Here is a 142,988-nt window from a genome sequence, read left to right on the forward strand (position 1 = left end):
TGCTGGGACTAAAGTCATGCACTGCCAGTACATAACACAGTACCCATCCTTAACAGCTGAACTCTCTCTCCACTGCCTCCATTGTATTTTTAAGGACTCCAGTCCCATACATAATGGCCCCTCACTCATGTCCTAATCACTCCCTCCAAATTCTATCATATTGATGTTATGAATTCAATATTTAAATGGAGGAGACATAAACTTCAGTCCTGTGAATGTGGCTCAGTTGTAGCGTTCTTGCTTTGCATTAAAAAACATATTCCAGCCAGGTGTGGTGGTGCAGAGGCAGATGGATCTCTGTGAGGTCACGGCCAGCCTGATCTACAAAGTGAGTCCAGGACATCCAGGGCTCTGTTACACAGAGAAACCCTGTCTCAAAAAACCAAAACAACACAATATCCCCCCAAACCAAAACCATATTTCAGACATAACAAAAGCTAGAACAACTTAGCACCATTACCTGACTTAAAGGACAGAATATGGAAGCCTATCCTTCAGGCAAAAGACATTTGGATTTACAAAGTCTGCATTTGGATTTACATAAGGAGCAAAGAGTGCCAGAGAGTATGTTTGCTCTCCCTTCCTTCCTTCTTTTCCTTTGTTGAATATTTGTTTATTTTTATGTGCATTGGTATTTTGCCTGTATTTATGCCTGTGTGAGAGTGCCAGGTCCCCTGGAACTGGAGTTACAGACAACCCTGAGCTGTCCCAGGTGGGTGCTGGGAATTGAACCCAGGTCCTCAGGAAGAACAGCCAGTGCTCTTACCCACTGAGCCATCTCTCCATCCAAATAGGGGCTTTCTAGTGCTTCTTCTGTGTACAGATCCCCGAGCTGAAGCAGGTACTTGAGGCTACACCCAGAACTCCATCTTAGGGATTGCCTGCGAGCAACTGCAGATGGCCTGCCCTGAAGCCTTGGAAGTATGCTCATGACCAACGACTGACTGAAATGGAGGAAAGCCCTTCTCTTGTCTCAAGGTGGGTTGTGTGTTACAAACATTTCTTTGGTTTTCCCTCTGGGATCAAGACAAAGCCAGGCTTCACCTGAATCACATTACGTGTGCATGTGTGTAAGACTGAAGAATGACGGGAGGGAGAATGCAGGGCCTTGTTCTTCCTTACGTCCTGGCAGTATTTTCAGCACAGGCCGTGTCTCTCCACAGCTCCAGGGTTGAAACACAAATCCTGTACACAGGAAGGTTTGTGTGCCGTATACCTTTGGAACGTTCTCTGGGCTACTTGAGTGCTCTGCCTGCCAAAGCAGCACATTGGTAGTCTCTGCTAATAATGTCACCTATTAAAGGCAGTTATCTCTAAGTGGTGGCATTGCTGATGAATCTCCTTCATTTTGGTCCTTTGTTAAAAAAGAAGGAAGCATGCCCCCTCCCCTCTCCTCCTGCACTTTGATGCGCAGTGCCAACTGTCACCTGGTATTTATTTTCAGGAACCCCTAATTGCAGCTCATCAAGCATTTATCTTGCATTTACAAGTTCTCGCTGCAGGTACATTTTTAGCCATCCTCAGTAAAGCAACATAATTGCAGGAGGAACTATAGAAATGAGCCAAAGGGAGAGTGATGAGCTCCGTGGCTTGTTACTTAAGCACACTGACCTACACGGGGGTGGACAGGAGGAAACAACACCTTGAGTGGACCACGGAACCCAGAGACAGAGCTCAGGCAGAACCCAGAGAGGTGTGCGGAGACCCACCGGGCACACTGGCCTTCTTCAACAACAGGATGCCCTGTGATTCAATTTGTGCACCTCAAAGGCCCCAATTAGGCATGCTCCCCTTTTCCAAAATGCTCTTGTTTCTATTTTGAGGGTGAAAGGGTTTCTGTGTGTGGAGCAGCTTAACCTGCCTTTGCTGTTCAGAATACGAGCGGTTGAATTTGCAATATGTTTTGGACTCAATTATAGTCCCAGGGACAGCCGCATGCAGTTCCGCCCACCAGGAATTGGAGACCAAGGGCTGTGGTTACCTAGGGGGACAAGTGGCAGAGCTTGAGCCTTACGTCACCCAGGAGCCCTTCCGTCCCTGCTTCCTATGGCCACGAGAATTCTTATGCAGCAAGAACAGTAGGATTTCCCCTCTTTCACTTCAAACCACACTTGTGCTTAAGAATCCCGCTTCTGTTCTTTCCCACTCACGTTCTCCCACCTGATGAGAGACGTGCATTATCGCCTTCCCATCTGTCAAACAAAATCTACAGTCCCAGCTTCCCTGTAATCGCAGTCTGCGCACAAAAAATAAGGTGCCACCTCTTAAAAAAAATGTTGTCTTGAAAAAACCAAAAAAAAAGTTTGAAGTGTATACATGCGTATATGTCTACATGGAGAGAGGGTGTGTGTGGTGTGAGTGCTTCGGAGGCTCAGGATGGCACCGGGCACGGGCTCCCCAGGGGCTGGAGTCACAGGGGACTGTGGAATGTCTGGTGTGGGTGCTGGGAACTGAACTTGGAGCTTCTGCAAAAGCAGCAAGTGCTCTTAACCCCTGAGCCCTTACCCCCTGCCCCCAGCCCTGTGTTACCGCTGAGTCGCCCTACCTACCCCAGCCCCAATGGTGGGACCTCTTACCATCACCTTTTGTGTAGTGTTGGGGGATAGAAACCAGGACCCTGTGCATGTGACACAGGTGTTCTGCCACCAGGCGACACCCCAGCCCACTTTAACCGCTTCTGGTCCATTCTCCAGATTCTGTTCTTCTTTCCTGCAGGGAAAATAACAAGTGTGCTAAATAAACCGCGTGGGTCCCAAACACATTACAAGCACGAACAAGTTGGGGAGTTACCAATAGCTTGAAAGGACTGTGCTTGTGCCGGGGGTGAGTGCGCATGCCTGTGACCTCGGCTCCTGGGAGGCTCAGATCGTCACAGGCACCAGCCAGCCTGGGCCACATGAAGGCCCTGCCTCAAAAGCAAAGGCAGGACTGCCCATGGTTCCGAGCATGTGGTGTTTTATGCAGAAGACCGAAGTTTGCTTCCCGGCACCCACTTGGTGGCCCACAGCCATTTGTAACTAGTTCATGGGATGTGCCGCTTCTGATATCTGCATGCAGGGTGCATGTGTGTAGCAAATGTGCAAACTCACAGGCCACAACACCCATACACAAAAGCAGGACCAGCAAAATGGCTCAGTGGATAAACCTGAGCTCCATGTTAAGAATGGCAGAAGGAGAGAACTGGCTCCTCCAAGTTGTCCTCTGGTTGCTACACACATGCCACGGCACAAGTGCGCAAACACACACACACACACACACACACACACACATCACATCACATCACACCTATGCTTGTAGCACCTGTCACATGCATGCAGCCTGTCACTCCACCTGTCACAGGCAAGCAGCCTGTCACTCCACCTGTCACAGGCAAGCAGCCTGTCACTCCCTGGAGTGAGTCTCAATACGGACAGAGATGGTAAGGAAGTTATATTCAGCAGATGGCAGCAGCATAAAGCAGATTTTTGTGTTGCTCTACATCCTCAGCATTCTGTCCCCGGTGTGGGACAGGGCTCCAAGGTGTAAACCTCCAGGCTCTGCCTGCAGGGCGGCGCTACACAATCTAGAGCCTAAAGCCTTCCTGTGGTGAGTCGTCTTCACACTTCTCCCATGGAGGCCTTTTGCCTCGAACTCACAATGTAACTCCTATTTCTGACACAGAAAAGCCCCGTTATTGGACATTTTTTTCCTGGACTACCCATCACTGCACACCAGGAAGCAGAGGCTAGCCCATACAAAACATCCACGCCCCCACAGAGCACAGCTGGCCCCACCCATAGCTCTCTGTCGCTTCCCACTGGCATTCGTGCCCAGGACTGTGATCACTTTGCCAACCAATCACAAGGGAAGTCACCCACGTGACAGGGGATGCAGGGTGTTCCCAATCGAGGTGGGGATGATGGCTCGGGATGATGCTGTGATTACCAGAGCGTCTCCAAGGAGGTGAGGGTCTGGCAGGATGTCTGCTCACAGCGGAGGATGGTGAGGCAGCGGCACAGGGCAAGCCTCAGAAGGTGCTGGAGAAGCCATTCTGCAGAATCCACAGACTTTGAACCCTGTGGGAAGCTGGGGAAGATGCTCAGGGTGTTCCCAGCGCCCCCTAGCAGCTCACAACCACCTGTAACTCCAGCTCCAGGGGATCCAACACCTTCTGGCCCCCGTAGGCACTGCATGCACACGGAACACACATACACATAAAAATAAACAAATCTTTAACAAAATCTTGCTGTGGTCAAACAAAGGGTGTCATAGTAAGCTATCTTTTAAAAACATTTTTATTTTTAATTATGTGTATATGTGTGTGCCCGTGAGTAGGCATACATGTGAGTTCAGGTGCCAGTACAGGCTGGAAGGGGATCAGATTCCCTAGGGCTGGAGTTACAGCTGTTGTGAGCCTCCTGACATGGCCACTGGGAACCAAACTCCCATGTTTGGCCAGGGCAGAGTGGGCTTTTAGCTGCTGAGCCATCTCTCCAGCCCAGGAGTTAGCTGATACATTTGTCTTCTTCTAAAAAAAAAAAAAAATCAAGTAAGTTTTGATTTATCTTTATGTCCCAAAAAACTGTCCCCAGATGTAATTATAATAAAAATATGGCTAAATGTACATAATAAATCAAGGATCTTAACTTTCAGTTCTTAAAATTAAGCCCTCCATCCGCCCGCTCATTTTCACTGCTTATTATAAAATGTCGCTTCCCATTTAAGTAGGTCTGCTTTAAGTGATGTTTTCCCTAGGACCTATTTTGTCGTCAAATAGACTTTCTCTAAGCCTTAAATCTTCCCCATTAGAGATCTCAGGGCCCATGGGGCATGAAAGTACCCTGGATATGTGTGTTCAGTGGAAATTATAAATCTGGCTTCAAAATCGCTAACCCCACTCCCCCATGGAGCAGAGCAGAGCTGAGGGTGGGGGTGGTGAGCTTTCCCTCCCTCTTCTCCCCATGACACGAGAGGGACCAGTTTCCCAGGGCAGCACTGGCCACAGCTCCTGAGAATGGGGGATGTTGCCGATGAGTGTGAGTGGCAGGAAAAGGCACAGGAAGCCCTCAGGTGTGACACAGTCCAAGGCAAGCGTGGCAGGAGCAAAGTGAAAGGCAGAGAAGGCGCTGTGAAACCCTGCCTGTCCTGGACGTTCTGAGAGAAGAAACCAGCTAGAACCAGGCCCCTCCGGGAGACGGGATGTCTGGAAGCTGCCCCGAAATCCGTGTGTTGATTCCCGATAGGAACAGAGCCACTGTGCCACTCCCGGGGACGCTCCAAGGCTTGCCATTCAGCTGGGGACGCTAGTGTATGCCGCTATCCCAGGAGGAAGATCAGGGGTTCAAGCCACCCTCCGCTGGGTAGTGGGTTGGTCCAGTCTGGTGTACACGAGACCCCGTCTCAACATAAACAAACACCCCCCGAACAAAACGAGACAAAAAGGATGAGGGAGCCAGGGAGACCTAAGTTACATTCCTGGGACCCGTGGGGTAGAAGGAGAAAATCAGTCCCTGAAAGTTGTCCTGTGATCTTCACACGAGTGTTGTGTTATGCCCACACACACACACACACACACACACACACACACACACATCACTATAATCAAATGTTTTAAAGGTTTGAGACTGGGCTGCTGAGGCGGTTTAGTGGGTAAAGGCATTTGCCACCAAGCGGGATGACTTGAGTTCAAACTCCAGTCCTGTGCGGTAGAAGAAGAGAAGCAATGCCCACAAGCTGTCCTCTGACCTCCACAGACCTATGCGCAAAATACACAATAAAAAGGTTTACTGTAAAGGCACTCAACACTTCAGTAGTATGTGGCAACCATGAGGGTAATTTTGCTATTTGAAAGGATCAGGTTATCAGGCTGCGGCTGGGCGTGTAGCTTAGCGGTGTAGGCCATGTGTTTTGTAGGGGTGAGGCCCCGGGTTTAATCTCTGGTGAAGGGTGAGGGCCAGGAGGGAAGGAAGGACGGAGGATGATGAAGGAGTACACGTGCAAAAGCTTGCAAACAACATGATATAAAAAAATGCACCTGCAGCTCCCTCCGTGACTCTCCAGACACAAGGTGTGAGGTGCACACTGGAGGCTCTAGAGATGAGGGAGGGGAGGACAAGCCTGGCCTCCCACACTGGAGCGAGCTCCTCGGAGTTAGTACAGTTGGATCCCTGGCTCCTGGGCAAACCCAGAGCTCACTGTCCCTGCAAACACCTGCACCCACAGCCTGGCTCTGGCTACTTCATATGCTGAGCACCCGAGTGTCTCAGGAGTCTTGTATTTTATATTTTGCTGCCTTCTCAGAGTCAGGCACTGTGCCCTTCATGCCAGGGTATCCCGTCAGGCTCTGTGTCAACCACTGGCAGTGAATCTGCAAGGGCCGCCATGCCTCTGTCCAGCTGTGTGCCGACAGCACTGGTCAGTGAGACACAGCAGGGATCCAAGACCCAAGGGACTCTCCGCTCCAGCGCTTAGGGTGAGAGAAACCACACTTGCCTTTCTCTGAGCTATTCTGTGGGCTCCCTAGAAAGTACTCTTCCAAAATGGAGGTCCATGGTTTTGGAAGCAGTCTGCAAGCACCAGGGCCCCCATGGGCAGCAATGCTGCCTGGCACTTTCCCCTGCTCCCCAGGGGCACTCTGAGATCATCTCAGTAAAACTTTAATGCCTGGAAGTCGATTAGGGTGGAGCATTCTTCTGTAATCAAGAGGCAAAGGATGCTTTTATTGGAAAGGTGCAAACTGCAGAGGAAGGAGGCGGCTGTCGGAGGCCCAGGAGAGCTAACGGCTGGAGAAGGCTTTTGACAGCATTGGGTGGATCTGCCTAGGCAAGGCAGGAGGGGAGCAGACGGTGGGCGGGGGCCTTCACAGCTATTCTGAATGCATTTGCCCCTTTGCTTTCCTGGACCCTCCCAACAGTTCCACCCAGGGAAATCACTCCCTAACTCTAGACCGGAGGGGCAGGAGCCGGGAAGTTCAGCCCCTGGCTTCCCCACTTACGGGAAGCCAGCCCTGGTTGGAGAGGATAATGGAGAGGGCTTCCCTGTGAGTCTGTGTTCTCTGCGCCTGGGCCCCCCCAGCACTGCCTCCGGTCTTCACCTCCTGGGGAATCCCAGCAACTGCCAGAGGCAACCACGTGTTACTGCTGTGTGTAACAAATCACCTGAGCTCATTGTGTTTGAGGAACCGTGTTCCTCACGCAGATTCCGTGTACGGGGATTCAGGCGGAACTGCAGTGGAGATCTCTCCCTCCAGGGCTTCTTCTGGGGGCGTCAGCTAGGGAAAATGTAGCGGAAGGGGCTGCAAATTAAAACCCACATGACTGGTAGCTCAGGATAGCCCATGGCCGGGGCCTCAGCTGTGTCTGTAGGAGCCAGTGGCCAGTGCACCCAGATGTGGCCTCATTGGCACAACAGGCTTAATATACTCTGTTTTCCCTCCCAGTGAGCATCCTGAGAGAGCCCCAGGCAGACCTTTGAACTAGGGTTATGATCGCCTCAGTCACAGCTCAGGGGAAGGGGCACAGGCACTCACCTCTCAATGGCGTGGAAGAACATGCAGCCAAGACTTTTGGGGGAGTGTGGGTGTGATGGGGTGGGAGGGATTGTGCTCTCACGTGTCCTTGGGCTGCCCTGGAAGTCACTGTGCAGCCAAGGATGACGCTGAGCTCTGAGCCTCCTGCCTCTACCTCCGAGTGTATGCTTACAGGCATGTGTTACACACACAGTGTGTGTGATGTTGGGACTTGAACCCACAGCTTTGTGTATGCCAGGCAAGAGCCCTATTAAATGAACTGCACCCCAGCCCTCCACGATGCTTTTAATCCACTTTATCGTCTTATTCTTTAGGCCCGATCTTATTGCCCCTGTGACTTCATTAGTCTTCGATTACCTTAGGTGTCAGTAGAAGCTGGAATCCCACCTTGGCTTTGCCACTAACTCTGTGGCCTCGGGTCGGCCACTTGGTCCATCTGTATCCATGTTTTCTCATCTTATAAAAATCACTTTGTAATACAAGTAGACTTTTAACTATCTCTCATCACTGAACAATAGTCTTTAAAATAAGGCCACTGTGTACACCTCTGAGTGGGATTTGCTGAGGGTGGAGGACTCCTGAGCTGCCGGCTGGACTCTGCTGAAGAGGCTTGGGGCCACAGAGGAGGCGGATGTGAGCTTCAGGAAGCCACTGCTGTCAGGGAGCAGAGCATAGGCTAGACCAACGATGTGCAGAGACCACAGGCTAGCCCTGGCCTGGACGTGGGAAGATAAGCATTAGTAGGCCTAGGGAGTGCCAGAGAAGCTGAGCAGAGAAAACAAAGTATTTCTCATTCACAGACATGTGTGGTCCATGCCAGGGCTGGAGCAGGACATGTTAGCTGATGTGAATCTGTGGACTCAAGAAAGTCACAGATGGGAAGGATGTGGTGTGTGTGTGTGTTGTGCATCACACAGGGCACACACTTAGAAGAGACCTGTGCTTGGTTTAAGACTGTGTTCTTCTTTGAAAATTTTAATCATATATGGAAAAGGAGCCTTAATTCCCATTTGCATGGGCATCACAGGGGATGGACGCTGCAGGTTGCAGGGCAGACAGTCAGTCTAAAGAGACGGGAGTGACAAGGATCTGCTGGCCGGGAGAGGGCTGCCCCGAGATTCCTCTCTTCTGTGAGAACAGAGTGTCCCCGCTGATGTCCAGGCCGCAGCCTCCTCCTCTCCCAGACAACACAGGCTCCGGCTGAGGCGCTGTCTGTGAGTCCCTCGCTGAAGGACTTGCACGTGCCAGGACCTCTCACAAGGGGAGTGAGTTCACACCAAGGGGACCACACACCCTGCCTCCGGCCCCTTCCCTGCCACGTGCCAACCTCCCCATCCTCAGAAGGTCTAAGAGGAGATCCCACTTCAGGAACAGGGTTCTGATCTCCTCTCCTCACAGCCATGCTGTTGTCTGTCTGTCTGCCTGTCTGTGGCATTAATAACTCTTCTCATAAATTCCATAGCCCCAACTCACTGTGTCAATGGCCCTCTGGAATCTGCATCCAGGACACCCCGCCCCCTCCCGTGAACTGGGGGTGGAGGAGGGAGGGCATGGTGAGCTGCAGGTGAGTGGCTTTGCTTTAGGCTGTTCTCCCATCACCCGAGCCCGGAAGAGCGCAGACCACCTGGGAAAGCACAGGACTGAGGCCTCACGGCACAGGACTCTCTTCTGACTCCTTAGGGTGCACGGGATGTCTGCTACCTCAGACAGAAAAGGTTTTGCCTTCTTATCACGGGATGACAAAACGTCATCAGGGACAAAGGATTAGGACCCGAAACTTGACAGTCATAAAAACCCCAAAAGACTCTATTCTGCCGCTCACAGCATCCCCATGGGGCAGGGACAACAGTGAACTTCAGATGGGGGTGGGGCACCAGGTCCCGTGGTGCAGTCTGTAATCCCAGCTCTTGGAAGGTGGAGGCAGGAGGATCAGAAGGTCAAAGTCATCCTTGGCTACATGGTAAGTTGGAGGGCAGCCTGGGCTATCTAAGACCCCATCTCCAAACAAGCAAACATTTAGATAGGGAAACTGAGGCAAGGAGAGGTTACATAACTTGCTTCTATGATGGAGTCTTCCTTTGTCCTGAGGAGTTCAGAGATTCTGTGTTCAGAACCAGACCTCGGCTCCATCCCAGCACTGTGAAAACTGGGAAGGTTGAAGGCTATCCTGGGCTCAGAAATAGATAGACAGACAGACAGACAGACACACACACACACACATACACACACACAGAGAGAGACAGAGACACAGAGACAGAGAGGCAGAGAAGAAGAAAAGGAGGAAGAGCAAAGAAAAGAAAAAAGTAAGTGCTTGGAGTGAGTGTGGCCAGTGGGGCAGCTCTGGTTAGGTGCCAGCGACTCTCCAGCCCAGATGGAGTCCCTAAGACCAGATCCTTGGTGCTCAAGGGCATAGGCCTGCCTGGCTCCTCCCCCAGGCGCAGCTGCCCCTCTTTGCTGTGTAGCAGAGCACATTTCAGGTGACTCCATGCTGCCTTGCCGCCCCATCTTCTCCGCATCAGCATCGTCTGTGCTGGTTCCTGGCCTTCGGAGACGCTTTCTCCCTGTGGCACACAAAGCCTTTCTCTAAGCCTGTTTCAATGGCGCAAGCTGTAGGGTGCTTTCGTCTGGAGCTTCCTGTGGAAGTAGAGGCTTTATGGCAGCTCCCACCCCATGCTGGCACCGGCAGGGCTGTATTATACAAGTTCAGGCTTTCCTTTAAGTCGGGGGCTCACCCACTGTTTACTCAGGGCCCATTAAACCATTAAGAAAAAAAAAATGTTGCTTTCAGGAGCCAGGAAGGCTTGTGCACTTTGTTGAAGAGGAAGCCAATTTCCCTTGCTAGGTGCAAATGCTTTGCACACCCATTAAAAGTTTCAGGGACTCTGTGCTTCGGGGCGCTCCAGGTGTGGAGGTGCAGAGCAGGCGGCAGGGGCTGCCGCTTCATCCACAGCCCTCAGCCTTTGGGCCCGCACAACTTCAAATGGGGCTCTCTCAGAATGGCTTCTGTTGGTGTGTGTGTGTGTGCGCGTGCGCACATGTGCACACAGGTGAGTGCTCCTCTATGTGTCTGTAGAGGCAGAGGAGTCCCCTGTTGCTCTCCACCTTATGTTTTGGAGCAGAGTCTCGGGGAACCTGGAGCTCATTGATTCTGGTAGACTAGCTGGGCCACAGACTCCAGGGATCTGCATCTCCCTTCTTCCCAGGGCTGGGGTTCTGGATCCCTCTCATGGCAGCTGGCTTTTAGGTGGGTCTTGGGGATTTGAACCCAGGACTCAGACTTGTACTGACTCGGCATCTCCTCAGCCCAATAAGCCAATTACACAAACAACAGATAGCAAGAAGCCAAGTGAGGAGGTTTACTCTGTGTGGTCACACTGGGAAGAGGCAAAGGGACATCCAGTATCCACCCCCTCCAAGTTTGTCTTGGGGTCCTGACATGAGGGTTAGGCTCATATATCAGGTGAGAGGTTGCACAGCTAAGCGGTCCTGGCTCTACTCATCCCCATTGTGTGGGCTCCAGTCTGTGTTTCACAGTGGTCAGAACTGTGTAAATTGTCTTCCTGGGGGACAGACCCCCCCCCCCCCCCGCTCTGCCTATCACCAGGCTTCAGCCTTTTTCTCCTCCCAGCACGGGATTCCTGGAGAAATTCCAGTCTGTTTCAATCATCTGATGGCCAAAAGGAGGGCCACTGTCTCTTTATACTCTCTACTCTGGCCAGGATGGCTACAGCACTGGCCTCTGTGCCGTTCGCTGTGCTGACAACCTTGGTTGCACTCAGAGAGCTAAACTCACAGAGCTAGGGTTGTGTTGGAGAGAGCTTTCAGCCACTTCCAGCTTTCTGAGTGTCTCCTTGGGGTCAAAGGGAGACAGTTACTTCCAGAGTTTGCTCACCAGGTCAGGAAATGACGCTCCTGAGGAAAAACATACCTGACGCTTCCCCCAGAAGAGGCCTGTAAACACATGGCATCTCACATTAGGACTTTCTGAATTAGGAAGATGAGAAAGAAAAGCAAGAACCAAGTCAAATCAATGATAGCCTTGGAAACTATGGGTTCCTGGTGAAGGATGTGGGCTGCTGCTGGGCCTCTCCCGGAGGATGGGTGAAGGAAGGTTAGAGAAAAGCAGAGGTGTCCCGCACCACTGAGAGAGTGAGGTGCTGAACTCCAGGTGTTGCAGCCTGAACACAGACAGCCACAGTCACTCATCAGAAGGTTCATGTCACGTTGGAGTTAAAGGTTTACTTATGCATTTTATGTATATGAGCGTTCTTTTGCATGTGTGCCTGCACAACAGAAGAGGGCACCAGATCCCATTTTAGATGGTTGTGAGACACCATGTGGATGTTGGGAATTGAACTCAGGCCCTCTGGAAGAGCAGACAGTGCTCTTCACCTCTGAGCCATCTCTCCAGCCCAGATGTATTTTGGTTTTAAAGATATGTCTAATTCTGGAAAAACAGCTCAGTGGATAAAGTGCTTGCTGTGCAATCCTGGAGGTGTGAGTTTGGCTCCCCAGAGCTCACGTAAAAGCTGAGCATGGCACCACATGCCTGTAACACCAGACCTGGGAAGGCCAAGACAGGGGAATCCTGGAGCTCCCTGGCCAGCCTTCCCAGCCTTCCTGGTGAGCTTCATGTTCAGCGAAAGACTTGTCTCAAGAGCAGTAAGGTGGAGAGAAGAATGGAGAAGGGTATTGTTTCATCAACCTCTGTCCTCAACACAGCCCATGGTAGCAAGTGAATCTCCTCCTCCCAATGCGTGTGCGTTTTAAAATTATTCGTACACGCTGTGTCTGTGTGTGCTTGTGTGCCTGTGAGTGCAGTGCTGGAGGAGGCCAGAAGAGGGTGCCAGATCCTGTAACTCCTGTGCTGGAGTTACAGGGGCTGTGAGCCCCAAGACTGTGGGTTCTAGAAACTGAACCCAGGGCCTCTGAAAGAGCAGTAAGCAACCCTAACAGCGGCACCTCCTCCCCAGGTCCTGGGTAAATATATTCTCAAGAGACTTGTCACCCTTTCTTTGGTTATCAGGCTATTGAGACTGGACATCAAGGAATTCTCCAGAATTCTCTTTGGGAAGAAGGAACAGGCTGAAGCTTAGGACTGGCTAGAATAGGAGCTTGTCTCTCTCACCTGACAAGCTGTTGGAACACCTTGCAGGACAGAGCAGGGCTGGGAATGATGATGGATGGTTGCTGGCATTTTTTAAATAAGATATTTTTCTGGGTTCTTATACCTCTACCTCCCTTCCAACCCTTGCTCCACCCTCATCCTTTCCAACTGCCCACACTTGGTAGGAGAGAAAGATTAGAGGGAAAAAAAGGATGTAGATCTCTGTAGACAACTTCCTGCTGATTAGGGTCATCAAGTTCCTTGGGGCAAGTCCAATCTTTGTAATTGGGATATCTCCAACTTCTTGTCAAACTGTGACCACAGCAACCAGGAGCAGCAGGGAGTGCAACAGCCGCCTTCTTTTTCTTATCTGGAGTTCTCCCATTCCTCTCTGAGCTCTGGCATTCATACTGTCTCCAGAGTCCCCAGAATTAAACTGCCTGCAGCTGGCACAAATCACGCCCCTCCTAGAGCACGAGACAATCATAGCTAATGGCTGTGGACAATCTGAAGCAGCCCCATACCCCACACCTGTGAATAGAACAAATTCACACTCACATAATTGGATTTTTAAAGAAACCGAAACTGTCGCTACGGATGATGGGGACACACTTTGGCCAGGGCTGGCTGGCTCTGCGCACTCTTTTCTCTCTGTTCACACTTAACCCTGTCAGGCCCGCCAGTTTGACTTGGAGGGGTGACTTCGCCTGCTTGTTCCTCTTTTGGTGTGGTGAAACGCAGAAACACTCCCTTTCCTGCCGTTTGCTCTCACTCGTTGGTTTATGTGGCCGAGGGCCAGCAGAATCTGGCCCAAACGACTCTGGCAACGTCCAGCTGCTCGGAAGAGACCATCCGATGACAGCCTCAGTTGCTCTGTCAGGTGAACAGAAGCTCTGAACCCCGAAGCCGAGGACGAGCTTCAGGGCTAGCCTGGCTCACCCCTGGGCTCCTCCCAGCCAGGAACAACCATCGTGGGCACCTTGGAAAGCTGCCAGTTCTCTGGACTCAGGCTCACCAAACATCCAGCTGCAGATCACACCTCCTCGAATGTTCGTCCTTCCTTGAGCCTTTCCAGCGGCGTTTAAGTTCACCATAACTCTGGCAAGCCTGGGCTTCTGCTGGGCTGTGTCGGTCTGCCTCTCTGTTACATGATAAAACACTCTGACCAAAGACAGAGTGGGAGGAGAGGGTTAATTTCCAGGTCACAACCAGACCTAGGAAGGCCAGAGCCTGACCGACAACCTGGGGCAGGACCTGAAGCAGAGGCCGAGAAGGTACAGGCTTACCAGCTTGCTCTCAGGCTCTAGCTGGCTGTCTTTCTTACACAGCGCAGGCCGCTTGCCTAAGGATGGTGCCACCCACAGTGGCTTGGGCTTCCTTCATGAATTATCAATCAAGAAATGATGGTGGCAATTCTTTTATCAAGGTTCCCTCTTGCCACATATGTCCAGATGACAACCCACCATCACAGAATCTAACCATCTACTCTTCATTCCCAACAATCTTGTGATTTCTTACAAATTAGCTGCGACCTTCAGAAACTGAGACATGGAAGGGCTAATTTACTTAGATTGTCTAACTTTTATTTGTTGTTTTTGTTTAAGACAGGTGCGGGGATGACAGGTGCAGCACACTGCCTCACCTGGCTTTGGGGCCTCTTTGATGTTAGTGGGAAACTCTCAAAATCTCAGCAGTGACTTGGGCAGGGCAGAGTCAGAAAGAGGCGAGATATGAGGCAAGAGACCAGAAGAGAGGCTGAAAGCACATTTTACACAAATCATGAGAGCCAGGAGTGAAGCAGAGACTCACTGCTGGTTGTTGCTGTTTTTTGTTTGCTTTTTTTCTTAAGGATCTATCTATCTATCTATCTATCTATCTATCTATCTATCTATCTATCTATCTATCTATCTATCTATCTATCTATTATGTATACCATATTCTGACTGCATGTACACCTGCACGCTAGAAGAGGGCATCATATCTCATTATAAATGGTTGTGAGCCACCATGTGGTTGCTGGGAACTGAACTCAGGACCTCTGGAAGATCAGGCAGTGCCCTTAACCTCCGAACCATCTCTTCAGCCCGTTTTTTTGCTTTTTTATTTATTCACTTTACATCATGATCACATCTCCCCCAGTTCCACACTCAAACCCCACTACCCTCATTCCCCACTCCCTTCTCCTCTAAGAAGGGTGCTGCCCTGTGAGTATCAAACCATCCTGGCAATCAAGTCGAAGTAGGACTAAGCATCCTCTTCCACTGAGGCCAGACAAGGCAGCTCAGCTAGGGGAAAGAAATCCAAAGGGAGGCAACAGAGTCAGAGGCAGCCCCTGTTCCAATTGTTAGGGGACCCACATGAAGAACAAGCTGCACATCTGCTACATATGTGCAGGGGCCAAGGACCAGCCTGTGCATGCCCTTTGCTCAGTGGTTCAGTCTCTGTGAGACCCCATAGGTCCGGGTTAATTTACTCTGTAGGTCTTTTTGTGTAGTCCTTGACCCCTCAGACCTCCTCAATCCTTCCTCCCACTCTTCTACAAAACCCCCTGAGCTCTGCCTGTTGTTTGGCTGTGGGTCTCTGTGTCTGTTTCCATCAGCGGCTGGATGAAAACTCTCAGAGGACAGTTATGCTAGGCTCCTGTGTGCGAGCATAGCAGAGTGTCATTAATCATGAGAGGGGTTGGCTCTCTCCCATGTGGTGAGACTCAAGTTGGGCCAGTCACTGGTTGGCCATTCCCTCAACCTTTGCTCCATCTTTATCCCTATACTTCTTGTAGGCAGGACAAATTTTGGGTCAAAAGTTTTGTGGGTGAGTTGGTGTCTCTTCCCTACTGGAAGTCCAGCCTGCCTATAGGAGGTGGCAACTTCAGGCTCCACATTCCTGGCTAATAAAAGTCTCAGCTAGGATCACCTCTATTGACTCCCAGGAGCTTCCCTGTCCCAGAGATGTCCCCTCCCGATTTCCATCCTCTCTCCCAGCCCTCTCCCCCACCAACACTCTCCCAACACCTGATGATCTCCAACCACTCTCCCACCCAGTTCCCTCATCTACATTAGATGTCGTAGCAGAATATCCTTAATAGTGTCAGTGATCGACTCTCTCGTATGGAGTGGGTCTCAAGCGATGTCTGTAGGCTGAGATTTCCACCAAACCTACTTTCTTTAGGGTTCTTAAGCACCATTACCTCCCCTCCACTCTCCCTTTAGATAGGAGATTAGTAGAGAAATGGGCTGTAGACCTCTATTATCTACTTCCTGCTGATCAGGGTGGATGGACCTTTAGAGGATTGTCAGGATACCAGCAGTCCAGTCTGAAGGCCAACACTAAGGAGCAACAGGATTCAGAAGATCGGGACAAGTCAGCGAAAGCCACATGATTCAGTTGGATTGCCCCGAGAAATTCTCTGGAATGTTTCTCTCTGCAAAGTCAAGTGTTGAAGCTCAAAGATCAGAGCAGCAATGTCAATCCAAAAAGCCATGTCCCACTGTCTATGAGCCTCCATATATTTCCTCTCCTCAGAGTCCACCATGGATGTTCTCAGCTGGCCTAAGCCATGCCCCTCACACGTGAGAGCGTAAAGCAAAACATCACATGCCCTCTCACAAGCCAACCTACAGCAAAGCATCACATGCTCAGCTTGTAGCAAAATGTCACATGACAAGACTCAGTAGTCAAGGAAACCAGAAATTTCCACTTCATATCCTCCTTTCTGTTAAAAAAACAAACAAACAGTTTTTACCTTTAACATTAACAGTTTATACACAATAAGAATAATTATGGGAACCAAAAAACTAGAACTTTACACCAAACAATAGTCAAACAAAATAACATTAAATTTCCATCAATATACAATAATTAAAAATTGCTTTTAAATTTCCAAAGTTACACAAAGTAACCAAAAACTTCTATCATTACACAACACAAAATAACTTAAATTTACACAAAATAAGCTTAAATTTCTATCAATACACAATACAATATAACTTTAAACTATCAATAATTCATACCAATGTACAATAACACATCAAATGACCAAAAACAACCAACCTCCTTACCTTTTGGGAATGGAAAGTCCTTTAGGTAAAGATAGCTTTTGGGTGCCCTATGAAAAATTGGGTATCGGCCAAGTCCTGGGTAGCTGTAATGAATAGTTTTGGCTTCTTTGTCATAAAATGCAAGTGTATGGATTTATTTCTGGATCTTCAGCTCGATTCCATTGCTCGACCATGCCAAGACTGTGCAGCTTTTATTACTATTTCTTTGTAGCACAGCCTGAAGTCAGGAATGGTGATGCCTCCAGAAATTTTACTGCACAGGATTGTTTTAGCTATCCTGGGTTTTTGTTTTTTTTTTTTCCATATGAAGTTGAAATTGCTCTTTTGTGTCTGTAAAGAACTGTGTTGGAAAGGCATGGTGACACACACCTTTAATCCCAGCATTCAGGGAGACAGAGGCAGGCTGATCTCTGTGAGTTTGAGGCCAGCCTATTCTACAAAGTGAGTCCAGGACAGCCAGGGCTACACAGAGAAACCCTGTCTGGACCCCCCAACCCTACCCCCCCAAAAAAAAAACAAAGAAAAGAATTATGTTGAAATTTTGATGGGAATTGCATTGAATCTGTAGATTGCTTTTTTTAAGATGGCCATTCTTACTGTGTTAATCCTACTAGTCCATGAGCATGGGAGACCTTTACATATTTTGATATCTTCAATTTCTTTCTTCAGAGGCTTGAAGTTCTCATGCAGGTTTTTCATTTGCTTGGTTAGAGTTACATCAACTTATTTAATATCATTTGTGGCTATTGTAAAGGGTGCTGTTTCCTTAATTTTTTTCTCAGCCCACTTATCGCTTGTATAAAGGAGGGTTACTGATTTCTTTGAGCTAATTTTGTATCCATCCACTTTGCTGAAGGTGTTTATAAGCTGTAGGAGTTCTTTGTAGAATTTTGGGGGCCAATTATGTATATTATCATATCATCTGCAAATAGTGATACTTTGATTTCTTCCTTTCCAATTTGTATCCCCTTGATCTCTTTTAATTTTCTTATTGCTCTAGCTAGAACTTCATATACTATTTTAAATAGAGACTGAATGGGCAGCCTTGACTTGCCTGAATTTAGTGGAATTGCTTTAAGTTTCTCTCCATTTAATTTGATGTTGGCTATTGGCTTGCTGTAAATTGCCTTTATTGTGTTTAGGTATGTGTCTTATATCCCTTAAATCTTTCCAAGACTTTTAACATGAAGGGCTGTTAGGTTTTGTTAAAGGTTTCTTTGGTGTCTGATGGTGATCATGTGGGTTTTTTTTTTTCAGTTTGTTTACGTAGTGGATTACATTGATAGATTTTCATGTATTGAACCCTCCCTTCATCTCTGTGGTGCAGCCTACTTCATTGTGGATAATGTTTTTAAATTCGGTTTCCTAGTAATTTATTGAGTATTTTTATCAATGCTCATAAGGGAGATTGGTCTGAAATTCTCTTTCTTTGTTGAGTCTTTGTGTGATTTCAGTATCAGGGTAACTGGCCTCAGAAAGTTTGGCAATGTCCCTTCTATTTCTTTTTTTGTGAAATAGTTTAAGGAGTATTGGTATTATCTCTTCTTTGAAAATCTGGTAGAATTCTGCACTAAAACCATATGGCCGTGGGCTTTTTTTGGTTGGGGGAACTTTTAATGACTGCTTTTATCTCCTTAGGAGTTATAGGGCTATTTAAATTGTGTACCTAATCTTGATTTAACTTTGGTAACTGCTATCTATCAAGAAATTCATCCATTTCATTTATATTTTCCAATTTTGTGGAGTATAGGCTTTTGAGGAAAGACCTAATGATTCTTTGAATTTCTTCAGTGTCTGTTATGTCTTCCTTTTCATTTCTGATGTTGTTAATATGGATACTATCCCTTTGCTTTTTAATTAGTTTGGCTAAGGGCTTGACTGTCTTGTTGATTTTCTCCATGAACCAGCTCTTAGTTTTGTTGATTCTTTTTATTTTTCTCTTTGTTTCCAATTTATTGATTTCAGTCCTGACTTTGATTATTTCCTGCCATCTACTCCTTTTTTGGTGTGTTTGCTTTTTTTTTATTCTAGAGGTTTCAGGTGTACTGTTAATTTGCTAGTATGAGCTCTCTCCAATTTCTTTATGAAGGCACTTAGTGCTTTGAACTTTCCTCTTAGCACTGCTTTTCTTGTGTCCCATAAGTTTGGATATGTTGTTCCTTCATTTTCTTTGAATTCTAGAGTTTTTAATTTTTTCCTTTATTTCTTTCCTGACCCAGTGGTCATTGAGTAGAGAGTTATTCATTTGCCATGAGTTTGTAGGCTTTCTGTTGTTCTTGAAATCCATGGTGGTTTGATAAAATACAAGGATTTATTTCAATTTTCATATGACTATTGAGGCTTGCTTTGTGACTGATTGTATGGTCAATTTTAGAGAAGCTTTTCTGAGGTGCTGAAAAGAATGTGTATTCTTTGATGTTTGGGTAAAATGTTCTGTAGATATGTTAAGACCATTTGATTTATAACATCAGTAGTTTCACTATTTCTCTGCTTAGTTTCTGTCTTGATGAACTGTGCATTGGTGACAGTGGGATGTTGAAGTCTCCTGCTATTAATTTGTGGGGCTTGATGTGTGATTAAGCTTTTGTAATGTTTCTTTTACAAATGTGGGTGCCCTTGCATTTGGCGCATAGATGTTCAGAATTGAGATGTCCTCTTGGTGGATTTTTCCTGCGGTGAGTATGCTGTGTTCTTCTCCATCTCTTTTGATTAATTTTGGTTGAAAGTCTATTTTATTAGATATTATAATGGCTATGCTTGCTTCTTGCATCTATTTGCTTGGAAAACCTTTTTCTAGCTCTTTACTCTGAGGTAATGTCTATCTTTGTTGCTGAGGCGTGTTTCTTGTATACAGCAGAATGATGGCTCCTCTTTTTACATACATTCTATTAGCCTGTGTCTTTTTTGGGGGAATTGAAACCAGCGATGTTGAGAGATACTAATGACCAATTATTGTTAATTCCTGTTATTTTGTTGTTGGGTTGTGGGAGAGAGAGAGAGAGAGAGAGAGAGAGAGAGAGAACTTCACTTCTTTTGGTTTGCTGGTGGGAGTTAATTATTTCCCGTGTTTTCTTGGTGTAGTTAAGCTCTTTGGGTTGGAGTTTTCCTTCTAGTATCTTCTGTAGGGCTGGATTTGTGCATAGATATTGTTTTAATTTCATTTTATCATGGAATATATTGTTTTCTCCATCAATGGAGATTAAAATGTTTGGTGGGTATAGTAGTCTGGGCTGTCATCTGTGGTCTTTTAGAGTGTGCAAAATATCTGCTCAGGCCATTCCGGCTTTTAGAGTCTCTATTGAGAAGTCAGGCGTAATTCTGAAAAGTCTATCTTTACATGTTACTTGGCTTTTTCTCCTTGCAGCTTTTAATGTTCTTTCTTTGTTCTGTACATTTAGTGTTTTGATTATTATGTAGTGGGAGGATTTTCTCTTCTGATCCAATCTATTTGATATTCTGTAAGATTCTTGTATGTTTATAGGCACTCCTTCTTTAGGTTGGGACAGTTTTCTTCTATGATTTTGTGGAACATTTTTTTTTTTCCTGGAACTTGGAGTTGACAGTCTGCCTCTTTTTTCTATTCTTATTATTCTTAGGTTTGGTATTTTCATTGTGTCCAAGATTTATTGGATGTTCTGTGTCAGGAACTTACTAGATTTAAAATTTTCTTTGATAGGTTTAACATTTTCTTCAATCATATCTTCTATGCCTGAGATTCTCTCTTCCATCTCTTGTATTTTGTTGGTGATCTTTGCATCTATAGTTCCTGTTTTCTTCTCTAGGTTTTCCATCTCTGGGATTCTCTCAGTTTGTGTTTCCTTTATTGCTTCTATTCCCATTTTTAGGTATTGAACAGTTTTATTCACTTTCTTTATTTGTTTGTATTTTCCTGTATTTCTTTTAGAGATTTATTCATTTCCTCTTTAAAGACATACCATCTTTATAAGGTTGGATTTAAGGTCAGCTTCTGTGCTTCTGCTGTGTCAGGACGGCCGGCTCTTTCTTAGCAGAATAGCTGTGTTCTGGTGGTGCCGTATTGCTCTGGCTCTTGTTGATTGTGTTCTTGCACAGGCCTTTAGCCGTCTTGTTGTTCTTGGTGTTGGCTGGATGTCCTTGATGCTGGAAGGAGTCCTTGGGAGGCTGGAAGAGTCTTGGGCCTGACAATGGAGCTTTAGGGAACAGCCAGCTGCTCCCCTCTGCTTGCTGTGTCTCAGGTGGACCTGAATGTTTCTGGGGTGCCACAGGCCTCTTTGGGAAGGGAGGCAGAGCCTGTGAGCCTGACAATAGTGCTCAGGGGAAAGACTGCAGCTCCTCTCTGCTGGCTGTGCCCCAGGCAGACACACCAGACAAGGGACTGCTGGCCTGCCCTCCTCTTTGTGCTTACATGTTCTGCTGGCCTGCCCTCCTCTTTGTGCTTATGTGTTTGGATATATAAGGGTACACATGTGCGTGCAGGCCAGAGGGGAAACTTGGATGGTTTTTTTTTTTTTATTTGTTTGTTCCTTGTTTTTGAGAGTCTTTTTTTGACAAAAATCTCTCACTTAGGCATGCCACTTGCCAGTTTGGCTCTCAGGAACTCACCTGTCTTCCGTATCCCTAGAGTGTAAAAGAAACTTTTATTTTTCTGTTTCAATTGTTGTCTCAGAAGATTCTTGCCCTTCTTTTCTAACCTAGGCCTAGTCCTTGAAGCTTCCAGGCTCCCTACAATCTAACCCAGGCCTAGAATGTTTTCAGCCTCTGGGACTCACTGCTGAATAAACTCACCATTTCTTGTTCTTGCTGAGCTCTGGGCTGGCTGGTTCAACTCAGCTGTTCTGGCTCAAACTCTTCTCCCAGCTGACTGATTCTATCTGGCTTTTCTCTTGGCCTCTGAATTGCTCTGCTTGGCCTCAAACTAACCCCAGCAATCTGCTCTAATCTTCTGGCTCCTTCTCATTCTCTGGCTTGTTCCATATCGACCTGTGTTCTCTCTCTACAACCCATCTTTTTATTACTATCCCAGTAAAATGGCCTCCTTTTTCTCTCATTGCTGCTTAAGTAGCTTCCCTTTCCTCTTTCTTCTTGTGAGAGTTGGGCATATCCTATTGTGTCATATCTTCTTCGATTCATTTCCTTTAGTGCTACTCAACTAGGCATCACTTTCAAACATGGCTTCTTTCTTCTACAACTATCTTTTCCTTCATTGTTTGTGATTAAAGGCATGTACCACCCCGCCTGGACCTAAGGTTTTCTTTACCTGAAACTTACTCTATACCAGGCCGGCTTTGAACTCAGATCTGCTTGCCTCTGTCTCCTGGATTAATGGTGTATTTTTATTCCAGCTGGATCACACAGACGAAGATCTTTGAATATGACCTCTTGCCAGAGCAGCCATGTTCTGAATTAACATTCCTCTATACCTGAGCTGGAGTTTGGGGATAGATCACTAAAGTAAAAATTTCTGGCTTCCTTGAAGACTGAGTTTTGTCATGTCACATTTTGCTGCAAGCTGGGCGTGTGATGTTTTGTCCAAGTTGGCCTGTCAGAGGGCACATGATATTTTGCTGTGAGCTCTCATATGCAAAGGGTGTGACATTGGCTAGCTGAGAACATCCGTGGGTGGACTCCGTGGAAAGGACATATATAGAGGCCCATGGACAGGGAGACATTGCTTTTCGGATCAACATCACTGCCCTGATTTTCGTGCTTAGACACTTGACTTTGCAGAGAGAAATGGTTCAGAGAGCTTCTCCGGGCAATCCAACTCAGTCTTATGGCTTTTGCTGACTTCGTGTAGCTGCCTGGTGTTGGCCTTTGGCCTGGACTGCTGGCATCCTGATGATTGAGTCTGGTAATCCCCTAATGACCCATCAACCCTCATCAGCAGGAAGCAGATAAAAGAGGACCACAGCCCTTTCCCCTACTAATCTCCTACCTAAGGTTGTAGGGAGGGGGAGGGGGGTTGGAAGGGAGGTAAAGGTGCTTGCGAACCCTAAGTGAAGCAGGTTTGGTGGGAAGTCTAGGCCTACAGATCACAGCACCTGGCATTTTGAATGTGGCTTCTGAGGACGGAACTCCCTCAGGCTCGCACAGCAAGGCATTAACACGTGTGCCGTCTGGCAGACCTTCAGCTGTCACCTGTTTACTGACCATGATTTCTTTTGCATTTTTTCTTCTGGTAACCCCAAGAAACAGGCCTCTCAGAAACAGCATGGATTCCAGATTTTTACCTTCTCCTCTTTTAACTGTACTGTATGCAAGCGCATACCTGGGTTGTTATTTATTATTGCCCATCTGTCTTGTGGCACCAACTTTCAAACCCCAGATTCTGTGCATGATAGACAATCTCTTTCCACTGAGACATACCTACAACTTAAGGGTTTTTAATTCTGAGTAAAATGTAATAGTGTTCTTTGTAATTGTGGTATTCAACTATTTACCCTACGTATTTCCTGCTCTTTTTTTAATATGGTGTTTGTCCTTTGTTATCTGTTTTTTTTTAAACATATTTTACCTTAAAGGTATTTTATTTTGTTTTATGTGTATCAGTGTTTTGCCTGCATGTATGTACATACCTCTGCACCATGTGCATGCAGTTCGAGAGAGGCTGGAAGAGGCATTAGATCCCCTGGGACTGAAGTTGCAGCATTATGGGTGCTGGGAACCCAACGGAGGTCCTCTGGAAGAGCAGCTGGTGCTCTTAACAGCTGAGCCATCTATCCAGCCCCTTGACCAAATTTTAAAATTGGTTAAATACATATAACAGGAAATTCACCATTTACATTAGTTACATTTCTTGTTGCTTTGACAAAATACACAGCAAAAGCAACTTAGGAATGGAGAGAAGAGTGTGTGAAGGCTTGAGGTGAACAGTCTGTCACGGTGGGAAGGCAGAGGCAGGAGTGTGGGTGGCTGCGGGCACAGTGTGGTGAGAGAGCAGAGGCCAGTACAGGAGCTTGACTGCGCTCACCTTTTAGCGCTGTCCAAGGGCTGGTGCTGCCCCCATCAGGGTGGGTTCTCCCTCCTCAGTTAACCGTTCTGGAAACACTACCACGGGGAGCTCAGAGCTGTGTCCCCCGGTGGCTGCAAACAATCAAGTCCACAGTGGAGGTGCACGGCACACTGTCTAACCGTTTTCAAGGACGGGGGTAAGAGAAACTGCGCAGGCGTGTGGAGAGACTGGTCAGCATGCTTGCCTAGTCCAGCATGGAGACTTCATACCCATTAAACAACTCCCCACCCTCTCCTCCGCCCCCACTGCCAACCGCCAGCATTTCATGTTCTAGTGTAATGACCCTCTCTCTCTCTCTCTCTCTCTGAGACAAGGTCTCAATTAGGGCAGGTAATCTGGCTTTGAAGCTGAGGCTGGCCTTGAACTTAAAATCCACATGTCTCCCACGTGCTGGGGTTACAGAGATCCACCATCACACCTGCTTCTTAAGTAATAGACTTTTTATTTTATTATTTTTTTTAAAGATTTGTTCCTTTATTTGGTGTGTGCATGTGCTGTGCGTGTATCTGTGTCTGTGTGTGTAGCCATACAAGCATGTGTGGCTACAAACACCTGTACATGTACTCAGAGGCCAGAAGGAGGGCACAGAGTGTCTTCCTTTGTCAATCTTTGCCTCTTCCTTTGAGGTAGGTCTTTCTCTGAACCTGGAACTTCAGTTTTCTTGGCTAGACCGGCAGGCAGCAGCCTCAGCGATCCTCCCGTCCTGTCTCCTCTCCCATCTGGAGCTACAGGCTTGCATGACCCACCCGCCTAGCCGTTATGTGGGTGCTTGGAGCTGAGCCTCAGGACCACACGGTAAACCCTCTTGACGACCAAGCTATCTTTCCAGAGCATTTGGTGATGGACTTTATGGCTCATTTCACTTTGCATAATGCCCAACGACTCCTATGCCTACTATCTTTTCTTATTATTATGAATTCCCTCTCAACACAGTTGGAAAAAGCTACACAGTCTCTGCCTATTTCTTTAGCAACTTATTTTAGACAAAGTCAGTCAGCATGCTCATCCTCGAGCATAATTAGACAATACAAGGGTTCCAAATGCATCAACGCCATAAACTCTTGCAAAAAAAAATTTTTTTTATCCTGTACTGAACTTCCAGCCTCCTTCCTCAAATCAGATATTATTTTGGCTGTTGGGGCTGTTGCAGTGTGTGCTCAGCTGCCTCACCAGTCTTCCGCCTCTCAGACTTACATGTAGGACAGTTTTTATTCTGCTTGAAGGAGTTGTTCAATTGTTCTCTTCATTGGGGATCTTTCAGGGACTCAACTTTTCTCAGTTCTGGTTTGAAACTGTCTCTGCTTCACTATTGTTCTTAAAGGAAGGTTTGATCAGCACAGAATTCCAGGTTGACAGTTTTGACTGTCTCTCCCCTTTTCTCAGTACATTAGCCATTTTACCCTATTGTTTTATGGATTTGGCTGTTGCTACTGAGATGCCAGTCATCAATTAAACTGCCACTCACTGGGACATGATCTGTCTTCATGCTAGGGTATTTTCAGACTTTGTTCTCAAGTCCTGAGATTTCACGCTCCTGCGCATTATTATTAATTTCTTAAACTGTTAGTTATGTTTAGGATTTATTGAGTTTCTTGGATCTGTAAGATGTGCATTTCTGTCAGTTCTGGAATGTTCTCCATTATTATCACAATGTTTTCAATACTGTGCTTTCTTAATCTCTCACTTTTACCTCCATAGCCTTAATGCTTCTTAAAAATTTTACATCAGGAGCTAGAGAGAAGATCAGTGGTTAATAGTGTGTCTTCTTCTTGCAGAGGACCAGAATCCTCTTCTGGTTTCCATGATGCTCAAATATGGGAATGTGGGTACATACACACACACACACACACACACACACAGTGAGAGAGACACACACAGAGAAACAGAAACAGAGAAAGAGAAAAATAACAAAATACATTTGTATCATTTTGTATTCTGTGTGGTATTTGGATTTAATTTACTTTTGTCAACCTTCCAGATTACTAATTTTCTCTTCCTATGTGTCTAATCTGCTGTTAAGTGTGTGCATGTGTGTGTTGGTTTCACTTCCTGTTACTATGAGAAAATATCCTCCCCAAAGCACTTAAGGAACAAAGGGGTTTTTTTTTGGCTCGAAGTTCTGGAGGACAGTACATCCTTTCATATTGACCCTGAAGCTTTAAGATTTTCATTGTTTTGATCTTTCTGTTTACAATTCTAGTGCATAGTCAGGGAGAGAGGGCTTGTGTGGCTTCCTCCAGCCTCCTAGCAGCCACTGGCTTTGTGTTTTACCTTCCACCCTGGGTACAGCCTTTGGTGCTCTGCCTGGACTCTGGGCTTCTCTTAGCACTTGACCTTAGAGGCCCTGGGTTTCTGCTGTGCTTCATCTGAAAGGGGGTACCCAGGCTCTGGGCCTTGGCAGAGAGCTGCTAGCTGAAAACTGCTTCTGACACACTCTTCCAGCCAGAGGTGCTACTCTTCAGTGTCAGCTTGACACAGTGTAGCCTCAGTCACCCAGGAAGAGGGTCTCAGAGAACTGGCTACATGAGATTAGCCTATGGATGTTGGATTGTCTGCACAGAGATAGGCTTGCTTGTCAACTGACCCAGCTGGCAGTGGGCAGGACAGCTCTCTAGGCAGGGGATCCCGAACTGTGCAAGAGAGGAGAAAGTGAGAACAGTGCGGTCATTTGTGTGTTAATTCCATTGTTCTGTGCTCTTGACTGGAGATGTCTTGCAACCAGCTACTTCAAGTTCCTGCCACTGTGATTTTCCTGCAGTGATGGACTGTCCTGGAACTGCAGCTCAATAAGTCCTTTGTTCCTTAAGCTGCTTTTGTTGGGTCATTTTATCACACCAACATGAAAGGAAACACAAAGGGGCCTGATTCTTTCACATGTTGCTCTTTAAGTCAATGCAGCTTTTAAATGATTTAAATTTTCATCTTTTATTGTTCTACCCATTGTTTTAGTTGCTTTGATTGCAGGAATTATTCAAGGTACCAGCATCTCCATTTTGATGGAAATATTATTCTAGGCTCTTTAAGCACTGTGTTTTTAAATTATAAAATTAATATTTTTATACGAATTTCTTTGTTAGCATTTTGATTTTTATGCACCCATGCACACACAGGCACACACACATACATATGCACACATACAGGCACACACATGCACAGGCACACACGTACATACACACACACACACGTACTCACACAAGCAGGCACCATACACATCTGGGCTTGGTGTTGACTTCTGATTTACAAGGAAAAGCTGTGAGACTCTAATTAACAAGCTTGTGAGAAAGCCTTTCTCCTGAAATAAAAGCTTTACTCAAACGATTATGCTTAGTGGAAATGTTTTAATGTTTTCTGGTGATAAAACTGGAGGTTGGGAATAGTCTTTAAACATAAGATTAAATGCAAAAGATAGGTGAAAATTCAGGAAGGTGAAAATTCAACCTCACGCCCTCACTGTGCCTCTGAACCCTCTTCTGTTGCAGCAATCATAAGCTTGCCTCTCCACTGTGTCTGTTAACTCTTGCAGACATGTGCCTCTCAACATTGTTCACTCCTAGATGGTGTGACTCAAACTCTTCAAGTGTTGTCAAGCAAACACTGTGGTTTTCCCTGTCACACAGCTCTGTGTGCTCCTGAATTTCTTTCTTTGTTGATGATGTTATCAAGCCCGCTCTGCCTGCCTCTTCCCCCACCCACCACAAGGTTGTTAATAAAGCCCAAGACTGGCAGGTTATTGTCAGAAGTCCCCTCCCTCCCTCCTCCTCCCTTTTTCCTTCTTTCCTCCTTCCCTCCCTTCCCCTTCTCTCTCCCTCCTTCCTTCTTCCCTTCTCACTCATTTCTTCTTCCCTCCCTCCTTCCTTCTTCCCTCCACACTCCTTCCTCCTTCCCTCCCTCCCTTCCTCTCTCCCTTTCTTTTTCCTTCCTCCCTCCTCTCTTTTCTTCCCTTTCTCCTTCCTTCTTTCCTTCTTTTTTGTTAGTGTTTTATTCAAGAATGTTAGCTGGGGCCTAGAGAGGTGGCTCAGCAGCTAAGAGTGGATACCACTCTTGCAAGAGGATCCAAGTTCAAGTCCCAGCACCACATCAGGCATTGCACCGCCACCTAAAGCTCTAGTTCTGGGGGATCCCACAACCCTCTTCTGTCCTCCACTGGTACCCACACTGCTGCAAACATCCACACCCACAAATACACAATGTAAAAAATAAGAGGAGGATGGAGACATGGTTCCGTGGTTAAGAGTGCCCGCTGCTCTTACAGGGGGCCTGGGTTTGGTTCCCAGAACCCACACAGGCAGATCTCAACCACATGAAACTCCAGCTCTGTGGAGTCTGAAGCCTCAGACCTCCAGGGCCTCCCGAGCTCAAGTGCACATACTTACTACACACACATAATTAAAAATCACTAAGAATAGCATTAGTTGCATGGATGTCATGGATGTGGGTGTAAGTATGTGTATGCATGTTCAAGCGTGCATATGTGTGTGTGGCACAGAAGTCAACCTTGAATGTTGTTTCTCAACAATTATTTGATTGTTTTTGTTTGCGTCTGTCTGCCTGTGTGCGACCGTGGAGGACTGGGAGGACACCGGGTGCCCTCCTCTGCCCCTCTCTGCCTATGTCTTTGACTCAGAGTCTCTCTGGACCTTAGGCTTGTGCTTTCTTGGTTAGGCTGGAAGCCAGTAAGTCCCAGAGATCTGTAGCCTCCGTCTCTCTCGGAGCTGGTGTTACAGGTATGCACAGGCTTGTTGTGTGGGCATTTGGGTGTGAGCTCTGTGAATGTACAGTCACGAGGCACTTCCGGTTCCTGCCACTCTGCCGTCCCTGCCATGATGGACCACAGCCTGGACCATGTGAGCAAATGCCCTTCACCACAGACCCAATTCTCCCCTGTCCACTTCATTCATGAGTGTGGGCCTCTTAGAGTCCCATATCTCACCCGAAGGTGGCCAGTGAGCCCTGGGCGTGTGCCCGTCTCCTCCCTGGCACTGGGATATGAGCATGCTACCACACCGTTTCTAACGTGGGCTCTGGGGGTTGAACTCACGTGACCACGCTTACACAGCAAGCAGAGCATCAACTCACTGTCTCCCTGGCCCAGCACTTAGCTTTCTTTACGGTGAGCAGTGAGGGAGGCCCGGCCAGGCGTGGGGGAGGGTGCCAGTGCACCACACCTTTTCACTCCTCTTTCCTTTAGGCCACTGTGACCGTCAATGGCTCCAGCCTGGTGGGGCACCAAAGCCTAAGTAACGGAGGCCTGGACCCTGCTGAGGCTGGGACCTGAGCAGTGGCCCCTGCTGAGGGGTGCTACGAGATGGGGTGCTGTGGGGTGTTGTGGGGTTCTAGAGGAGGCAGAGCCAGCATCTGCAGGAGGCTTTCTGTCCTCTGCCTTGCCACCCCCACAGAGGCAGGCCAGCTCTGAGGCTTTTTCTAAAGCATTTTCTTCCCTCCAATTAACTGTTGGTTACAACAAAGAGCGAAACCAAGCGATTTAAGTAATAATTTATCATATTCAGTTCACCATTAACAGCCATCTACTGTTTCCTTCACCCTTTTAAGTGAGTTTTTCTTCTGCCGCTGAGCTCTTCTGTGTATTGCACAAGCTTTTAGTGAGTGCTTCGCTCCCTCCCTCCTCTCTGACTCTCTTCATCCTTCCCTCCCTCTTTCTTTCCCTCTTTCCTCCCGCTCCTGCCTTTTTCCCTCCCTGCCTCACCTCCTGAGTGCTTGGATTACAGATGCACCCCATCTCTCAGGAGCTAGGATCACAGAAGTGTAATCCACCACGCTTGCCTCCAGAATCGTTTTAATTTCTAAGTCGAATATAAAGTGACAACAAACCAGAGAAAACAATTTTATAGCTAATTCCAAAAGATGGTAGTCCAGTGAGCTGAGGATCTATTTATTGGTTTTGGTTGTGAAGCTAGAGTTTATTTTTATTTAAAAGATTTATTTTATTTTATTTATTTATTTATTTATTTATTTTTGAGCCTAGACTTTTTTAATGACTGAACTATTTCCTCTTTCTCACAACTCCTCTTTTAAAAGTGTGTTTATTTTTATTTTATGTGGACTGGTGTTTTGTCAAGTCCCCTTGGAAATGGAGTTACAGACAGCTGTGAGCTGCCATGGGGCTGCTGGGAATTGAACTCAGGTCCTCTGGAAGAACAGCCAGTGCTCTTAACCCCTGAGCCATCTCTCCAGCCCACATAACTATTTTTGAGAAAGTATTTTTTTGTTTAAACAAAATAAATAACCTGCTTGTTGTGGAGATTTAGAACCAGGAAACTGAGCATGTGTAAAAATAGAGAGAATAGCCTTGTTTCTTTATTTGTAGTGTGTGTGTGGGTACATATATGTGCATATGTGAGCATATGTGTACATTTTCATGCATGTATGGGTCTGTGGAATGTGACGTGTGTGCAGAGAATGGAACTCTGGTCCTGTACAGGCATATCTGGTGCCCTTAACTACTGAGCCATCCCTCCAGCATCTGTGGTTTTAGTGTTTCTTTTTGATGTTGGTAGGGTTTCATGGAGTTGTCATTGAACTTGTGGCCCTCCTGAATCTATTATCTGAGTGCTGGGATTACAGGCTTGAGCCACTATACTCAGCTTGAAAGGGACAGTTTGAAAATGTTATGTTCAGAGGCTACAAGATGGCTCAGTGGGTAAAGGTGAGCCTGACAGCCCAGATTGCTCCCTGGAACTCCCGAGAGAACCAGCTCCACAGAGTTATCATCTGGTCTCCACACATGCACTGTGGAAAGCGCATTTACACACACACACACACACACACACACACACACACACACACACACCACAGAGGAGACAGACCATCAGAGGGAAAGCATATAATAAACTGAAATATTTTAAATGTTATGCTCAGTGGCAATGGAAGCTCAGTCTGCAGGGTATTTGCCAAGCACGAGTGAAGTCCTGGGTTAGATTCCTGGTGCAGAACACACTGAGTGGGATGGCACAGTCCTGTATCCTCAGGAGCATACACACCAAGGTAAAGGCCAACCTGGGCTACATGAGCCCTTGTCTTAAAAGGTTATGCTGGAATGGAGGATGGAGGAAGTGCTGGGGAGAACTGGGGCCCCTGGGGCTGAGGAAGGCCAAGTGGGATCCCCTTCTTGCTCTGTCCCACACAGGAACTCTAGTGAGAGGCATGCTGCACCCTAATACTCTCATGGCAGCAGGAGGATAGGGGAGGGCATCTGGAGTGGGGGGCAGACATTACAGAGACAGTGCTCTGATACTTAAACTTTGTGTTCATTCTTCCAGAACTTTATAAAGCGCACAGTGTACTCGCTCATATCCACCTCTTCCATCCTCCAGCTCCTCCCTGGCCTCTTCCTGCCGCCCCCCCCAAGTTCACTCCTCCTCTTGCTTCTTCTCTCTTTCCCTCTTCCCCCTCCCTTCTGTCACCTTTTTTATGCTGCACCAAGTCCTAGTACCACTGATGTGCACAGGGGTTTAGGATCAACTGTGGGAACACGGGCAGTCTAGCTGGGGTTGGAGGGTGGTCACACGTCTGAAGAAAACTGGCTCTCTGTTCCCCAGCAGCCATCAACTGCCAGTGGCTAAAAGGAAAAGTAATGTTAATGGTGTCACATGGCCACGGGTTGCGCTTCCTGGAGGCTTCAGGGTGGGGCGGCTTTCCTGGCAGAAGACGGTTGTGGCAGGTAGAGTGTTCCTAGTGTCAGAGCTGAGGGAGCTGGTCCTCAAGGCTGAGAGAGTGAGAAGAGGGCCCCCCTCCGGCTGTCCCCCTCCTTGGACCTCAGCCGTCAGATGTCCCCACTCCTGCACACGTCCTGAGTCACTGGGTCCACTGCAGAGGCCTTAAAAATTCCCCACGAGTTCTGAGTCCTGCAGATGTGTCAGGGCAGGACACTGAAAAAAAATGAACTGGTGTGTGCGTGTCTGTGTGCCCACAGGTGTGCACACCAGAGGCCCACTTGAGTGTCTTCCTCGATTGCTCTTGAGAGACCAAAGAATTGAAACTTGTTCTTTTTGGTATTAGTTTGGGGTTTGGAGCACAGGCCTGAGTGAAGGCCAGCCAGGTGGAGGTGGAGGTGTGTCCAGTCACCTGCAGGGAGGAGCCAGCTGAATTCTTTTCTTGCTCACTAGAGATACAGTTGCTAGGAAACCGGCCCAGATGGCCAGGCCAGAACCACTTGTGGTCTTGGCGCCCAAAGTAAACCAATCATTTCAAAAGTCAATTTCCCTTACCCAATTGCGTAACACCAAGGCTTGTAACCCGCTGCTTTCGGTTTTGCCCTTTAAAAACCCTATTCCCCTAGACTGCGGGCCGCACACCTCCTCTTCAACCAGGGAGGTTGCTGAGACCCAGGCTTGAGCTTGTAATAAAAAGATCCTCATGTGTTTTGCAGTGGAGTCGATTCCTGGTGGTCTTTGGGGTCTCACGAACTGGGCATATCACTCTCCACTTTATTTTTTTATTTTTTATTTTCTTTTGGCCAGAAAGTATCTGTCACTGTGCTCAGAACTTGCCTACATGGCTGGCTGTCTGGCCAAGCCTGGAATCCTCGCTTTTATGGGATTGCTAGTGGGTTGATCTCAGGTCCTCCTCCTGCTTACTCAACAGTGCTTTCTCCCCTGAACCATCACGACAGCTCCCCACAGGTAAACCTGTCCTTTCTCTCTTTATAAATATGCTGCCTCTTTAAGGCTCCACCTCCCCCACCTCCCCAGTAAGGGCCAACCAAGAAGAATAAAGCCAGAGTAAATTGAAATATTTAAAGCCTATTTAGCATGGCAACAAGTTTATTGTGATTCCTAAATTGATTATAGGCTTTTTGACTTCCAGCCAGTCCCTTCACCAGGCTTCCATAGAGACCTGGCCACCTCTCCCAGCCCCAGGCTGGCTGCGTGCCTGTCTGCCTACCCATCTATCCCATCCTCCAACCCGCTGGGCTTCTGCTCTGCTAAGCCAGTAACCCAACTGCTTTCTGCCCAGCCACTGCTTTCTGCTTTCATGGTGTGAAAGCACAAAAGTGTGTGTGTTGGAGAGATGGCTCTTTGGAAAGAGCTCTTGCTATGTAAGCATGAGAGCCTGAGTTAAAATCCCCCCGCCCACATTAATAATAATATAATAATAATAATAAACAATCAGCTGTGGACACACATACCCATAATCCCAGCACTGACGGCAGGGTTGCTGGGGCTCATTGCCCACAGCCTCACTCCTTTCAATCACAGAAGCTGTCTGTTCATGTGCACACAGGCGAGCTTACCCTCTTATAAAGGAATGTTAATTCAGAACATGGCTGCTCTGGCAAGAGAGCACATCCAAAGGCTTTCTGGGTCTGTGTGATCTGGCTGGAATACAAATATGCCTTTAATACAGGAGTCAGAAGCAAGCAGATCTGAGTTCAAGGCCAGTCTGGTACGGAGCAAGTTTCAGGTAAAGAGAAGCTTAGGTCCAGGTGTGGTGGTACACACCTTTAATCCCAAACAATGAAGATAAAGTTAGCTTGTCGAAGGAAGCACCCCTGTTTGAAAGTGACGTCTAATTGAGTGGCAGAAACAGTGATGAATCAGAGAAAGATTTGACAGAATAGGAAAGTGACAATGCAGAGAGGGAGAGGAGGCAGTTTTACCAGGAGGGATATACAAGACAGGTTAAAGAGAGAACAAGCTAGACACAGATGAAGGCAGAACAAGCCGGAGAATGAGAAGGAGCCAGAAGATTAAAACAGATTGCTTGAGTTAGTTGGAAGCCAAGCAGAGCAATTCAAGAGGCTGAGAAGTCATATTGAATCAGTCATCTTGGAGAGGAGTTTGAGCCAGAACAGCCGAGTTGAACCAGCCAGCCCAGAGCTCAGAAAAAAGCAAGAAAGGGTGAGTTTACTCAGCAGTAAGTCTCAGAGGCTGAAAACATTCTAGGCCTGGCTTAGATTGTACGGAGGCTAGAAGCTCCCAGGCCTAGGCCTAGGTTAGCAGACAGAGGCAGTAAGCCTCAAGACAACAACCGAATCAGGAGGATAAAAGTTCCCTTTACACCTTCCCACCACACACACCCTCACATAAGCAAAAACACACGCAGGCACACACACACACCAAAATTGTGGGAGGTATACAGCATGTTTGCCTCTGTGTTGGGTGGTGGTGTGGTAGCATGTAGGAGGTCACGCTAGTAAACGCTAAGTCATGCTGCAGCCACAGACTCTCCTCCCGGGCACGGTGGAAATCACTGACTGCTGTGAGTTGATCCTATGGTCATTTAAGTCTGATGCGACCACTGAAGAAACCGAGACTGAGGCAGTACAGCAGTGTGACGTCACAGGGGTAATTTTAATTCTGAGTTGTGTGTGTGTGTGTGTGCTTTGTATCTACTTTTCTCTTGGCCATATTTCTGTTGCTCTGGCAAAATACAAACGATAAACAACTTAAAAGAAGGAAAGGGGCCGGCAGGATGGCTCAGTGGGTGAGGGTGCTTGCTGCTAACCCTGATGACCTGAGTTTGATCCCTGGAGCCCACAGGATCGAAAGAGACCTGCACATGCAAAATAAATAAGTAAAAAAAATTTTTTTTAAGGAAAGACTAATTTTGGCTCATGGGTTTAGAGGTCTCATTCCATGTCACTGCCCACTGCCCATTGGTGAAGAGGAAACACAAAGATGCTCATGGCAGAGAAGCTGCCCAACTCAGGGTGGCCAGGAAGTGAGGAGAAAGTGGAGGTGGGTTCCTCCATGTCCCTCAGGAGACACAGTGGAGGGTAGGTGTGGTGTCTGGGGCTCTGTGGTGGCCACACAGCTCCTTACATCCCTGTAGATCAGGAGGCTGAGCGAGTCTGACAGGAAGCAGGCTGGGCTCTGGGGGGTCTGTTGTTGATAACCACAGCGGATGCCTGAGGTTGTCAGATTCCTTGGAGCTGGAGTTGTCGGCAGTTATGAGCCTGTAGTGGGTGCCGGGAGCCAGACTCAGGCCTTTGGAAGAGCAGTAAGTGGCCCTTAACCACTGCACCATCTTTCTGGCTCCACCATATTTGTTTTGGTCTTTGGAGACAGGGTCTCCTACTGAAGCCAGAGCACATGGATTTGGCTATGCTGGCTGGCCAGCAGACTTCAGGGAGCCTGTGTCCTTCGCAGTACTGAGCTTGCAAGTGGGCTCTGCTTGAACCTGGATTTTTAATGTGGTTCTGGGATTCGAACTCAGGTAAGGGCCACACTGACTATGCATCTCCCCACTTGAACTCAGGGTTTCTGTAAGCGCCATTTCTTCCTCATTTATCTGGTGATGGCACACATTCTTGCTCACTCTATCTGTTGGTTTAGAGTCAGGCTTCTGGCCCAGGTAGAGTTAGTCAGTCCCTTTTCTAGGAGTTTTGCTTCCGGAAGTGGAAGAGGTGACTGTGTAAAGATCACTGTGGAGAGGGTCCATGTTTCTGTCAGGTCTGCCAGGAGCACAGGGAGCAAAGAGAGCAGAGAGCGTCAGAAGTTGGAGTGTCAGAGGACGGAGCGCTTTTGCCGTTGGACGGTGGGGGGAGGGGCTGGGGTTTGACGAGGTGATAAGCCCTGGCGTGCAGGCGTGTGCACACTCACGCTCACAGGTGTCTGTGGAGGGCAGAGGATGTCTCAGGAGCCCTTCTTCAGGAGCCAGCCGCTTTAGTTCTGGAGCCGTGATCTCTCCCAGAACCTGTGGTTCTTTGGTTCTGCCACGCTGGCTGGCCTGAACCTCAAAGGTCTGCCTGTCTCTGCACCTCCCCCCCACCGCTCCAGGTACCATTAAGACCGTTCTTTTATTCGTTAATATTTATTTTTATGTGTGTACGTGTGTCCACGGCTGTCAGCACAGGGTGTGGGAGTTCCTGCAGCGGGAGTCGCAGGCGGCTGTATTGAGAGAGAGGGTCTTAAAGGTGAGCCTCCTGACCTGGGTGCTGAACTCAGGCCCCAGCTTCGTACTCAGCTTCCTGCTGCGCTCTCCCCCAGGCCCCCTGTGACAACTGCCCTTATGGTATTTCTGAGCACAGCAGCTGCTTTGGCGGCGCTAGCATTCCCTCAGCCCGTCGTTGACTTCAGCTAGCCCCATGCTGTAAAATAACAGCCTCCCTCCATAAGGGTTTGCCTCGCTTCCCTTGGGTTTTCCTCGGAGGGTGCCTTCGGCAAAGTCTGAAGGATCTGCAAGAAGGAGACCATGGCAGTGGAGCACTTGCTTCCAAGCTGGCTCACCCCCGTAGCTGGCAAGTTGGTTCTGGCTGTTGTCAGGAGGCCTCAGCTCCTCCAACCACAGACCCTACAAAGGGTGAAGGGTCTCACAGTCTTGTGGCTAGTGTGGCTAGCTTCCTACAGAGCAGGCAGGTCGAGAGAGTGGCACAGAACACACAAGGCCTCCTACAGCCAAGCTTCAGAGAGCACACACAGTCATGTCTGCAATAGGGTGCCAGTGGCATGAGCCAGTCCGTTCCCTTCCGGAGACTACCAAAGGAGGAGAGCTTCTGGGTGTTGAGACCGCCAAAATCGCCGCTAGGGGACATGAGTCGGAGGGTAAGTGCCCGGACTCCCAACAGACAAGCACGTGCTTCACGGCTCCTCAGACGGTCCCCAGAGAGACAGCTTGCTACAAGACTCTCAAAGATACAGCTTTGTCGGTGGCTGCTGCTTCTCTGACTCTCCTGTCTCTCTCACGGTCCTGTTTCATGTGTTCACTTTCTAAATGGACTCCTACGTTCTGAAATGTCTGGCTCTCGTTTTAAGAGGAGCCCAAGCCCGAGCTGAGTGAAAGGTCCAGAAGGGTTTTTGGAATGTGTGGGAACTGACCTACAGCTCATGCTGCACTAACGGAAAGTGGGTGGCTACCAGGTTGTCTGGGTTACTTCCTCACTCCGGTGATGAAGTTCCCTGGCAAAAACAGGTTAAGGGAAAAGGGGTTCATTTGGCTCCCAGCACGAGATCTTCATGGGTCATGGTAGGGGAGTCGCAGAGGCGGGAGCTTGATGCATGTGGCCACACTGGATCCACAGTCAGGAGGCGGGTGTGACTTTCTCCATGGTAAACGGTCTCGGGTCTCCTGCCAGGGAATGGTGTCACCGTATTAGGCAGATCTTCCCAGCTCAGTCAGTGCAGTCAGGATAGTCTACCACAGGTGTGCTCAGAGGCCTGTGTCTCAGGAGAGCCTGGAGTCTGTCAGCTGACGGCACCAACCACAGCAAAGGTTAAGAAAGGCTTCGTGCAAGTAGCAGGAGCCGAGAGGCAATGAGGCTGGGAAAGCCTGTGAGAGGGAGGTAAGAGGAGAGACGGGGCTCAGAGTGCTTGTTCCTCAGTTGCTGGGACAAAGGGCTTGCTCAGGGAAGGGAGCAGCGCAGAGCGTGAGGCGGACAGGTGGTTAAGACACGGGACGGTTTATGCGGAAGGATGGAGCAGACTGCCCTGGGAGGCTTTTGTGTTGGTTGGTCCATGTGGGAGGTCAGAGGGCCCTTTCAGGGGAAGTTGGCTGGGAAGAAAGGATGAAATTGAGGAGGAAGACCCTACAGAAGAGAACCTGTCGGGATTTCCTTCCCATAACCAGGCTCACAGGACCCGGGAGTCTGGGGAGAAGGTGAGACATAGCCTCTTCATTCAAGTGGCCTGTGTTTGTCTATTTTTTCTTTTCTGTCACTAAGCTTTTATGCTTAAAATGATTTGCATTTCCTTTGAAGAGGAGCCTACAAAGATTCTCCAAAACTTCAGGAATCCCAAATACAACTTAATAGCTTGGAAAAAATATTTGAAACAAGTTTTATTAAACAAAACAAAACAAAACTCACAGGAGCCTTTAGCACTGGGGAAAGAGAGACAGGCAGGTCCCTGGGGCTTACTGGGCAGAGAGATCCAGGTCACTGAGGGCTTGTCTCAAAAGAAAGGAAGAAAAAAACCCAGAAGAACAGTGTCTGTAGAATGACATGAGATGTTATCCTCTGACCTTTACACACAATCATGCGTGCGCACACTGGCACACACACACACCAAACACCAACATGTACTGTAACTAGAGTGAGTTTGGTCATTTGCTCCTCACAGTAAGAAGACTGGAAAGCGTTGTCCAGCTTTACAGGGAGAAAGCTAAGGCTGGGAGCCTCAGTGTCTGTCCAGCATCTCAGCTCATAAACGCTGGAGTGGAAGGTGTCATTGACCCGGTGGCAGGGCCGACGTTTGCCCAATCCTATCACACCCTCTTCTCCACGAGTCCTTCAACCTACTGTCTGCCACAAAAGCCAGCTGTGCAGCGGCTGGTCACGTGACTAAAACAGTGCCTGAGAATGGCTGGTTTTTTTCAGTGCACGAGCACAATTTGTTTTGATCATTTTTACTCCACTCTTCCCCGTAATTCATTCCAGATCCATCCTCATCCCTCACAGCTCGTATCACTTTTTTTTTTTTAATTTTAATTTTTGTTGTTTTTTGAGACAGGCTTTCTCTGCGTAGTCTTGGCTGTCCTGGAACTTGCTCTGTAGACCAGACTGGCTTTGAACTTAGAGATTGGCCTGAATTTTTAAAATTTAATCACTCGCTAAGTGCAGTCTGTGCTGGCCATATGCTCATGAGTGTGTGGCCATTGGATGGAGCATGGTTGAGCTTTCAGGGGCCACACCCTTAAAGAAAACTCTCCTGGCAGCATCTACCATCAGTCTCTCCTCAGCTAGGAGTGGTGGTTCACGAGCCCCTCCCCCCTCCAACCCAGGATGCCCACCAGCTTGACCTTGTGCAGACCCCCACAGCAGCTCTGAGCTCAGGAGTCCATCAGTCCAGAAGCCACTGTTTGAGTGTGGTCCTCCCTGGTCCTTACAGTCCTTCTTTGAAGGTCCCTGAGTCTTGGGGTTGGGAATGTGATACAGAGTCGCATTTGTGGCCGAGCGCTCCACCGCACCTACTCTCTGTGTTTTGATCTGCTGCTGTGAGCTTCCGCCTTAGCTACCGTGGCCTACACAGAGAACCTTCTCTGATGAGGTCGCAGAGCTGCATCCTTCCACTTCCGGGTAGAGTTACATTTTCTCCAGAAATTAAAATGAAAAAATAAACAACAGCAACAACAAAACAACCCAGCAGTTTACATGGGAGAGATGTGGGTCTTGGTGACAGCGCCACTGCAGAATCGGTGCAGAGGCATCTTGGCATCTCTGTGGCTCCCATGGAAGCAACATGTGCAGTCCTCCAAGGTCTGGACACTGGTGCAGGTAGCACAAGGACAAGGAAGCAGTGGGTAGGGAGATGCTGACTGGATGGCTTTCAAGGGATAGCCTGTTACATGGCTTCCACTGCCAGGCTCAGGGGGCTCACGTAGGCTCTGCCATGGGTAAAGCCCAAGGCAGAGCACAGGGTGGCTTTGCAGAGAGAATTTTCTGTCTTCCCTCACACTCTTGGATGAAGCTAAGGAGAAAAACCAACCTGTTTCTTTATTAATGATGCTTTCTGCAGGGTTAGATTAAGCACTGATTAAGCAAGATGTAAGTACCCTCTTAGTCACTTCTCTGGTTACAGGGCTTCCTTCACGACTCTTTAAAATCACTTTGGCTCTCTTCCCGCTTGCTTGTCCTCCTTGAGCTCCGCCCAGCTTCCCAGCTGCCCCTCCCAGAGCTCTAGCCCACTGCCAAGAGCAAGAATCTCTGGAGCCACACTGTGCCCTGAGCCTCCCTACCAGGAAGACGGGAAAGCCATCCAGGCTGGGGCGGGCCTGATCCTGTCCTTTCCAGCTGGGCCTTGTCCTTAGAGAGCCTCCTCTGTGTCAGGCTGGAGAGCAAGCCCCTTCGGAACCAAGGTACAGAGCAGGTAGGAGATGCGTGCTCAGGGGACAGAGTTCACCAGTTGCTTCTCAGAGAGCTGGGGAGAAGGTGACACGAGGGACTGGCTGCTCTGATGGGTGCTGGTCACCCTGGGGCTTTGATGTCAGCGGTTGGTGTTTTCTAGGCAAGGTATGCTTAAACCTTATCTAAACCCGGGACGCTGGTACAAACCTTCCGGATAATTTTGGGTCTCTGTGGACACTTAATCAGACATTATCGTGTGGTTTCCTTGTTGAAGAGCTGATCTTGCGGTTGGCTTTGGCCATGGTGTGAACATCTGCTCACACTCACTTGCTCCCTGGTTTTCTTATAGAATCTGTTAACAGGGAGACGGTCTTCTTTCTGTTGTAATCTACATTAACAAACATGGCTTAGGTGTGCCCAAAGCTAAGGACTTGTTCAGCCTATGATCCAACGTGGAGAAGGAGGCGCGGTGGAGCCTACGTGCCTCAGTGGACAGCTGAGGGTGAGCTGGTAGGGGCGGGGGGACACCTGTGACAAATGTGAACAGGAAGGCCCTGGGAGGCATGTCACAGGCAGCGAGGAGCCAAGAACCTTGCTCAGCCCTGCTGCTGGCTTTCTCCCCTCGGTCGCCTCCTCCTGCCATCCTTGGGAACGAACAACTAGGAGGAGCAGCAGGGCGGCTGAGAGCCTGAGAGCTGGAAGTGGTCAGCTGGGCTCCAGGTTCTCTAGAACTTGCTCGAGGACACAGGCAAGGCTCTTGATTCCTCTACGTCCCGATGCCTTCTCCTGCCAAACTGCATTGTTTTAATGCCGCCTACCTTGTAGATGTCCAGAACTAATCCTTGGGGAGCTCAGCTTACAGCTCTTATTAACTCGTGAACGTCACTGTGACCTCTGGCCTTCTATTATATGGGCAGGGTCCCCTCTAAAGCGTGCTTGGTGGGTGGTTGCAAATCTCTCATGGTTTTCCAGTCATTCTTCCTACTGGGGTTTTAAAGTGTGAGGGTCTGACCAGACAGTTGCCTAGAGAGAAAATGTTGGGAGCCCTCCCTTGAGATGGCAGCAATGACATTTACCTTATGAGATTGTTATGAAGAGAGAGAGAAAGAAAGAGAGAGAGAGAGAGAGAGAGAGAGAGAGAGAGAGAGAGAGATAATGACGCATGTTACACACTCACAGGTTCACCTGGAACAGAACATGAAATGGTAGCCATGGCTGTTAAAGTGTTTGTAACATAGGACTCAGTGAGAAGATGACCAGGCACAATTTTGTGCAAGTGACAATGGCAGTCACGTAAAACATGAGCATGAGAAGGAGACTAAAGAGAAATATGCCAGCACATCAACCCTGCATGTGTTTGGTGGCTTGCGGGAGATCATTTTCTTTTTGTGTTTTCTAAATGTTACTGAATGAATGGCTTTACTGGCTACAGCAGGAAATAGATGGCTCATTCAAATTGTGTGCATTTTGAGACTGTTTTATTAAAGTGGCTTTGTAAAGAGGTGCAGGCAGATCTCAGTGACAGACACGTGGAATGGTGTAGTTCTTTGTCTGATAAGGCCGGGGGACCGAGACACCCCGGATCTGAAGGGGTAAGGGGAGGCAGGCAGGGCTGGAGAGAGAAACATGCAGATGACAAACTGCCAGTGTGGCTGATGGCTAGCACCAGGAAGAGAGCTGAGGACATTCCTGACCCCTCTCCATTCCTCTCAGGGTTACTTCTGAGCATGCTCACTGTCTAGACGTAACCAGAGTACAAGGGAGCCCAACCGTGAGCTAAATATGGGTCCCCCCAGGGCGCAGAGCAGAGCTCAGAGGATGAAGGTTGAGCTGGTGGCGCACCCAGGGTGCCAGCATGGTGGCCATGTGACTTTGATGCCTGCATGCTCTGACTCCCACTGTCTAGGACACACTTCTCTCCTGGTCAGATAACTTCAGCTCTTGGAGCTGTGTTGGCATAATGTTTTTTTTTTTTTAATGTATACACCTTACCCTTGTTCATTCAAATACTGATTTCTCCCCCACCCAACCCCCAACTCTCTGGTTTCAATCTGTATATTGCATTGTGATACTCATTCTAAGCATCCTGGCTCAACTCTTGTGTAAACAGGATAAAAATAAAGCAACTAGACACAATATTGAGCAGGGAGGAGCCAGAGGACAGGAAAGAGGGGAGGAGCCAGAAGGCAGGAGAGGAGTGGGAGGAGAAGGGGCGAGAGGAGAGGGAGGAGAGCAGAGCAGAGCAGAAGGGACAGAGGAGAGATCTTGGAGGACGTGGAGCATGAACCAGACTTAAGATTTCACAAAAAGCAAGTATAATGTGGGAAATCTAAATGTTGGGAAACTGAGGGCTTGGAGGTTTAGGAGGGAGTAAATATTGCCCAGCATTGTGTTCTAGTTTAACTAAAAACCCAGTCTCTGTGTGGTGATTTGGTTGTACAGCTGTTTAAGATTAACAGCAAGCTTTACTAGAGGATAAACCAATAGTAAATATTAATAAGCACTTACAACAGAGCTGCCCTCATCCCTGTCTGCAGCCTCACCGTTAACAGTCCATTGATGTTTGAACGCCCAGTTTTCTTCACTTATCCAGTGTAAGCACGAGTTACTGAGTTGTCTGTTAGCGAGATGCGGAACGGAGTTTCCTGGCAGTGACTTCTCCACATCCTCTGATTCTTCCTGTTCTGTCGTTTGTATTTTTCTGTTCATCTGTTGTTTAATATTTTTATTAGTGCGTGTTGACTGCACAGAACAGTGGGCGTCACTGGTTCTTTCATATGTGCACATAATACCCTTTGATCCATGACTCTCTCATCTTTCCCTCACTCCCTTCCTCTTCCTCAGTATTCATCCTTTTGTGTCTTTATCCCCTGCATATAAGAGAAGAAAAGGTAAATATTTGTCGGAGTCTGGCTTGTCACAATGAACGCAGTGGTCTCCAGCTCAACCTGTCTTGCTGCAGACAACATGATTTCATTCTTACTTATTGTTGAACAGCACATGTGTATTTCATTTAAAGATATGCTTATTCCTTGCTGAGCTTTGGGGTAGATTTCAGAAGCCGGATATTGTGAATGATGACCCAGTCACTGCGGGTGTGTAGGTATCTCTGCTGCGTGTTGTCTTTAGGTTGTTACGGTATAAAGTGAGAAGTGTTGTCTCTGGCCCATGTGGTAGTTCTGTTTTCCACAGTCATTTCCATGGTGACTTGATCAATTTCCCCTCCCACCAGCCGGGTAAGGTTCCCTTCCCCTGCCTCCTCTACAGCCTTTGTTTTTGTTTTAAGTGATACTCCTTCTAATTGGGGTGAGATAAGATCTCTCTCTCTCTCTCTCTCTCTCTCTCTCTCTCTCTCTCACACACACACACACACACTGGGGATTAAACGTAGGGCCTCACGCTTGCTAGGCAAACCCTCCACCGCTGAGGTATAGTCCTCAGCCTTTGACCGGCCTTTCCTTGGTGGTGAAAGACAGTGAACATTTTCCCCTGTGTTAGTCGCTTGTGAGGGTCGGCTGTTACCCTTCCCCCGATTCTTGACTGGTTTACTTGTTCACTCGGCGTTTGGCTTCTTTATATCTGCTGCATACTAATCCTGTGTTGGACGAATGGCCAGGAAAGGCTGTTTCCCGTTCTGTGGGCTGTTTGCGTGCTTTCTGTTGTTGCACAGACACTTTTTAGTCTGACTGACAATCGCAGTCATCAGCTCTCGCTGTTATTTTCTGAGTGACTGGAGTCCCCCTTCTCCTTTGGTTCTTGTTGTGTGCAGCTATAATGTGGCAGGAGGAGCTCTTATCTGAAGTGTATAAATGCCTCCGACACCTGCATGTCCATACATGCAGGGAAAAACATCTGGGGAAAACATTTTGTTTTTGTTTTGTTTTCTTTGCTATCATTTCCCTGAGTAGTTTACTGTGTCTTTTGTCTATTTCTTAGTGTCTTCAGCACAAAGATATGTAAATTCAGTCTTTGATTTTTGACTGAATATCATTGTAGCCCAGGCTGGCCCCAAACTTACGATGTATCCAACATGATTCTGAACCCTAATCCTCTTGCCTCTGCCTCTAGAGTTCTTGCGTGTTCTGTTTGTACTTTCTTAGGTTTTTCTTTATTACTATCTGCTTACTCTAGTTCACACGTGTGCTCAAGTCCTGAAGTTCTGTCTTCCCCTTGAGCTAGTTCCCAGATGGAGCTTTCTATGCAGATGTTTTTACTGACTCAAGGAACGTTTCATTTCCAAGACGTACTTTTGCTTTTTTCAAAATGTCTATCTTTGTATTGAATTTCTCATTCATATCCCATTTTGTCCTTCTTAATTTGATCCACTATTTTCCTGCAATTTACTGATGTTTTAAAAACTAGTTTTTTAAATTCTTTACATAGCATTTCGCCCATCGCAGTGTCTTGGGTCAGTTGCTAGTGAGCCTCTAACCCCTGAGCAATCCTACTGCCTTTCTTTGCTGTGTTTATTATACACCAGTGTTGTGATCAGCTGCTGTCTTGGGATGGAGATGTGTTCTACTTTTTAAATTTTTTATTTTAAATTTTTTAAATTCAAATTTTTATTTAAATTTTTAATTAATTTTTTTGTTTTATATGTCTGAGTGTTTTGTTTCTTCTTTTGAGGCGACTAATGCATTTTCCATCAATATAAGCTGTGTTGGATGCCGAGGGTACTTTTTTTTCTGTGGGTCTCACAAGACTGTGTTATTACGTCAGGTCAAACACCTATACCATGGTCAGTGTGTTTCATTGTCTGTAACTACAGTTCTGGTCTCAGCAGCAATGTATATTTCAAAGCAGTATTGTCATGTGTGCTGCGGACGGTGCCAGGTGCCAGGCCCGTGGTCTCTTGTTCTTTCTCTCTGCTATTGCTGTAAGAGCAGGTCTCCTGGCCCTCAGACATGCTTGGAGTTTGCTCAACATTCTTTTTTTTTAAATCTATATATCTATATATATTTCTCATATTCTTTTAAAGTGTTGAATGGAGGTGACTGTGTGTCTCTTGGGCCTGGAGAGATGGCTCAGTGGTTAAGAGCACTTGTTGCTTTTCCAGAGGACCAGCTTACAATAGACACACATAGGACCCATTCTAAAGCACGAAAAGCATATGGAATATAAAGTCTGTCTGTCCCCTCTGTCCCCTGTCAGTTCTATGCCCCAAGTTTCCACTGTACCCATGTGGTAGCTCTTTCTGGTCTACCCCACAGACAGTTGACAACTAAACCTTGTCACCTCAGAATCCATTTCTGTAGACCTCCAGGACACGATCCCATGAGAGTGAACCCCAGGGCAAGCTGAGTTCTACCCCATCCTGAAAGCTCTGTTTCTGCCACATGTCTTTGTCCCCAGGGTGAAGATGGAGGACAGGTGCTACCCAGTCATTTTCCCAGACGAGCGGAATTTCCGCCCCTTTACTTCCGACTCTCTGGCTGCTATAGAGAAGCGGATCGCCATCCGAAAGGAGAAGAAGAAGTCCAAAGACAAGGCGTCAACTGAGCCACAGCCTCGGCCTCAGCTTGACCTGAAGGCCTCCAGGAAGTTGCCTAAGCTTTATGGTGACATTCCCCGAGAGCTGGTAGCGAAGCCCCTGGAAGACCTGGACCCATTCTACAGAGACCACAAGGTACTTCCTCTTGGAGGTGGGGCAACCCAACCCTGTGCTCACAGCTGCATTTCTGGTTCTCCAAATCCAGTCTCCAGTCTGTGGGAGGGCAGGCAGCACCTCTCTTCTTTGCTGTCACTCCTGTCTTTGCAGCTCTGAGAACCAACTTGGACTCTTTCCTGCTTTCTCTAATTCTTGTGCTGGGAAGGAGATGAGGCTGGCTCTGCAGAAAGGTTAAAAGGTCACCCTAAGAAACAGTCCACAAAGAGCAAGGCAGTCAGAGATGGGGCATCAGGCCACTGCTTGGGACTGGCTTCCCCACTCCAGACAAATGGCCACCCAGATCCTCACTTCCTGTCTCCAGAGTGGAAACAAATGTCTGCTCTCCCTACCTTAAGGCAGGACATGCTGTGGGAGCACTTTATAAACTGTCGATCATAGTGACCTCAGCCTTTAACAGCACTGTCAGAGGGTGCCCATTTCACCCTGTCTTAAACAACCTTAGGCAGTAGGTTCTCCAGGCTGCTAAGTGAGATTGGTGAAGGTCAGACTGATAATTGATAAAGAGTAGGCGCTCAGCCAGGGACTGCTAAGTCCGTGTTAATCAGGCGGGCACATGTAAACTATACGCAACCCCCACACGAACATATGAAGCCGTCATGACTTATCTATTACATGGAATTCTGTTTTTAATGTTTTGACAGTCATTTATGTATTTTGTGTATGTACACGTGGATGCATTTCCATGACACGTGTGTGGAGGTGGGAGTTGGTTCTCCTATATATGCACCCTGGGATCAACCTCACGGTGTCAGGCTCGACAAGCATCTTTACTGCTGATCCACGTCACCTTGCCTATATGTAACTCTTCTTATTTATGTGTACAGGTGTTTTGTCTGTATGTGTGTCTATGTATCATGTATGTGCAGTGCCCACCGCGGCCAGAGGAGGGGGTGAGATCCCCTGGAGCTGGAGTTATAGATGGTTGTGGGGTGCCATGTGGGGGCTTGCAATTGAACTAAGTCCTCTGGAATAGCAGCCACTGACTTGAGAATGGGAGAGTCTGATTTGGGGCTCTTCTTGGCTCTGCGAAGGCCTGGGCTGTGGGGTCATGCTCCTGAGAAGATTCCCTTTTTCCAAAGGCTCAGAAGGCCTTGTTGTCGTCATTTGTACGGTTTAGCAGAGGATCGAACCCTACCTCACCAGACCGAGGCTGGGAGCTTGGGGGAATGTTAAGTATGATGACAGTGATGCTGAGAGCATCTTTTGCTGAGAGCAATGGAAACCTGGCCTCTCAAAGAGTGGGTACCTGGGTGCATGCCCTTTGTCTTACTTAGGGGTTTCATTGCTGTGAAGAGACACCATGACCATGGCAACTCTTATAAAAGAAAATATTTCATTGTGGCTGGCTTACAGTTTCAGAGTTTAGTCCATTATCGTCATGGCAGGAAACATGGCGACACGCAGACAGACTGAAGGGAGAACTGAGAGGTCTGTGTCTTCGTTCACAGGCAGCAGGAAGAGACTGTGTGCCACACTGGGCACGGCCTGAGGATAGGAGTCCTCAAAGTCCACCCCCACAGTGACACACTTCCTCCAACCAGACCACACCTACTCCAACAAGGCCACACCTCCTGGTAGTGCCCCTCCTTATGGGCCAAGTGTTCAAACACTTGAGTCTATGGGAGCCATTTCTATTCAACCCACCACACCCTTGAAATGGGGATACCAGAGCTGCCAGACCAAATGGAGATGGGCCATTAGAGGAAATCAAGGGTATATGTGGAAGAGACAGAGAGATGAAGGAGAAGAAACATTCTTCATTTCTCCTTTCCTTCTTCTCCAGAATCTCAGCACTTATCGGAGGACCGGTTGTCAGAGGAGAGCTGGTTGGGAGAATTCTCTCTGCCTCTGGGCTGGGTAGGAAGCCCATAGGACAGGCAACAGCTTTGGGAGCTGCAGACTTCTGGAGGGCAGGCCCTGGTTTCCGGCCACCACTCCTTTGCCTGGGCTCCTTTGAACTGGAAGGCAAGAGTTCTTTAGTTCTTGGCAACTTAGGTCCCTCTCCCCACTCCCTCCATTAGAGGCTCCTACAGGGGAAAGAGGTGAAGATGTGTCAACAAGCAGGTAGGAGGAGCTGGTCCCTGTCCTTCTAGTTATTAAAGCCCTAGCGAGTGCTGTCAAATGCACCATTAGCTGAAATATTCAAAGCCGTGTGAGGAAGCGCCAGCAGAGCCACAATGCACAGGGGCAGAACCGTACTGGTTCCTCTGGGTGGGGGGAGGTTGACCCTCCTGCCCTGTTCTCGGGAGTGACCCTCCAGCCCTGTCATCAGGAGTGACCCTCCTGCCCTCAATGAGGAGATCACTCCCTGCCCTGAAATGGTCAGTTTACTCAAAGGAAGGGTACAGAACCCTCCTGACGAGTCTTGCACTCACAGGCTCCCAGCACTGAAGGAACCCCATGACCCATTCTATCTTGTGTAAGGCAAGACAGACAGATGCGTTGGCCGTACATTCCCTTGCACACAGATGGCTTCCAGATCAGTGTGTAGCAACAAGCTGATGGGAAGGAGGTGGCTAGAGTGTCCGTCGGAGAGCCAGTGCTTACCTTGCTCTTCTGTGGGGCGGGCATCCTGGTCTGCTCTTCTCATCTGAGAACATGCTAAACCAAAAGGTCAAGCGGGCTTTCTCCTAACCGCAGCGGAGTGAGGGGATGGGGCAGGAATGGGCATCTCTCTGCGAAGGCTTTTGTGACTGTCAGCCACAGTCAGAACAGCTAGGAGCACAGATCTGCTGCTAAATGGAAAAAGGAGTTTGGGGCAGAAGCTACGAGTGACAAGCAGCTGTCCAGAGCTGCTTTGCTCCCAGAGCCCGGGGACACATGTCAGGAAGAATTGGGCACAGTGTGTGTGCTGGTTACTCCTCTGTCACCTTGACGCAAGCCAGGTCACCTGTGAGGAGGAAGAATTAGCTGAGAAAATGCCGCTCTCAGCTTGGCCTTGAGGCGGGTCTACAGGGCATTTTCTTGATTAATGATTGATGTGGGAGGACATAGCCCACTGTGGGAGGAGCCACGCCGGGCTGGTGGTCCTGGATGCTATAAGAAATCGAGCTGAGCAAGCCATGGGGAACAAGCCAGCAAACAGCACTCTTCCATGGCTTGGCTTCAGTTCTTGCCTCCAGGTTCCTGTCTGGAGTTCCTGCCCTGACTTCCTGTCATTGGACTGTGACTAGGATCCTCAGGATCCTCAGGATCCTCATGGGTCCTCAGGATCAAGTAAATCCTTTACTCCCAAGTTGCTTTCAGCAATGAGCTTTATCTCAGGAAGGAAACGAAGATGGCCTACTGGGCTCTTTAGAGTCAGGAACTCGTCCTTTGGCAGTGCTGGCCTGTGTCTAGGCTCTGGGACCTACCCACTAATGGCCAGTAGAGCCCCGAATGCTGACAGAGTGGTCCTTGTTCTGAGCCTTGCACACTTATGACACGTGATACTTGTGCTCAACAGTGATGTGAGTGTGTTCTATTACAGTCCTTAGGTGAGGGCCACAAGTAGAGGTGCCTTGTTTGTGTCGGGGATGCGAGGCAGGGGCTTTGTGTGTTGGTTACCCGCCTTGTGGTTGTGATCAGACACCTGACTTGAGACAGCTTATTGGAGGAAGAGCTTGTTTTGACGGACATGTTGAGGGGCTGCAGTCTGTGAGGCCAAGAGCGTGAGGTGGCTGCTCACGTCGCACCCACAGTCAGGAGGCAGGAGGTAAAGGCTGGTGCTCTGCTCCCTGTCTGTTCTGTACTCAGTCAGGACCCCAGGCCAATGGATGGTGTCACCTGCATTTAGGATGGGCTTTCCACCTGAATTAGCACAATCTCAAAAGTCATTCACAGAGCTGCACAGAAAACAGTCATCATTAAACATCACACTACGACACACCTGATGACTTTTTCCTGGAAGAGTCTACATTTGTCTAATCAGTCAGTGTGTGTGTGTGTGTGTGTGTGTGTGTGTGTGTGTGTGTGTGTGCTTGTATGCAAGTGCATGTCTTAGCACGTGCATGGAGGTCAGAGGACAGCTTACAGGGATCATTTCTCTCCTACCGTCACGTGGGTCCTCAGGATCAAACTCGTCTCCAGACTTGGCGGCAAGCACCTTCACCTGCTGAGCGCTCTCACCAGCCCCTGAAGTATTTTCAAGGTCAGAAACAGATTGCTTATTTCATTAGAGCTGCTCAGACCTGCTGCACAACCACGGACTCTCTTTGGATCGTAAGACAAATTACCAAAAGTTCTATGAGAATGGTGGTATAGAGAATGGATGCCTGCCTGTGTGGCTGTGCAGGCTCCTTGTAGTCCTGTCTCCTCCCACACACACTGTGAAGTTCGGCATCAAAGGTCCTCAGAGGTCCTCGGCATCAAAGCCCAGATATGGCTCTACAGCCTGCTTTCTGGGGCGTCAAGGCCATGCTCTCCAGCGTGCGCTGTAATGTAATCAGCCCACAGCACAGTAGTCTTGAAGCCAAGACCATGCCACGGGAGTGGCTGGAGTCACGGGGTAGCCGGTCAGGATTCTGCCATCAGAAACTGCATTTGTCAGTCAGGGCTTGAGACGTGCCTCCCTAGAAGTTCTCTAAACGGGTCTTGAGGAATGCTTTTTGCTGGGGTGTTCATTTCTGTGTTGTGATTTATTCGCAGACGTTCATGGTGTTGAACAAGAAGAGAACAATATATCGCTTCAGTGCCAAGCGGGCCTTGTTCATTCTGGGGCCTTTTAATCCCGTCAGGAGCTTAATGATTCGGATCTCTGTGCATTCATATCCTTTCCCTAAGTCAAACCCCGGGGCCCATGCTGTACTATTCTTACTCCCATTATTAATTTGAGCCAGGGTCTCATAGCTCAGGCTGTCCCTGTGTAGCAGAGGATGCCCTCCAACGTTTGACCTCCCCCCGTACCTCCCAAGTTCTGGGATGGTAGGAGCACACCTCCACACACAAGCTATGCAGTGGTGGGGAGCGAACACGGGGCTTCACTGAGCAAGGCAGGCACTCCGTCACATCCAGTTTTAGTGGGAGCGAATAGTCGTTGCTCTCAGAGTGCTGCTGGGGTGTCAGATGGTGTGTGGGTGAGCAGCCCAGGAGCCTCGCTTTAGCAGACATGCCCTTCGAGAGACATGCCCACAGGTATTTGATTCTCAGTGAGCCCAGAAGAGGCTGGGCACTTTAGACCCGTGCAAGGGAAGGCCGTGTGGACCGGTACGCGCAGGCCCGCTGCTGAGAGCGATTATGGGTATCCAGGTCGGATCCCTGGAAACAGGGTCTGTGGCAGGGACTCTTGCTGAAGCGGTTTGGTAAGAGAGCTCTCCGGAGAAGGGAGGATGGAAGCAGGCCAGCAAAGGGGAAGGGCCGAGCAGGCTGCCGGTGTGCTCGGTGGTGGAGTGCCGGCTTATCACGCAGGATGCTCCGGGGCCTGCCCTCCGTGCCCTCCGTACCTCGGGGGCACGGGATGAGGATGAGCCAGGCGGGGCTGCGGTCTCAGCTAAGCCAGCACCATCCGGACTCTGTGGGGGGCTCCTAGATCGCATGGCACCAGGGTCTCAGGCAGTCCAGGCTGGCTCCAGACTCTCTGTGACCCAAGGATGACATAGGACTACTGATGCTATGGCTTCTCCTCCCGGGGCTGGGATTGCAGGGTGAGCTGCCAGGTGTGTGGAAGGGGAGAGCAGCTCTCCCTGCTGTCCAGCAGGGAGCCTTCTGCAGAGGTGGGGTAGCACGGAGTTGTCTGCAGCCATCTCTCACAGGGAATAGACGCGCCTGCGTGCAGGAAGCTCAGAGGTCCCCATCACAATGGCGGCCCCCATGGGCATCCTGCAGGAAGGAGCCTCCTGTGATGTATGTGCCTTAATTGGTGCCGGTCACGGTCTTTAGCATGTTCATCATCTGCACGGTGATCATCAACTGTATGTTCATGGCTAATTCTGCGGACAGAAGTCAGGACCCCAGCATTTCCGAGTGAGTACTGTCCCTGCCTCCACACAGAGTACTGTCAGAGTACTGTCCCTGAAGTCTTCCTTTCCCTAAGCTCGCCGAGGGGCTGAGAGCGTGGCTCCATCAGTCGCATGCTTTCCTCATGGCACGAAGCCCGCGGTTCCATCCCCACCACTACCTGAACTGGGCACGGGGGTGCATGCCGTGGTCCCAGCGCTCAGGAAGTAAGGCTGCAGGATCAGAAGTTCAAGGGCACCCTCAGATACTGAAGGCAAGGCCAGCCTTGGCTACTGTAAAATCCTCAAAAGGACAAAAGTAGCTTGAAAGAATGTTTTAAGTTGGTGTTGAGCTGGGGATGGGGGTTGGTCTCACTTCCCCAAAATAAATGCTGCCAGAGTCAGTTTTCCTTTTGTAGATTAAAAAACAACAACAGCAGCACCACCTGTATTCAGAAGAATTAAAATATTTGTAGCAAACAGCACATATAAACTTTTCTTTCATCATCATATCATCATCACCACTAATTGTCTGGTAATATCACACATGAATTTTGCATCATAGGTAGGCCTCACCTCTGTGCACAGACATTTTTGTGTCTGGATTTTAAATGGCTTTCTGTGTGCTCACATAGGTTTTATAAGGATCTCTTTTGATAGATACATGATATTTTACTTACAATTACTCAAAGGCTTTAGTATTGTAGCGGTAGCACCCTCTCAGCCATCTTCTTGTATAAATCTTTTAGATCATTATTTTTCTCAGGATAGAGGATTAGAAATGGCTTTCCTGGATCAAATATATATTATAATGCTTATAAGTACACATTCATATGCTAAAAATATTTTCTGAAAGGTTTGCATCAGTTTTTCTTTCTTTTCTTTTCTTTTCTTTTTTTTTTCTGCCACCGTCAGCTCAGGAACCAATCAAATCACATTTTATGATCAGAAATTTCTGTGGTTGAAAGGTTTACCTTCATAGCCAGGCCAGTAACTCAGGAGGTAGAGCAGGACCATCGTGAATTTGAGAGAAGCCTGGACTTCACAGTGAGGCCTGATCTAAAAAAGGCGTTTAAAAATGCACATATTTCCTGGGGGCTGGAGAGAAGACAGTGCCGGGAAAAACACTTGCTGTGTTTGAAGGAGCCAGTTCATCTCCTGGCACCCACACTGGATGGATCCCAACCTCTTAGAGTTCCAGCACTAGGGGATTGGTGCCCTCTTCTGGCCTCTGTGTGTACCTGCACTCATGTGCATCCCCCATAGACACAAATTAAATACACATAAAGCTTTAAAATACTTCTTTATGTGGAGCTTGACAGCACATGTCATCCCAGAACTTGGGAAGCAGAGGCAGGAGGATTGTGAGTTCAAGGCCAGTCTTGGTCACATAGTGAGATTATGGAAAAAAATTTTTTTCAAATATTTCAGCTTTCTTAACCGTGTTTGTGGGATACCTCATTTTCTCTCTTTTACTTGCAACTCTTATTTTTGTACATTTAGACTATTTTATTTTTATTTATATATTTTATGTGTATGGATGTTTTGCTTTATGTGTGTCTGTGGACCACATGGATGCCAGACGAGGGCACTGGGTTTTCCACAATTAGAATTACAGAAAGATGCCAGACCCCATGTGGCTGCTGGGAACTGAACTCTGGTCCTCGGGATGAACAAGTTCTCTTAGTCACTGAGCCACTTTCCAAGCCCTCTGACCCTCCTGTTTCTATTCCATCCTGACGGTGCTGGGACTACAGGTGGTGCTGGGGCTCACACTCAGGGCTTCATACATGTTGCACAAACACTGCACCTGGGGAGGCCATCCCCATTGCGGCTCCTTACTTTCCCCATCGTTCATCACATCCCTTCTTTCTATGAATGATTTTTTTTTTTTTTTGTAGATACATCTTCACTGGGATTTATATTTTAGAAGCTGTGATTAAAATCTTGGCAAGAGGCTTTATCCTGGATGAGTTTTCCTTCCTCCGAGATCCGTGGAACTGGCTGGACTTCATTGTCATTGGAACAGCGTAAGACTGTTAAGACTTTTGTGGGAGATACTTGGGGCAGGAAGGGAGTGCCTTTGTTTTCTTCAGAGCACTGTGCGGAGCCACAAGAATGGCTGAGGTGGCTGCTCCAGAGCAACACCAGGTGGCTGCTGGCCAGAGGCCTCCAGGCATGCACCCATTCCTCACGTTTTCACCCACTCACTGACCAGCTGTGGCCTCTTACAGAGAGGCTCTGTGAGCACAGGTCTGTGAAAACAAGACACAGAACAACAGAAGAGCACAGCCCTCACCATCATGAGGCTCAGAGTTCAGGGGAAAGCGTGGACTAGTGATAGTCACAATATAGTTGCCAGGTTACCAGGATAGGGCCTGCACCTATGGGTGTCAGAGCCTGTAGGGAGAACCAAGGGCTCTGGCAAGTGTCTTTGGCTACTAGGAGATCACAAAAACTTTCCTAGTTTGGGCTTTTATGTTTAATTTTGAGTTGATTGCTGCATATGGCATGAGGTGATTTCCTACCTGCAGCTTTTGTGTTAAAGTCCATGGTCCAGTGGTGTGTGTGTGTGTGTGTGTGTGTGTGTGTGTGTGTGTGGTGTGGTTAGGGGACAACGAATGGCAAGTGGCTGTATTGGTAAGATGTGGGCAATCACAGAAGGCCTTGAAAACCAAGGCCAGGAGTTCATTCAGTCTGTATGCTGACGGAAAGAGGTAGGAAGCTGTGACAATGAGACCTGTGGGGTTTGTTCGAAGCTTCTTGTGACATTTTTTTTTTTTAATATGCACACATGTGTGCACACGTGGAAGCCGGAGATTGCTGTCAGAGCCAGCCACATGCTCTTCTGTGTTGGTCACTCAGGCAGGGCCTCTCAGTCAAACCAGAGCTCACTGATGTGGCTACTTTGCCTAGCCAGCTTGCCCTGGGGGTCCCCTGCTTCTGCCTTCTGAGGCTGGGGTTACAGGCAAGCAGCCACACCCACCCAACAATTCCATGAGTTCTGGAGATCCAGACTCTAGACCTCATGCAGGCAGGGAAAGCACCCTAACCACTGAGCCACCTCCTCACACCTCCCACCCCACCCAACTTTTCATTACTGTGGAGGTCACGGTCAGCTCCTGAGAGTCTGCTCTTGTCTTCCATCTGGTTGAGGCAGGGCCTTTCTTGTTCCTTCTGCACGGCACCTTCCCGGCAACCTGGTCTGATGATCCCGTATTGCCATAGGAGTGCTGGGATTGCAGATGTGTGCCACTGCATCTGGCCTTTTCTGTGGGTTCTGGGCGCTGAACTCAGGTTGCCGGGCTTGAATGGCTGGTACCTTTACCCACCAAGCCACAGCCCCACCCTCTGTGGTCCATTTTTACTTAGTTGTGGGTGAGTCAAGGTGAGTGCTGAAATTCTTCCTGATGGAAATACACACTTTTTTATTAATTTATATTTAGCCTGTATTCTTAATTTAATAAACCTGGATGATGAAGTCAATAAAATATATCAAGCCAGCATATCAATGGTCCACTGAAAGATAGTCAAGCCAGGCTTTGTGGTTAGCACCTGGCATGAGTTTGCTCCTTCCGGCCACAAGCGTCACTAGAGTCTGTTCATCTCAGAGTTTTACATTGCAGGTCACTCCTTACATACTCCTAGCCAATGAAGAAGTGACAAGGTGATTAAAAGCATGGGTTTCAGGGCTCAGGGATGCCTAAGTTGCTAAATGCTTGCTGTGCAAGTAAAAGGCTCCTAAGGCAGGCCCCAGCACCCACAGAAGAGTGGCTGGCTGTGCTTGCCTGTAACACCAGCTCTCCTGAGGCAGACAGAATGATGCCTGGATACCTGAGGCTTGCCCATTGGATAGTTCAGCCCCGTTAGTAAGCCCTGGGCTCAGTGAAAGACCCTGCCTCAAAGGCGTAAGGTGGAGAGGGGTTGAAGAAGACACGTGCCGCCCATCTCTGGCCTCCGTGGAGATGTTCGGTAGCTGAGGCACTGAGCAGCCATGGGTTCTCCCTGTATTTTGTCTCCTAGGATCGCGACTTGTTTCCCAGACACCAAGGTCAATCTTTCGGCTCTTCGCACCTTCCGAGTGTTCAGAGCTCTGAAGGCCATTTCCGTTGTCTCAGGTAAGCCCCTGGCTCTTAGCTAAGATGTCCTCTGACGTTAAGACATTTCCAAACAGGCTTGGAGAGGTGGCGTCATGCTTAGGCGCTCTTACTGCTTTCCCAGAGGAACTGGCTTCGGCTCTAAGCATCCCCATGGGGTGGTTCACAGCCTGCTTTTGCTATTGTGATGACACCACCGTAGACATGGGTGTTCAGATGTCTCTCCTGCATGTTGGCTCCAGGTATACATCCATCCAGGAGTGGCATAGCAATGGTGCTTCTATGCTTAGATCCTTCACGTTAACGTCCACAGTGTCTGCAATAATTTATATCTCACCAGTAATGGACAAGGATTCCTCTCCCTCCACACATGTTAGCGGATCCTCTTGATTCTTTCCCCCTCTCCTTCCCTCCCTCCTTTTTTTTAACCTCTGCCCTTCCCTTCCCATTTCTTCTCTTCCTCCACCATTCCTCCCCCTGTCTCCCTCCTTCCCTCCCTCCAAGCCAGCACTCTCTTAGCTGGAATCAGAAGCAAAACCTCCAGCCCGTGAGTCATATACTGATGTATCTACTCATGTCCCCTCAAGAAAGTTCTTTTCTCTCAGTGAACTTTCAACTTGCATTTCCTTTATGACTAAGGACGCTGAGCATTTCCTCAGGAACCAGGCGCATCCGAGAGAACCCGGCCTGTGCTGCTCCTTTGAGGTGGCACTTGTGGGCACTGGAATTTCCCTTCAGTTCCCTAGAGCATTAATGCAATTGGAATTCAGACACAGCTAGTTACCAAATGCACTTCTCACGATGACCGGCTAAGGAAAAGGGATTTAAAGAAAAAAAGAAAATTTTGTTTTGAGAAAAAGAGCTTCATAACCTGAAAAATTTCCATTTTTCTTCCATTTAAAATGGAAGAAATCGTTCTATGACAGTGTTATTTTTAAAGTGTGATTAAAAAAAAATTAAAATACATTTAATTTTTAAAAACATTTCTTATTTTAGGACAGTGAGTTCTACACAGAAAAACCCTATCTCAAATAAACAGTAAATAAATAAACAAATAAATGTTTCTTATTTTTGCTGAGTGCATTTGCCCCCTTACTCGTGGCTGGTTTTATTGTTTTTTTGTTTGTTTGTTTTATTGGTTTATTGGTTTGCTCTTGCAGCTTCCCCACCCTGTTTCCCTGCCGTGTGGAGCTGGCAGGATCTGTTCCCGTCTTGTAAGCTACTTCCCTGCTTTGCAGGTTGTTCCTTTACTCCTGTTCTTGGAACCGTCTCCTGAGCCTTTGGCATTTTTCCTGGGTGTCATTGCCTGTGCTTGCATCAGGCATTATTTCTCCCCCGTTTCTCTGACACATGCAGAGATTCAGGTCTTAAGTACGGCCTCTAATCCATGTTGAATAGACTTCTGTGCAGAAGTGCAAACTGAATTTTGATGGCGGTATGTGTACCTACAGTTTCCTCAGCATCATTTGTCGATGAGATATGCCTTATCTGATGTTTGTCTTCAGCCATTGTCAGCAGTGAGGTGGCTGTGCCACGTGGCGTTGTTCCCAGGCCTGGGTCCTGCCTCGCTGGTTCTCGCGCCTCCTCTGGCTGCTTTTGTCACTATGACCCTGTGATTTGAGATCAAGTGTAGTGATCCCTACAGCCGGTGCTCTTTCCACACAGGACTGATTGCTTTGGCTGTTTGGGCTCTTTGGTGCTTGCACAGGAATCCCGAGACTCAGTGGTGTCGTGTTTATAGCTTGGCATCTGCAGGGATAAGGGGGATTTAGGATCTACGCCAGACAGCTCAGCATGGACAGGAATCTCTAAATGCCCGTCACAACTCAGGGCTTTCCCTAGCCAGTCTGCACCATTCGCTAGGGTGTCTCAAGATGATCTCATTTGGATCCTTGGTATCTTTGCCACACATGTAGCACAGGCTTAGTAATTCTTCTCCAGTGGATGTCAAGGAAAACCCCTCATCGTGGCTGGCGGTCTGGGACACGCCCATTGTTTACATTTAGACACCCCCACCCCAGCATGCACCTCTGCTCCCTCAGCGGAGCTGTGCCTCACAATCCTCCCTGTCCTCTGACAGTTGTTAGTAATTACCAAGCGTTAAATGCAAGTCTCTGTCATTCTCTGATGTGGGCTTCCTGTGACCCCTGCTGTCTGATGTGATTCCCCTCACTGACTGCTCAGAGCAGCTCTGGGCGAGGCAGGCCAAGAACAAGGTGCAGACCCAGGGCTTGATGCTCTGATGATGGCATCTTAGGCTAGGAGCACCAGTCAGTTCTCCTCAGCCTGCCAGACCTCCTGACGGGCGCTTCTCCCCCAGGTCTGAAGGTTATCGTCGGGGCCCTGCTGCGCTCTGTGAAGAAGCTGGTGGATGTGATGATCCTCACTCTCTTTTGCCTCAGCATCTTTGCCCTGGTTGGTCAGCAACTCTTCATGGGGATTCTGAGCCAGAAATGTGTTAAGCTCAATTGTGGCCCGAACCCTACATCCAATGGTAAGTTCCTGCCATTGACGCTTTGGCCTGTTCTCGCTTGCCTCCCATCCACCCCCTGCTCCTGCTGTCCGGTTACTTTGTCATTAGGAGAAAGGCCTGACTTTCCACTGCCCCACTGCCCTACTCCCCCACTCCCCCACCCACACACTCACTCACACACACACACCTTGTAGAGAATCACCTCATCATTAGCTCGGAGCCACGTCCACAGAGCAGCAGCTACTCCCTTCCCTGACATTTAGACCTCAGCCCACTGACTGGTCATGGTTTTCAGAGTGAGTTCAGAATTGCCTGGCTTTGGCCAAAGGGAGGCAGAAACTCCCGAGACCCCTCCCTCCTCTCAAGACTTGTTATTCTTATCCAGTGCTTCTCCTGTGCTCACCCTCCCTGAGCTCAGCCCTCGGCCCTCAGCCCAACGGGGTGAGTCCCGAACCTCATGGTTGTGTTCTATTCATGTGGGTCGTAGCTGAGTCCTTTTCAGCTCTCCTCGGGGCTGGCCCCTGCTCCACCTAGGGTGAGGTCCATGCTTCTCCTGCTTCCTTCCTTTCTTCCTCCTCTCGCCCTGAGGCTGCACCCCTCTCTGGGTGTCCACATGGATCATTTCAGAGGATTAAAAACAGCTGCTTAAGAAACAGTCTGCCATGTTTGCTCTTCTTTGTCATGTTCTTTTTAAAACCTGCATCTCTAACCTTCTTCTCCTAGAGGACTGCTTTGTGAAGGAAAATAAAAGCAATGACTTCAAGATGTGTGGCACCTGGTTCGGCAGGAGGTAAGAGGTCTCCGTTGTTCCTCCACGCCAAACGCTGCAAGACCTTTGGAATATGTGCAAATCGTGTTCATGACTAGTGCGGTGATGAGGGTTCCCAGCGGGGAGTTCCCTGTGTCTCCTGTTTTTTTACTCTAGTCTCCAATTATTTTAAATATTTTATTCATTTCGATGTATGTGGGTGCTTCGCCTGCGTGTGTGTGTGTGTACCCTGTGAATGCAGTGCCTAGGAAGGCCAGAAGAGGGCGTGAGGCCCCCCTGGGCTGCAGTTACAGGTGGCTGTGTGTGGCTGTGTGGGTGCTGGGAATGGAAGCCAGTGCTCTTCCCGGGCTCCTAACTTTTGCCTTTAAAAGACAAAGTCTCATTCCATACCTTTCAAACATAGGATCCTCCTGTCTCAGCCTCTCAAATAGTGGGACTACAGGCCTGTGCTGCTGTGCCTGGCTTACACAAGCTTAGATGTGTGTTATTTGAATGAAAACTATTTCTTAGCCAGGCCGCGGTGGTGCGTGCCTCACATCTCAGCACTCAGGAGGCAGAGGCAGAGGCAGGTGGATTTCTGAGTTCAAGGCCTGGTCTAGAGAACAAGTTCCAGGACAGGAGGTGCTGTCCAGGGAGACCCTGTCTCAAAGAGCAAAACGCCCTCCCCAACAACAACAAAGCGATTCCAGATGTTGACGGCGGCCCTCCAGTTATGGAGACTCTGTAGCTCACAAGATGTGTATAAAGAACTGAACGATATTTCAAATTTGGGCGTGGATCTTCAAGTCTTTCAAAGATGATGGAGTAGTTAAATAAATGATGGGTTGTATGGCACAAAAGCAGGTATCTCCTTGCCTCAGGGCAGAATAAGCTGTATTTACCCATAACAGAGCAGGCGATATTCTTTCATGGGAAAGCTATACAAGAGTGGGTTAGACACACTCCCCATGGGTTTATCGTAAAATATACGTATGGATGAATAAATAAATAAATAAATGAGTGTGTATTTCTCTCTCCATTGCAAACTGAAGATTATAAATCTGATTTTTAGCTGGACCCTGTAGTAAGTAGGACCAAGGGACTCTGGAGAGGAACTTACTATTATGTATATTTTTTTAAAGCTACAAAACATTTATTTTAAATTATGCAAATCAGCGTTGTCCCAAAGTTAATTCTTTTTCTGTTCTTCCCTCTAATTTCATTTCTGTTTTTCAATTTATCTTTTTATTTTTTGACAGTTTCATACATGTATATAATGAATTTTAGTGATTTTCCCCATTCCCCTACTTATCCCTGCTCCTTCACCTTCTAAATCCTATCTTCTTTCCAATATGTTCCCCTCCTACCTTCATGGTGTGTGTGTGTGTGTGTCTATGTGTATCTGTGTGTGTGTGTGCATGTGTGTGTGCTTGTGTGTATGTATCCCACTGAGTTTAATTAGGGCTGCTTACACGAACACGGGTGGGAGGTTGTTTACTGGAGTCCTGGCAGCTTATCAGTGCTACACCACTGAAGAAATGGACACGCCTTCCCCATCAGCCACTAACTGTCAACAGTCCCTCTTGGGGAGGGCGGGGCCTCTTGAGCTCCTGTTTCCATGACGGGATGTTGACAGGTCCCACCTTCCACATGTTGTGCTGGACCCACATTTCCCGTGATGGGGGTTTTTATGTTGGGTCGTGCTTTGTGCCTGCATTTAATCTTTCAGCGAAAACCTGGCTAATATGATTTCTTCATCCATCCTTTGGAAGGGCCGACGAGAGGCCCTGAGGGGACATCAGGAAACTTAGTAGGCAGGGGGATTGGTGAGGTGGCCATTCTTTCTCTATGTTTTCCTGAGGGAGTTGGGCTGGGGAAAATATAATCTCTTCTTGATTCTTTTGTTCCCAACATCTAGTTCCTGTCCCGATGGCTCTACATGCATTAAAACCTCATTCAACCCAGACTACAATTATACGAACTTTGACAACTTTGGCTGGTCTTTTCTTGCCATGTTCCGAGTTATGACTCAGGACTCCTGGGAGAAGCTTTATCGACAGGTTCCTCTTTCCATTCTCTCTTCCCCTACTCCATCCTGACCTCCATGTATTACCAACCTGTTATCATTCACTCAGCCTCCCCCGTTCCTGCTTTGTTATCTATTGCTTGTCTGTAATGTCTGTAAAATTGAATTCTGCTTCAGAAGTTGTTAGAAACAACAAGACAATGAAACAAGGTGTCAGAGACAGAGAGCACAAATGATCTCTTTTATGTTTGTCCCCGTGGCCTCTGCTTCCACCTTTGGCATACACTCTCGCTTTTTTTCTGCCCTTTCTGCTTTGGAAACCTGCAAACATCACTGAGAGAGAATGGGCAGTAAAGTCAGGAGCCTGTCCTCTCCATAAATGTTCCACTTCCAGGGGACATGAGGAGTCGCTGTGTGACTGGGAGGCTGGAAGGGTTGTCTAAGCTTTCGGCTTCTCTAGATCACAGTGGACCAAGAGGAGTTATCACAGGCCATGCAGGGGCATTCACCTGTGCTTGCAGGCTGCGAGATCATACATGTGTTTCTTTTGCATGACGTTGCAGCAGGACTCTGTCATCCATCAGATTCACTCTTAAGAGCCGTGCAGTTGGGGCTGGAGAGATGGCTCAGTGGCTAAGAAAATTTGCTCCTCTTGAGTTCCATTTCTAACAGCCATGTCATGCAACTCACAACCGCTTATCACTCCAGCCCAAGGGCATCCGCTGCCCTCTTCTGTCTGTACACACACAGCACACACCCTCACAGATATACACATAAAGATAAATCTTTAGAAAGAACCACATGATTGAGTTGCAAAGTTTGTCATATTTTAAAGACACAGTTTTGTGAAGGCTGCATTCGTAGCTGTCCTGGGTTATGGTTAGACACTCCTGCTAGAGACCTGAATATATGTCTGTGAGTGTGTCATCATGCTGGGCTATGAAAGATGCAATGGATACAGGCTGTGCTCTGCCCCTCTTAGATCCTCCGGACCTCTGGGATCTATTTTGTCTTCTTCTTTGTGGTGGTCATCTTCCTGGGCTCTTTCTACCTTCTTAACTTAACCCTGGCCGTTGTCACCATGGCTTATGAAGAACAGAACAAGAATGTAGCTGCAGAGACAGAGGCCAAGGAGAAGATGTTTCAGGAAGCCCAGCAGCTGTTAAGGGAGGAGAAGGAGGTAAGGTTAGACCGTGGGACCTGCTTTAGGGGCCAGAGGGAACCCAGAGGCCGTGTGATGGAGGCAGCCTCCTGTGGCCAAGTCTTGGCCCTTCAGTGCTTTGTGTTTAAGTGAGAATTTAAGCCCTTTGCAGGCTGGCTGTGCTGCTGTTATTCTCACACTGGTCTGAACACAGGGGTCTCGAGAATGTGCTCTCAATGCTTTTGAATTCTGGAAACCTTGCAGCAAAGTACTGGCTGCAGAATGTAACCTATTTATGTACAATTTTAGGCTTCGTTGCAAACTTTCTTATGCAAATCTGAAGGTGCTTTTCTTCAGAACCTTTGCACGGTAGAGGGCTGGAGTTCTGCTACAAGAAGCAGCTTGTTCCTCCCTCCCTGGAATCCTGTCACAGCTCCAGGCTATCCCAAGAAGTTTTCCTGGCATCTTACATCTTCTACTCCAATCCTAAGATTTTTTTTTTTTCAGGGCAGGAGCCATAGTTTTACACTCATAGTTTATTACTCTGCTAATCTTCTGCGTTCTGCAGATTGGCCAACGGAAGCCTGTGGCAAGTCCCTGGTGTCCCTAGGCACAGGTATACGCCAGGTCCCTAGCACATTCTAGGTGTTGTGCTAAGGGTTAGTCATGGGGAAAGGTGCAAGAATTAGCCATGCCTTTGACAACTTCGAGGCCTGTGTAAAAAATGAGCTGCTTCCTGGGTAAAGGGCCCACTAACCATTCTAAGGATGCAAAGAGCAGTCTAAAGGATCCAGTGTGTGTAAGGGGAGAGGGGAGAACAGCTCCCTGAGGTTGGCCTCATCTGCACGTTCACAGGGAGGTATAATCTGTGCGTTAATCACTTCTGTTCTCTCTCAAAGGCTCTGGTTGCCATGGGAATTGACAGAAGTTCCCTTAATTCCCTTCAAGCATCTTCCTTTTCCCCCAAGAAGAGAAAGTTTTTTGGTTCTAAGACAAGAGCATCCTTCTTCGTGAGGAGATCTAAGAAGGATGGAGTGTCGGTGTCAGGGCCAGGTGATGACTCTGCTAAGAACGTAAGTCTTCTCCCGGGATCAATGGTGCCATCTCAATTAAAACAGGAAATAAAACAAAAGGGAAGGACATGACTGCTCCTAGGAATGGAGGAGGAGGAGGAGAAAGTTTATTATAGATGTGTGGGAGAGCACAGCCAGAGGCAGGCACATCTGGGAGAGTCTAGAGTGGACATGACCCTGAACCACGTGTGGAGAAGGGGAGGGGAACCAGGTACAGTAGCCGAAGGCATGAAAGGAGCAAGCGAGGACAAGGTGACCCGAATGTCTGCATTGTATGGGAAGAGCCTCTGGGGGAAGGGCAGGCAGCCCCTGGGCTGGGAGTGCAGGGTAGAGAACTGGATAAGCCCAGCTACAGCCTGAAGTAGGCAGGGACTGAGGGAGACTGAGGGGACCCGGAGGCCGGGTCAGCTTTGATGTGTTAAGTGGGCACCTCAGCTGCTAGTCCTGGGTTCGAAACAGCACTATTGTGCACCCTGGAGGATGGGTCTGCAACGGTCTGAGAAAAGAATTCTTCTCTTCATTTGTTCCTTTCTCCATACACGCGCATGCGCACGCTCGGTCACGTGTGCTGGGATTCTAGTACACAGTTATGTGTTTCTGTGGAGCAATCACGGTGTGTGAAAGTCGCTGTGACTAAGTGACAACATTCCCACTGGAGCAACATCCGGGACTAAAGATTTATTTTGACTCACAGTTTTAGGGACATGCAGTCCATTCTGGCGGGCAAGGCATGGCTTCAAGACCGGCTCAGACAAGTTAGCAGGGGAGTGAGGCAGAACAGTGGCCAGTCACACTGGCAAATGACTGAGAAGCAGTGAGCTGGCCCAGGAGGCCTTCAAAGCTGTGGCAGCCTGCGCCAGTCAGGGAGGCACCATATTCCGGAGGGTCCATAACCTTCCACAGAGAGGACCACCCTCTGGGATGAAGGCTTCAAGCACAGCAGCCTACGGGGCATTAGACTTCTGAGGCAGCATAAAAGGACAGAAGACAGAAGGAGACCAGAGTCTGGCCTGCAGGCAGGACTGTGTTTATAAGCACAGAGTGAGGAGAGCCTCCATTCTGCAGGAAATGGAAGGGTCTGTAGGGACAAAGCTGGCTGCGACCCTTTCTAGGGGCAGGAGAGGGAGAGCTTGGGAATAAGGAGACTGAACAGCCTTAGAGGGTGCTCTGCCCTCCTGAAGTCTCTCCTCCCTGAAGTTGCTCGCCCAAGTGAAGTGGCTTGTCTTGGGAGCTGGGCTGTCTCTGCAGATATTTCTCTCTGTGCTCACTGGCGAGGCTGGGCAGAGCTATCTGTGACATCACAGCCAGAGTTAAGGCGTGAGGGTGTCAAAAGAGGTGGGGAACAGGGCGTCAGTCTTTTCGAGCTGAGGTGAGTGTTGTTAGAGGGGCGTAGTTCCAGGTCCACTAAGGAGGGATCCTCTGTCACTTCTCAGGAAAGGTTAGACTTGATTGATTGTGATACGCTGTGTGATTGCTGTCCTGCATTCCTGGAGAAACTAATTATTAGAGGATGTGAATGGATGGCTCTGCTACAGAGAAAAACTGCGAGGTTGCCCAGGAAGGCGGAAGGAGAGGGAGGAGTGGAGGTGGGAGAGTCGGCCTGAGCTGTAAGACGAAGTGGGTATAAAGTTGACCCAGGGTGATGGTGACTGCTCCCCTTGCCAGGACTCCTGCACCAAAGCTGGCCAGCAGACGCAGCAGGGAGCTGCAGCGCACCGAAAGAAGGGAGTGGGAAAAACAGAGGGCTAGTGTGAAGAGTCATATCTGGTCCGGGTGACGGGGAGGAAGGTCCCTGCAGCTAGTTTCTCCACAGCGTCTAAAAGGTCTTTCTTTTTCCAGATGTGTCAGGAACAGGTGGCGCTGTGGTAGGGCAGAGCCATTGGGGGAGCTCCAGGGAACATTCTGTGTGGGTGTGGGGGAAGTTCAGTGAGCAGAACACTTAAAAGACAGGGCAAAGACATAAGGACAGGAAAAAGAGGAAGGAGGTGATCACAGGGAGGAGCCAGAAGCCCACACACAGAAGGAGGGTTGTGACTGGCTTCCAGTCTGGTCCCCATGCCCCATCTTAAACCAGTTAGGATCTGTGGGCACAGAAGCAGCATTGTTTGTGGAGGGGGGCACGGACCACAACCTTTTGGCAGCAGCCAGAGCCCAATCGGCTTTGACGGATGTTAAGCTCAGAGCGTGTGAGACACAGATTAGTTGATACAAAGACCCCTTCAGTCCAGCTGTTTTAGTCCTGAGTCCTGAAAACAGTTCCAAGAGTGACAAAAAGAGGGCTGAGTCCCTCCCATAGATCCCTTGACCTGCTTTCAGGGGTCACAGTGAGCTCACCTCCACAGTGACTGGAGTCCCAGCACTGGGGAGGAGGAAGCAGGTGAATCTCTGAGTTTGGGGTCAGCTTGGCCAACAAGTTCTAGGACAGCCAGGGATGCGCAGAAATGCTGTCTCAAAAAACTGAAAAGTAAAAACTTAAATACCATGAGATAAATAATAGTAACCCCTACTGGAAATGGTTTGCCTCTTCTCTGCACATAACGTCTTTTTCCTGGGCTGTTCTGTTGCTCTCCTGCTCCCTGTCACAGGGTCATGAAAAGAGGGTTTGGAGAAAACTTTTAGACAATCATGCTTGTGTCTAAAGTGGACAGGCCAAATACCATCTCCAGAGCTAGCTTTTCAGTGAATAAAACATTTGACGGTTTTCTAAGCTCAAAGACTGAATCCAGTGATCTGCATATTCATAACGTGTGTGCGCGTGCACGTGTGTGCGTGTGCGCGTGTGTTCGGATGGAGGGAGACAACCTGAAAAGCTTAACAAGTATTTTCCCTCTTATGAAGGCAACTACACTATAAGCGCCTGTAGCCCAGAGGCCATTGAACAAAAATCTATAAAAATACAAGCCAAAGTGTCCATGCTTGGTGGAGCAGAAACAAAGGTAGATCATAGACCTAAGGCAAAGGAATGCTAGGAACAGAGAGACTCAGTTACAGGAAGCAGCCTCACAGACCCAGTGGAAATGTCTGACATTCAGGCCCTGGCATAGTGGGAGCTGAGTGGCCAGGATGAGAAGAGTTAAGATGAGCAGGGAGTTAGTTGGAGGTTGGTCTGATGCATGTTACTGGCCCTCAAGTTATACCTATCCTTGTTTTGTAAACCTGCCTAAGATATACCAGATTGGTTGATTAAACAGCCTGTACCTGGGCAGGGCAGAATGGGGTAGGTGTGACGAACGTTTCCGGGCTTTTGGGGTTCAAGAGAGGATCATGGGAAGAGAGGAAGAGAGGAGGGAGGAGGATGCCAGGGTGGATCAGCCTGGAGAGAACACCATGTGGGCTGAGGTGACTCCAATGATGCTGTGGAAAGGCCCAGATGAAGAATATAAGCAAGTACCATAGGATTGTGGATGAGAGGTTGAGGAGGATTAAGGAGGATGGCATTGGATGGAGGCTGGGGGATGGATGAGACAATGTAAGTGAAATATCTGCCTGGCCCAAGGCAAACAAGGCAATTATAAACCTAACAGGTGTCTGTGTCATGTTATTTGTGATAGTGGGTTAGATAATCCCGCTGTGATAATCTTAGGGCTGATGATAAATAACATGAAGCTCAACACTCATTTTTATTTACCCCAGCGGAGTTATGTTGGAGGAGAGCCTTGCACCCATCCTTTCCATTACCACATTATCCAAATCGGTTTAGTATTAAAACAGGAAGTTCTCAATGTGAGCTGGCAAATACACATTGTTGAATGTAGATTAAGGCCAGATTGGGACCAAGAGCCAAACAAGTGACCCCAGTCTGAGGTCTGCAAATGGAACTTTTTAGGTTGTCATGGACGGGGAGAAGGGTGTGCCCTCTGGCACAGACATTCTGGAAAGGGCAGTGTGGCTGCTGGCTCCCTCTGAAGCGAATGCAGGTAGGCTGCCTGAGCAGACAGTCCTGCAGAGAAGACTGGCATGTGCCATGTGGAAAGAAGGGGTCCAGCAAAAGCAATTATGGAGCTGCTGCCACCTGGCAGCTAGGGTGTCAGAGTCTGTTTGTCTGTCTGTCTATCTCTGTATCTGTCTTCTGTCTGTATCTACATTAAATTCTGTCCATCATTGGTTACAAATAGCTAGGGACTATGATCATAATTTTGCTGTTTCTGACTTGCTGTGCAATGGGGCAGAGGAGTTTGGGGCTCCTAGAGGAAGCGCCTGAGGTGAGGCCCTGGAGCATGTGCATAGGGCAACCAGCAGCAACCAACGTAGAAGTAACCGAAGTTGGAGAAAGGGTGGTGAATTAGCAAGTGAGAAAAGATTCCCAGGAGAGCGATGTCTGAGCCACTGAGTCACCAGGCAGAAGGAAGAGCAGAGAAGGCACCACGTGCCTAGGCCCGGACGCAAAGCTGGACGGGGAACATAGCCCACTAAAAAGCATGTTGCGTGTATGCGCATGTGCACGTATGTTCGTGTGTGCATGGGTCTGTATGTACATGTAGTGTGTGCACATATGTATATGTCTGCTTCTGTGTTCGTATGCATGAGCGTGTGTGTGTGTGTGTGTGTGTGTGTGCGTTTGTGTGCACGTGTGTTCATATGCATGTGTTTGTGTGGGGGTTAGGGAATGGTAGCAAGAGTCTGTATTGGTAAGATGAGGCAATCTTGCCTCATTCAGTCTGTATGCTGCTGGCAAGAGGGAGGAAGCTGTGAAGGGTTTTAAGTAAGAGAAAGAAGTGTGTGTGTGTTTAAGGCAGGGTCTCACTACGTAGCCCTGGCTGTCCTGGAGCTTGCTTTGTAGACCAGGCTGGCCTCAAAATCGCAGAGACCGCCCCTTGCCTCTGCCTCCCAGGCGCTGGGGTTAAAGGCCTGCACCACCACACGCAGCTGGAGATGTGTGCTTTTAAAATCCTGGATGTAGGTTGGTACAAAAGCAACCGTGGTTTTGCATTGTTGATATTTACTGTTTGTGCTGGGATGCAGTCTTAATGAGCGCGTTTTAATGCTCATTTTATGTTTTCTCGCTAAGGACTTGTTACTTGCTGTGCATTTCATACTCACCTTGTACGAGCGGCTCTCAGCCTCCCTAGTGCTGTGACGCTTTAATACAGCTCCTCGCGGTGTAGCGACCCCCAGCCAGAAAGTTATTTTTATTGCTACTTCATAACTTTCCAACTGTTATGAATGTAGTATAAATATCCGTGCTTTCTGTTGGCCTCAGGTGGCCCTGTAAAAGGTCGTTCTAGCTCAGAGGGGTTGAGACCCACAGGTTGAGAACCACTTGCCTTCAAATTGACAATTTGGGTGGTTTTCTTATTTGATTTCAAAATGGGTCGTAAAGCAGCAACGATGACTCGATATCAGTGCTCCAAGGGCCCCCTCGGCAGTGTATAGGGTGGTGGTGGCCCACAAGCCCTGTAAAGGAGACAAGAGCTTGGAGCTGGAGAGCATAGCTGCCTGCCGTCTGGAGTGATTGACAGCAACCGTCAAAGCCCGCCAACCACGGAAGTCCATCCTCTTCCAGCTTGAGGAGAACTTGTCAGCAGACTCAGTGTGGAACATTTAAGGCCATTTGACATTTGAGGCCCATTGGAGAGCTGGAAAACCAGTGCCTCGTGAGCTGACTGAAAATCTGAAAACCACTTGTTTTGAACTCTCATGCTGTGCAAAAACAACAGACCAGTTCCCGATTGGACTGTGACGTTTGAGGACCAGCAGATCTCCTATAACAACCTGTGTGAATGACAAAGCGCTTTAAAGAGCCAAACTTGCACCAGAAAAAGGTTCCGGGCCTCTCGTGGTCAGCTGCCAGTCTGATTCTTTTCCCTTTCCCTTACACAAAATCAATCAACAGAGGAGGTGTGCCCAAAACCATACCTCCCGAAGCTGGCACCAGCCGACAGCAAAGACCCAGTTCTCCATACTTCCTGCACACATATCACACAGCCGAGCTTTCAAACATTAAATGAATAGGGCAACAAAATTTTGTCTCAGCTGCCTCATTCACCTGATCTCACCAATCTTCATCACGTCTTCAGGCATCTTGACACCTTTTTGCAGGGAAAATGTTTCCACAACCAGCAGGATGCAGAAAATGCTTTCTGAGAGTCCGTGGAACCCCAAAGCAGGGATTTGTTTGGTATGGGGACAAAAAAACTTAGCTCTTGTTGGCAAAACCATGTTGATTAACGAAGGTGTGGTTGAGCCTCCTTATAATCCCTTCGAGCTCACAGTCTGAAACTGAAATTTCTCTTTGAACAAGCCAAACACTCTAAAGAGCGGGAATTGGAGAGCGACTAGAGGAAGCCAATTAAGACGTTGCCACAGTAACCCGAATAAGTGGTGGCAGCAGCTTGAACGAGGGCTGGAACAATGTGTAACTTCTGAGAAGAGTAAACATCTCACCCAGGTAGGCATCACCCACAAACCAAAGAAAGGATTTCGCCCAAGCCTGGCTTGCTGTGCCAGGTGATTTTATTGGGATATCTTACAGGCACACGAGAGACTCAGAGGCATCTGTATTTTCAAAAAGCTCCCCCCCCCCACCGTGTGGGTGAAGACTCACAAAAGCCGCATCCCCAGAAGTCTGGGCACAACTGTGGTCAAGCAGAGTCGGCTCCTGCAGGAACTGTCTACTGCTTCTGTCATCTCATGGATGCAGGTCGGTGAGGTGGCTCCTGAGTAAGGAACTGTGCTCTCACGTCTGGAGACCCGAATTTCATCCTTGAGGCCCTTATGGTGGGACAGAAGGAGAAAACCAATCCCTCCCAGTTGTCCTCTGAGCTCTACTCATGTGCTGTGACAAGTGCATGAGCCAAATAAATAAAATGTTAAAAAACAACAACAACAACAAAACACCTCCTGACTGGACCTTGTGCATCTTTTAGCTTCTCAAATCTCTTGAATCTTGGGGGTTTCCTTAACTCTCTGAGTCTTTCACCTTTTACCTTTTCCTGGGAGAGAGTGTTTGAATTCATAGGAAATAACTAAAAAACAGGGATGAAGAGCATTGAGCAAATTCACGCACAGGAGGTGATGCCTGAGAATTGAGTTGAACAGGGTTTGTAGCTTACTGTGTTGATGATTTGCTGAGACAAGAACGGGCATGCTTCAGGGGTGGCCAGTTCCATCTTGGATGTATCAGTGCGGAGGTGTCATGGGGCATCTAGCAAAGATGCCGAGTGAACCGTGGGATACACAGAAATGAGGTGCGGTGATGCTCGCTAGGAACAATTATTCTAACCATTAACGTGGAGAGTATTTTGTGTGCTTGTTGAAAGCAAATAAAACAAAATTTCTGTAGATCAGACTCCAGAAATGCCCTTGTATAAGGACAAGGAATGATCAAATCCTATTTCTCTGGGCTATTCCACACGGGCAAAGAAAACTGAATGTTTAACATGCTATGAAGATGTAGTGAGCCTCTCCATATGAAATGCTCGGCATCGTCACGTGACATCTTTATGAAATTTGGGGAATATCAACTCCCACCTTTAAAAGATCCACCATGCTTTCTCTTACAGCCACAGCTCCTTGAGCAAACGAAACGACTGTCCCAAAACCTGCCGGTGGACCTCTTTGAGGAGCACATGGATCCCTTCCACAGGCAGAGAGCGCTGAGCGCAGTCAGTATCCTAACCATCACCATGCAGGGTAAGTCCCCATTGCAGGGACAGCCACCTTCTGTGCCTTCCGTGTGTCCCTCCATCCTCAGTCCCTCAGAAGCCCTCCACAGAGGGACTTGGGAACCAGGCCACTGTGCCATCTGGCAAAACTGACTCCTCCTTTCTCAGGAGCACATAAGCAAAGCGGCTTGAGTGAAATGAGCCTTTCTGAGAGGTATGCGCATCCCGAGTGGGCTCCTAGATAGGAGATGGCTAGAGGTAGGAAGAGACTTCAGCCTGAGAACACAGACAGAGCCTCACTCACAAGCAGGCTGAGCAGCTCCAGACAGCCAAAAAGAATGCATGTGAGACCTTGAAAGGAAGTGGCAGTTTGTAAAAGTTACTTTTACTTGCCTGAGATAATTGTTGTCCTAGAGGCTTACTGACTCGGCTAACCTACGCCTAGTCCTGGGAGCGGTTAGCCTCCGTATGATCTAATCTCAGTCTAGGATGCTTTCAGTCTCTGAGACTTACTGCTTAATAAGCTCAGCTTTTCTAGCTCTTTCTAATCTCTGGCTGGCTGAACCAACTCAGCTGTTCTGGCTCAAACTCTTCTCCAAGCTGATTGGATTCAAACTGGCTTCTCTCAGCCTCTGACTGAATTGCTCTGCTTGGCCTCTAGCAATTTGCTCTAATCTTTCTAGTCTTCTGGCTCCTTCTCATTCTCTGGCTCATTCTTTCTTCATCTGTGTCTAGCTTGTTCTCTCTTCAACCTGTCTCTGTAAAATTCACCTGGTAAAATAGGCCTCGGAATTCCATGAACTGAATTTCCAGGAACTCAGCTCCACTGCACTGCCTCTCAGCTCACTGACTCAAACAAACTGACTGAACACAACTGACTAGAATTAAGAGATCTGCATGTCTCTCCCTCCTGAGTTCTGTGATTAAAGGCATGTACCACTATGACTGGACCTAGCTTTTTCTGTACTTGGAATGTTCTCTGTACCAGGCTGGTCTTGAGCTCAGAGATCTGCTTGCCTCTGTCTCTTGGATTTAAATGTGTCTGTATTCCAGCCAGATCACACAGACCTAGGAGGTCTTTGGATGTGATCTCTTGCCAGAGCAGCCATGTTCTGAATTAAAATTACTTTATAGCAGTTCTCCTCAAAGTTAGAGCCAGGAATCTAGTGTGGGCCAAAGAGGAGCATATAGACCAGCCAGGACCCTGTGCTAGCCCTGATGAACAGCAAACAATGGAGCCCCAGGAAAGGGCTAGGTGCTCAAGACCAGGAAAGGCTGGGAGAAGATGGAGCCTTCAGCATGTTTGAATTATTACATGACCTTCCTTGGCCTGCATGAGTCCCTGAAATGGTGCCCAGCAAATTAGGGGTGCAGGTGTCTAAGGGCCTGAGCTCAAGTAGCTGACAGTGACAAAATAACAAAAGCAACTTAAGAAGGAAAGGAGGGAAGGGTTTATCTGGGCTTACAGTTTGAGGGTACACTCCTTCATGATGGACGGAGGTGCAGGGATGAAAGGCAACTGGTCACATTGTGACTATAGTCAGAGAGAGGGAGAGGGAGGGGAGGGAGAGGGAGGGGAGGGGAGAGAGAGGGAGAGGGAGGGGAGGGGAGAGAGAGGGAGAGGGAGGGGAGGGGAGAGAGAGGGAGAGGGAGGGGAGGGGAGAGAGAGGGAGAGGGAGGGGAGGAGGAGAGAGAGGGAGAGGGAGGGGAGGGGGAGAGAGAGGGAGAGGGAGGGGAGGGGAGAGAGAGGAAGAGGGAGGGGAGGGGAGAGAGAGGGAGAGGGAGGGGAAGGGGAGAGAGAGGGAGAGGGAGGGGAGGGGAGAGAGAGGGAGAGGGAGGGGAAGGGGAAAGAGAGGGAGAGGGAGGGGAGGGGAGAGAGAGGGAGAGGGAGAAGGAGAGGGAGGGAGAGGGAGAGAGAAGGAGATGGAGAGGGAGAGCGAAGGGAGAGAGGGAGAGAGAGAGGGAGAGGTCGAGAAGGAGAGAGGGAGAGAGGATTCAACATTCTTTCTTGTATTCCATCCAACACATGACATGAAGCATCCTACATTTAGGGTGCATCTTCCCACCTCTGCTAGTCTCGGAATTCCCTCGCAGAGGTTTGCACCCTTTTGTCCTCTGGTATTTCCAGACCCTTCAAACTGATAATCAACAGTAACCATCACAGCTCCTTCAACTGTCCCTGCCCTTGTCTGACCTTCTTTCCTTCTCCTAAGCCCTGGCCGTCCCTTGTGTAGTTATATCCATCACCACAGACTCCCTGTAGAAAGCAGAGCCTGTGCCCCCCTTCAGGGTCATAGCCAATCAGTGTTCGCTCTGCATCTGTGTCTGAGATACTTGAGGTGGCACATGCCAGCCGTGTGTAGAGATCATCTCCTCTGCGCTGCACTTGGCAGGAAAACCTCCCTGGCTTTTCACGTCAGTGCACTGCTGGAATGGCCATGCATCGAGAAAGGAAGGAAGGAAGGAAGGAAGGAAGGAAGGAAGGAAGGAAGGAAAGAAAGAAAGAGAAGAAAGCAAGCCTGGGGAAGAGGGAGAGGACACACATGGTCAGAGAGCAGCCAGGCTGGTTCAGAGCAGACACCTTAATCCGCCTTCTGTTCTCTTCCAGAACAAGAGAAATCCCAGGAACCTTGTTTCCCATGTGGGGAAAACTTGGCGTCCAAGTACCTGGTGTGGGACTGTAGTCCCGCGTGGCTGTGCATCAAGAAGGTCCTGCGGACAGTTATGACGGACCCCTTCACCGAGCTGGCCATCACCATCTGTATCATCATCAATACCGTCTTCCTGGCCATGGAACATCACAACATGAGCGACACTTTCATAACCCTCCTGAAGATAGGAAACTGGGTAACTCAGGCTCTGTAACGCACATAGAATTTTGAATCATAGCTCTGTTGAAGCGCAGGCTTTTTCAGTAACACAACCCAAACCTTGGTCCCTGTAAATGGAATAAAGGCAGAAGATGGCTTTGGGTCTGAGTTTTGCACAGGACACCTCTATGGCTTCCCGTGGGTCTACTAGCACGTTAGGGTCTCTCTAGCCATGTAGGAGAAGCCATAGTAGACCATCCAAAAGGTGACATTCTGAGTGTCAGAGAAAAGTAAGGAGATGCTAACCAGGGCTGTCTAGCTCAGCTGGGAGAGTGCCTGCCCAGCCTGCATAAAGCTGGGGTTCAGTCCCCAGCACCACCATGTAAATTGGCTCGGTGGTGCATCTCTGTGATCCCAGCACTCAGAGGGTAGAGTCAGGAGGATCAGAAGTTCCAGGCTATCCTCAGTCACACAGCAAGTTCAGTGCCAGCCTGGGCTATATGAGACCCCGTGTCATCACATCCTCTTCCACCAAGAGAAAACTGCCTCCAGAGACCCAGAGCAATATCCTCTGTGGTCCCCTGTTCCGGGAACTCCACGCATCATAGAACAGTGCAGCTCTGACGTACGGGTAAATTCTCAGGAAACGAGCCAGGCCTCACAGATGTGGGTGGGCGCGTCCCCGAGACAGTGAGGCTGGGTGGAATTCCCAGATGTGAGCCACTATTCGGGTCACTACTTCTTACTGAGCAGATTGAGTCTGGGTTACACTGGGAAAGCTAAGATGTGGAGGAAGCTTGCTTTCATTCATGGTTTCTTCGGGAAGTACTTTTTTTTTCCCCCAAGGGAATATGAGTCTCTCATATATCAGAAACAATAAATGATTAGTCAGTGGATGCTTTGCTCTAATTAGCTAATGGATTAATAATTGAAAATCTTACCAGAATATCCAGTCTTCTTGTAAAGTTTCATTTCTCTAACTGAAAAAGCAATACATACTTTTTAAAGTTTTAAAATAAGAAAACTCTCCAGTTTTATGTATTTTCTTGGGGTGGGGCTAGGGGGAGGGAGCAGGAGAAATGGGGGAGGGCAGCGGGGGAAGAGGATGAACAAGAGTATGATGGCACACATGTGTCAGGATGTCATCTTCAAACCCATCGCTTTGTGATGGTAAGTTGAGAAGTTAAGGATAAAACAGTTTAAAGCAGAGGTGTAGCTGGAGGCAGGATCTGGGTGTCGGGGGCACAGCCGAGGCCCCACAGTGAGCAGACCGCGGCTTTTGGCACCTCCTGCCGAGGCAGTAGAGTCAGGAACGCGGGCCTGGGCGCCAGGTGCCCGGACCTTAGGCTGGCCTTGGCAACCATGCTGATGTGATGATTTCTTTGGAACCTCCGTGGATCACCTAGACCATCCTTAAGCAGGAGCCTCCAAAGCAAAGCTAGCTGCGGCCTGCGCTCTGTCCCGTTGCAGGTTTTCACTGGGATTTTCATCACGGAAATGTGTCTGAAGATCATCGCGCTGGACCCCTACCACTACTTCCAGCACGGCTGGAACATCTTCGACAGCCTGGTGGCCCTCCTGAGCCTCGCCGACGTGCTGTACAACAACCTGTGGGATAAGGGCGGCCGCTCCAGCCGCTCCAGCCGCTCCTTCTTGGCTTCCTTCAGGGTGGTAAGGGAGGTGCTTGCTTTGGCCCTGTCTTTCCGTTTTTAAACTTCTTTTCATCGTGTGCGTGGCTGCGTGCTTGCGTACAGTGGTACACAAACGGGTCAAAGAACAGCTTGCAGGACTTGATGATGCTGTTCTGCACTGAGCGTCCTGGGGCTCAAATTCATTCAGGAAGTGCCTTTATCCACTGTGCCCTTTCCCCTGCACCATTCTCCTCCTCCATTCCCCCGCCTCTTCCTTTCTTTTGGGGGCAGGGGCTCACGCTGTAGCCCTGGCTGTCCTGGACCGCCTCTGTAGACCAGGCTCGTGGTGGATCCCTGCAGCCCTGCCTGCCTTTGCTCGCCAAGTGCTGAGGCTGTAAGCGCGCACCAGCGCACCTGGTCCTGGCCCCACTTTTCGTCATTGTGTGACTTAACATTCTCAATAGCCAAAGATTCTTGAGCGGGCTGGTTCACCAGCTATCTTGGACTAAACCAATATCCATCTCAGCCTGACTCCAGGACAAAGTCTGACTCCTCCACCTCCCTGGGTATGGCAGGCTGGCCTCAAAAGTCCAGTCTTCTTCCCGAGGCCTAGGATCACAGCTGTGCACCCCCGCGCTCAGCTAGATCAGGTTGACTTCTTAAACAGTAATTTTTAAAAGCTTTATTATGTGTGTGAATGTGTGTCACATGTGTGCACATGCCTGGGGAGGTCAGAAGACAGCGTCAGATCCCCTGGGTGCCAGCCACCTACTGTGGACTTCTCTATAAGAGCAGCGTGCATGCTTGCCTGCTGAGCCATCCTTCCAGCCCCAGGACAAGATAGTTTCTATTTTAAAAGAAAAATGTTGCCTGGTGAGGTTGCTCAGCTAGGGTAAAGCTTGCTCTCAAGCCTGATGACCCAAGCCCAATCCTTGGGACCCACGTGATGGAAGGCGAGAACTGACTCCTGAGAATTGTGCTCTTTGTTCACATCTCTCTTCTGTTGACCACTGTTCCAGTTTCATTCTGCTACTTCCCTGTGATCAGAGTTAACTAAGGGGAGGAGAGAGTTTGTTTGGCTCGTATCTCCAGGTCATAGCTGGTCACTGAGGGGCGTCAGGGCGGGAACTCAGTCACAGCAAGGGAATGGGAGAGGAAAATCACCGAGGCAAGCTGCTTACTGGCTGGCTGTCTCGCTCGCAGGACCGTGCTCCTCAAGTTTGCTCACACAGCACAAGCCCAGTCCTGCGGGGTGAGGCTGCCCACTGTGGATGCATCCACCAAGACAGTCCTTCCTGGTCTGGTCTGACCTGGGCAGCCCTTCAACTGAGACTCCCTCAACTAACAGCCAGCTAGGACACCACCACACGTGGGTGCCCCCCTTTTCCTACAAAGGAATGAATAAATATAATTTTAAAAAGATTTAAATAGGAGCCAGAGAGAAGGTCTAGCAGTCAGAAGCACTGGCTGCTCTTCCAGAGGACCCAGGTTCAATTCCTAACACCCACATGGTGGCTCACAGCTGTCTGAACATCAGTCAGTACCAGACTCCCCCTTTGGCCTCCTCTGGCAAAGCACCCACACGTATAAAATAAAATTTAAAAAAATGAAAAAAGATTTAAGTTAAAAACCAGTACTTGAGATAGGAAGCCTGTGACTGTGGCCCAGGGGGAGGTGACAGGTTCTGAAAGTCCCCATCTCTGTGGCTGAGGACCGCCATTTGCTTACCAGAGGAGGGTGTGTGAGCCTAACTTCCCTTCCTCTGTGTCACCTGTTTCCACAGCTGAGGGTCTTCAAGCTGGCCAAGTCCTGGCCCACCCTAAACACTCTCATTAAGATCATCGGCCACTCTGTGGGCGCACTCGGAAACCTGACCGTGGTCCTGACCATCGTGGTCTTCATCTTTTCCGTGGTCGGCATGCAGGTCTTTGGCGCCAAGTTCAACAAGACGGTGAACAGCGCGCCGCAGCCGTGCCGGCGGCGCTGGCACATGGGGGATTTCTACCACTCCTTCCTGGTGGTCTTCCGCATCCTGTGTGGGGAGTGGATCGAGAACATGTGGGAGTGCATGCAGGAGATGGACGGTTCCCCGCTCTGCATCATCATCTTCGTGCTCATCATGGTGGTAGGGAAACTGGTGGTGAGTCTCAGGTCCTTCCCGCTCGGCCTGCTCCATCGCGCCATGCCACCTCTGCCCACCCGTGCTCTGTCTCTGTCTCTGTCTCTCTCTCCTTTCTTTTCTCTCATCAGGTCTGCTTTGGGTTGCTCGTGTGTTCTTGGCTGTGTGGTCTTCCACTGAGGTGTGGTTAATTTACTGGGAGCAATGTTTTCAAAGGAAGCTGACCCTCTCCCAGCAGCTATCAGTATCAGTTACAAATATCTCCTTGGCGAGCTGGGGGACTCACGTCCCTTCCCTGCTCCAGTGCTCCAGGCTGGCATTTGGTCTGCCTTGGGCTTGCACCGGTCTGCTCACACCGTCATAACTGCTGTGAGTTCATGAGCGTGTGCCCGGCCGTGTCCAGAAGGCACTGCTTGCCTTTAGTCATCCACTGCTTCTGGCTCTCAAGTCACAATGATTCGTGAGCCACGGGAGAAGGGGGTGTGGGGTAGATGTCAGGTCCAGGGCTGAGCATTCCACAGGCTCCTAAAAACGCTTCACTAGTGAGCATTGCTAGTCAAGGTATGAGACAAAGTATGAGACAACCAAATCTCTAAAAATAAAAACCATCTCCTTTATATGGGCCCAGAGAGATGGTTCATTGGTTAAGAGCCCTGGCCAGAGGATCTGGGTTCAATCCCCAGCACCCATCTGGCAGCTCACAGCTGTCAGTACCTCCAGTTCCAGGGATCACAGCTGTCAGTACTCCAGTCCGGAGAACCTGGTGCCCTCTTCTGGACTCCACAAGCACCCAGCAAGCACAGGGTGAACAGACACATGTGCCGGCAAAGCACTCACACACATAGAAATAAAACTGAAAACAACTTTTTGGGCTAGACCTGAGGACGTGTGTTGTTGTGTGGTTAACTGCCTATGACCGTTGGCCACCCTAGTCCTGATGTTTGTAAGAAAACCACGGTCTCTTGGTCAGTGATTGGCTGAGACAGTGTTTCTCAGTCTTCCTGATGCGGTACCCCTGTAATACAGTTCTTCCTGTTCAGGTAACCCCCAGCCATAAACCTACTTTGTCGCCACTTCATAACTAATTTTGCTGTCACAAACATCGATGTAACATCTGATATGCAGGGAGCCACAGGTTGAGAACCGTTGTGCTAAGGGAAGGCTGCAGGATTTGGTGGATAGGATAGAAAGGGATGTCCAGTGGGAAACGTGGGAATGCCTTTCCTTTCTTAAAAACATGAGCAAGAGGGCTCAAGAAAAGAGCCTATGTGGGAAAGAGCTTGAAGTACAAGCACAAGGACCCAACTTCCATCCCAGAGCGAGTGTGAACACGGAGCCTGGTGTGGTGGTTGCACCAGCGACCCTGACCCTGCTGCTTTGCCTACCTGCCGAGCTGCAGGCTGGGGAGAGGCACGGTCTCAAAACATCCGAACCACAGGGACCAAATCAAAACAAGAGGAACAAAGTCTGAGGGTGACCTCTGGTTTAGACAGCCCCTCCTCCAACATGTGCATACACGGAGGTGGGGGGGTAGTCCTCTACTTCCTCTGGGCCTTTCTTTGACTGTAATTCCTAGAAAAGAGGTGCCATCATGTACTGATGTGAGCAAATCTGCCTGCAGGTTGTAACAGGCCCTGGTTCCCTCTTGATACGTCCTACAGTGCCGAGTTTCCTTGTTGTGTAAGGCAGCTTGAGTCTTTTCCTCAGCCAGCAGCTTAGATACCAACAGAGAGGCTAACTAGATGCATATTGGCGAAGACACGAAGACAGAAAGGTGCATAGGAACCCTAGGCTTGGAGCGTCACAATCAAGTAGGGGTCATGGGCAGACGGAAGTAACTGTCCTCACAGAGAACCTTACCTAAGTGCCTAACGAAGGCTCTGCACAGCTGGTAAGTGTCATAAGGTTCAGGGAAGCAGGGAGGGCTTTCATGTGCAGAGGGAAGCCTGAGCAAAGATCCAGGGAGAGGAATTCTCCTGGTGAAGCTGAGGATCTCTAAGGAGATCTGTTATAGCCTCAGAGCACTTCCCACAGAGGCCAGATCACAGTTACCTGTAGCTCTGGCTGCAGGTGAGCTGATGCCTTCTCCTGGGTCCCATGAGCATGTGTGTATATGCTGCATGCATGAACACACAGAGGAGTAAAAATAAAAATAAATATTAAATTAAGAAATTAATTAGTATATAAAATATCCTAAATTGAATTATGAACTTTTCATACATAACTTAGTGGGTTTAAAAAAATTTTCCATGTGTATGTGGTGTGTCATTGGAGTGTGTATGCAGCTCTATATATGTGTGGGCACCTGTATATGCATGTACACACGTATGTATGGATGTGTGTGTTAAAGAGAGGTGTTTAGAAGCCCTAAGATAATGTCAGAAATCATCCTTGATCTCTCTTCCATCGTGTTCTTTGAGGCAGGATCTCTCAGCCAAACCCAGAACTCACAGACCTGGCTGGTCGGGCCAGCTTTCTCAGAGGCTTCCTGGTTCTGCCTCTGTGGCTGGAATCACAGGGGGGCCTTCCATGCCCACTTGGCATTTATGTCTGCCTCCTAAGCTGCTTTTCTAACCCCAGGATTCGCTCTGGTGACCTCTTCTTCAGCTCTCGCCTGCAGCCTTCTTGTACCCTTCTTCCAGTAGGATCCTTTCTGCCACCTGCCACATTTATTCTATCACTGCCTCTGCCCTTTTTAAAATCTTCCATTTTCTCCATCCTGCCCATTTCCTTTCTGTTTTGTGACTGATCCTTATGCTCACATCCACATACACACAGGTATCTACAGGGTCCTCAAAGTGGGACCTGCGCATGGGAGAGCACACACGGCATTTGTCTTTCTGAGTCTGGGTTCTCAGTGCAATGATTTCCAGATGCACCCTCCCCTGTGCTTCTTTAACTGGCACTGTCTGGGTACTTGCCTCTGTTCTTTCTTCAGGCTTCACCTTGTCACTTAGTCTGTAGGAGAGCTTTGTTGGGAGAGGCCTGGAGGGAAAGATTGTTCTTGGAGCTCAGAGCACCATTCCTCTGCTAAATTTCCCTTGTTACCTACCTCAGGTGCTTAACCTCTTCATTGCCTTGCTGCTCAACTCCTTCAGCAATGAGGAAAGGGATGAGAACCTAGGAGGAAAGACCAGGAAAACCAAAGTGCAGCTAGCCCTGGATCGGTTCCGCCGGGCCTTTTTCTTCCTGGTTCACACTCTTCAGAATTTTTGCTGCAAGAAACGCAAGGGGCACAACTCCCCAAAGTCAAAAGAGTTCACAGGCAGCTTCGCTGGAGAGAGCAAAGATGTGATTCTCCTGGAGACGCAGCCCTGGAAGGAGTTTGAGGCACAAGCGACTTTGGACACTGGGCAGCCCAGGGCTCTGCTGGCACCACTTGCAGAGGAAGAGGAGGACATTGACGGTTGGGAAGCCGGAGCCCCACCCGACTCACAGCTTAGTGCTGAGGCTCAGGTAGGGATGGTCCACACATCACATTAGCTGTGGCTGACACACACAGCCATTGCAGGCACCTGTCCCCATCATGTACTGTCCAAGGATACACGAATATAAAATGTATGTGCTCCTTGACCCATCAGGCTAGTGCCAGGATGGGTCTCAAATGAGGGCTGTGTTTGCAGACTGGTATGAAATGTCAGACGATCCCTCACGAAGTAGCCGTGACTTTAAATCTAGTAGCTGCGATGGAGCAGGTTGACAGCCAGGACCAGCCAGCACACACCGTTCCCAGAGGCCCGTGCAGATCGTCACGCCAAACCTTCCACCGTTGTGAAGCGGTGCTCTCCTACCGTCCTTGATGCTTTTTGTCTCCTGCTTTTCTGCTTTTCTGTCTCAGCTTCCTTTTCTGTGGCTCTGACAAAAGCAGCTTCAAGGGGAAAGCTTATTGTAACTCACACTTCAAGTGTAGCCCATCCTGGCGGGGTGCACAGGCAGCAGGAGCCTGAAGCAGCAGCTCACATTACACCCACAGTCAGGAGGCAGAGGGTGACACACACACACACGCTGCTGCTCAGCTCCCTCTCCACACGCAGGGATCCCAGCCAGGGGACAGCACCGCCCACAGTGGGCAGTCTTCTCATGCAAGTTACACAGTCAAGACCACCCCAACGGGCATGGCCAGAGGCCATATCCCAGGGGGCCCTACCTTCTGTCTAGATGACACTGTGCTAAGTTGCTTGGAAACCCTCTGTGTTCAAAAGATAAAAATTACTTTTCATATTTCTTACTCTTTGTCTATCAAGCAATTGTGAATTTTACTTTTTACAAAATTGTGGTAATGCATTACCGGTATCATTTATTAAGTGATTTATTAGCTATTGAGTTAAATGGACACATCTTAAGATATATTAAGTCTTCAAGTTGCTGCTGGGATGTGGTTCAGTGGGTAAAATGCACAAACAAACAAACAAACAAAACACAAAAATATAAACAAAAAAAATCACCAGGCATAGTGACACACTCCTTTAATCCCAGTGCTTGAGAGGCAGAGACAGGTGGATTTCTGTGAGTTAGAGGCCAGCCTGGTCTACAAAGTGAGTCTAAGACACCCAGGGTGACAGGGAAACCCTGCCTCAAAAAACAAACAAACGGACAATCAAAAAAAAAAAAAAAAAACAAACAAAAAAAACAGTTTATGGAGGTAAGTGCCTGTAATTTGGGCACTAGAAAGATGGGGATAGGGGATCCCTGCCACTTGCAGCCCAGCCAGTTGGTGAGCTCTGGGTTCAGTGAGAGACTGCATTAAAAATAAGATGGTAAAACAGTTCAGAAAGACATCAGGCCTCTATGTATCTACGCCCAGGCACGCGTGTGTGCGCACACACACAAACATACAGAGGGAGCCCCTCTCTTTTGGTCTTTCTCTCTCTCACACACACATGCATACACTCTTACACACACACACACACAGTCTCTGTCTCTCTCTCAGAGATATTTAATCTCCACATTAATTGGGTAGGATGAGTCTTACACTGGACCCACACTGTTTTGATTAAGTAACTTTACAGTGTGTTCCTGTTTTTGTTTTGCTCAGTAGTTTTCCTAGTACATTTTCGTGTTGAGCTTTTCAGGAACAGAACCCACATTTACTTCATGTCAAGTGATCTGTCCAGAGAAGTACTGACTCCACTCCTGCTTCTGTGTGTCAGACCTGTGACCCCTCTTTGAAGACCAAGCAGCCCACCAGCCCAGATAGCCAAGGTGTGGAAATTGAAGTGTTTTCTGAAGAAGACCCGAACTTAGCCATACAGATTGCTCGGAAGGTAATTTCCCCGGGGTTTGTTGGGAGGGGCGTGTGGCTCTTCACACAGGGTGGAACACTATCAGAACGAACGAAAAAATGATGGCCAGGGTTGAGTCACAAACGTAGAAGTCAGGGTCTTTCAGTTTTGCTGCACTGATATTTGGGGCAAGACAGCTGATCACTGTGGTGAGCCTTCCTGTGGGTTCTAGGGTGACTCCCAGGAACCCGTGGTCTGCACTCCAGGACACTAGGAGCACCCTACTATCCGTGAGAATTAAAAATGCCTCTAGCTCTGGGGAGAAGCAGTATGTAACTGCTTGCCTTGCAAGCGAAAGGACCTGAGTTTGATCTCCAGAGACCACGAGAAAAAGCCAGGCGTGTGTGTGTGTGTGTGTGTGTGTGTGTGTGTGTGTGTGTGTCTTCTAATATCAGCGCTGGGGAGCAGAAGATCCCTGGGGCTCACTGGCCAGCCAGACCGGGCCACTGGGTGACCTCCAGGCCAGTGAGAGAGCCATCTCAAAACAAAACCCAAGATGGTCAGATCCTAAGAATGTGTTCTAGCCTGCACACACACACACCACCACCACCACCTTTATTTAAAAAAAAAAAATTGCCTCTAGACATTGCTGGAATGTCTTCTACAGGGTCAGCCAGAGGCACTGGCCTAACCTATCGCTCTGTGAGCTGGAATGGCTGAAAATGAGGCTCAGCAGAGTAGTCTCCTTGTCACCTGCCTCTCTAATTGGCAGCCTGTTAGGGTTATGATTTGTAGGGAGCAGGGCTGAGGTAGCGTGCACGCCCATGCCTGGCTGCTCATTAGCCACAGAGAGGAGACGATTCTGTCCCGGAGCAGGGCTGGCAGAGAACTTAAAGGTACCCGCAGGAGCGGTGTGCTGTTAACGTTCTTGTGACTAGAGGCTTCACCTAGGTGTTTTCAGCCTGACCGTGCTGGCCCCGGATGCTCGCTCCCCTGTTCTCCATGCTGGCTACTGATTTCGCTTCCTTTTCTCACACGCAGCAGCCCGACACTGCCAGTGTGCTCTCAGAGTGCAGCACAATCGACCTGAACGATATCCTGAGAAATTTTCAGAGAACAGTTCCCCACCAAAAGCAACCGGATAGATGTTTGCCCAAAGGTAAGTGGTCCTAGTCGTTCCCGCAGCTCAGGGAGCCTTTGGATGGGCCTGGTGCTCTCCGTGGTTTGGGTGGGCACCTCATCTCCATTGCTAGCGTCAGGTTATTAGATTACTGGATTCTGGCAGAGGGAACTGTCGGAGACTCTTGGTTAGGTATGCTCCATTCACGCAGCCCAACAAACGGGGCAAGCACCCCGAGAGCTCTCCTGGGAACTCGGTGGGCCAGTGTCAGCCATCCTGTAGAGGCCGTGGGACACCTGCTCTGAGGACGGATGGAGAGGAAGGGAAACGAGTCCAGAGGGCAGTGTACTCTGGTGTGCCCGTGTTGTGAGCAAAGGCTGCCTGCAATCATCCTCTCTACAGTTGATCAAGGTTTTCCATGTGTAGCCTGAGTCCGCAAAGCCTTGAAATCCTCCCCTCCCCTCCTGAAATCCTGTGGGCACTGTCTGTACCCACCGCACCTCTGTTCTGGCATAGTTAAGAACCACAAGTGCTCGACGGAAAACAACGGAACACAGACCCCCGCATCCGTTTCCCGGGAATGGGGGTCTCTGCTGCAGGTAGGGGGCTTTGTTCATATGAGTGGTGTCAGCGAGGGGTTCAGCACATCTGGCTTGAGCCCGGTGGAGCCGGTTGGCTGTGCAGAGCCGATGGACTGGCCTGAAGGAATCTCCTCTAACGGGACGCAGCAGGAGGGCACCAGAAACAGGCAAGGCTCAGAGCTTCTCCTCCTCCTTTGGGCCAGTCCAGCTGAGCCCAGGTTCCAGGCTTTGGAAGGAGACCATCTCTGCTGGGAAAAGCTGCAGGCAAGAGCCGTGAAGAGGCGGGACAGCTGAGGTGGCTGATGTGAGTCTCTCTGATGCTAACGCTATCCACGATTCCTTCCAGGCCTCACCTGTCGCTTTCTGTGCCACAAAACAGACAAGACAAAGTCCCACTGGGTGGTGTGGTGGAATCTGAGGAAAACCTGCTACCAGATCGCAAAGCACAGCTGGTTTGAGAGCTTTATAATCTTTGTCATCCTGCTGAGCAGCGGAGCGCTGGTAAAGGGTGCTCTTGGGGAGGAGGCCGGGCAGCGGGTTGCTGCAGCGTGACTGTCACTGGGAAAGGCAGCAGAGGGAGGTCCTCACTGGTCGCTCCTCAGTGAGCAGGGTCTTCCACAGCGTCCAGAGTCAGACTCCCACTCTGAAGATGCTGTCCCTGCTTGAGGGGCTAGCTCAGGCCCGTTCTTGAAAGGACCTTTTGTGGTCTAGCCCTTGACCTTGGCTGCACGTTGGCTTGGGCTTAGATGTCTCCATTGTACCCATGTTCTTCCTCCTCTCGCTGTCCCTGAGGGTCAGGGTGTGGCTTGCTAAGTCAAGGGGAAGGGCAACCAAGGACGTATCGGGTTATAACCAGTCGCTCTGATGTTTCCCCGTCATGTGTGGTCCCTGAAGAGATGGGGAGAAGCTGTGTGGTGTTCAATATTCTTTCTGGTGAAGGTGCCCCAGAAACCCCACTGAGGCAAACACGTAACCCCGAGTCTTTGAGCCTCTAGAGTTGGGGTCTCCATGCCTTTCCGATCCCTCTTCACTCCTTCCAGCCTCTCCCATCCTTCTCCAGCCTCCCTTGTCACTTAGACTTCCCTTTCTCTTGACCACCCTTCCTCAGTTTCTTGTCTTCCCTCTCCTTCTGTCTTGTGTCTCCCCTGACAATGGCTCAAGCGTGAAACTAACCCTTTGCTGTTTGTCACGCTAAGTGAGCAGAGCCTTTCTGGACCTCCTGTGGCAGATCATTTCACCATCAGTTTGTAGCAAACAGAGGACGCTATAGAAGAGCCTTGCTCTTGTGTCCCATGCCCTCAGCAAGTGCTTTTCACCCGTGACAGTCTAAGGGAAAGGGCAGGGGTGCAGACCCATGCTCCTCAAGGACTGGCATCAGCATGGATCCCCAGGCCCTCCACACAGCCATGGACATTATTCCCCACACAAAAATGCAGGTTTCTCTAGAACCATCCCGGGAACTTCCCTGACGGACTTTGGTTGTGAGTCTTTGGTAACTGCATCTCCATGCTTGTGTGCCCTGAATACCATGGTTGCACTTATTTTATTTCATAAATGGTGCCAAGCAGCAGGAAGGCAGTGGTGCGGTGAGAAGGGCTAGGTGCATGCCTTGTGGTGTCAGGAAGAGGAGGCAAGCTCAGAGACCTAACAGCAGTCAGAGTCCTAGCTCCCATGTGCTTGCAGAGAGGCAGGTGTAGGCTGGGCTGAGCAGTTTCGAACATGCTCTCTAGAGGGTGCCAGAGGAAAGAGCTGGCCCACCTCACACTGGACAAGCTTGCATAGAGATGAAAACAAAAATCCAGCCCACCACCACTGCCTGCAGCCGAAGGACCGACACCATCAGCCTCCCTGGAAAGCTTGTTTGAAAAGCTGAGTCTTGAACCCATTACAAACCTGTCAGAGCCTACCTTGTGATAAGTCCCAAGCTGGCATGGGCTTATCACCCCGAGAAGGGCGGGTCTAGTCGTGGCACAGTGGTGTCAGGAGCCTCTTACCAGACCCTGGCCCTGGAGTCACATGGGGCCTTCGAAACTCAGCTGCATGTCTCTGGCCTGCTCAGAGTTAAGCTTTCAAAAGAGAAAGGAAGGCTGCACCACTACCCAGATTTACCTGTCCAGATTTACTCTGCAGGTAGTGCGGAGTCCAGACAAGAGGGACGGCTGTGGCGCTTACAGAGTGTGGTTGTGAGTAATGGGTGCAGACAGGAGAGGGCAGAGAGCAGGGATGGGCACTCCACCCAGCCCTGTAGAACAAGATGCTTCCCCACAGTGCACAAGTTCACAGGGCTGAGCGGAACGTGACAGGAGCAGCTCAGGAAGAGCGTACTGTAGCTGGCAGTTCAAGGGCAGGGAGGCCCAGCGGGGGAGCCAGGGGAGCCGGGAACCGCTCTCTGCCAGCGCACCAGGAGCCTGAGGCTCTTCACAGCCTCAGGGGTCTAAAACCAGAAAAAAGTGACAGGAGGAAGTGGGGCCACTCCATAAACGTGGAGGCTCGTCGTGGGAAGAGTCACACTTCCTTCATGTTCACCCTTCCCTCCCCAGCTTCCACAACCACCTCCAGCCCCAAAACAAACAAACAAACAAACAAACAAACAAACAGCCCTGGGCCAGCGGGGAACCTGTGGGAGGGATTTCACTTGCAAACAATGCTAGTCCTTTCTCTCTACTCAGAACTCAGGCTGGTGTGGGGAGTCAGGCGGTTGCAGGCTTCTTCCTGAGGGTGCCTTCCTGGCACCTGCCGTGGCGACCTTCTGCCTGTGGTCAGCGCTTTCCTGGGCATCTTGGGCAGGGTTAGCACACAGCCCCCCTCTCATTTCTTTGTTCTTACTTTACGGAGGCTGAAAGGTTAGCTCATACCCCAACTCCACAGGGTCTGCAGAATCACACACACTCACACACGCATGTGCCTGCGCGCGCACACACAGTGGCTGAGGGAAATGTCTGGATGTAGCATGGCAAAGGCTCTGGTTTCCCTAATCACACTTAAAGGATGCTTGAGAGTCATTTGCACCACGAGCTTTGGTCTCAATTTCTGCACGTCACGAAACAGTTACAAAATGACATTATCTGTAGGGTGTGTATGTATTTGTGTGTGACTGTGTGTTTCTGTGTATGTCTGTGTATGTGTCTGTATGTATGTGTATATGTGTGTACATATGTGTGTTTGTGTGCATATGTATGTCTCTGCATGTTTGTGTTTGTTGTGTATGTGTGCACACACGTGCGTGTGTGTGTGTGTGTGTGTGTGTGCGTGGGTGGGTGAGGCTGTTGGTCATGGGAGATGATGGACTCCGAGCCTGCTGAGATGTAGGGTATAGGACCAGGAGAGCAATGAAAAGGCGCTGAGTGCAGCTGCTAGGCCGACCTGGCGGGTGAAGTGGTGATCTAGGCCACAGGCACTTCTGGGAAAATTGGAAAGATAGATTCCACAAGAGCTGGAAGGATTAGGAAGCCCAGAAGCTGCCTTGGCAATCTTCTGTATAGGAAGATGCTCTGGATTCGGGAGTAGCAGTCACTTTTCTTACTGATGTGGAAAATACCCAACAGAAGCAACTCAAGGCAGTTCCATTTCTGTTGCTATGATGAAAATGCCCCGAGAAAAGCAGCTTTAAAGAGAACGGATTTATTCAGCTTTATTCCAAGTTACAGCCTGTTCTCGTGGAGAGGTCAAAGCAGGAGCTTGAAGCGGCCAGAGGCCTGCAGGCCATAGTGCTAGAGTAGGCTACACTCTCAGTCTTGTTTTTATTCGTGTAAAATATAAAACAGAGCAAAATCATCAAAGAGCTCGCGAGCCCCCAGCCTGGCCTCCAGTTATGCTGTACTCTTGCAGGTGTTTGAAGATGTCCATCTCGCCCGCCGGCCCCAGATTGAGCGATTGCTGAGGTGTACTGATAACATTTTCACATTTATTTTCATCCTGGAGATGATTCTAAAGTGGGTGGCCTTTGGATTCCGGAAGTATTTCACCAGTGCCTGGTGCTGGCTTGATTCCCTCATCGTGATCGTGAGTTCACTGGCTCTGTGGGACTCCGGCTGGGGCAGGGGTGGGAGAGGGGCTGCTGCCAGGCTGCCCTTCCTGGGGACCTCACACGGGGCCACTGTCCTGTAGCCGTGACAGTGCCTACTGCCAACTGTCATCTGTCCATCTGTGGTCCAGTCCTCGTGAGCCCTGCCTCTCATAGCTGTCTTTCAGAAACACACTGCCCAGCCGTCTCCATAATGACCTCTCTCTCTGAACTGTGCTTGTGTCCAATGCCGACCTAGAGGAACTTTGAGCATCCTCAATTTTTCTTTCTCCTTCCAACTTTCTTTCCTCCTTTTCCATTTTCACATGCATATGACGTCCACCTGTATTCAGTGTTTGTATGGACACACATGTGCATGTGTGGAAGCCAGAGATTGCTGTCAGGAGCCAGCCACATGCTCTTCCATCTTGGTCACTCAGGCAGGGCTTCTCAGTCAAACCCAGAGCTCACCAATGTGGCTACTCTACCTAGCCAGCTTGCTCTGGGGATCCCCTGCTTCTGCCTTCTGAGGCTGGGGTTACAGGCAAGCAGCCATGCCTACGCAACAATTCTGTGAGTTCTGGAGATCCAGACTCTTGACCTCATGCTGGTGGGGAAAGCACCCTAACCACTGAGCCACCGCCCCAGACCTTCCTCCCCATCTTTTCATTTCTTCTTTCAAAAACTCCTCAAAGCAGACCTGAGTGAGTCAGATGATGAGGCGGGTCCTGATGCTGGTGTTTAGGAAGTAGGAGAGGAAGGTTCGCATCTGTGATCTCATTCAGTGCACATACAGTTGTTGGGAGCTCAGCATGGGAGGGATGCTGGGCTCCGCACCTCCAGGGCTGTCGTGCTGACGGTAATAACAATGGTGGACCATGTTCCGATGCACTCTCTGTACCCTGATGCTTGAACTTCCTGGGGAGAAACAGCTGCTGTCTGTCTGCTCACCCCAGATGGGCACCAATACACTAAAGCATGATTTCTAAGTCCAACTTGGGGAGACGGATGAGACCATTGGGCTCTCTTACCAACTGTGGGTGACCAGGAACACTGCATCACTGCAGAGTCTCACCCCATGCAGAGGAAGGGGCACCCTGGAGTCTTGCTGCCAATCAGCCTTCCACTCCCTTGATAATAGCATCAGCTAAGACCTCCTGTGCTAGGAGAAGGAGGCTCTCAGATCTCCCTTCTTCTGCCCTCCAGGGAGTGTCTACAGCACCATTTCCAGGGACCTGGCTAGCACTGTAGCAGGCTGCTCTAGTTGCCATGGCTACCAGGCACAAAGCCCAAGATGGCATCATTTTATGTCTGGAGAAAAGGAACTTCCAACAGCCACATTTTCTGCCACCTGTGCCAACTATCTATCTTCTTTCTTCTGCTTGTCACAGTCGCGCTTTGTGGAAGGGACTTTCCTTTTCTTTGTATTCAGAGGGAGAGAATAGCTCAGAAAGGCTAAGAGCTGCTTGAGACTTCCTGAGGAGAGGTGATGGGGCTGAGAATGAGACCCCGGCACCTCACTGCAGGGAGCATGGCGTCCGCAGGCTCACTCTTTCCATCACTGCAGACTCCACTGAGTTTAAGAGCTCAGGGAAGAGGCTAGGGCGGCTCCGCTGGCGGAGGTCTTGAGGTGCCAGCATGGAGACCTGAGCTCAGATCCCCAGCTCCCAAGCAAACGAGCCACCACACAGTGCCATAATCCCAGCCAGGAGGTAAACAGGAGGACCCCTGGGCTCTCCAGGCTCACGAGCCAGACTGGTGAACACCCACTCACTGAGACTTTGTTTCAAAAAATAAGGTGGAGAGTGACTGAGGACGACACGCAGACTTCTTCACATGCATGTACAGTGTGCACACACATAAACACAGAAACACACACATAAAGATCATAAATAATTTACATCCAGCAAACCCAGAATCCATAATTTAAATCCAGCAGTCACCCCTAAATGTATCAGGCAGTAGTCTAAAGTCACAGTGTCAAAACACCAGCAGCCCCAGGCGGTGTGTAAGACAAGCTTTGCTGAGTTTTAATAAATTCAGTATTAATAAGGGTGTTAGAAAGAATAGAAGAAGAGGGAACTTGCAGACTGTCCCAACAAGACAAGCATAACCCTTGTTTGTTTTGGGGGCAGGGTCTCATGTAGCCCAGGATGACCCCAGACTTACTGTTTAAGGGAGGGTAACCTGGAACCCGGGCCTTACCTCCTGTTTGCTGGGATTGCAGGCCCAACCCAACCCAAATACAGTCTTTATAAGAAAGCAAACAGAGCAAAACCTAACAGCAGAGGTGAACTGCATAAAATAAATTTATAATTATGTGCCTGTGACTCTCAGAGAAGGCAATCCATGGGGGGGCCCAGCACTGGTCTTGACAGGAGGGGCCAAGTTCCAGGGATTCTCAACTCCATGCCTGAAACAAGGAACTCATCCTGCAAACTCCTTGTCTCCTCATTTGTGACACAGCAGGCGTCTTAGTCACTGTCCCATCTCTGTGAGGAGATGCCGAGACCATGGCAACTCTAATAAGAGAAAGCATTTAACTGGGGCTGGCTTACAGTTTCAGAGGCTTGGTCTATCATTGTCATGGGGCGGAGCATGGTGGTAGCCATGGCAGGCCTGGTGCTGGAGTAAGAGCTCCATCCTCATCCAAGGGGGAGAGAGCAAGACTGGGTCTGGCATGGGCTTTTTAAACCTCAAAGCCCATCCCTGTGACACTCTTCCTCCAACAAGGCCACACCTCCTAATCCTTCTAATCCCATCAAACAGTTCCACTTCCTGCTGCCTCATCATATGAGCCTATGGCGGCCATTCTTATTAAAACTGGCAAGATTACACACCAATCAGTCATGATTACACACCAGTCAGTCACGATTACATACAAATCAATCAGGATCACACACAACAGGAGCCATCAAGACGGCTCAGACAGGATGGCAGGCAAAGGTGCCCTGACACAATAAATAAATTAACAAATGGAAAAAAGCTTAAAAGAATCCGTATAATGATCTTTATAATAAATTTAGAGTAGAAAAACAACAAAAAATTCTTCCAACTATTAAAACATACAACTTCTGTTTTCTACTTGGCAATGTCAAGTTATAGTTAAAGACAAGTTGGGCCCAAGCTTAGCATTTACTGTGTATATGGCAGGTATTAATATATAGATCCATATTATATAAAATACATAATACAGATCATAGCCAAAGCTGTGAGTGATCATAGGACGCTGAGCAAAGACAGGGGACTCACAGGGTGCAGACATGTGTGAGTAATTACAGACTCGTTTCATGAGTCAGCGTGAAAATGAGTTTGAAAGGGAGACTTCGCCTCATTCATCAATTGAAAACCATTTTTACAGTGAAGTGATAGCTGTGTTGGGAAAAGTGTTGAAAATTAAAATCTATAATCACTGCTAACAATTTAATTGGGATAGCCATTATGGGGAAAGTTTTGCATTATTGGATAAAATTACAAACAGTGCCGATTTACAGCCTAGACATGCCATCCTCACCACGCCGCGTCTCCTCCCACAGGTGTCTGTGGTCAGTCTCATGAACTTACCAAGCCTGAAGTCCTTCCGGACGCTGCGAGCACTGAGGCCTCTGAGGGCTCTGTCTCAGTTCGAAGGAATGAAGGTACATGCCCAGGGGAATGGGTAGAAAAATCAGGTTAACAGGACAGGAAGAGGCCCTCCGGCTTTTGTCTAGGTTTTTTACCAGGCTCGTACTCAATCAGGGCCTGGACTCTGAGAATCAGAGACCAGACCACGCTATGGTTCGTCTCTTGACAGTCAAGGTGGACTCTGTCCTTCCTTCAGCATTCCAGGGAAAGCCTTGTCCCACGTGTCTAATGCTCTCCTGGCAGGGTCCCTCTGAGGTTGTCCTTGGCCATATGAGCAGAAAGGAGAGCTCATTATGGGCTCGTTATGGGTTCAGGAACAGCCGCACACTGACCACTCACACAGCAGACTCAGACTGATGGAAGTTTATTGAACGCTGAACAAAAACTGACTGGTCAGGGCACAAATCTGGACTGTGACACTGGTCTGTTCCTAAGGCAGGTTTTCCTGTAACCAGGTAACAACCAGGTAACCCGGTGTGTGTGTGGGGGCAGCATTGCGTCATTTTAACTAGCTAGACATAATTGATTTTGTTCCAAGTGTATTGCACATGGACAAAGCACTTTAAGCTGATTGGCTGGGATTTAGGGTAGGGAAGATGTTGGGGCTTTCCCTCTTTCTGGGAGTAAGGAACATGGCAGGATGTTGTGGTCTTAACTCTAGCAGAACATGCATTTATCATCTATTGCTTTATTCTAAGCAGTGAGTATTGAACTATTGAATTGTATCCTCGATTCAGGCATGTAGAGCCTGAGAACTTGAACTTAGTTTCACCTTATAATCAAAATGAAGACTTAGAAGCAAAATGGCTTTTGATATGCTAAAGCCGCAGCAGGTGTTAGCAAAGGAGCCACAGTTATGCTAAGAACTGAAGTAGGGCTCAATGGAGTTTAAGGGTTACAACTTTCCCCCATTTGAGTTTTACCCTCGAGTCATATCGTAGACTCTGTATCTGTTTTTTCTTTTTCTTTTTTTTTTTTCCTCAGAGATTTATTGTGAAACGATTTATCAAGAGACAAGGGAACAGAGCTGCAGTACTTCTAAACCAAGTGTCTCTAGGGGCTGTTAAAAGGTTAGGCTCTTTTACCCCAAGAGGTTAGACAGTTTATCCGGGACCTAAAACAAGTTTATTTACCTGTACGTCCTCTAAAACCAGAGGTAAATCCCTCAGGCAAGAGGCTGTGTCGCCGAGAACTAGCTGGAGGCTCTGGAAGGGCTTTGGGTCTATCCAGACAGAGACAGCAGTTTTTAGTTATGTTAGGTCCATGTCATTAAGAAACTTCAGTAATCGTCCATCCCGTATGCCAGGGAGCCCTTAGCATTTCAGCCTGTTAGGAAGGAGAATGGGAGATGTATTCTCTTCTGTAACTACTTACATCTGACATCAGGACGTTGCGATTGGGGCTCAGGAAGTCTGAACCGCCAGTCAAAGGCTGGGCAATGGGACATTTATTAGAAGCATCTGATTGGCGGATACCGGGAGCAATCCCATCATTGGGCTGGTTTGCATCAGGAAGTCCAGAGTTTAGCATCCTACAGTCCATAGGTGATGATCCCTGGATGGAGTCTGTCAGTCAAGTGAAAATTTGCTGAGACAAATATAGCTGAGGTACAGAATTAAAAATTATTAGTAATTGGGGAAGGTGAAGAATTCCAAGACCAAGGGAAAATTCCCATTTTTCAGGAACAGGTAGGTATGCTTATCTGGAGTCCATCTGACTTGTGGCAGAGGGAGCCTTGTCATTCTTTGAAGCTTACAAGATTTTTTTAAAGCTTACAAAAGGAGACAAGTTGGTTTGGGGGACAATCTAAAATTTGATTAATGTTAAAGCTTTGAACAGTCTTAATAAAATAGTTCCTTAAATTGTTTATCATTATTGAACTTTTATATCTTTTAAGCTTTATAATTTGTATTTATCAATATTAAACATATTTTAGTTATCAATTTTATATATATGTAAATATATATTTAGTTTAGTTGTCTAATGCATCAGAAACCTGAGAAGGATAAATCATAGCAGGAAGTATTCCAGATGGCCTGGATGTCAATTAAGATGACCCATAGCCCATTAGGCTCCTGTGATGTTGATGGCTTCGTTGGGGGACACAGGTCCCAGTACAATATTAGTCTCCTTTCAGCTGCCAGGCTGAAAGGCCTTTTTGTGGGGGAGGAAAATGGGAGAGAACACCTCACCTTGTCTTAGGCAACATGGGAGGAATGACTCCTCAGGTGTCCTCTTTGTCCACAGTCCAGGCTGGGCCCTAGCAGCAGGAAGGCGTTGGGCAGTCTTGCCCTGTGGTTAGCACACCACAGTGCAGGTGGTGTCCTTGGTCCCCATCTATCTTACTGGAGACCTTAGGGTTTCCACTGGAAGCTAGGGTCTCTGTCATATCAGACTTAGCTTTTTATTAAGCATTTAATACCATGTTCGGCAGAGTTTTGAAGTGTCTGAGGACTATCTGTTAAGTATACCTGTGTTAAGCAAACTGTGTTTGTGCTTAATTATCCTAGGCTTAACCATGAAAACAAAAACCAAGAAACTAGGTTGAACTTAATCTTGTAATTAACTATATCAGTTCTTAGCATGACTTTATTATAATTATATTTCTGAACATATTAAAGGATTTGATTATCTATACGGTGGCTGACCATCAGCTTGCATTTTCTAGTTATCCTCAACAGTTTGTATTAATTTAGTTATTTATTTTTGTTAAACTTTGAAGACAAATGTAAGAGGTTAAATAAAGCCCATCCAAAGAATATAATCATTCATGAGGCAGTGAACAATCAACTTGTGTGTCTCAGTCATCTTCCGCAGTTCATAATAAAATGACAATTGTTGAATTGAAGCTCCTTCAACCTCAAGGTTTCTAAATACAGAGACTGGGAACTTCCTTGATCTCCGAGTTCTCTTAATAATGTTAGTAAAAACAAGGAAACCGAATATATATCCTTAAGTCTGCCTCTGTTCACCTGAATAGGCCCTCTGAGGGATTTTATTTATTTATTTTTAATATTGTAGTTGCTAGGATTTAGTGATGTTTGAAAGATATGCAGGGTACATAAGATTAATGTCTGAGACCAATCGTCCTGTCAAGCCTCTGTATGCTTCATTGACCTCTAAGGAACGCAGAGAAACAGAAAGTAGCCAGAATGTTTCAGTGCCGTAGGGAGTGTATTGATTTTCCAGGAACTGAAAAACATTTAGTGCCCCAGGAGTCATGGATTCTAATTCAAAAAACCCATGGCATATGCTTCTCAAAACAGCTAGATCAGGCCAATTTTATTACTTTCTGTAGTTCCCCTCTTTATTTTTAACTTTTGGGTATGCTAGTTAATCTTTAAAGCATACATCAAGTATTTTTACGGCTATTATGTTTCTCTGAATAGCCAGTAACAAAATTCTCAGAAACATTGCCATGGACCATGGTTTAGAAGTTTAATTAGAGACAGAAGTTTTATCATGTAAGGCATGAACACCAATGGTCAAATTGTCGTGTAGCCGTCTTTGCCTAGGGAGCAATATAATCAATGTTGGGACACCCACGTCCTAGGATGTGGTCACCTAAATGGGAATATTTTTTTCTTCTCAGTTAACAAAGTGAAGCATAGGAAGATCAGGCCTATAAGCCTAACATGCTTCAGTGGCAGTTTTAATTTCTTTATCTATTTTCAAGATCATATATCAATAAAGACATTTTATAAATATTGATCAATTTTAAAATGTTCTATAGAGTGAACCGTCTGCCTTCAGTCTACAGAGTTAGGATAAGCTGCCATAATCAAGATGGGGGAAAAAGCACCATCAGAAATTATGTAAAATCTTATCCTGATTCAAAAGTACCTTTGGAGACCTATTTCTTTAGTTGGGTCATGCCATTTGTTGTTCAGAATGCTCCGACACTATGTTTTCAGTTTAACTTTTTTGTTTCAGATGTTACAGATTTTTCTAAACCATATTTGATAGTTCATAAGCCAATAATCCAGAACATAGTAAGTTCATGCTTTTAACAGCAGTTAAAACCAAACATGTAGCGGTAATATGTATTTATACATTTAAAACAAAGTTTTTCTTACTTTCTCTAGCTGTAATTTCAAGGGAGGAGCATCTTGTTCCGCATTGGATCCAGTTCTCATGGATTGAGGTTTTGTAGCAAGACTAGCCAACAGCTTCCTTACCAGAGAGGCCGAACAGCTTGTACAGATGAGGCAGCTTCAAGCTTGCTTGATCCAGGCATAAGGCGGGGCTTTTCCAGCACTGCTAGACTCCTAGCTGCACGTGCAGGGCTTCAACTAAGTTAGCAGATGAAATTTGGACTTTTTTTTTTTTTCAGAATATGAAAGACAAAGATATTTTCCCTCAGGGGAAAAGTGAATTTAAGCTTCCATTTTTGTCAGCAGATCTCTGCCCAACAGTGGGTAGGACATTCAGGTAGGACTAGGAAGGAGTGAACCACAGCTTAATTTCACAGGTTCCTTGACTGTTTTCTGTGAGTCTTTCTAAAAAGTCAGTAGGGGATTCTGTGGGTCCCTGAACTACCTGAGTTACCTTTGACATACTTGTGGGTTGTTGGCAGCCACCCAGAAACTCCCCACAATAGCCTGGCAATAACTCCTAAGTGTTTTCCTCTTGTCCCAGCCGGGGCTGGTTTGAGGAGAGCAATGTTGATATGCTCCAGTTCCTTGGTGGTGAAGAGGGTGCAGGGAATTGAGGTCCTCCTCAGGTTGGGAAGGAATAAATGGCAGTCACTGCTGGGACTTCAAAGAGGACTGGGGTTGATTCATAGTGCATGAGTTGGGGTGTGGGTGGGTAGAGAAAAGAAAATGGTGCCAACAAATGAAACAAACAAACATAAAACAACCCAGACGAGACACAAAGACTGCATAGATGAAACAAAACAAACACAGAATGACTGAGACGAGACCAGACGAGACACAAAGACTACAGACCAATCACTGAATGGTCAGTCCCCTTCCTTTCTGGAGAGGCTTTCTTACAAGCTAGCGGAGAAAAGGGGCATCCCCTAAAATCTCTGTCTGGACCCGGGACTTACACAGCTGTGTCCAACCTGCTGCCACGCAGTCTCCACAGTATGGACTACCAAGAAAAGAGAAACTAGACAAAACAAACCTACCTCCCCATGGAGGTGAGTGAAGCATTCACTGAGGGGTGGTTGAGGGCAGGTGGGCTATCCCAGACAAGCCCCCAAATGTTATGGGTTCAGGAATAGCCATACACTGACCACTTGATGATGGAAGTTTATTGAACAATGAACAAAAACTGACCAGTCAGGGACATATTCTATACTCAGGAGCCAGACTATGATACTGATCTGTTTTTAAGGTAGGTTTTTTTTTATATGAAAAACCGTAACCAGGTAATGACCAGGTATAGAAAGTGTGTGGGGGGGCAGGGGGGACAGAGAACATTATATCATTTGACTAGCTAAACATGATTGATTTTGTTCCATGTGTATTATATCTACACAAAGCACTTTAAGCTGATTGGCTGGGATTTAGGGTAGGGGAGCTCTTGGGGGCTTTTCAGCTTTCTGGGAGACTTGGAGGCAAAATGAGTTCTGATATGCTAAAGGGGACAGCAGGTGTTAACAGAGGAGCTACATTACAGTAAGAACTAAAATAGGTTTAGACAGAGGAGCTGTAGAGTTTAAGCAGGTTACGACAGGCTGGGAGAAGGATTTAGGAGTGCTGGGCTGCATACGGCCGTCCGGGGTAAGGTGGGGTGTGGGCTCCGCCCTGCCTGTAACGCCCTCCCGGTCTTGCCCCCAGGTTGTCGTCAACGCCCTCGTCAGTGCCATTCCCGCCATTCTCAACGTCTTGCTGGTCTGCCTCATTTTCTGGCTCATATTTTGTATCCTGGGAGTAAATTTTTTTTCTGGGAAGTTTGGAAGATGCGTTAATGGGACAGATATAAATAAGTATGTCAATCATACTGAAATTTCAAACCGAAGCCAGTGTGAAGGCAGTAATTACTTATGGAAGGTCCCGAATGTCAACTTTGACAATGTGGGGATCGCCTACCTCGCTCTGCTGCAAGTGGTGAGTTTTGTGCCTCTGTCCCCATCCAGGAAGAGAAAACTCTGCAGAATATCAGCCACTAAAACAGAGAAATGCAGCTGAGACTGTGGGTCCTAGTCACAGGGTGGGGGTGGGGCAGCATCTTTGGAAATGAGTTTCCACCTTGAGTCTCCAACTTGGCTACTTTTCGGTACTTTTCTCATTTCTTTGACAACATACCTGACACATTAGTTACTTTTCTGTTGATGTGGTAAAATACCCATCAGAAAGCAAATTAGGGAAGAAAATTTTTAGTTTTGCTCATAGCTGAAGGGAGTGTGGTCCATCACAGTGGGGAAAGCACTGTGGGAGGCTCAGGACCCTGGCTGATCTCATCTCATCTAGACACTGTATACTTCTATCAGCAGGCTGTAAGTCCTCAAAGCCTGTCTCTGGGACATGCTTCCTCTAGCAAGGTTCCACCTCCTAAAATTCTATCCCCTTCCCCAACTGCACTACCAGCTGGGAGCAAGCGTGCAAACACAGGAGCAGATGGGGACATTTCTCATTTGAACCCCAACACCCAAGAGAAGCAACATAAGGAAGGGCTATTTTTGTTTGAGAGACTAGACAGCCGTGGCTGGGAAGACATGGGGTGAGAATTCTCTAGATGTGGCAGGAGGAGGCAGCCGGTCACACTGACCCTACAGTCAGTAGGGTCTCTTTCCCAACAGAAAGAGACGGAAGCTGGCGCTCACATGGTGTTTTCCTTTGTATTCACCAGCCTGTGGGATGCCACCATCTACACTCAGGGTGATTTTATTCTTCATTAAACCTCCTCAGGATCACCTTCAGCCTGTGCCCTGACACGTGTCTTCTACGTGATTCCAGGGCCGGTCGAGTTGGCCATGAAGATTAGACACCACACATAGGAGTTCCCCCTTCAGGGTCTGACCCAGCTTGTCTTGTCTTCTGCAGTGCCTTGCCTGCGGCTCCCAGTACCTGACAGCGAGGAGTGGAGCTTTTGCAGGTCATGCATTGCCAACAGTTCTCTTTTCAATCTGTAGTAGCCAGGTGCTGGGCAGGTAGCACGTCCCAGGTGCTGTCAGGAAGAACCTTACCTGGCTCTTCTCAAGCCACCTGTCGTGCAGAAATTTATTTTGTTTTTAAGTCGTTTGTCTTGGGAGAAAGAAGAAGAAAGAGAACATGCATGGCCTCCATCCTCACATTCCCTTGTACCATTCTTTCATTTGGTCCCCTCTCTGGGACAGGATGGAGTGTTAGTTCACACACCAGCCCACAGGGCTTGGCAAGCTTTCGCGCGGCATGAGTCTGTTGATGAAGAGTCTACAGCTGTGTCTGTGTTTCTCCTTCTCTTTCAGGCGACCTATAAGGGCTGGTTGGACATCATGAATGCCGCTGTAGATTCCACTGGGGTGAGTCAATGCTCCACCATGTCCTAGAATGTGATGTTCAAACCAGAACTGTTGTTGAGAACACAAGACAGCCCCAGACTTCCCGCATGACAGCGCCATCATTCCAGACCCACTCTTGTTCTTCTGGAGGCAAAATTAGGATGTAGACGTTGCCTGATGAAAGACGCTCTGATGTGTTCTCCTGTTGTCTGTAGAGTCCAGCATTTTCTCTTCGTGGCAAGGGAAGAAATGAAAACTGTTCATGTAGGACTTGGGGGCAGAGCAGCAATCCCACCCGTGCTAGCTTTGTTTCTATCACTGTAATAAAACACTGGCCAAACCAACTTGGGGGAGGGGAGATTTGTTTTTGGGTTTTAGTTTTTGCTTTTTGTTTGTTTGTTTGTTCTTTAAGCTTACAGGTTACAGGCTATCTATTGAGAGAAATCAGGGCAGGAGCTCAAGGCAGGAACCTGGAGGCATGAACTGAAGCAGAGACCCCAGAAAAAACTGGCTTACTGTCATTGCTGTCATGAACCAGCATGACCAAGAGCAAGCTGGGAGGAAGTGGTTTGTTTGGCTTGTGTATCACAGCCCACTGAGGGAAGACATAAAGGTGGGAACTAAAGTCAGCTGGTAGCCTGGAGGCAGGAGCTGGTCAGAGGCCATGGAGGAGAGCACCTTACTGGATTGTTATTCAAGGCTTGATCAGTCTGATTTCTTATACCACCCAGGGCCTCATTGCACACACACACACACACACACACACACACACACACACACACTCCCAGGGGAGGCAGCACCCACAATAGTTTACCTACAGCCCTATCTTATGGAAGTATTTTTTCAACTGAGGGACCCTCCTCTCCAGGGGCTCTAACTGTGTCAAGTTGACAGACCCTAAGCATCATAGCAAGGTACCCCAAGTGAAGGACAGGAGGAAGCCACCTTTCACAGGCTGTATGTCTTGACTCAGGAAAAGCCCTAAGACAGGAGAACGTCAGAACAAGGGGTAAGCTCCCATGGGTTCATCCTCCCTGGGGAGCAGAGGTGGCGACCACCAACTGAGGAATTTCACAGGAAGAGAACCGAGTCCCTAAGACAGAAATGTGCTCGGCAGCCTGATCTGTTTCCTAGTCCTCGTTTGGTTCCGTTGATGGGTGGGAAGGGAGTTACCCAGAGCTGGGCAGTGGGCAGATGGCTGGGTCAAGGGGGCATGTGTGTTCCGTTTCTTATCATGACCATGTGTGCTCACTGGTGCCTGAGATGTAGTGAGGGCTACAGACAGGTGGGCTGGGAGCAGAGAGATACAGCACTGAGGAAGAGCAGTCATCACGCCACCTGCTTCATCATGGCTTCACAGATTGCCATTTACACATGGATAATACACAGCAACAATCACTTAGTACATTGATAAAAAATCTCATTCCTGGATAGCCAAAGCTCATAGTAGACACTTAACTATTAATGCTACAATTTATCATTACATTTATAGCTCATAATTACTTATGTCACATACAATTTAAGTGTTTACATTTTAATTTATTATTTGTGTATGTGTGTGCATGATGGGTGTGCATGAAGGAGGACCAGAATTCAGATTCCCAGAATCCACACCGATGTCTGGTTGGCATGAGCTTGTCCCCTGCCTGTATTTGCAGCACCTGGAGGGTGGAGATGGGCACCACGGAGCAGGCGGGCTAGCTAGACTAGCTCTGCTGGTGAGCTCTGGGCTCCACCAGAGGTGGAGAGGGGCAGAGAGGTGGCTGAGCGGGTCATCTGCCACTAGGCCCGGCAACCTGAGTTTGAGCTTTCTGACCCACATGGTGGAACAAAACCAACCCTGCAAATTGTCCCGGTCTTCATACACTTGCCGTGGTGCACTTGCATGGGCACACGTATACACACATACAGTGAGAGAGAGAGAGAGAGAGAGAGAGAGAGAGAGAGAGAGAGAGAGAGGGAGGGAGGGAGGGAGAGGGGGAGAGAGAGGTAACTAGATACATTAATAAGATTTAAAAGGTGAAGAGTGATTCAGTAGGATCCCAATTTCTCACTGTCAACTTCAGGCCTCTACATGCACACACGTGAGCATGAATGTGCAAATGTGCATGCATAACACACGTGAACTTTAAATAAAAATTAGTGGATGGGTAGATAATAAATGAATGAGTGAATGAATGAGTGAATGAGCCAAGTGAGAAGCCTGGCTGAGAAGGCCCTTGGGTGCTTTGAGGCTTGCCCTGAGCGGGCAGATGTGTTGGCATCAGCTGGTGCCCACACAGGAACTCACGCACCTGTTCATCTGCCTCCTCAATCTCGGGTCTTGAGAACCTACTTACCAGAAGGTGAGGCAGGCACTGGCAAGCCACGAGGAGACACAGCCATGGGCAGAATGTTGACGTGAGGGAGGGGGGAGGAGCCATGAAGTCCATCCTCGTGCGCCCGGGGTGGGTGTGTCCTGTGCTGGGCCCCTCTGCAATGCCAGACCCACACGAGCATTTGGGAGATGTTCAGAAGACAAATTCCACCTTGTGCTTCCTCTCTTCTCATCCCCTAAGGCTTCTCACTGTGTGGGAGAAAAGCCTCGCCCCCTGGCTTCCCTCTCCCCCACTTTGTGCACCTGGAGCTAAGCAAGGGACCCAGAGGAGGGTGCCCAGCTGCTGCAGGATGCTGTGCGGTCAGCCTTCCTGGGCAAATGCACTCTGCTCTTCTGGACGAGGCAGCTAGGGTGGCTTGATTTTTCCTCAGTAACTGTTTTTCTCTCATCCCAACAGAAAGACGAGCAGCCGTACTTTGAGGCGAATCTCTATGCGTATCTTTACTTCGTGGTCTTTATCATCTTTGGCTCATTCTTCACCCTGAACCTCTTTATCGGCGTTATCATTGACAACTTCAATCAGCAGCAGAAAAAGATAAGTTTGCATGCTGGCCTGGCAGGCTTGTTTCCCCAGGCCTCCAATGGCTCTTGAGAAAATGTGATCCTAGTGTAAAAAGCTGTCACGGCTGCCATTCCTAGCTGCTCAGGAGCAGGAAGCCCGTCTCCTTTAGCCCAGGAAAGACCAGAGAGGTCTCAAAGATAAGGCGAAGACACCTGGATTCTGCTCAGACTGTGGCTTTTGAACTCTGTCTTAGTTCAGAAGGTTGCTGTTGCGTTTCAGGCTGCTGCTGGTTGTGCCTGAGAAGACCAGCAACCAGAGGCTGGTGCTTAGCCTATGTGCACTGCCCTCAGAGCTCAGTAGCACCTCAAGAGTATTGTGTTGATCACAACAGCGAGGAACAGGCTTCCCTTCTGGGATTATTGTGTCCTGGCTCCTACCAGCCCTAGTCGGTCTCCTAAAGAGGCCTGGACAGATGACTGATGTCAAATGCTGCTGGAGCTGTGGGCTAACTTTGCAAATTAAGGAATATAGAAGAGAATTTAGATGTATCTCCACCAGTGGTCAAATGGTGACCATTTAGACCATGCCTCATCATGTTGGCATAATTTGGTATAATCCTTTCTAGTTAAAAAAACCAAGAAGTAAAAAAAAAAAAAAAAGTATTTCTGCATACATCGTGCATGCGGTGCCCATGTATGCCAGAAGAGGGCCCTGGGTGTCCTGGAGCTGGAGTTACAGATGGTTGGGAGCCACCACGTGGGTGCTGGGAACTGAACCTGGGTCTTCTTCAAGAGCGACAGTCTTGTCAGCCACAGAGCCATCTCTCCAGCCCCCTGTCTTAACGGTTGTGTGTGTGCATGTGTGTGTGTGTGTGTGTGTGTGTGTGCGCACGCGCGCGCTCGTGCATGTGTAAGTCTTGATGCTGGGGTCCTCTTCCATGTCTCTCTACCTGATTATCTTTGAGGCATACTCTCTGACTGAAACTGAGCTCACTGATGGGGCCCCAGGGATCGGCCTGTCTCTCCCTCCGAAGCGCTGGGGTTACAGACGTGCACGGCCACACTCAGCTTCCGTTTGCTTTGTCTTTTCAGTCTCTGGGTGAAGCCCGGGGTCTCGTCCATGCTCGGCAAGTCCCCTTCCGCTGGGCCTCAATGCCCAGCTGCACAGCCGGCTTTTATGTGGGTTCCGGGGATCAGGCTGAGGTTCTCATTCTTGCACACCAGAAACTTCACCCACTGAGCCTTCCTCCCCACCCCACTTCTGACACTTTTGTGTTAATTTTTTTTAACCTTATAGACCTGAGTATTTGTGCGGAATCAAACTCCCCCTTTGGGCTTTCTCTCCTATAGGAACCAAAGGCACTTCTCAACTCCTCTGCTCAGGGCTGGATCTTTGGTTTTATATGCAAAGGCTCTTTTTGTTTTCCGTTGAACTCTTGTAATTCAGCCGAACTGTACCTTGCTGCTGACTAACCAGCCTGCTGGGCAAGTCCTGTGCCATCGTGACGCTGCCTTGCTGAGTCTGCTGCTCAGGGAGGAGGGAGAGGCTTTGGGTCCCCTCTGTAATGCTGTCCTGATTGCAATCAATACCGGCAATTTGGATGTCAGCCTTGCGGCGTCGACTCAGCCCTGCTGCTGGAAAGCCCGGTGGGGCTCACACCGCAGCAGCCTTTTGTTTTATTTTTATTATGGAAAATATTCTAGCATGAACCTCAGCACCCAGCACCCAGCCTATCATTCACCGAAGAAACCCTCCTGCCAACCATGTCCCCACAGACCCCTGCTGAAAGATTTGTTTCATTTCATTCATAAATGTTCCGGGACGCATCTGTTTTTTAATCACACAGAGGTGAAGAGCAGTCCGGGAAGAGTTAATGATTTGGAGTCTGTCCGCTTGTCTTGACTTCTTGAGACGGGTTTCACAGTGCTGCCTACTCTGGTCTTCTGTTTGAACCTTACTTACTGTTACCGCGCTGAGTGTGCACGCTTGGGTGTGGGGACACAGAGAGACCAGAGGACAGCCTCGTGGAGGACTTCTCGCCTTCAGTTTTTATGTGGGTTCTGGGGCTGTCCTGCCAGCCTGCTGTGTGGCTTCAAACATAACCAGTGTCATTATATCACCTAGAAAACTTTAAGTTAATCCCTCAAGTTCATCAAATTGACTTCACTCATATTGCCATGACCTTTTTATTTGTTGAAATAGCCAGTGCTGCCATCCTCATCGTCGCCGTCACTGTTACTGTTGTTTTTTTGAGACGGGCTGGCCTGGGAGTCACTGTGTCACCTAACCTGGCTGTAAACTGTAAACAGTACTTTGCCTTGGCCCCCAGGTACCAGGGCTATATGCGCTCGGTACCTGCCGTGGCCGGCTTTATCTTCCTAAGTCAGTGGACAAAATAATGAGTTTCATTTTGGCAGTTTTGGGGCATGTCTCTGTATGTGCCCAGCATGTCTGGTTCTTTCAATCTCTGGTTGTATTCAGTTGGGGTTTTCTCTTAGAGAGACTAGTAACGACTGATAGTTTTTCAGTCTTCTTTATCTTTTCAAAGAACCAAGTGCAGTTTCTTTAACTCTTCCCATTGCTCTCTTTCTATTTCATTAATTTCTGCCATGATCCATTGTATCTCTTTCCATCTACTGATTTCTTCTTATTTTTCTAAGTCCTTTGGGCAGACACAGGCTCTTTACCAGATCACTGACTTTTTAAAACATATGCACTCACGACTATCTTTGATTTTCCTGAGATTTTGTTAATTTTCATCTTTTTATCAGTTTCTTTCCATTAAAGTTTTGGGTCCAGATTGGGATTCAAATAAGACCCTCCTATTTGACAGCATTTTTGTGTCTGGAATGATGGCAAGGCCCAGGCTTAAGTTGAACCTTCTTTCTGCAAAAGGCCAGTTTACTAATGAATGCTGGGAGTTTTCAAAACTGCATTCTGGTATACAAACTGTTGCTGTTTCTAGGTCTGTCCACAGAGAGAGCCACTTCAAGCTCAAGGCTACAGGAAACAGTGATGTAGAAACAGGCATCTAATGGGTCATTCCCTCTCCTCTGAGGTGTTTCTTTCTCTTTTCTACCCTGAGAAAGTTGGCCTCAAGAGCACAGGGAATGATAACAAATTAAAATTTCCCAGTTAGAGGGCCAGAGAGATGGGCCAGAGGTTAAGGCCACACTGTTCTTGCAGAGGACCTGGGTCGAACAACCCATAGCTGCTTAAACTTCATCTCCTGGGCATTAGACGCCCTCCTCTGGCCTCTGGAGGCAGCTGCACTCACAGGAACACAACCACTCACAAACATACATAATTTAAAACAAAATAAGTATTCTAAATATGCACAACTGCTCATTGTCTTTACACCAAACACTTGCCTTGAGTGTAGAGGCTATCTTACTGCAAGAACCGGTTTTCTTGTTGGATTTCATTGTCAAGTGACACTTCCCTTTCCTTTTGAAGAAGTGTGTGTGTGTGTGTGTGTGTGTGTGTGTGTGTGAGTGTACATGAGTGCAATGACTGAAGGGACCAGAAGAGAGCGTGGAATCCCCAGGGAACTGTTCTGAGCTGCCACGAGTGGATGCTGGGAACCAAGCTTGGGTCCTCTGGAAAAGTCGTTCACACTAACCACTGAGCCATCCCTCCAGCCTCCAGCAGTGGCTTTGGGACTAACTTACCATTTTATTTCTTATCTTATCTCTTAATTTTCAGAGCCCAGAGACTTTCTTTCTTTCTTTTTTCCCCAAATTTCTGCAAATATTCAGCTACATATTTCCAAAGAATTCTGCTGTATTTCATCTGCTATATATATATATATATATATATATATTTTGGTTCCATGAATTTCTAAAAATAGAAATCCTAGCTTGTTTTTTGGTCTTTCTTTCTTTCTTTCTTTCTTTCTTTCTTTCTTTCTTTCTTTCTTTCTTTCTTTCTTTCTTTCCTTTCTTTCTTTTCTTTCTTTCCTTTCTTTCTTTCTTTTCTTTCTTTCTTTCTTTCTTTCTTTCTTTCTTTCTTTCTTTCCTTTCTCTCTTTTTCTTTCTCTCTCTCTTTTTCCTCTCTCTCTCTCTCTCTCTCTGTTTCTCTTTCTCTTTCTTGAGACAGGGTTTCTCTGTGTAGCCCAGGCTGTCCGAGAGTTACTTTGTAGACCAGGCTGGCCTCAAACTCACAGAGATCTGCCTCCCTGAGTACTGGGATTATAGGCATGCACCATCATGTCTGGCTTTGTATACTTCTTCTTAAGAATTTTTCTGGAAATTTTTAATTAACTTTTACATTAATTAATTAATTATTTAAGATAATGTTTAATTATTATAAGAGAATTTCAGTGCTCTTTTATAGTATTTTCTCTCTCTTTTTAAAATTTCACTCATTTGTTTGTGCATATTAATTGTGGGTTTCATATTAACTAACATGTTCATACATGTGTACTTACATGAATATAATGCCCTTTAGTCATACTCTCCTTCTCTCACCCTCCTCTCATGGGTCCCCTTTCTCTGCTAAAGGATTTTAGTCTAAAGTTTTGTTGTTAATTTCTATTATAGGCATGTTATGGTTTAATTTATGCAGCCTGAACTGTATGTAGTTTTTACAAAGATTCTGTATGATGTCCATTAAAGTGTGTAATCTGTGTGTTCTAAAAGCAAGCTATAACTTATTGAAATGACCTTATTTCTCCTTTATCCTTTATCTTAGAATCAATTTTTCTTCTGGTCCGTAGGTTCAGATTCTTTCAAGTCCTTTTAGAGCAGGAATTATTGATAAAAGTGACATATAACTTTAAAGTTGTTATTAAGAATTTAGGACGGACGCACACAAAAAAGCAGTATCTAACTAGCTGCAATTTCTCTGTCACGCTCACTGACTAGCTGCCAATTTCTCTGTGTACTTAGGTGGCCAGGACATTTTTATGACAGAAGAACAGAAGAAATACTATAATGCAATGAAAAAGCTGGGAACCAAAAAACCTCAAAAACCCATTCCAAGGCCACTGGTGAGAGCAACTGACACTAAACACATATGTGGGCTACAAGGTTGCGAGGGGCACAGGGTTATAAAAAGCCTACTGTTAAAAGGAAGTATTCTTTAATTTTTAAAAATTATTTGTGTATGTGTGTCTTTGTGTCTGTATGTGCATGTGAGTGCCATGTTTACAGAGGCCAGAAGAGGGCAACAGATCCTCCATAGCAGAGCTTACAGGCAGCCCTGAGCCACCTGACACGGATGCTGAGAAACTGTTCTCAGGTCCTCTGAGAGCAAACACGTATATGTATATACATTATATCTATATAATGTATAATATATATACTGAGACAGGGTTTGTCCTGGACTGGCTTTGTAGCCCAGGCTGGCCTTGAGCTCACAGAGATCCTCCTGCCTGTCTTCCTGAGTGCTGGGATTACAGGCATGCACCACCACCATCCAGACCAGCAGTATACACTGTTAACCACTGAGCCATCTCTCCAGGCCTCAGGATCTTTTAAAAACATGCACATGTTATATTAGAATTTTTAAAAAATTAAGATGTAATTCCAGCACTCAGGGAGGCAGAGGCAGGTGGCTCTCTGTGAGTTCAGGGCCCACCTGGTCTATAAAGCCAGTCCAGAACAGCTAAGGCTACACAGAGAGACCATGTCTCTAAAAACAAACAAAACAACAACAAAAATGCATCCAAGTCCTTAGGAAAATTAGACATGCATGTCTATTACTGAGAGCCTGGACAAAATTTTTTAATTTTCTTTTGACACAGGGTCTCACTATGTAGCTCTGGCTGCCCTGGAACTCATTATGTAGACCAGCTGCCTCGAACTCACAGAGACCTCCCTGCCTCTCTTCCTTAAGTGCTGGGGATTAAAGGCATGCGTCAACTACACCCAACAAAAATAAATCATAAACTTTAAAACTTAAGAAAGGAACCAATGCTCAATCTCACCCTCAGCTATCCTATGAAATAATCAGTTCTCCGTCTTCAGTAACTGCTGGGCTAGGATGCTGTTTTTCTAGCCTATTCTAACTGGAATTAAACACTGACATTTGAGAATTGCTTGAATGCGGAGTTTCGCTAAAGTTCTGATTATTCTAAACCGGCAAACAGAGCTTTGGAGGTGCCTGCTACATTTTGTCTAAGACAGGGAGACACTCTCTGCATCCATCTCTTGGGCAAATGCAGATGCGGACATCGAGGCCATCTTATTGCTGCAGCCTCTGTGTGCTGTTTTATCTCAACCTCTCCCAGTGTCCGTCACATTAAAGCTGCATTGCTACTGAGGATTTTATTATTATTATTATTTATATTTTTGTTTTAAAGTAGAAGTAATCCCAGAAATGGAGGCCAGCCAGGTCTACAAAGTGAGTCCAGGACAACCAAGGCTACACAGAGAAACCCTGTCACAAACAAACAAACAAACAAACAAACAAACGAACAAGCCTAAGCACATAGAAACAGTCACCCAATCAAATCTGAAACAAAGCAAAAAGGGGAGGTGTGAGAATATCTTGTCCTTCGAAGGGTCCGTATATATTTCAAGGAACTGCCTTCATTGTAAGAGAAAAAAGTTTTGATGGTTTAACTATGTAATTTTCTTCTTTCTTTTCCTCCTCAGAACAAATGTCAAGCCTTTGTGTTCGACCTGGTCACAAGCCAGGTCTTTGACGTCATCATTCTGGGTCTTATTGTCCTAAATATGATTATCATGATGGCTGAATCTGATGGCCAGACCAAAGAAGTGAAGAAAATCTTTGATTTCCTCAACATAGCCTTTGTGGCCATCTTCACTGTAGAGTGTCTCATCAAAATCTTTGCTTTGAGGCAGCACTACTTCACCAATGGCTGGAACTTATTTGATTGTGTGGTCGTGGTTCTTTCTGTCATTAGTAAGTAAAACCAGTAGCCGGAGCTTTCCGGAGAGGCAGGAGTAAACCCTAAAGACAGCCATGTGGAAGGGGGTCGAGGTCCTCTGCAGAGCAGGAGGGTAGGCTTACTGTAGAATCTGGAAAGAACAGGTGGGAGGGGCATGGGTGGCATGCACAGTTGGGCAGTTGCTGCTTGGCAGTGGTTACCATTCTCTTGACTGATTTGCTTATGCAATGGAGAGGGAAAAAAGTCTCTCCATTTTTGTGGTGGCTTCTGACATCCTGGGTGGCTGGGATGGAAGTCCACCTCTGTCGCTGGGAGACCACGGGCGGTTTGTGGAACCTCAGCAGCTGTTGGAAACGTGGCATTGCTGGGCTCCCTTGCCACCCACTCAGGTGTCAGCACTCCTCACACGATGAAGAGTCCCTGCTCCAGCCTGACTCTTGAGTCACGGTATGGGCTGCACAAGTCTCAGTTGCCCTGACCCCACTCACCAGCAAGCCACAGAATGCTGCAGAAAGCTATGGAAGCAGGAGGGTCCTTATCACATACTTTAATCTCTTTCTTATTTCCTGTTTTCTCTTACTTTTGAAAAAAATATTTATTTTTATCATCTTAAAGTGATATGTGTGGGTGACCAAGGAGAGCAAGGCCAAAGACATTGACTCTGTCTGGATCTGCCCCAGCTGGGTGCTGCTGGTGCTCAGACTCAGGGGCACCGCAGCAGCAGCTCATGCCCTGCATCCGGCCATCTCTCCCGGCCTCGTCCTTCCCTTTTTTTTTTTTTTCCCAGGGCTGAGAATCAAAACTCACACTTGTGCATACTTCTTTCTGCCTAAGCCGTTGGTCTGCTTGGGTCTTTGAAGCTTGATTTGAACTATTCCATTGATTTGACTCTTTCTTTTTCTCTTTCTCCTTCTTGGGGAGGAATGTTAAGATGGAGTATCACTCTTGTCCTGGCTGACCTGGAATTTCTCATATAGCCCAGGCTGGCCTCAAGCTCATTGATCCCTCCTACTTCAGCCTCCCCAGTGCTGGGGTTATAGGTGTGAGCTGTCACATCTGACTTAACTTCGCTTTTCACACTGTGTAGGAGGGCCCAGGATTCTTCCTCGTAGTTCAGGAAACAGCAAAGACAGCATCGCAGGTGTTAGATCTGGGTGTCCGGTGGCTCTCTTGTTGTCTCGCGTGTCAGGGTCTTCCTGGCTCTGCGCCGTGAGGTCGATGTGGATGGCTGTGAATAGGCCCAAGGCCTTTATTAATCAGTGCCAAACACAAGTGCTGGTGAAATTGACACCAGTGGAGGTTAGAGGATGCTTAACAGATGTCTGGGGTCTCCCTGCCCTAAAGGGAATACCATGAGCCCCTCCTCCCACATGCCAAGAGGGCTGTCATTCCACCACCCCTTCCAGAGCACGCTGAGCACTGCACACTTCCAGAAATAGCTCCAGCATCCTTCCAGTGGTTCCCAGGTGACAGAAATCACACATGCTCCTAGAGGTTTTGCTCCAACACAGGACACAATCATCACAAAAAGATTCTGTTCACTAGTGTAGGCCCAATTTCATGTACCTTTCCATGTCCACACCAACTCCTGCCTCCACACTCCCCCAGCCTCCTTCCTCTGCTTTCACAGCAATATGAGTAAAGCTGAGCACAAGCCAGCCTCTCCTGAGGAGGTAGCTGACAGGTAAGATCATTTTGGTTGAACACCAAGTCGTGTGGTTCACAGAGAACAAAAACTGCGCTTAGGGAAAAGACGGACTCATAAAGGCCTGGATAGTCCAAGAAGTATCTGTATTTGAGACTAGGCCTGAGAGGCTGGGGTTGCTGAGAGGGTGCTGTCCTTGCGTGGATCATCTGTCCAGCCAGCATGCAGTCAGATGATGAGGGTTAGAGAGGGAGTTATCTGTAGTCATTAGGAGACTGGCAGAAAACATTTTCACTGCCAGGATCCCTAATGACCTCAGAGCCAGCGGAAGAGCATGTCTACACAAGACAAGCATGTTCCAGCCATTCTACAATATTTGGGCAGGAAATGTGAACCCCTTAACTCCCCACAGCACTTGGCTGAAAACAGGGTGACATTTTAAGCCCAAATATTCCCTGGTCTGTGCAAACCTCTGTTTGGGACACCATTTCTGGGGTGTCCACAGCACACAGCATGTCCCCAGCTTCTTGTGTAAGCTTTGTGAGGCTTTAGACTTCCGTGGTCCTCAGAGTGAGCGAAAGGCCAAATGTGAGAGGTCAGCAGCAGCTTGACTACAGAGCGTCTCAGGGTCGCCACCCCCTCCAGCCGGACACCTAGCCGTCAGTCTGTCCTCAGCTGCAGGGAGCTGTATCAGAGCCCCCACTCCTTTAATAAACTTGGGTGTCTCAGATTCCAGTTTCCCTCTGTAGCTCAATTAAGGCCTAAGCCAAACTTGAGGATAAATTTCTCCATGAACTCTGAAAGATTCAATGTGTGAAAAAAAGGGGGCAGGGCTGTTTTCCATCTGCACTCAGTGAATAGGAAAAGCCACGGTAGGTGTTGTCCCAGGGGTAGCTAAAAAGAAAATGCGACGTAGGTAATAACTCTTTATAACTGCCATATTTTCCTTCTCTTCCCTGGCACATGCGCCCCAGCCACCATCAAAAGCCCCATCTGAAATTGCATGGCCCTGAGTTGAAACACAGGTGGACATTTCCTAGTTGACGAAGCGTGGGTAACACGTTGGCCCCATTAGAATTCTGAGTTGGGAGGCTGGCTGGGTTTGAAACGGGAGTGCGTGCTGGGAATTCACCGGTCCTCCCTCTCCAGGTACCATGGTTTCTGGCCTGGAGAACACTGGCATTCCTTTCCCACCCACGCTCTTCAGAATTGTCCGCTTGGCCCGGATTGGCCGGATCCTCAGGCTGGTTCGGGCGGCACGAGGCATCAGGACGCTCCTCTTCGCTCTGATGATGTCCCTCCCCTCTCTCTTCAACATCGGCCTCCTGCTCTTCCTGGTTATGTTCATATATGCCATCTTCGGGATGAACTGCTTTTCCAAAGTGACGAGGAGCTCTGGGATCGATGACATCTTCAACTTTGAAACCTTCTCGGGCAGCATGCTCTGTCTCTTCCAGATAACCACCTCGGCTGGGTGGGACTCGCTCCTCAGCCCCATGCTGGACTCCAAAGCTCCCAGCAACTCCTCCTCCTCGGAACACTGTCAGCAGCCGCAGATAGCCATCATCTACTTTGTCAGCTACATCATCATCTCCTTCCTCATCGTGGTCAACATGTACATCGCCGTCATCCTGGAGAACTTCAACACGGCCACAGAGGAGAGCGAGGACCCCCTGGGCGAGGACGACTTTGAGATCTTCTATGAGATCTGGGAGAAGTTCGACCCGGAGGCAACGCAGTTCATCCGGTACTCGGCCCTGTCCGACTTCGCCGATGCCCTGCCCGAGCCGCTGCGCGTGGCCAAGCCCAACAAGTTCCAGTTTCTAGTGATGGACCTGCCCATGGTGACAGGTGACCGTCTGCACTGCATGGATGTGCTTTTTGCCTTCACCACCAGGGTCCTGGGGAATTCCAGCGGCCTGGACACCATGAAGGCAATGATGGAGGAGAAGTTCATGGAAGCCAACCCTTATAAGAGGCTGTATGAGCCCATAGTCACCACCACGAAGAGAATGGAGGAGGAGCAGTGTGCTGCCGTCATCCAGAGGGCCTACCGAAAGTACGTGGAGAAGATGATCAAGCTGAAGCAGAGAGACGGGTCAAGTTCGTCACGCCAGACACTTTGCAATGGAGACTTGTCTAGCGTGGATGTGGCCAAAGTCAAGGTTCACTGTGACTGAGCCCTCGCCTGCACACCCTACCTCACAGCTTTCAGCCTCTGAGCTCTGGGAGTCTGGAGTTCAGGACTCAAACAGGCAGTGAACTCACTGAGCATGCCATTTGATTTTTTTCCCCCTTGGCTGAAAGAGGTGAAATGTTAGTGTTCATTTTTAAATGATTTCTGGAAAGGCTTAAGATAAGGCTCCCTACCAACCACTGGGGAGAATTAAACGAGGAAGGACGTTGGAGCGGGCTACCGAGGACATCCACAGGGATGCGGGCCTGAAACGCACTTTAGGTTCTGTGGAGATAAAAAGGAGAAGGAAAGATCCCGCGAAAATCTTAGACTGTGATCTCAGCACGTTCCCCAATGTGTTTGTTTAATGTTTAAGTATGTGACCTGTCACATGTAGCTGTTTGCATGAAAAGTGAGAAGCCACAACCTGCAAAAACAAATAGCTTGTTGCGGCCGTTTCTAGCACACTCAGTGTTTGGGTGTATAGCTCGGGCCTGAGCGCATGGCCCTGAATTCTCAGCTACCGTCCTGCCCTTCAGAAGCTCCAATCCCTGTCGCGGCTGTTTAACCAATAAACAGATACACGTCTCGTTTGCGATTCATTGAAACGGAGGGGGGGGTGCTGAAATGTCCTCTATTTGGTGGTCGTGTGAGCAGGGGTTTAATGTGTCCTGGAGCCAGTCTTGTATCAGGAAGGAATTTAGCAGTTGGCTCTTTGGGAAGAAGACGCCTTGTGTCTCAGTGATCACTCATTCCTGTGACACAAACACTCGCACCATGACCGGCTCCAGGCCACAAACACAGAAGTCACTGCATGGAAGAAATGGACGTTTCAAGTGCTCAAGAGCCAGCCTGACCGGCTGGAGCTCCCCATTCACTGGAACCAGCAGGGAGTCTGGCTTAACCCGGGATGGCCTGCTTGGGGACTCCGTTGCCCCGAGCAACCATGAGGACCTGATTCTGACCCTGAGCACTCCTAGAAATGTCATGTGGGGGTAGCCACCCACCTGTGATCCCAGCACTCGAGAGGTCAGGTGCTAGTTAGTTTTTATAGCTGACTTGACACAGACTAGGGAAGAGGGAACTTTGATTGGAGAACTGGCTCCATCAGATCACGCTTTGGCCGCTTCTGCGAGGATCTGTCTTGGTGATGATGCGGTGGGAGGCCCAGCCCGCTGTGGGAAGCCCCAGTCGTAGGAAGGGGGTGCCTGTGGTATGTAAAAAGCCGATCAAGCATGAGCGGAGGGTACAGCAGCAGCCCTTCCCCGTGGCCTCTGCTTCGGTTCCTGCCTGGACTTCCTTCAGTCATGGACTGTTACCGCCGGGAAGTACAAGCTGAAGTAAGCCCTTTCCTCCCCAGGTTGTTTTGTTTACTGTGTTTGCCGCTGCGGCAGAGTCCAACTGACTCTTGGTACTTTGATGGAAAGGAAGAGGAGGTGTGCAGGAATCTTTTGAGAAGAGCCTCGAGGCTTTCCATGTGGGACTGTAAAGACCTTGAGGATGTCACCAGTTCTAAAGTCTGGTCAAGTTCTCCTTCGGGTCCAGGCGGTAAGGGGCGGGGCAGGCTGAGGAGGCTCCAAGAGGGAGGCCTTTCAGAGCTCTTCAAGGTGTCTCTCTTTTCAACTGAAAATATTTCACACAAAATATTCTGGTCACAGTTGACCCTTCCGCTTCTCCCTGCAGATTCTGATCACCCATCCCACGCCACACCTTCTCTCTCTCAAGCAGGCAAATAAAAAGGGACAAAATAAAGAAGACAGAAAATGAAAGTGAAACGCAAACAGAAACACAGACACATGCACACGCATACACACATACCCGCATATGCACACACAAAACTCACAAAAACACAAAACTGCAAACCATAATATACAAACAAAAGACCGGTAAGATGAAAAATATGCCTAAACAAAGCAGAATATTACAAAGAAAGTCTGCAAAATAGCAGCGAGTTTGGTTTATGCTGGTTGTCTGCGACTGGGCTTATGGCAGTTTATATACCCAGTGACACTATTGGCAAAACCTTATTGATTTTTCCTTTGCAAGAAGTTGTCAGCAGAAGGTAGCTTCGTGGTTGGGGATGGGAGTACATACCCTCTTCCCCCACACAGCCCTGCTCCCCCCAAAACACACACACACACACACACACACACACACACACACACACGTTTTACAAGCAGAGGCTGGCTGTCTTTCCTGGGAAATGCCTCTTTGCTGGTGGTGGAGGATCAGCAAGGGTGGGCTGTTTCCCCTGCAGAGCACGGTCCACAGTCCTGCACATGATTTTCTCTGTGCAGAAGCTCCAGGCCCCCTTACACATGTCTGTCCATCCCACAGGGGTCCTAGCTAGGCTTGGGTTTCTGGAGCCACCAGCCCCAGCCAGTGCCAGCCCCAGCCAGAGGCTGAACCACGCGTCCCTCACTAGATGGCAGCAAACACCCAACTCGTTCTTCCTAAGTGTCCCGAGGTGATCAGGAGGCTGTGAAAGGAGGCCCAAGGCAGGAAATGGAGGATTACTCAAGCCTGGGAGGGAGCTGGCAGCCATCCTCCCCTGAAATGATGCCCCCGGGCAAGCAGCAGGATCTCAGAGCAACCTCAGAAGGAAGGGCCAACGGCGGGGTGGAGAGAGATGGGTCAGCCAGTAAAGTGTCCATGCTGCAAGCACAAAGACACCAGTTCAGTCCCCAGAATTCTCGTGAAAAGGCCAGGGTCATGTCATATGCTTTCAAGCCTAGAGCTGGGAATCAAATGTAATCAGGACGCTCTGAGCTCTTTCCTCAAGGGGTAGAGACCCAGAATGTCCCAATAAATGGCTCTACAGACATGACAGCCTCCCACCCTCCTGTCCTCTGTGTCCTGTCTTCCAAATAAATCTGGCTTTGCTTAATTCAGTCGACAGTCACGCCCTGAGGACAGACCTGCCACACTTGTGTAACAGCTGCCAACCAGTGGCCTTTGACCTCTAGAGCATCTCTGCTAATTAGGAAGAGTGTTCTTGGGGAGCTCTCAGGGTATGGATGGGGGAGGGCTTCAGGAGAGAATGACAGCTGAGCAAGCTTGGTGATGGGGAGGCTGGTGACAGGTCGGGCGGTTTGGCAGTGTGTGCAGTGGAGGAGACAGCCCCCGGCCGCACCGCGGAAGCCAGATGTGTAAGGCAGTTTGAGTCACCCAGCTGGCTGCACTCGGAGTGCTCAGAGTGGAACAGAGACAGCCAGACCCTACGAAGGGCCATCTGGAGGGATGGCTCAGTCAGTGAAGTCTTCAGTTTGCAAGCACAGGGGTGTGAGGTAAATGCCCAGATGCTATGAGGACAGGCTGCTGTAGGAGAGCGGGGAGGCCCTTAGAGTCGGGACTGGCAGCGAGGCAGAGGGCAGTAAAAGCTCCCGAGAGGGGGGTGCTTTGGCTGGTAAGTGTGCTTGGAGCACAAGTATGAGGCCCCACATCTACACCTCTATGCACACTGGGAATGGCTGACCTGCCTGGAATCCCAGGACAGTCGCCAAGGCTCGCTGGCCACTGGGCTGGCTCCACATTTAGGAAGAGATCCTGTCAGAAGGGAATGCAGCAGGGAGTGACAGAGCAGGGCACTCTGTGACACACCCTATGCCCTCACACCCCCAACAACGTGCACACACACTTCACACACTAAATAAATAAATAATCATCTAAGGGGGAAAAAAAACCAAACAAGTTACCAAGGCAATGAGGACAGGAAGAGCCAAGTTTTGTTCCATTTCTTTTGTTTTCGTGGTTAGAAAGGAAGAAACACCCCCCCCCCCAAACTGATTCTGTTTGGTTCAAGATGCTGGGTCGAAGGTGTCTGTCTCTATCCAGGAGTGGAAAGAGATTGTCAGGTGTTCACAGGGCAGAGACTGAAACCCTAAGAGCAGCTGACATTATGGCAGAGAGTGCAGTTGGACCCAGGAGGCAGGGGCTTGACCTGGAAAGGTGGATGAATCTAGCTTAGGGTGAGGGACGGCTGCTCAAAGTCCATAACCTGCTGTGTGAGCATCAGAACCCCATGTCCCCCCCCCCACCAAGTACCAGGAGCCATGCCCTAATGTCTGTGTGCTCAGTGGGGCATTTACCTTACAAACTGCCAGGCGCAGGAGGGAGCCAGGTATGCCAGGAACTGCCCTGGAATGTCAGCTTGGACATCGCCGCAGGCCTCAGGAAAAGTTCAAGTCCCACACACTCCCTGCCGATGGAGGAGAGGCAGAGCTCAGGTAGCCTGTTGCCTGGCAACCAGGCTGGAACCTCTGGGGTCATTCGGTGGCCAATCCTGTCGCTCACACACAAGGAGTAATCAAAGCAGCTTCGAGGAAGGAGACCTAACATTTTCGGAGAGCTTGTTCTGGGCCAGGTTGGCACGCCATTCCGACACCTGGCTGGCTTCTCACCAAAGCACCATTAGATAGAAAATGTCTTTAGCCTTCCGCATCTAGATGAGGAAACTGAGGCACGTGAAGGCAGTAAGAGACTTGTTCAAGGGCACGAAGGTGTGTCAGGATTCAAGCACAAACATCTGGCTCCAGATCTCAAGCTGCCAATCTTTTCAAGGCAGAAGGGAGGGGTGTGGGTGAAGCTGAAGGGAGGGTGTGGGGTCTTCCTGTTGGTGCCTGGAGGCTTTTGCCCTCCATTTCTTCCCTTGGAAGCATGATGCATGTTTACAAAGTCTTTTTTATAAAACAAAACAAAACAAAAAAAAACAACATGGAAGTGTATCCTGGGGAGAAACAATGCTCCCTCCATCAGGGTCTCATGTAGCCCAGGCTGGCCTAGAACTTACAGCCCCAGGACAGTCTTGAACTCCTGTTTCCCCTGCTCCCACCACCTACACGCTGGCAGTACAGTTGTGCACCACCACAGCCGGTTCAGGCAGTGAACTGAACCCAGGGCTTGTGCCCGTTAGGCCAGAGCACTGCCCGCTGAGGCTACAGCCCTGGGCAATAAAGTTCTACTGATGTGGACTCAGCTCTGCCAATCAGACAGCGTTGGTATCAAGACGCATCTCTGTGAGCACTGCTCTGGCCATTTTCCCCAGCAGTCCTCCAATTCCGGTCACCCTACACAAGCCACTGGGCCAGGACAGCATCAAGTCACCTGTTCCCCTTCCACACACTCAGGTCCAGAGCCGAGGCCCTCGAGTGCCTCATTCTGCTTACTCAGGAGCCCTAGTCAGGCTGCTGATCTTTTATTTATTTATTTTTTCACCATAAATTAATGGTTTAAAGTGGAGAGCCAGGGCTGGAGAGATTGCTCCGCAGTTAAGAGTGGTCTTGTGGAGGACCCAAGTGTGGTTCCAGCACCCACCCTGGGCAGCTCACAGCACCTGTAGGCCAGCTCCAGAGACTAGGACACCCTCTTCTTGGCCTTCTCATGCCCCCAGCTCATGCGCGTTTACCTGTGCACAGACACATAGACATAATTGAAATAAATCTTTAAAAGGCGAGGTTTGGCAGTGCAATCCTGTAATTCCATCCCTTGGAGGAGGGAGGAAGCCGGAAGGATTGCAAGTTCAAGGCCAATGTGTGTTGCACAATGTGTGTGCTTGGGCCCCACACAGGCGTCACCTGGAAGTGGACCACGGGCAGCAGTATGAGCACAATTAGAGGAACAGCTGTGAAAAACCCGAAAAGCCTAGTGATCTTGGGTTGGCAAAGGTTTTAAAGATGTAACACATAAACCGTACTTTATGAAGAGAAAATTGATGAATTGGACTTCATCTAAATGGGAAGGAAATAGAAGGAAGCGAAGTGGGAGAAAGGGAAGAAGGCAAGGGAGGGGAAGTGAACAGGAAAGAGAAAGGGAGAAATAGAAGAAATAAAATCTGACCTAACTGTTTCTCAGAATGGCGGGTGGCTGAACCTGCTACGAGTTGCAGGGACTGGGGCTGTAACGTGCTTTAGCCACACAGGAAACGGTTTCCTCATTTCTTGGGAAGTTCAATGCACGCTGAGGACAGCCTAAAGCTGGTCCACTGGAAAAGTTCCTGACAGTAACGAAAACCCGTGGCCACAAAAGACCTGTACTCCAGGCAGGAGCAGCTTTGCTTTAAATAGCCAAAACCTAAAAACATTGCCCACAGCAGCAGAAAGCGCAAATACACTGTGGTATGCCCATTCAGCAGACACAAAACAATGAACGGATGGTGCAACCCATCACACCAGCAGCCTCGAGAGAGCTGTGGAGGGAGAAGGTAACTGAGATAAAAGAGAGAGAGTGAGGGGGGGAGGAAGTGAGGAAGGGAGGGAAGGAAGAAGGAAGGAAGGAAGAAGAAAAAAGGACACTTCAAGAAGAGTGCATGTGTGCATGCGTGCATGTGTGCATGAGTCCATTTGGGCTAGACTGGCTGGCAGTAGCCCCTTGGCTGGCCGTCTCTCTCCACTGCTCCAGTACTGGGCTTACAAGCAATCACAGCCACACCTAGCTTAAGGAGCCTTTTAAAAGTCTCGTCTTACATGGCTATCTCCTCAGGCCTCTGGTCTCTCATCTAGAAATCTGAAGGGAAAGTTGGCTGCTGTTCCAGGGCTAGCTGCTAAGCCTCCACACCTTCCAACCAACTGGAAAACACAGAAAAGAAAGATGCCTCTCTGAGGGAGGGGAGGGAGAGGCCCTTCATGTTTGGGGGAAATTTTTGATGTGAGAGTGAGCATGGCCCCCTCACCGGGGAATGCTAGATCTTAGAAAACAGGTGTGGCCTGGTCCTCCTCCTCCTCACACAGGTTCAGAGATCCGGTACCCAGGGATGGGTAGTGACTTGAAGCTATGGATGGGAGAACAGACTGGCGAGTGGGTGTGATCAGGGGAGGAGTGGACTCCAGGGCAGGGATGGAGTCCTCCATCTTTTCTCCCCACAATGCTGTCCTCTCCTGTGGCAGCAGCACCCCATGCTGCTGGAGAGCTACTGGCCAAGTAGCCCCTGATCCACCCACAGTTCGAGAAACCATTGGTCACTGAGTACTCTGTGTCCTTCCTCTGGCTTCCCCAGGGGCCTCACCCTCCCTTCCTCCCAGGAGAGGCCCCCATCAGCAGGAGCTGCGATGGGCTCTCTGCACCCAAGGCACTGCCCTGGTGAGTACAGGCACTTTCCCTGTCCCCAAAGACCATCTGAGCTCATTCTGGTAAAAGTTTAATGCCCGACAGTCGATTACACTTAAGAATGCTCTGATGAGTTCGCTGAGTGCGTCTCTGAGCCACCAGAGCCTGCAGCTAGCCTCCCTCCCTGACTCAGCCGTGCTAAGAAAACCTCCCCCTGCTTTTCTCCATGATGTGGGGCACCCCGGTCTCTTTCTTCCCGTCAACTTGCTGTGTAACCCTGAGCAAGACTGTCTCTTCTCTGGGTCAGATTTGACGTTTGTGAAAATGGAGGCATTGGCTGGAGCCGGAGTTCTTGGTGGTGTGGGCTTCATTGGTTCATCTTCACAGGCTCAGTCACTGGACACACTGAGTTAGAGGTCTGTGTGGGGGTTGCAGAAACAGCAGCGTCATGCACCACAGCATCTGGAAGAGACATTCTGGGAGGACTCTGGCCATTTGTAGAATAACCCTGCTCTAACCAGCATGCAAAGGAGTTTGCAAAATTCAGCACAAGTGACAGAGAGGTGGCCATTTCTAGGGGTGGTATCTGACTTCACCTCCAAGCACGACCTTTCTTCAGCAGCTCCGGGGTGCACCTGATAGGTGGCTCAGGCAGGCCCCAGGAATGGCTTCCCACTAGCGCCATTGGTGGTGTCTGTCTGCCCATCCCACCCCCTCCTGTTCCCTCCTTGAGGCAACTGTGTGCTCAGTCTCTAGAAGCTTCTACAGCCTGTGATATGACACAGACTCCCTCCAAGGACATGGGGAAGGACCCACCGCAGGCAGCGGGGATGCCACAAAGTATGCCGGCACCCAAACCAGACAGCTGAGTGAGCCTGAAGAGCAGAGCTTGACCTCCCCAACTCCTGTGAATGCCGGTGACTCGCAGCCTCAGAAGGTGGGCATGGGACTGCCAGAGCAAACCAGATACCCAGGGCAGCTCTCCTGGCAGCTCTGGGTGTGACTGGCAGATCCTGCCTGAATGAACGAGGAAGGACAGCCTGGAAGGATGACTCTGACATCAGTCTTTGACTTCCATGTCACAGGCACACACATACACAGGCACACACATACACAGGCACACACATACACAGGCACACACCTACATAGGCACATGTCAGCACAGGCACACACATGCACAGCACCCACATGCATGAATATGGGGTGAGGAGCTTGCTGGCCCAGAGGTAACATACTGTGATCTGGAAAGATCCATTTCAAATCTAAAATGGAGCCTTCCTGAGTCCAGAGAAAAAGAACCTGCTTCACAACACAAAGACACAGTGGGCAGATTCCTGACTCAGCTCTCCCGGGCCTGTACTCTCTGCTGTGGCTGTTTTATTTCCTCAGTTACTGGTTCGGGCCAGAGGCAATACCCCAAACACCCCTCCTCTGTGGGCCCTGGGGCACTGTCACAGAAAGGCTGCCAGGGTCCTTGAAGCTGGCCCAAAGGGAGGGAGGAGGCTGAGGAGGGGGTGGCCAGGCCTTTGTGGTAAGATCCCAGGTTCTACTGGACATGGATGTGTCAGGACAGGACATTTCAGGGTGCTGCCCAGAGTCCTCCAACCACACCCTCTTCTCAGCCCTTCTCCAGTCTGTGTCTGCCAGGATTGCCCTTCAGGCCGCCTCAAGTCTCGCTGCCTGATTTCCGGACCAGCCCAGGCAGCAGGAGGGCCTTCAGGAAATGGCTGTGGTGAAGGTGCGTGCACGGTACCTCTTCCCTGTGGCAGGCTGTGCTGCAGGGAGGAGCCACCTTCTCCAGTGCTGCAGAGCTGGGGAGCCAGACACAGGCAGATCCCCGGGGCTCTCCTGCTATCTCTGGCTAGATAGCCTAGACCACCTGGCCAGCTCCAGGCCGTTCTCAAAAACAAACAAACCGATGAATGAATGAAAAAGTAAGAAACATAGCCTGCAAAATTCCAGGTTTCTGTTTTGTTGGCCTTTATGGGCTGTATGAGCAAGTATGTACACTTGCTCACTCACATATATGGCTGCGTGCATGTGTAACATACACAGAAAGACCACAGCTTCCAGCTTAGGTACCCTCTGGCTTGCTTTCTCTTGGCTTGGGCCACCAGGCTACGAACAGCTCTACGGAGAAAGCCCACGCCTAAACACAGACGCCTCTAAACCCTGAGCAGCGAGTAACGACAGCTGGCCAACCATTCCTGAGTAACTGTGGAGAGACCCAAAGCCGTGGGAGCGTCTGGAGATGGCTGTGGGACGGCCGCCTCTGCAATCAGCTTGACGGCAGTCTTGAGAGACCCTGAGCCACGGCCAGGAGGCAAAGCTGCTGTTAGATTCTCTCAGAAGCTGGGGGCAGACGCAAACCTTTATTGGTCGGAGTGGCCCAGTACTGGCCTGACCTGACGTACAGCGGTGGTTGGCTCGTGCAGTTAAGTTTGGTCCCGTGACCCACCCAGGGAGGATTCTGCTTGCTCAGACAGCTCGGGCTGCAGCCTGTGTGGAAGGAGCACACGGTCGTGTCAGCTGGGATCAAGATCATCGCTGCAGACAGCTTACGGGAGAAAGGACTTATCTGGGCTCACAGTTTCAAGGCGATTCAGGCCACCGTTGCCTGAACACCATGGCTGCTGGAATGTGTGGTGGAGGGCCACTGTTCACGGCCGGAAGGAGAGGGGAAGTTGGGAACCAGGGACTGGTGTCACCCTCAAGGGCTGCTCCAGCGACCCACTTCCGCCATATATCAAAAGAACATCACCAGCTGGGAACCAATCAGTACAGGAGCCCCGAGAGACAGCTGAAGCCTCAAACCGTGACAACTGGTGTGTCCGACCCGACTCTCTCCCACCCATCCCTAGGCGGTCTGGAGAGAGCCTCAGCCTCACACAGGGCACCGGCCCAGGGCGGAGGAACTATGACGTAGGGGAAGAGGACATAAGAAGAAGGAAGTACAGAGGAGGCTGGGGAGAGAGTGAGCCAAATCAGATGCAGGCCAGACGGGGAGGCACTCAGTCTGCAGTGTTTGCCATGCAAGAGCAAGGGTCAGGCCCAGAGTCTGATGTCAAGAACTCCTGTTAGAAAGACAGACAAACAAACAAGAAGACAATCTTAAAAGTCTGGCGTGGTGGCGAGCACTTGTAATCTCAGTGCTGGGCAGGCACGGACAGGTGGGACCAGCCCGCTGAGCTGACTCGGAGAGCTCCAGGCCAACGAGAGAGGCCTGCCCATCAGTGTAGCCGGTGTCTGCCGAGCACTGGCATCCACAGTTGGTCTCTAGCCCTTATACATGCCCCCCTCACACACACACACACACACACACACACACACACACACACACGCACACACGACCAAGGCCTGTGGTAGTGCATGACAGGTCAGGGAAGGAAGGAATCACTCAGGGTCTCTACTCTGAAACCAACCCAGCTACACATCAATGCGGCCTATACAAGGGCCTGGGAGAACATGGTTGGGTAACACCTGGTCCTCAGACCAGTGAGCCCATGTGCTGACTGAGCGTCGCTTGTGAGAGTGTCCCTCTGGGCACCGTGACGATTGCTGTTGGTTACTAGCTTGATGGCTCTAGGCTCACCCAGGGGACAAGCTTATGGCCATGATGCAAAGGATCATCTCTTAAAACAGTGTTTGTCAATTCTATATGTATGTATGCATGTCAGTGTGCCGTATGCATGTCAGTGAAGCATGTGGAGGCCAGAGGCTGGCTTGAATCCCTCAGAACGAGCATTATAAATGGTTAGGAACCATTGTGTGGGTGCTGGGAACCGAACCCAGGCTCTCTCCAAGAATAGTGACCTCTCAGCCCTGTCTTGACTGGGCTGAGCAGTCCTTCTTTATTCATGGGGGACACCGTTTTCTGGGCTGGGCTCCCGGATTTGAATGAGGAGAAAGCAAGCTGAGCGCCAGCCTCTGTGGCTCTCTGCATCCAGACTGTGGGTGCCATGGGACCCGATGCCTTCTCGTGCCACTGTTTCCCCACAGTGATGAAGCCGAAACAAGTCTTCTCCCACCCACCCAAGCAGGCAGGTGTGTTGTCTCGGCAACTCCAAAAGTAAACGCTAGGGGCATCAGATCCTGCCTGCCTGGCCTCCGTCCAGAGGCCATTGTTCTGGCCCTGCCAGCCAACAGCAGCCCTGGGCCCTGCCTGGAGAAGATGGCGATGTCCCCTCCTGGAGGCAGGACACTGTCCTTCCTGTGGTGGGCCAAGGCCAGCAGCTGGGTATTACTGCATAGGGAGTCCCTTTGTGAGGCTGAATGGCCTGGAGTGGCCTCTGTGACTCATTTCCTGTTATTTCCTTCCAGAAATCCTGCCATTCTTTAGAGAGAAATTCGACATTTTTGCAGGGCTAACTTCTGGGGCCTTTTCTGGTCAAGAAGTTGGAGTGGGGGTGGTCCTTTCTATGATATTTACAAAGCTATTAATTGGCTTCTTTTTAAAATTAAACTCCATTATGAGTTCACTTGGAGCGGGAATGTGGCTTTGTTTAGCCCCAAGTATCAAATGGTTTTTAAAGGGCTCTTTTTAACAAACGAATCTCCCGTAGTGGGGAAGGCCGTCAGAATTGCTGGCAGGGTTTTTAGTTCAGAGTCTGGGCCCTGGTGGCCCAATAGGCCAGGCCAGGCCCCATCCTTAGCAGGACGATTAAACACACCTGTCAGAGAGAAAAGCAGAGAACGGCGACTTATTCTGCATTCCACAACGGGAAAATGAACAAATAAAGAGGTCTGGTGACCCGAGCTCCATCTGTGGGTTCTCGATATGAAAGAGGTTTAACGTCAGTCGAAGGAAAGGGCCTGGAGCGGTGGCTCAGCAGTTGAGGGCAATGGCTGCTCCTCCAGAGGCCCCCGGTTCAGTTCTTAGCACCACATGGCAGCTCACAACTGTGTGCGGCTCCAGTTCCAGGGGCTCTGACACCAGCTTGCGGCCTCCCTGGCCGCTGCCGGCACGCGTGCACATGCGCACGTGCAGGCAAAGCTTGCGCACAGACGAATAAGCAGATAGAAGGGAAGAGGTGCGCATGGCCAGGCAGCCCTCCCTCAGGGCACCGCTGTCCCAGCCCCAGTCCTTCCCGAAAGGCAAAGCCTCTTCCGGGGAGTTCCCTCTCTGGCTTCAGCCCTTTCTTCTCTCAGCATGGGGAGCTTCCGGTTCCTTGGAGACCTTGTCTCGGTGTTTGACAGCCCGGGGGAGGGGCGCAGCTTCTCCGTAGACTGTCTCCCTTGCTGCCAGGGCGCTTTAAGCAAGGCAGGCTCTGCTCCCTTCTGCTGTTCAGAAGCAGGCAGGGGAGCCCAGGGCGGGGCACCTCAGCATGCCCCTCTGACTTGGGGAGAGGGGAGGACTCAGGAGGGTGGCCCGGGGCCATCCCCAGAGCCCACCTGGCTCTCCTGTTTTTGTGTCCTTGTTTCTAGCTAGCAACAGGGACGTGCCAAGTGTGGCACCCGAACACCTGGCATGGATAGCCATGGCACCAGCCCAGTGGCTCGCCCTTTTTGCAGCTCCCCAGTCCACGAGCCTGCGAATTATTGAACCACAAAGGGGGCTCATCTCTGCTTCACTTGAACTTTGAGAATCTGGAAAGCAACTTCTCTATCACTGGCTGGACACCTGGAATAGCTTTTACGTCAGTTTTGTCTTTCACACTCAGAATCCAGCGTTCCCGGAGCACTGGGTGCAGGGCACAGACGTGTCCTCAGTGAAAGCCCCTGGGGTGGGGTCCTGGGCTCCACATCTCTCTAGGTTGATAGTGACACTTCTGCCCCAGATCACACTTGAGGAGCCCAGAGCGTGGAGCTCACCCCTCAACTGCAATGGGAAGACTGAGCCCACGGGTTCAGGTTTTGTTTTTGTCACTGTGACATAATGCTGTGAGTGGTTAAGTGCAGAGGACACCTGCCGGGATTTCCAGGCTCTGGTGTCCCAGAACAAAGAGTCTAGCCAGAACATGTGGACAGAGATAGGAATAGAGATGGCTTTTTTAAAAAATGATTTATTTATTTACTATGTATACAGTATTCTGCCTGCATGTACACCAGCACACCAGAAGAGGGCACCAGATCACATTATAGATGTTTGTGAGCCACCATGTGGTTGCTGGGACTTGAACTCAGGACCTCTGGAAGAACAGCCAGTGCTCTTAACCTCTGAGCCATCTCTCCAGTCCTGGGATGGCTTCATAAGAAAGAGAAAAGAGCAGTGGGCCAAAGACTGTGGAAACAGAAGCCCAAAGGCCCTCTGGCGGGAGACCCTTGACCCTTTATGTGTCACCTACAGACATTGTACAGGGCACACCTTTCCTGCACATGCTCTGTCTGTTGCACGGGGCCTCAGTGGACAGGGGGTTCCAGAGTTTCTGCTCATTGCTTTCTTTCAGGTTGCTTCTGATGCCTTTTTCATTGGTCTTATTTCATTGCTATAGCCACAACTGACAGAGTGGCCTAAGAGAAGGGAGGCAGGTATTCTGGCCCACAGTTTCAGTCCACGGTCACTCGAGCCTGTTGTTAAGAACTTGTGTCAAGACATCGTGAAGAAAGTATATTGTAGAGAAAAATCTCCACCGCAGGACAACCAGGAAGCAATGAGAGCGCCCAGAGTCTCAGTAGCCCTTCAAGGGCACACCCCCAGTGACCTGACCTGCTCACATCGGCTTTCACCTCTTAAAGGTCCCAGCACCTATCGATAGCACCACAGGCTGGGGACAAAGCCTTCAAGGTGTGAGACTTCGGGGGGACACTTCAGGTTCCAACGTCACCCTCTCTTGCCCATCAGAGAGCCTGGTCAGCCCCCTTTCACCTCAGCTCTGAGGGGAATCCTCACATGGATCTCCTGCTGAGTGCCGGGAAGCACAGCAAGGCGATGGGAAGTGTTCCACATGCCCCAACATGTCTGACCGGTGGCCTGCGCCTCTTTGAGGTCATCCCAGTTCCTCACTAGATGCACCTCCCTCCACTACCCTCGGTTCCCGCTCCCATCCCAACATGCATCATGGGCAGTTAGCTCTGGACTCCTGTGTCTTGGAGAGAGAGGACATCGGTGTGCCTTCCCTGACATCTTTTTTTTAAAATAAGTAGTGAATTTTTTAAATTGAAATTCTTAATAACAGAGATCTTCTCAAAATCAGCTCTTATTTATTCTTCCATCAATCTTCCCGACTCTCTAATGTAAAAGTCCCTTAAGGACTGGCAAATGGCCCGGCCAGGAGAAGTACTTATCACCAGGCCATGCAGCCTGAATTTAATTCATGACACCCACATGGTTAAAGGGGGGAACTGACTCCTGCCAGCTGTCCTCTGACCTCCACATGTATACCAGGGTACTCTGGAACACACACACACACACACACACATACACACATCTTAAAAGAGTGGACACCTCATAATTCCCTTCAGGGAGTTTCCTTCCAGAACTCTTACCCAGTTTTCAATCTATTTCAACCATCAAAGTCATATCTCTTCTCTTTGGGAAAAACCTAGAAAGCACAGGACATTAAAAATAATAAAAAATAAAAAGTCTCATGAACTCTAAATGTCTCCAAACCATTCTAAGATCTGTATTTCAGGTCAGTTCAGTTGTGAATTATTTCCTTTACACCCACAAAAATCACAGCAATAGCTAGCAATCAAGGATCAATTATTCAAGGGGTTCCCTGAGGGATGCAACAGCCCAAATAGTGCCTTACTTTATAGTCTATTAAAAAGAAAAGATATAAACATGAAAAAAACTAAACAGGAAGGTTCAAATATGTATTAAAAAATAGAAGCACACAGTTAATTGATACACAGTAATCCCATACAATGTAGCACAAATGATACACAGCAATCCCGTACAGTGTATCACAGTTAGTTGATACACAGCAATCCTGTACAATGTAGCACACAGTTAACTGATACACAGCAATCCTGTACAATGTAGCACACAGTTAACTGATACACAGCAATCCTGTACAATGTAGCACACAGTTAACTGATACACAGCAATCCCGTACAATGTAGCACACAGTTAATTGATACACAGCAATCCTGTACAATGTAGCACACAGTTAATTGATACACAGCAATCCCGTACAATGTAGCACACAGTTAATTGATACGCAGCAATCCTGTACAATGTAGCACACAGTTAATTGATACGCAGCAATCCTGTACAATGTAGCACACAGTTAACTGATACACAGCAATCCTGTACAATGTAGCACACAGTTAATTGATACACAGCAATCCTGTACAATGTAGCACACAGTTAATTGATACACAGCAATCTTGTACAATGTAGCACACAGTTAATTGATACACAGTTGTCTAGGTGAATGGTTGCTGGAGCTAAGACTGAAAAGACAGGAGAACATTCTTATGTTTTCTGGCCAAGGTGTGGCTGAAGTACAGCAACTGATGTGCTAGGAGGGGTCAAATCCAGCCCAAACTGCCTGCTGTCAGACCTTGCCTCTCGTGAACTCGGTGTTTGCCATGCACATGGCAATCTCAGAGAGAGTGATGTGCAATAAATATTAATATCGCTCCCTCGTCTGCCACAGTTTCTTATTCAGCGGGGCCCGGTCCCAGCTGGTGACGGTCAGTCCTGTGACTGGCCTCCTCCTTCAACTGTCCCTTCATGGTTTATTCTTGGCTCAGGGGAACTATCTCTGACCCCGGAGAGTGGACGCCTCACCAATTCCCTTTGGAGAATCCCCTTCCAGAACTCTTCCTACACGCCCAGTTTTCAAAGTCATATCTCTTCACTGTGGAAAAACATAGAAAGCACAGGACATTGACTGTAACTCAAGGTACATTGTGTGTGTGTTTGTGTGTGTGTGTGTGTGTTCTAAGCATGAGCACGTGTGGAGGCCAGAAGGGGATGTTGAATACTCTCTCCACATGAGGCGGCCTCTCTCCCTGAACCCAGTGCTCACTGTTTCTCCCCTCCTCTGGGTCTCACCGTTTCCCAATGCTGGCACCTCAGGTGCGGTCAGCCATACTTGGCTCTAATTAGGTGCCGAGCCCTGACTCACACCTCCGTGCTCACCCAGGCAGCTGTCCCTACCCACTGAGCCATCCCCTCAGTCCCCTCACACTCTGCTGATTTCAGTGTCTTTCATTAACTTAATCAGATCATTAATTCAACAAATATTTGCGTTAACAACCTTCTCTGAAAGAACCATCACAGAGGGAGACAAAGCTTGCGGAGCAGTTCTGGCCCTGTGTGGAATCGCTACATCATTTCGGGTTTAAGATACGCGTAGCTCATTTCAATTAAATATATATTATATTGAAATGCCCCTTGTACTCAAATTTCATCTTAGCCTGAAATCTCCATTATCATCCACTGTGAATTTCCTTTGTCCATTTAGATTCAATTGCATTCCAATTCCCGGCTCTCCTGGGCATGCTGCTCTTAGGGCACACCCTTCCTGGCTCACTTCAGCCCACTCTGAGTTTTCCTCCTGCTCAGAACTGAGAGGGTAGACACCCCAAGCGTCTTCCTCTGTGAAAACTGCTCCCTCCAGCTTGCACACCAGGAGAGGCGGCTTCCTTTGAGCCGCGCTCTAGACAAAAAGTGCTATCGTTCGCAAGGCAGCAGCTTCAGACCCCACTGCGGGCTTAGGTGTTGTTCCTTTTACTATTTTCTCCCTCACACTTGGAAATGATAAAAACAGGGATCAGTTATGACTCTGAAACAATTGTCATTTAAACGAACATGAATCTACTTTAGCGATTATAATGTGTGTAGCTTTCTTTTCAGTACCTCCCCCATCTCAGGCTATTGTATGGGCGAGCTCGGGCAACAAAACCAAACCAAACCTAGCTCTTTTAATATTCAGATGAGCATCAACCCGGGTTCTTGCTGTACCCCGCAAAGGGGCTTTTTCCTGAGTTCTGCCTGTGAACTCGGTGCATCTCTCTCTGAACCCCGGCAGGAAAAGTTGATCCATTCTGTTGCTATGGCCCCTCTGCAGACTGCATCTCTATTCCCATCAGCCTTTTTGTCTCAGGATCTTGGATTGGGGGCTATCTATGGAGCCCAGACCTCCCAAACAAATACGGCCTCTTCCTTCTCACAGAACAATGACCATTCAGGGTCTTGGAGGGTCTCACGAGCCCTCCTGTGCTGTGTCCGACTCCCTAAGGTCTCCCTGAATGTTAGGTGTGGTACTGACTCCAGTGTTTGTGAGTTTTGTAGCCTACTGGACTGAAGGTCTTTCTGAGCTCTTGGTTTGTATCTGTAAATCTGGAGCAAAAACAAACTAACAAGCAAAAACCACACACCCAAGGTTAGGGGATAGCTCCTGCTTGCCAGATAAGTGTGGAACCCCAGGAACAGAAGATGCTGGACCTGGTTGTATGTACATGTAATTCCAGGGCTGGGAAGTAAGACAGGTGGATCTCTGGGGCTTGCTGACCAGCCAGCCTGGTCAAATACACACACACATACACACACACACTCACACACACACTCACACACATACACACACATACACACACACACACACACACATACACACACATACACACACACACACACATCACGTGCTCAGTCTCTTCATCATGGTTCCCAGATCAGAAAGCTACCTCCACCCTTCCTGAGGTGAGGGGTCTTAGAGGCATCCTGCTTGGAAAAGCTGGGTGCCCAGGACAGGAGAGGGGCCAGTGCAGCACACCGGGGTCAGGAGCCCAGCATGGGCAACAGTGTCACGCAGGCTTCTTAGGAAAGGGGAAGCTCCCGAGTCAGATCCGTGGAGTGGGGCTCAGGGCGAATCTGCTTTAGCGCCTTGGGTTGTTCTAAGAACTCCCTGCTGTTCCAGCTCCAGGCATTGTGCTGTGCTACAAGACAGCCTGCTGCCCGCATTGAGGAGCCTGAGATCTAGACAGGAGAGAGCAGGTTTCCTGAGTCAGAGCTCACTGTTACTCAGACTTGAATGCTCTCTGTGACTCCCTGTGACCCCCCACCCCAGCCGGCCGGCTCCCGTGTCCTTTCTTCTGACTTCTGGTGCCCCTGGGGGTCTGGTCCAGGAAGAGCGCTCCCCTCAGCCTCCAGCAGCCAACCGGAGGAGCCCCCCAGTTCTGGGCAGCTTCTCCCTCTTTCCTGGAGTCTGCAGAGCTGTGTCTTCTGTGATCCTGCCACCGTGACCAGACCCTCCGCCAGTCTGTCTACACCAGGGCTGTAGGCAGAGACAGCTCCACACAGAGACAGCTGCGTGGTTTGACAGCTTTCTCTTCTGTAGAATGGGGGTGTGTGGAAGATTGTACTGCAAGCAGTATAATAACTGAGCCATCTTCCTAGGCCCATCCATCCGCCATGTTTCTACAAGTCTGAGGCCAGGCCAGACGCCAATCACCAGCACAACCGAGAGTGCTCAATGAAGATAAACCCACAGGAGCCAGTCACGGATGCCAGATCCCACTTCTGTCACCATGCACCATGGACTTGGGCACACCACATCTCTGACTCTGGCTTTCTCTCCTACAGAACAGACTGACAGATGTGCTGGTTCTCAGTGCCCTTGCTGTGGCTGTCAGTACCTTATAATTTTCTGCTGTTATTACAGCTTCTTGACTCTTAAAAGAGCTTAAAAGCTTAAACCCAAGCCCAAGAAAACTTTCTAGAGTAGAGCTTCTTAAGCTTTCTCCATTCAAAAATCTCTTTATATCCAATACTTTTGATGCAGTTCTTGATACAGGTATATGAAACAGGTTTACAAAGCAAAGATTTCCTGGTAACAAATCATACATTTATTTTAAACAGTTCTTTGGTATACATATAATTTTACCATTTATTAAAGACAAAAGAAAACGTGCACACCAATGAGATAGATGTCTTTGTTTATTTTTACATGAGAATTAACATTGAACATGGCTGCATGTTCAATGTTGAAGGCACCGAGCCTTTTCCACACTTGTCAGGATTGATTGATATTTTCTTTTTATCATCATCAATTCTGAGATCCCTAAATTTTGCATAAATTTATAGTATAAATGGTAGACGTATCTTCAGGGCCAATCAAGTTCATTGAATATGTTCTTTAAATGAAACCAAGTCAGCAAACAGTGAATTTTAAAGACCAAGCATTCTAGCACGCTACAATATAAATGTGTGCTAATTTGATGCTTACGCCCTGAAGAACAGTGGTAAGAGAAGAGGAAAAGTCTCTGTTTTCTGTAATTAAACTATTTCACTTTTGCAAGAGCGGAAGACTTCATATTTGCAGGAAGAACACTGCAGTCCACAATAGAGAACAGTTTGAGTGTGCGCTGAGGTTTTGGGCAGCATTCGTGGCGTCCGGTGCGAGCGAGTGCGCAGGGCAAAGTGCTCGTGTGAGTGCTCAGAAGCAAGGCTGCAGTGAAGTCACATGACGCGGCATGGCTGAACGCTGCCAGAAAAACACTGGACTGTGGCCTTTGATTTTGAATTCATTTAAGGAGGACAAGCATTCAAAACCCTGTTCCTGTTGCCAACCCTTTTGTGACCCTCCCTACATGGGGTTATGTGACCCCATGAGAAGTCACAGTCTACAATTTAGGAGCTGGGGTCTAGACCCTTTCATCCAAACCCACTCGTTTTCCATTCCTGAGAGGTGCTGAGGGTCCCCCAGCAAGCAAGGCCACGTAGGTAGTTGCAGAGTTCGTGGGCTAGGCCATGAGTGGGCATCACCCAGTGAGGGCCTCATGGACCTGGGAGTCCTGAAGGCACACTGGAGCACTCAGCTGTCCAGGGAGCACCTGGGCTAGTTAGCTGCTAGACCTGGGTCATGCCTGTCCAGCCCTGCCCTACACCCAGGGGCCACCCAACACAGGCCAAGACTGGCAGAACCACCTGGGGGTTTCCCAGACCCCATAAAGCCTGGCTCCCTCACCCCTGTCACCAGGTCTCCTCCCTCACCCCTGTCACCAGGCCTCCTCCCTCACCCCTGTCACCAGCCTCCCTCCCAGGGACCCTCCCTAATCTGCTCTGTCACTGGGCCGCAAATGCTCCATCTCTGAGCGTTCCTCAAGAACAGTCTCCTGTAGCAGAGAGTGTGGCTTGTGGCAGCGAGTGTCCCAACGGCTCTCAGTCCTGTCATTTCCAAACAGCACGAGGAAGCAGCGCCCTGGCCACAGCTGACAGGGACGGAGTTCTCCGACACTGTGATTGGTCCTTCTCCTCAGCACATTTGTCTGGATGCCTGCACCTGCACTACCGTCCTTCTGGACAGACTCTGCTTCCAGGCACCACCACCAAGCCGTGACTGCTATTTGCTGTGATTTTGAGACTGAGCCTCTCACACATAATCCTCCTGCCTCAAGCCTTGGAGAGCTGAGATTCTGTCTGTGGGTCACCACCGTCCACTCACTGCCCTTGTCCACCTCTTCAGAGTTCAGTTCAAGAGGCCCCGCTCATTCCCACCTCAAGCTTTGTGATCTGTACACAGTTCTGCAGGACCCCCCTCATCTGGAATGTTGCCTTCATTCCTGAGGTTTTCCCAGAGTGAGGGAATCCTCACATTTCCGCCCTCGGGCTGCTCTGTCGCTGGGCTACCCTGTGTTGTCCTTTTCAATAACACAGCTATTTCCTCACTGGTCCTTCAGGCCAGCGTGACAGCTAATGTTGTCAGGATCTGAACTTGACAGGACCTAAAATTATCCCGGAGACAAACCTTGGGCATGCTGTGAAGGGGTTTTCAGATTGAGTTATTGAGGTAAGAAACCCCGCTCTAAATGTGGATGGCGCCGTTCTATTGGTTGGGGGTCCTGGGAAGAATAAAACTGAATGAGTGAACTGAGCAGAATCATCCATCTCTCTCCACTTCTGACTGGAAAACAAGGTGGCCAGCCGCCTCACCCTCGTTTGGCCATGGCATCCCGGCCATGAGAGACTGTCCTCAAACTTAAGCAAATCTTTCTTTCCTTAGGCAGCTCTTGTCCAGCAGAAGAACGTGAGGACAGAGATAAGGCCTGTGCTTCAGTCATCCTACTGTCATGAGGGCCTAGCACAGATGGGGCATGATGAAATCAGAGAGCCGTATAGCTCCAGTTGCTGAAACCCACTTCCCTGGGGTGCAGGAAGACGGCTAACACAGCCCAGACCCAGGCTTTTCTCTCTGGGGCTGAGATGAGCACGTGGATTGCAGGGCTGCTTGAATTTAGGCATCTGCTCACAAGTAGCACATGCCCACAGCTGTCCCCATGGGAACCGTATCCAGCAAACCTCCAACTCCGAGTGAGCAACATGTCCTGGGTCCAAACTCCCTCCTTCCTGCTGTGGCCCTAGAACCTGGTGGGGGCTGGCGTGGGCACAGAGCCGGCTCAGGGCGCCCATAGCCCCCGCCACAAGGCCCGTGAGGGGCTGCAGCTGCAGGGACAGGGTGGGCAGGTTGTCATGGAAACCAAACTGCTGGCCTTTCTCTGGTGTTTAGATTCTGACAGAGGCCAGGCTCTGCCAGTACATACTCCCCCGGGCTCCTCCCCCCCCTTCTCAGCCTGTGTCCAAAGTACACTACAGCGGCACAGAGATAGGTCAAAGGCTCCAAGGAGCAGGGAGAGCAGAGGGGCAGAGAAGCCACAATAAGTTTCTCTTTTCTGGCTCTGCCCACTGCCACAGTTTCTCAGACTAGGCACTGCCTGGAAGGAGGCAGGTGTCGCAGGGAGAAATGCTTGGTGTCTGGAGTCTTGGGACAACAGGTTTTGAGTTCCCGTCCTGCTAGTGCTTCACAGCTGGGCATCACTATGACCCTTCTCAACCTCCCTGTGTCCACTTTTCTCACGTATGAGTTAAAGACCATCCAGTCCTCAGGTCCTCATCACATACCCTGCTCACCGGTAAGCTATGAAGCTCCCATGTGTCAGCACAGCAGTTTAGGGATCTAACCTGTGCTCAGAGTAAGTAGGTAAGTTGAGCCGGGGTGCTAGCTCAGTTGGTAAAGTACTTGCATTTGTAAGCTTGACAGGGATCTGAGTTTGGCCCCTGGAGCCCACTTAAAAGCCCAGGCACAATGGCGCACACTGCAATCCAGTGCTGGAGCAGTGGAGACAGGCTGCTCCTTGGCACTCACCTATTTGCTGAGTTCCAGGATACTGAAAGTCCTCAAAAAGAAAGTGAACTGTCTGTCTGTGATGATGCATTCATTTAACCCCAGCACTTGAGAGGCAGAAGCAGGCAGATCTCTCTGAATTTGAGGCCAGCCTGGTCTACGTAGAAAGTTCCAGGCCATCCAAGACTATATGGAGAGACCCAGTCTCAAGAAAAAAAAAAAAAAAAAGGTCTTTGTCTGCTGAGGAATGATAGCTGAGATTATCTTTGGCTTCCATGCACATGTGAATGCTTATTCATGCACACCCTAACAAGCATACTCACACAAGAATTAGATAATCTGTGCACAGTAGCACACGCCTATAATCCAAGCACTAGGGAGGCTGGGACAAGACAACCTAGAACCCAAAGCCTGGTCTGCCTAGCGAGTCCTTGTCTCACACCAGGCAGTCTCCATTTCATTCAGTTCATGCACCCGAGGGATGCATCGGCAAATATTCAGGTGTGTCCTCCCCCTCAATCCACAGCCTAGAACCCCCCTCCCAGGTGTGCCTGGGGCTCATCTCCTCCGAGGCTCCAGAGCCTGTCAAGATGACAATATTAATCAAGACAGAAACAGTAGTAACTTCTCACTAAGTGACAGCTAAGGAGTCAACGGCAGGGAAGTAGCGGTGAACCAGCTGCCTGAGCGACGCTTTAATCCAGAGTGAGTTAAGCACTCGTTTGTTCGTCTCCTCTAAACTGCTTCTTCATTTGGTAGAACAATAAAATCCTGCCGGGTGCCCGAGAACAGCCACAGAAATTCAGTCATGGAGAATGCGGTTTCCCGAGACTCCGAGCAGCCAGGTCTGAGGAGCTCATCTCCTGCGTGGCAACTTGTATTAAAGGAGATGCCAGTGACGTCCTCATGCTCAGTGCTTGTGTCTCCCCGTTATAAGGTCCTTGTGCACAGGTGACGCTCAGCAAACGCTTATGGAACGAGAGAGTATATGAAATTGCATGAGGACATAGGCTCTGTCCCGGTGAGGTTTCCATCAGCTCGACAGAAGCTAGAGTCAGCTGGGAAGAGGAGCCATGACCGAGAAATGCCGCCATTAGAAATGCCGCCATTAGACCTGTGGTCAAGCCTGTGGCATTTTCTTGATTGGTGACTGATGTGGGAGGGCTTTGCCCACATGGGTGGTGCACCCCTCGCGGGTGGTCCTACGTTGTGTGAGAAAGCAGGGTAAGCAAACTTTGGGGAGCAAGCCAGCTAACAGCATCCCTTCATGGCATCCCCTTCAGTTCCTGCCTCTGGGTTCCTGTCGCGATGTTCCCTCCCTCCCTGACTTTCCTCAGTGATGGACTGTAAACTGTAAGTAAAATAAACCCTCTCCTCCCCACGCTGCTTTGGCCACGGCGTTCACAGCAATAGAAAGCAAACAAATCCAATATCTATCTCTATCCTGATGTGTAGAAACAGGGAGTGATGCCCAGTCTGTGGCAGGATGGGTCAAAATGAGCAGGGGAGGGGTAAGAAGAGGGGTAAGCGGTGAGGGCACAAGGAAGAACGATGCCCAAGAAGGCTTCCAGAGTGTGGGGTGTCTGAGCGGCTGAAGCGCTGTAGCGCCCACCTATGGGGTGGTGGTGGTGGAAGTGAGCGCCACGTGGAAGAATCATGGCGACAGGGCTCCCCTGAGCCACCTCTGGGATCCCGGACTTCGTGGTAGCAGTAACGGGAGACTAGAGCCTACCGGGACCCGCTTTCCGCTCTTTTACACTCACAGCTGTTTCCATAGAAAATATTCTAGTTGCGGCGTGTAGAAAGCATGGTGGTGTCACAGAGCAGCGGTGGGGAGGCCTCTCAGTGACCTCATCACGACCACGGCCTCAGGGATGGAGAGAAGCTGATGTATTCAGAAGGAGCAGGGGAGTGAGGGCTGTGGGTGAGGGACAGGGGCCACTCCCAGATAACCTCCTAGACCCTGGCTTGAGTGCACAGGTAAGCGATGGGGTTCCTGGAGGGGCTTCTCTGGGAGGGAGTGGGACACAGGGACAGGGGTCATTCGTTCATCTGTAGGCATGTCTGGGTGTTGGTGGAGGTTCCACGAGGGGGGATTAGAACATGTTTAAGTCTGGTCTCAGGGGAGAGATTCATGGCACTGACAGATGCGGGTGCCATGCCAAGTAGGTGACTGAGGCCCTGAGCGAGGAGAGCCTTAGGAATCTTAATGACTCCCTAACTACTGGCCAGGTGGAAGACAGGCGGCCAAAGCCAGAGACACAGCTCTGAAAATAGAAGCCAAGAGGGGAGAATGTGTCTGCAAGGACCATGCAGCCAACCTTGCCCCTACGATAGGAGAGCCACCGAGAGGAGTCTCATGAGCACAGGAGGACCATCAGAAACCTCTTGAGATTCTGGTGTCTTGGGGCTGCCTCTGAACCCATGCTTCTTCCTTACTGGGGGTATTCATTCCTTTTCTGTTGCTATAGAAAGTGTTGGATAAACACCTTGATGGAGGCGTTCCAAAGAAGAAAGGGCTTATTTGGGCTCAGTGTTTCAGAGGGATAGGAGTACATCTCCATCTTGGCAGGGAAGCATCATTGCCAGCAATCATGGTGGCCAGGGCTGAAGCTGAGAGCTTACATCTTTATCTGTAAGCAGAAAGCAGAAAGAGCAACCTGGAATGACCAAGTGCTCAAATTCCCGATACTATGGGGGCACGTCATTCAGATCACCACCATGGAGCACGCCATTCTTCTGGCTCATCTGGGTTGTTCTTCCGGAAGGATGGCGGGAGGGAAGACAGCTATTGGCATACATGCTGGAGAGAGCTTAGGATAACCGTCACCATCACACACATCCTTACTTAGTGGCTGACACAGCATCCCAACAGCAGGGGTCTGAACTCTCCAGATGGCCTCCTTCCAACTTCTGGCAGGCTCGCCAGCACCCACAGGGGCCCCTGCACCCCAAGAGCAGACATCATCAGAACACTGAACAGCTGCCCCCTTTGCTCCTCTCCCCCTTGACATGGCTGCTGTGGGGCAGCTGAACACCCGATGCTAAAGATTTGGCCCCAACCAGTGGGTTTCTCTGGGGTCTATTAACATACACAGCACTTTCCAAACAGCAGAACCTTGGAACCTAGGACAGAACTTGAAATACCACCATGGCACGCACATGTGCGTGCGCCCTTACACACATGAACACGCATGCACATGCATATGCTTGCACACACTTCAAATAACAACTGTGTAGAGACAGATTAGGGCCCAGTGGGGACAGTGACTCACAGGCCTCGAACCCTCCCTGCCACACTCTTTCCATCTGCTGTCCTTCTGCCCTGGCAGTTAAGAAATAGGGGATTTTTAGTAAATTCTTTGAACGGTTTTGTTTCTTGAGCCAAGCTGGTCTTGGGCTGGCAGCAATCCCCTTGTCTTGGGCTCCCACGTGCTGGGCGACAGGCATGAGCCACCACGCCCAGTTTGATTTTTTCCAGCTGTTTGTTTTTATTCGTATGTGTGAGTGTTTTACCTGTATGTTTGTGTGTGCACCATGTGTGTGCCTGGTGCCTGTGGAAGCCAAAAGAGGTTGTTGAATACTCTGGAACTAGAGTCACGGCAGTTGTGAGCTGCCATATGGGTGCTGGGGACAGAACACAGGTCCTCCGCAAGAGCAGAGCATCTACCTAACCACTGAGCTATCTCTCCACCCTGACATTTTAAAAAGTTCTTGACTTTTTACTTCGACATAATTTAAAATTCACAAATACAAAAACACAACAGCTTCCAAATACTCCCAACCCAATTTCCCCGGTTACAAAACCCTTATTAACCATAGTACATTGTCAATAACACATAGTACAATGTGTCAAATAGAGAGGATCTTGACACAAAAAATGAGGAAACTCACATTCATTCAATCCCAAAATTTAAATTTTGGTGAAAACCCTATTTGGAGTGCACTAACTTTGGCATGATTATCATTATCTACCCCAGGCTGACTTGAACTCAGGGCAACTCTCCTGCACCTCCCCCCCCCCCAGTCCTTAGTTCCCCCCTCCCGCCCCCGCCAAGTGCTGGGATTACAGGAGCAAGCTACCACAGCCATAAAATTCTATAACATTTTAACACACAAGGTCACTGGCCAAACTCAGAGGGACATAAAGCAAACAAGATACTGTGAGGAAGAGAATAGAAGAGAAGGTGGGGACAGGGGAAGGAGGAATGGGAGCAATAGAGTACGTGTATGAAATTGTCAAAGAAATCTAATTTAATAAGGTGATTGGGATGTACATAATTCTGCTGCACACATGGATCAGGAAACTCGTGGAGCAGGGGTCTTAGCTTTCCTCCCCCCCCCCCCGTCCCTTTACCGTTCAGCCTCTGCTGGAAGAGTGGGCCTCACAGAGAGTGGTGGGGCGTGGTGGGTGTGGTGGGCGCCGTGGGCGTGGTGACACATGCCTTTAGCCTTTAAGCCCAGGGCTTGGGAGGCAGAGGCAGGTGGATTTCTGAGTTCCTGGCCAGCCACATCTCCATAGTGAGACCCTGCCTTGAAAGCCAAACAAATCAGAACAACACTCCCCACCCCAAATAGAGAGGATCTTGACACAAAAAAGCTGTGTTTCAGTTGTTTGGGGAGTGGTCAATCCATGAAGCTGTAATGAAACACACAAGCATGGCACCTAGCCCATCTCCTGCAGTGTGAGTTCAGCAAAGGAGCTGGCTCAGGCTGGGGCCCCCGGACCACCTCCCCTCTGTCTGTCCCACAGCCCTGGAGACGGGCACTTTCCCTACCCTTCTCTCCTCAGAGCTCATCTGTGCTCTGAGAATGGTTTTTGCTTCAGCATTTCCCCCGGAGCCACCATTTCACAGGACTAACCCATCACCAAGTCTGCAAATATGATATGCGAACGATACCAAAACTTTTTCAGTCAAGTACTTCTAAAGCATGGGGGGGGGTGGAATTGTTTTAATTTGTCTCTTTTTGGCAGAGGTGGACAGAGCACACTTTCATGGGGCGGAGGTTTATTCTGGAGCACAGACCCAGAGTCTGGGAGGCAGAGTGTGGGGGCTGCCCCGCCATGCCGGGGTCGTGGTGGGGTTCAGCCACCCTGTTGAGGATACAGTTGGGCCCAGGCTCGGGAGTCTGTCATGGCTGCCAGACACAGCTCCATCTAATTGCAGCCCTTTCTCTTCCTTAGGTTTCAGCGCATCCCAGGAGGACATTTAAAATCACATTTACTACTTTACCATCTAATCACACATAAGCCTCTCCCATACCCTCCACCCTCCTTCCATTCAGAGTGTACTTTCTGGAGCTCCATCCAGGGGGGAACTCGTGACGGGAAATGGGAACGGCTCCCACGAAGGCACGATTTCCTTGTAGCTCCTTGAGTGATGGGTGAGGTTCATCAGACAAGGCGAGCCACTTCTCGGAGGAGCCAGGACAAGTGTGAGTTTTGCAGAGCTGGGGGCTCTAGCTTGCTTCTGCTAACCCTAACGCCAGGCCGTTCGACTGGAGGACGGATGGCAGATGGCGTTTCTTGCCATGCACGGAGGCTGGGCTGACCTCATGATCCAGGAGCCGGTGGTTTTCAGTAGATGCAACCTGGGAAGAGAGCTCCGGCTCACGGAACAGCAAAGGTTTGGCTGTGGGACTCAGGGTCCAGTCCGGTGACTTAGAGACACACGCTTAGGGGTGTTATGAGAAGGATTTCAGATTTACTCATGAACAAAGTGTAAGCTCTTCAAGACTGTGGCCTTCTCAAAACACTCAGTGATCTGTGAGGAGTTCTAGTGTTCCCTTTCTTTGAATGCTAAGAGAAGGCTGTGGCCAAACAGCAGATCAAGCACTGTTCTTTCCTGCATGCTCTATTAAGTCTATGCTTAAGAGTTGCACTGACGTTAAAACAAACAAAAAAACAAAAAACAAAACCTTTACGAGATGGTGTGATTTTACAAGGTTTTACCAAAATGATGGTTACAGAGATACCAATACCGGAGGCATTGTTGAGGTTTCTACATTTAAAACAGACACACACACACACACACACACACACACACACACACACACACACACACACACGAGCCTCTCTGGGCTTTGGGAGATGAGTTTTGCCTCAATCTCAAGGCGCCATGCAGTCTTGGTGGAGACGCAGGGAGAGAAAACCAGGGGCTTCTGTTCTTGCTCACATTGCAGAATCAACGGATGTTTTAGGGGCTGCTAGATGCCAGGCTGGTCCAACTGGCTACAGCGTGGAACCTTTGAGATTTGGTGATGAGAAAAGACAGATCTTGGTGGTCAGGTGAATTTTCCAAAATGCAGTGGAGCATTTCTATATGTCCAGAGAAACAACCAGAGACAGACATACAGACAGCCACTCTGAAACCAGGAAAAATGGTTCATTCAGATCCCTCTGTGGGTCTAACTTTGCTTGGGCAGCAGCAACTAACTTTTCTTTTTCTTCATCTTTCTTCATCTTTTTCTTTTTCTTCCTCCTCATCCTTCTCATTCTCTTATACCTCTTCTTCCTCCTTTTTTCTCTTTTTCTTTCCTCTCCTCTTCTCTCCCTTCTCTTCCTTTCCTTTTATCTTTCTCCTCCTTTCCTTCTTCTCGTCATCATCTTCACACCTTCTTCCTTTCTTTTTCTCTTCCTCCTTTTTCTCTCTTCCTTTTCTTTCCCTTTTCTCTCTTCTTCCCCATTCTCCTCTTTCCTCCTTCTTTTTCTCCATATTCCTCCTCTTTTTTCCTTCTCCTCTTCATCATCTTCATCTCTTCTTCCTCTGTCTTCATCTTGCTCTAATATACTTAGTATAAAATTTCTCTCTTGATGGTTTTGTTCTTTGAGATTACCTGGTTGGATTGGTGCCAGAAAAAAAAGAGAAACACCAGCTGCCTATCTGCTGTGGTTTTAAAACACAGTTTGAATTAGTTTTACTGCAAAAAGAAGCAGGGGGAAGAAATCACAGATACATATTTTGAGTAACAGAAGCCAAAGGTTGGGATTTTTAACCACACCATGTGGGAGGAAGGTTGAAGTGACATAGAGAAATGAATTGCTTTCAGACAAATGCGAAAATTTTATTTTAAATGGCGTAAAGTTGGCTTGAAATGTTGGGAAGTTTTGGAATGGTCTTTAAAAGTGATTTCCTAGTTCCCTGTCCACTTGCTCAGCAAGATGGTGATGGTGGTGGTGGTGGTGGTGGTGATGATGATGATGATGATGATTTGCAATCATAGAGATAGAAACACCAGCATGTTTCCCCTGGCATATAAAATAGTCTATATCCTCAAGGCTGGCCCTAATAAACAATAGTCTATATCCTCAAGGCTGGCCCTAATAAACAATAGTCTATATCCTCAAGGCTGGCCCTAATAAACAATGGTCTATATCCTCAAGGCTGGCCCTAATAAACAATAGTCTATATCCTCAAGGCTGGCCCTAATAACCACCAGAAGGAAATGGAAGAGAAATCTGAGAATGGTCTGTAATGGTAAAATGTGGCAAAGTGGTTGTTTTTATATCCTCACAAATAAATATCACCAAGGAAGTGCTGTCCCAGGGGGAGAAAGCCAGTCTTTCCTGACCCTGGGCATGGGGATTCATGTGTTCCTGAGTGTTAGAGCCTAATCAAGTCACGAGGCTCCCAAGAAGGCCAGCGTCAGCTCTCTAGAGTGCAAATATGACGTGACGCTGTGACTTTGGAGTCTTTGACACTGCTATCCCTCCCCTGTCCCCCTTCTCATTCGTTCTCCATCCGCTGGCAGGACTTTTCTGCACAGACATTCTGCCCTCATCTTCCCTGCCTGTCCAAGTCTTGGTCTCACCTCCTTCTCCCACAAAGCACAGCTCCTCCTTCCCTTTCTCCATTCCTGCCTCCTTTCTGCGCCTCTGCTTACCTTCACTCTCCTGTTGAAATGCTGCTTGTGTTTGGCAGCTCCCGCCAAACTGTGAGTGTAGGGGTGGCGAGGTCTCAGCTCCTCTGTTTTTATAGCTTCATCAGGCCTTTGTACACATTAACAGCTCCATGAGTACTGAGCGAATGAAAATTGTGCCTGGGTGTCCTGAAGTGTGCGAGAACAAGATTTGGATGAACAAACACACTCTCACCATCCCCACTCAGGCACACATCCCCCCTTCCCGTCAGCATCCTCTCCGAGAGGCCCATGTCCTCAGATGTCCCGCTGGTCTCTGATGCTCCTGTATCTCTTACTTGCTAGTCTGTGCTTCTCTCTGCATCTCCAAAGATGATGAAAGCCATGTTTTATGAACTAGTTCATAAGAGGAAGCCGAGGTCGAGGTGACCATGGCCCAGCATAGGCCATGACTAAGTGACTAAGGACACAGGCCCATGGCCTGAGGCAGACCTTAGGATCTAGGCTTTGCTGTTATTAGCAATAGCCCCCCCACCCCCGCTCCCTTTGTCTCTATAATTCTGAAATGGATATAACAAACCCAGGCCACAGGGCTGGAAGGACTGAGCAGGCAAATGCACAGAACGGGATTTGCTTTGCCTCCCAGCTCTCTGCCCAGTGTTATTTGGTTGAAACTGAGACTGGGACTTCCTGTTCTGGTGACTTATTCAATACAGCTGATTTCTGGTACAGAGAGCAAGACCCCCTGTCCACTGTCCCTAGCATGAGACATTCCCCTCCACAGGGTTTGGCCTTGTCTGTCTGCAAGGCTTTGTTCCCACTTTGTAGGGAGAA

General features: G+C 48.9%; 1 protein-coding gene across 1 annotated transcript; it reads left to right on the plus strand.

Moving 5' to 3' along the window:
* The first annotated feature begins 44,761 nt into the window (after positions 1-44,761).
* Scn11a (sodium voltage-gated channel alpha subunit 11) lies at positions 44,762-112,823 on the plus strand. The gene is made up of 26 exons (XM_021627259.2): positions 44,762-45,028; positions 49,697-49,815; positions 50,918-51,010; positions 52,884-53,012; positions 55,006-55,100; positions 57,400-57,573; positions 58,276-58,342; positions 60,219-60,360; positions 61,309-61,506; positions 62,367-62,540; positions 70,043-70,172; positions 72,753-72,991; positions 74,425-74,625; positions 76,369-76,725; positions 79,762-80,160; positions 81,855-81,968; positions 82,968-83,085; positions 83,974-84,128; positions 87,456-87,629; positions 91,167-91,268; positions 97,044-97,313; positions 98,654-98,707; positions 101,461-101,602; positions 106,455-106,555; positions 108,165-108,435; positions 111,216-112,823. Exons 1-26 carry the CDS (start codon positions 44,762-44,764, stop codon positions 112,244-112,246), a joined length of 5,316 nt encoding a protein of 1,771 aa, XP_021482934.2. The 3' UTR covers positions 112,247-112,823.
* Positions 112,824-142,988: the final 30,165 nt, after the last annotated feature.

Source organism: Meriones unguiculatus, chromosome 6 (genome assembly GCF_030254825.1).
Source record: "Meriones unguiculatus strain TT.TT164.6M chromosome 6, Bangor_MerUng_6.1, whole genome shotgun sequence".
In the NCBI taxonomy this organism is placed as follows: domain Eukaryota; kingdom Metazoa; phylum Chordata; class Mammalia; order Rodentia; family Muridae; genus Meriones; species Meriones unguiculatus.

Excerpts from the sequence above, each read along its gene's own strand:
- Scn11a (XM_021627259.2), top strand. The coding sequence starts at position 44,762 with ATGGAGGACAGGTGCTACCCAGTCATTTTCCCAGACGAGCGGAATTTC. Across the intron at positions 51,011-52,883 it reads CAGGACCCCAGCATTTCCGA|ATACATCTTCACTGGGATTT; the intron begins GTGAGTACTGTC and ends TTTTTTTTGTAG. Across the intron at positions 57,574-58,275 it reads CCCGAACCCTACATCCAATG|AGGACTGCTTTGTGAAGGAA; the intron begins GTAAGTTCCTGC and ends TTCTTCTCCTAG.